Raw genomic sequence first — 104,885 nt, 5'->3', positions numbered from 1 at the left:
ACTGAGCACTTCTCTATTGCCAAGATAATCCATCCACCTCACAGGTGTGGCATATCAAGATGCTGATTAGACAGCATGATTATTGCACAGGTGTGTTTTAGGCTGGCAACAATAAAAGGACACTATAATGTGCAGGGTTCGGGCGTCAAAACAGTCCATATCTGATGTGATCACTAAATGGTAGTCTGCCATCTGCCCTGTACAGTGAAAACCAGGATTCATCTGTGAAGGGAACACCTCCAATGTACCATATTTCATCAAATGTGAGCATTTGCCCACTCAAGATGGTTATGACAATGAAATGCAGGCTTCCGAGAGGTGTAGTGCGCATGACCGGAAGTGCGGTGACTTCTGATCATGCGCAGTGAGCCTTCACCCGGCGTCTGACGCGCTGAATACTGAGAGGTAAGTGCGGCCTTGTATAGAGCTGCAGATGACGCTGGTCATTGTAAAGCATTTCAGCCCGTCCACAGGGGCGTGATTACATAAGAGGGTAGACTAGTCAGGGGAACTAATGCCCTTGCGAGTAGTCACATCTCTCATTAGCATCTCATAAACTGTCTTTAGAAATACATTTTCTAAAGATCTGTTTATGTATGGTACTAGATGCTGGGATAGTCAGGCAGAGATTCTAGCTATGCACCCAAAATTACTCGTGGTTCTGGGTGCCCAGGGGACCCTGACAGGTTCCCTTTAATGTGCAGGAGCCCATTAAGTAGATCACATCTCAACGCTGGTACATCACCTCCCAGTTTTTTATTCTTTTGCACATGCACCTACTTTGGAAGCTGCTAGAGTTTTAATGCCGCCGCATCATAAAGGGAACCTGTCACTAGAATTTTCGCTATTAAACTAAAAGAATCCCCTTTTCCATCAACCCTTCTGGTGTGCGAGTGTCAAGCAGAATACATGAGATCAATGTCCTGAAGTGAGACCTCTACACCTTGATTGGCATTTAACAGAATTAGCAAATGGCTATTGGTGCCTGGTCTCTTCATGCATGAGAGCAGTATTACAGAGAGCAGATGACGGACGTGGAAAAAGTCTGGTGATGTAGCGGTGAATGTTATGCTGCCTGCATCCTCCTCCAGTATGGCTTGTTTCACTATAGGTAAGTGGTGGTCTGGAGAGGCAAACCACGTCATAGCCGACAGTACCCCAACTGCTGTTTGGCTCTAAATATTTATTCCCAGTTTGTTTGTCACACTTTACACTGGTGAAGTGAGCACTAGGGTGCAGAGCAATGCTAGGCCTCATTTGTACAGAATATGTAGACCGTTCCTGAATGGCAACGGCATTCACCTTGTCCTCATCTTCACTGGATTGGAATAAAATTGAGAACTTCTTGGACATTATGTATTGGTGCATCCAATGCCACCTAGTAACATCACAGGCTGTACAGGAGCTCATCGATACCCTGATGCATGTCTGGGAAGAGATCCCCAGGACACCATCTGCCACCTTTTAAAGACAATGCATAGACATTGCCAGATGTCCATACAGGACTGTAGAAGCCATACACACTATTCTGTCATATACAGTCGGTCAAATATGTTGAACACACTATCAATTTTCTAAGTAAATATATTTCTAGACAATAATTTGACAAGATGTTGGTAACAACCCATCCATTCCACACAGGAAAAATCACACCATAGATGTCCATACATTTAGTGATGTGTATAATCAGAAAAAACAGGGAAAAAGTATTGAACACACTTACTGAAATTTATTTAATAGTTTATACAAAAGCTTTTTGTTCTTATGAAGCTTCAAGATGCCTCGTGTATGGAGAAACTAGTTGCATGCATTGCTCAGGTGTGATTTTGGTCCTTTCTTCCACACAAACACTCTTCAAATCCTGAAGGTCCCACGTGTTCCTTCTATAAATTCTAAGCTTTAGTTTCTTCTATAAATTTTCTATTGGATTTAGGGCAGGTGATTGGCTGAGCCATTCTAACAGCTTTATTTTCTTTCTCTGAAACTAATTGAGAGTTTCCTTGGCTGTGTGTGTGGTATCATTTTTTTGCTTGTTTCATCTTTAGCATCTTGGTGCATGGCACTAGATTTTTATCAAGAATGTCCATTCAGTCTTCCTTTAAATTATATGAAGTTTAACAGTTTGGTGTGCTGAAAAACAGCCCCACGCCATGATCCCAGCTGCATATTCACTGTTGGTATGATGTTTTTGAGGGTGATATGCAGTGCATTATAGCATCCAGAGTTCAATTTTAGTCTCATCTGACCAGTGTATAGTCTCCCAGTATTTCACAGCCTTTTCTAAATGTTGAGCAAACTTTAAATGTACTTGAATATGCTTTTTGTTCAGTAATGGAGTGTTGCGTGGAGAGAGTACATATAGGACATGGACATTGAATGCATTACTTATTTTCTTTAAACCAATTGTACCTTCTGATTACAGGCCTTTCTGTAGCTCTCCATAGGTGGTTCTTGGCTCTTGGATAACCCTATTGATTCTTTTCACTTCTCTGTCTGAAATCTTGCAGGGATATCCTGGTCATGGCCAGTTTATGTTGCAATTCTGTTCTTGCCACCTCCAGATTATGGCCCCAACAGTGCTTACTAGAACCTTTAGTAGTTTAGAAATCTTCTGTACCCAATGCCATTAGTATATTTTGCAACAATAAGGTTACGAAGGTCTTGCGACAGCTCACTGGTTTTAAACATCATGAGATGTTTCTAGTTTGGCACCTTGGTAAGGAGACATCTTTTTATAGGCCATCAGCTGATGTTAATTTTCATTAACCCTAGAACGCGCAACCATAGAAAACAAGTGACCTAGCAGGCCTGCGAGGCCCCAGGTATGCGTTCTACAGTTAATTGACAGGATTGCTCTAGAATTACTGAGATTTCAGCTGGTGTCATGACTTTCTATGGCTTTTTGCACCTCTTTCTTCATTTGTTCAATACTTTTTCCCTGTGTCATTTCTCATTATTAAACAACTTAATTTATGGACCGCCATAGTTTGATTTCTTTGCCTGTGTGGACTGGATTTGTTGTTGCCAACATTTGGTGAGAAATTCATACCAATAGCCTCTTTAGAAATATATTTACTTAAATACTTATTTCACCTGCTGTATATAACATGTAACCAATTTTCTTCGGCGCTCCATTGGGAGACCCAGACGATTGGGTGTATAGCACTGCCTCCGGAGGCCACACAAAGCATTACACTAAAAAGTGTAAGGCCCCTCCCCTTCTGGCTATACACCCCCAGTGGGATCACTGGCTCACCAGTTTTCTGCTTTGTGCGAAGGAGGTCAGACATCCACGCATAGCTCCACTGTTTAGTCAGCAGCAGCTGCTGACTATGTCGGATGGAAGAAAAGAGGGCCCATACTAGGGCCCCCAGCATGCTCCCTTCTCACCCCACTTTATGTCGGCGGTGTTTGTTAAGGTTGAGGTACCCATTGCGGGTACGGAGGCTGGAGCCCACATGCTGTTTTCCTTCCCCATCCCCCTGAGGGGCTCTGAGGAAGTGGGATCTTACCGGCCCCCAAGCCCTGAGGCCGGGCTCCATCCACAGACCCATGGAACCTGCTGGATACGGAGCTGGGTACCGTTCAGGGACAAGGCCCTGCGACATTAAGGTACTCTGTGTCCCCGTTTGTACATGCCGCGCACACTCCAGACTTGCTGGGTGTGCTAGTGCGCCGGGGACAGTAGCGCTGCGCGCTGGGGTTACAGTCACTACAGTTTGTCTGAGTGACTTTATGTGTTGGGGACTGCCGCGCCGGCCGCCCCTGGAGCGGCGGCGCGGCTGCGACTTGTAGTGCGCCGGGGACTTAGCGCCGACCGTGCTTTTACGACGGCGGCGCTTATAAATCTAGTCCCCGGCTTTTGCGGCCTAGCTCCGCTTCGTTCCAGCCCCCACCCTGTCAATCAGGGCAAGGGAGAGACGCTGTACGTTTATTCACCGCCGAGGGCTGGAGCCTTATTTACATGCTCCAGCCCTCTCACTGAGCACAGTGGGGCGCAGGTTTCCCGCTCTTTGTCTGCACACGCCCAGGGCCCGCCCCTCTCCATAGGACGCCGGCAGCCATTCCTACATGCAGTCTGGCTGGAGAACGGACACAGGCTCTGGGAGACCCAGACAAGGGATTTCTGGCGACCACACACCCGCGTTTAGCGGGCGGTAAGCAGCACTTAAGTGCTGGCCCCACTAGTGCCACAGTGTGATATTTGTGTACTTTTTTCTCTGTACCATATATATATATATTTTGCACTGTAAGGTCGCTTCTTGGCTGTATACCCCTATTGCTCTGAGGAGACGACAACATGTCATCTGCAAAACGCAAGGGTGCCAAGACACAGGCTGTGAACGCTGCTTGTGCCGCTTGTGGGGCTAATCTACCGGCAGGTTACAATGACCCCCATTGTGTGCAATGTTCGGTCCCTGTGCCACTTCGTCAGCCGGAGCCTATGGTGGTAGTGGCCCAGGCAGAGTCGCCGGTGAACCCTGTCCCGGTGACGGGGACAGAGTTTGCTGTTTTTGCTGACAGGATGTCTGTCACTATGACAAAAATCCTAGAGACCTTGCAGGCCAGGCCAGTTACTCAGTCCATGGACACTGCTGCGGCAATGTTCCCCGGTCCCCCTCAGTTGGAGTTAATCCGTGCTTCAAGGGGGTCCCAGGCATCTCAGCCTGACGGCTCTGATTCAGATGACAGTCCCAGGCAGCCTAAGCGTGCTCGCTGGGAGAGACCCTCCACGTCATCACGCGGATCAGGGTCTCAACGCGAAGAGTCTCTACATGATGAGACAGAGGAGGGGGATCAGGAGTCTAATCCTGAAACCGCTCTCAATCTGGATACTCCTGATGGTGACGCCATGGTAAATGACCTTATAGGGGCCATCAATAGTCTATTGGAAATTTCTCCCCCTGCCCCTTCTGCAGAGGAGGCAGCTGCACAGCAGGAGAAGTTCCATTTCAGGTATCCCAAGCCTAAACTGAGTACTTTTCTGGACCACGCTGACTTCAGAGAATCAGTCCAGAAACACCATGCCTACCCAGATAAGCGTTTCTCCAAACGTCTTAAGGATACACGTTATCCCTTTTTCCTGACGTGGTCAAATGCTGGACCCAGTGTCCAAAGGTGGATCCCCCAATCTCCAGGCTTGCAGCTAGATCCATAGTTGCAGTGGAAGATGGGGCTTCACTTAAAGATGCCAATGACAGACAGATGGACCTTTGGTTAAAGTCTGTCTATGAAGCTATCGGCGCGTCGTTTGCTCCAGCATTCGCGGCCGTGTGGGCACTCCAAGCTATTTCAGCTGGCCTGGCACAGGTGGACTCTATCATATGTCCAGCAGTGCCGCGAGTAGCGTCCCTAACCTCGCAAATGTCTGCGTTTGCGACTTACGCTATCAACGCTGTCCTGGACTCTACAAGCCGTACCTCAATTGCGTCTGCCAACTCTGTTGTCTTGCGCAGAGCCTTGTGGTTAAAGGAATGGAAAGCGGATTCTGCTTCCAAAAAATGTTTAACCAGCTTGCCGCTATCTGTAGATAGACTGTTTGGTGAACAATTGGCTGAAATCATTAAGCAATCCAAGGGTAAGGACTCCTCCTTACCCCAGCCCAGATCAAGCAAACCTCAACAGAGGAAGTGGCAGTCGAGGTTTCGGTCCTTTCGAGGCTCCAGCAAGACCCAATTCTCCTCGTCCAAAGGGACTCAGAAGGAGCAAAGGAGCTCAGATTCCTGGCGGGCTCAGTCACGCCCCAAGAAAGCAACCGGAGGAACCGCTTCCAAGGCGGCTGCCTCATGACTTTCGGCCTCAGCCCTCCGCATCCTCGGTCGGTGGCAGGCTCTCCCGCTTTTGCGACATTTGGCTGCCACAGGTCAAAGACCGGTGGGTAGCAGACATTTTGTCTCACGGGTACAGGATAGAATTCTGTTCTCGTCCTCCGCCTCGGTTCTTCAGAACCTCCCCACATCCCGACCGAGCAGATGCCCTTCTGCAGGCGGTGTGCTCACTAAAAGCAGAAGGAGTGGTGATCCCTGTTCCTCTGCAGGAACAAGGGCAAGGTTTTTACTCCAATCTCTTCGTGGTTCCAAAAAAGGACGGCTCGTTCCGTCCTGTTCTGGACCTAAAGCTGCTCAACAAGCATGTGAACGCCAGGCGGTTCCGGATGGAATCCCTCCGCTCTGTCATTGCCTCAATGTCTCAAGGAGATTTCCTTGCATCAATAGACATCAAAGATGCTTATCTCCACGTGCCGATTGCTACAGAGCACCAACGTTTTCTACGTTTCGTGATAGGAGACGACCATCTCCAGTTCGTAGCTCTGCCATTTGGTCTGGCGACAGCCCCACGGGTTTTCACCAAGGTCATGGCGGCAGTGGTAGCAGTCTTGCATTCTCAGGGACATTCGGTGATCCCCTACTTAGACGATCTACTTGTCAAAGCACCCTCTCAAGAGGCATGCCAACACAGCCTGAATGTTGCGCTGGAGACTCTCCAGACTTTCGGGTGGATCATCAACTTTTCAAAGTCAAACCTGGCACCGACTCAATCACTAACGTATCTTGGCATGGAGTTTCATACTCTCTCAGCGATAGTGAAGCTTCCGCTGGACAAGCAGCGGTCTCTACGGACAGGGGTGCAGTCTCTCCTTCAGGGTCAGTCGCACCCCTTAAGGCGCCTCATGCACTTCCTAGGGAAGATGGTGGCAGCAATGGAGGCAGTCCCGTTCGCGCAGTTTCATCTGCGTCCACTTCAATGGGACATTCTCCGCCAGTGGGACGGGAAGACAACTTCCCTAGACAGGAAAGTCTCCCTTTCTCAGACGGCCAAGGATTCTCTGCTATGGTGGCTCCTTCCCACCTCATTAACGCAGGGAAGATCATTCCTGCCCCCATCCTGGGCAGTGGTCACGACAGACGCGAGTCTGTCAGGGTGGGGAGCAGTTTTTCTCCACCACAGGGCTCAAGGGACGTGGACTCAGCAGGAGTCCACCCTTCAGATCAATGTTCTGGAAATCAGGGCAGTGTATCTTGCCCTATTAGCCTTCCAGCAGTGGCTGGAAGGAAAGCAGATCCGAATTCAGTCGGACAACTCCACAGCGGTGGCATACATCAACCACCAAGGAGGGACACGCAGTCGGCAAGCCTTCCAGGAAGTCAGGCGAATTCTCATGTGGGTAGAGGAAAGAGCTTCCACCATATCAGCAGTTCACATCCCGGGCGTAGAAAACTGGGAAGCAGACTTCCTCAGTCGCCAGGGCATGGACGCAGGGGAATGGTCCCTTCACCCGGACGTGTTTCAGGAAATCTGCCGCCGCTGGGGGGTGCCGGACGTCGACCTAATGGCGTCTCGGCACAACAACAAGGTCCCGACCTTCATAGCGCGGTCTCGCGATCAAAGAGCTCTGGCGGCAGACGCCTTAGTGCAAGATTGGTCGCAGTTCCGGCTCCCTTATGTGTTTCCACCTCTGGCACTCTTGCCCAGAGTGTTACGCAAGATCAGATCCGATTGCGGCCGCGTCATACTCGTCGCCCCAGACTGGCCGAGGAGGTCGTGGTACCCGGATCTGTGGCATCTCACGGTCGGCCAACCGTGGGCACTACCAGACCGTCCAGACTTACTGTCCCAAGGGCCGTTTTTCCATCGGAATTCTGCGGCCCTGAACCTGACTGTGTGGCCATTGAGTCCTGGATCCTAGCGTCTTCAGGATTATCCCAAGGGGTCGTTGCCACAATGAGACAGGCTAGGAAGTCCACTTCTGCTAAGATCTACCACAGAACGTGGAAGATTTTCTTATCCTGGTGCTCTGCACAAGGAGTATCTCCCTGGCCATTCGCGTTACCTGTCTTTCTTTCCTTCCTGCAATCTGGGTTGGAAAAGGGCTTGTCGCTCGGCTCCCTTAAAGGGCAAGTCTCGGCACTATCCGTGTTTTTTCAGAAGCGTCTAGCACGACTTTCTCAGGTGCGCACGTTCCTGCAGGGGGTTTGTCATATCGTACCTCCGTACAGGCGGCCGTTAGATCCGTGGGATCTAAACAAGGTCCTTGTTACTCTCCAGAAGCCGCCCTTCGAGCCTCTGAGGGATGTGTCACTTTCTCGACTCTCACAGAAAGTGGCCTTTCTGGTAGCGGTCACGTCTCTTCGGAGAGTGTCTGAACTAGCAGCGCTGTCATCCAAAGCTCCTTTCCTGGTGTTCCACCAGGACAAGGTAGTGCTGCGCCCCATTCAGGAGTTTCTCCCTAAGGTGGTATCCTCTTTTCATCTTAATCAGGATATCTCTTTGCCTTCTTTTTGTCCTCATGCAGTTCATCGGTATGAAAAGGATTTACATTTGTTGGATCTGGTGAGAGCACTCAGAATCTACATTTCCCGCACGGCGCCCCTGCGCCGCTCGGATGCACTCTTTGTCCTTGTCGCTGGTAAGCGCAAAGGGTCGCAGGCTTCTAAAGCCACCCTGGCTCGATGGATCAAAGAACCAATTCTTGAAGCCTACCGTTCTGCTGGGCTTCCGGTTCCATCAGGGCTGAAGGCCCATTCTACCAGAGCCGTGGGTGCGTCCTGGGCATTACGACACCAGGCTACGGCTCAACAGGTGTGCCAGGCAGCTACCTGGTCGAGTCTGCACACTTTCACCAAACATTATCAGGTGCATACCTATGCTTCGGCAGACGCCAGCCTAGGTAGAAGAGTCCTGCAGGCGGCAGTTGCCTCCCCGTAGGGGAGGGCTGTCTTTGCAGCTCTAACATGAGGTATTTCTTTACCCACCCAGGGACAGCTTTTGGACGTCCCAATCGTCTGGGTCTCCCAATGGAGCGCCGAAGAAGAAGGGAATTTTGTTACTTACCGTAAATTCCTTTTCTTCTAGCTCCTATTGGGAGACCCAGCACCCGCCCTGTTGTCCTTCGGGATTTTTGGTTGTTTTTCGGGTACACATGTTGTTCATGTTGAATGGTTTTCAGTTCTCCGATGTTACTTCGGAGTGAATTTGTTTAAACCAGTTCTTGGCTTTCCTCCTTCTTGCTTTTGCACTAAAACTGGTGAGCCAGTGATCCCACTGGGGGTGTATAGCCAGAAGGGGAGGGGCCTTACACTTTTTAGTGTAATGCTTTGTGTGGCCTCCGGAGGCAGTGCTATACACCCAATCGTCTGGGTCTCCCAATAGGAGCTAGAAGAAAAGGAATTTACGGTAAGTAACAAAATTCCCTTCTTCTGAGTACTGATAAAATTCACTAATTGGATCCATCTGTGATTTCAATGAGTTCTTTTCCATCAGTGGGCCAAATTGACTGTGTAACAATCAACAGCTCCAGCGGTGCAGAAAGCCATCTGCTCCCTGCTCCACCACTTACTCCAGGAGGATGTAGGCTGCTTCTGGTCCACTTCTACGTTGGACAAAGAACAAGGATTAGGGGAGTATAAGTTGTTTTTTTTTTTTTTGTTTTTTCCCCCTCACCTTACATTATTGGGCCTGGGACTCAGGCATGGGGCAGCCATCATACTGTGGGGTAGTGGAAGTGGGTGGCTCTGGCGCATCATATGGTGTGTGGGTCATCCAAATAAATATGTACGTGCTGCTGTCTGCTCTATAAAAGTTGGTTAGTATAGACGTCTGCGACTACGCCAATAAAGAAATCATGGGGTCCCAAAGAGTCTATGTATGACCCTGCTGAGGGGCATTATTAAAATTAAGAAGGGGGAGTACAGGAGGCATTATTGATATTTTATAATAAAAATAAAGTACAGGGGGATGTTTATACTACTAGAAGGAAGCAATGGGTCCTTATAAGACATAGGGATTTGTTATTACCATGTGATGCTGTATACCTGTAAGGAGACACAGAGAAGCATTATTGCTGAGGAAGAATAGGGAGCATTACTGTATGGAGGGCACTAATTGTGCGGGGCTCAAAAAGAGGATACTATTACTTTACAGGGCACAGAAGGGGCATTCTTACTGTATAGGGCACTGGTTATACCACTAGAAGTTCATGTATAGGTGAGGGAATGTGGGTCCCTGGAAAGCCAAAGATATCTGTGTATTACATTTCCCAGAGACGAGTTATGAATGAAAGAAGTGATCATGGCAGTCTGGGCTGAATAGAAAAGGGAAAGTGACTGATCAGTGAGTGTCACTGGTGAGAACCTGTACAGTACACACTTATATGGCGTATGGTGTATTATATGGCCTGCATGGTGGCAATATCAGTGCTCTACAATGGTTTTGGTTAATGATTAATACTATATACAGTGTATGCTGGTAATAATTTGGTTCTGGTCTGTCGGTATTTCTTATATTGCAGTAGTAATATTATTGTGTTATTATTTGATCCTTATTTCCTTCAGCTGGGATAATATAAGCAATATAGACCCCGATCTGGGGAAGGAGTGGGGTGAGGGGCATGGGCCTGAGTGCTTTCTAATGCCAGGGCTGAATTTCAGGTGCAATCTCTCCCTGATGTTGATACCTTGAGAACAAAATTAAGTATTAAACAATTTATATAAGAAAAGATCAGCTTAGGCTGCTTTCACACTGTTTTTTTTAGCATGCGTTATGAACTTTTCTTTATCGTTCCTATGGGAGACCCAGACATTGGGTTTATAGCTTCTGCCTCCGGAGGACACACAAAGTACTACACTCAAGTGTAGCTCCTCCCTCTGAGCCTATACACCCCCTGGAGAAACCAGATCTAGCCAGTTCATTGCTTTGTGTTCAGGAGGCATACATCCACACATGCATTCTCATCTGATTTTTCATTTTTGGAAAGAGTTTGAAGAAAAGCGGATCCAAGTCTGGACCCCCGGCATGTCCCTTCTCACCCCACTGTGTCGGCGGTGCTGTTAAGGTTGATTACAAGGCTGGAGCCTTACATGCCGCGCTCCTTCACCATCCCTCAGGCTCTGGCTTGAAGTGGGGGCCAGCACGGTTCTCCATGCTTTGCAGGAGACCGGTCTCCATCCGCAGCCCTTCAGGATCCTGCTGGACGGAGCACTCATCCCCAGGGACCTGGCCCTGCGTCTCAGCAAGCTAAGTACCTGAGACGTTTATATTCTGGGGGTCCCTGTATTTTATTATGGTGGGAGAGTGTGCTGAGGGAGTTTTCTAACATTTCCGGCCGGTTCTCTGGCTTTCGCCTGAGAACCGCGCCGATGGTGCCTGCACGCCGGCCGCACAGCTCAAATTTAGGCCCCGGCTTCGCCGGAGGCCTACTTTCGTTTTCACTGCCCTCGCATGTCATTCATGCAGAGGGACAGTGCGGCTCCGCCCAGCGGCCGATTTGCACAGGGGAGAGACACTCCTCTCTGAGTACGTGTCTCCTCCCCTGTAAATCTCTTTGGCCCTCCAGATCCCGCTCTGAGTTGGCCCCGCCCCCTCTCCTCGCTCCAGCGCCATTTTATCAGCGTTTTTCTCTGCGATCATCACTGGCTGCAGCATCCCTGCTGAGGTGCTTGGGGGTCCGGGCTTTGGGATCTGGAGGGCACACAACACCGCTCCAGCGGTCTGGTAAGCCACAACCTTTGGTTGTGGGCCTCTGTATATACTCTCTGGGGGTCACTCTAGCAGAGCCCCCACTTCAGCAGCATGTCTCACACGAGGAGCAAGGCTCCAAAGCTATATTCAGTATGCACTGCATGTAAGCTCGTGCTGCCTGATCCGAGCACATTTCCACATTGTGATGCCTGCTCTAACCTGGCGGTGCCTCAGCCTGGAGTCTCACCCCCAGTGGTCTCTCAGGCTGCTCCTGCTCCTGTGGCTGCACCCCCGCCTTGGGTAGAATCCTTAACCAGGTCTATCTCCCAGTCTTTTGCCGACTCCATGGGACAGCTGTCCCGGAGTTTGCTGAACATGCATCAGCCCCCCTCACAGGGTGCCTCTGCTGCTAGGGCTCTCTCAGCGGAGCTCACAGAGGATTCTTCATCTGGTCCCAGGCCCCGTCCTCCTAAGAGGAGACGTAGGGCTTCCTCCCCTTCCTCGCCCCGCGGCTCTGTTTCAGAGGCTGACTCGCAGGACGAGGAGGATGCCTTTACAGGGGGCTCGGATGCTACCTCCATGTGCCCCATTGATCTGTCCGAAAGTGACTCAGATGTTAGTGATTTGATTGCGTCCATTAATTCTGCACTGGACCTCAATCCGCCAGTATCAGAGGAGCAACCCTCTCTGGCAGAAAAGCACCAGTTTACCTTGCCTAAGAGGACAAAGAGTGTGTTCTTTAACCACTCCAGTTTTCAGGCCGCTGTGACCAAGCCTAGGGCCTGTCCTGACAAACGCTTCCCAAAGCGTGGTTCTGATGACCGTTTTCCCTTTCCACCTGAGGTGGTCAAGGAGTGGGCTCATTCACCAAAGGTAGACCCTCCGGTGTCTACACTTTCAGCCCGGACCGTGGTATCAGTGGCTGATGGCACCTCTCAAGAATTCCACTGACCGTCAGGTTGACCTTCTGGCCAAATCTGTATATGAGGCAGCAGGGGCCTCGTTCTCCCCATCTTTTGCAGCAGTGTGGGCTCTCAAAGCCATCTCTGCTTCTCTAGAGGAGATGCATTCCCTCGCCAGGGAATCTATGCCCGAGATGGTTGCCTTAACTTCCCAAGCTTCCGCTTTTTCATCCTATGCCATGTCTGCCATGCTGGAGGCCTCTCACCGCACTGCGGTGGCTTCGGCTAATTCCCTCGCTATCCGCAGGATCTTGTGGCTTCGAGAGTGGAAGGCAGATGCTTCTTCAAAGAAGTACCTTGCTGGGCTCCCTTTTGCTGGGACCAGGCTATTCTGTGAACAACTGGATGAAATTATTAAAGGAAGCTACTGGCGGGAAGAGTACTTCCATGCCACAAACCAAAACCAGGAAACCTGTCCAGGGTAGGAACCAGTCGAGGTTTCGTTCCTTTCGTTCCTCCAACTGGTCGTCCTCTAAGCCGTCGGCCTCGTCCACTAACTCAGCCAAGGACCAAAAATCCAACTGGCGCACAAAGGCGCGTCCACAGAAGACCGCAGGAGCTGCTGCCACTAAGGCAGCCTCCTCGTGACTATCTGTCCGCGCCAGCAACGTCCTTAGTCGGTGGCAGGCTCTCCCATTTTGGCGACGCGTGGTTTCAACACGTCTCCGATCAGTGGGTGAGGGATATCATCTCCCACGGCTACAGGATAGAATTCTCTTCCAGCCCGCCAAACAGATTTTTTCTGTCAACTCCCCCCTGTTCCAAGGCCGCCGCCTTCTCTCAGGCCGTGGCATCCTTGCAGGCCAACTGAGTAATTGTACCGGTTCCCACCCGGGAACGGTTCAGAGGTTTCTACTCAAATCTCTTCCTAGTCCCCAAAAAGGACGGTTCCTTCCGGCCCATCCTGGATCTCAAGCTTCTCAACAAGCATGTTCAGGTGCGGCATTTTCGCATGGAATCTCTGCGGTCAGTCATTGCCTCAATGACCCAAGGGGATTTCCTGGCATCCATCGACATCAGAGATGCCTATCTGCATGTGCCAATTGCAGTTTCACACCAGCGTTGGCTACGTTTTGCAATCGGAGAGGAACATTTCCAATTCGTGACTCTCCCCTTCGGGCTGGCCACGGCCCCTCGAGTATTCACCAAGGTCATGGCAGCAGTGGTTGCGGTTCTGCACCTACAGGGGTTGGCAGTGATTCCTTACCTGGACGACCTTCTAGTCAAGGTTTCATCCAGCGCAGACTGTCAGCGGAGTGTCTCGCTCACTCTTGCCACTCTAGCCCAATTCGGGTGGATTGTCAATCTGCCCAAATCCACTCTGACTCCGACCCAGAGTCTCACGTACCTAGGGATGCAGTTCGAGACTCTTCCCGCACTTGTGAAGTTGCCCTTGATCAAACAGTAATCCCTCCAATTGGCGGTGCGCTCTCTGCTGAGGTCCCGCCGTTATTCCATCAGGCACCTGATGCAGGTGCTGGGTCAGATGGTGGCGTCAATGGAGGCTGTTCCCTTTGCCCAGTTCCATCTGCGTAGTCTGCAGCTGGACATTCTCCGCTGTTGGGACAAGCGGCCTTCCTCCTTGCACAGGTTAGTGGCTCTGTCGCCACAAGCCAGGAGCTCTCTTCAGTGGTGGCTTCGGCCCCTCTCTCTGTCTCAGGGACGCTCCTTCCTGGCTCCGTCCTGGGTGATTCTCACCACGAATGCCAGTCTATCCGGCTGGGGAGCGGTATGTCTCCACCACCGAGCACAGGGCACTTGGACGCCGTCCGAGTCAGCCCTCTCGATCAATGTGCTGGAAACCAGAGCCGTGCTCCTTGCTCTCCTAGCTTTTCACCACCTATTGGCGGGCAAGCACATCCGAGTCCAGTCAGACAATGCGACAGCGGTTGCCTACATCAATCACCAAGGCGGGACACGCAGCCGCCTGACAATGTTGGAGGTACAACGTATCCTTCAATGGACGGAGGACTCCAAGTCCACCATATCCACAGTCCACATCCCAGGCGTGGAAAACTGGGAAGCAGATTATCTCAGCCGTCAAACCGTAGACAGTGGCGAGTAGTCCCTGCATCCGACAGTGTTTCAGTCAATCTGCCGCAAGTGGTGCACTCCGGACGTGGACCTAATGGCATCCCGTCACAACAACAAGGTTCCGATTTACGTGGCTCGCTCCCACGATCCTCAGGCCTTCGCAGCGGAAGCCCTGGTTCAAGACTGGTCCCAGTTTCGGCTGTCCTACGTGTTTCCCCCTCTAGCTCTCTTGCCCAGAGTTCTGCGCAAGATTAGAATGGAGGGCCGTCGAGTCATTCTCATTGCCCCGGACTGGCCCAGGCGAGCTTGGTACCCAGACCTGCTCCATCTGTCCGTAGAGGCGCCGTGGCATCTTCCGGACCGTCCAGACCTTCTCTCACAAGGTCCGTTTTTCCGCCAGAATTCTGCGGCTCTCAGATTGACGGCGTGGCTCTTGAGTCCTGGATCTTGACGGCTTCTGGTATCCCACCTGAAGTCATCTCCACGATGACTCGGGCCCGTAAGTCTTCCTCTGCCAAGATCTATCACAGGACTTGGAAAATTTTCCTGTCCTGGTGTCGTTCTTCTGGCCATTCTCCTTGGCCTTTTTCCTTGCCGACCCTTCTGTCTTTTCTACAGTCCGGGCTGCAGCTGGGACTATCCCTCAACTCTCTCAAGGGACAAGTCTCGGCTCTGTCAGTGCTGTTCCAGCGGCGTATCGCCCGGCTGGCTCAGGTCCGCACCTTCATGCAAGGTGCGTCTCACATCATTCCGCCTTACCGGCGGCCCTTGAATCCCTGGGACCTCAATTTGGTTCTCACGGCTTTGCAGAAACCCCCCTTTGAACCTCTTAGGGAGGTTTCTTTGTTTTGTCTTTCACAGAAAGTGGTCTTTCTAGTGGCCATAACGTCCCTTAGGAGAGTATCTGATTTAGCTGCGCTCTCTTCGGAGTCCCCTTTTTTGGTTTTTCATCAAGACAAGGTGGTTCTCCGTCCGACTCCGGACTTTCTCCCTAAGGTGGTTTCTCCTTTCCACCTTAACCAGGACATTACCCTACCTTCCTTTTGTCCGGCTCCTGTTCATCGCTTTGAAAAAGCGTTGCATACTTTGGATCTGGTGCGTGCGCTCCGGATCTATGTGTCTCGCACTGCTGTTCTTAGGCGGTGCGCCTCTCTTTTTGTGCTAACCACAGGTCGGCGCAAGGGCCTCCCTGCTTCTAAGCCGACCTTAGCCCGTTGGATTAGGTCCACCATTTCGGATGCTTACCTGGGTTCTCAGGTGCCTCCCCTGCCGGGGATCAAGGCACACTCGACCAGAGCTGTCGGTGCCTCTTGGGCTTTCAGGCACCAGGCTACGGCTCAGCAAGTCTGTCAGGCTGCCACTTGGTCTAGCCTGCATACCTTTTCGAAGCACTACCAAGTGCATGCTCATGCTTCGGCAGATGCGAGCTTGGGCAGACGCATCCTTCAGGCGGCTGTCGCCCATTTGTGAAGTTAGGCTCTGCCTACTTCTCAGTTTTTCTGTTTATTCCCACCCATGGACTGCTTTGAGACGTCCCAATGTCTGGGTCTCCCATAGGAACGATAAAGAAAAAGAGAATTTTGTTTACTTACCATAAATTCTTTTTCTTATAGTTCCGTATTGGGAGACCCAGCACCCTCCCTGTTGCCTGTTGGCAGTTTCTTGTTCCGCGTGTTATCACCGGCTGTTGTCGTAGACAGAGGCTCCGGTTGTTCCGGTGCTTGCTCTGTTTTTACTTGTGGGTGGCTATTCTCCTTCAGCTTTTGCACTAAACTGGCTAGATCTGGTTTCTTCAGGGGGTGTATAGGCTCAGAGGGAGGAGCTACACTTTTGAGTGTAGTACTTTGTGTCCTCCGGAGGCAGAAGCTATACACCCAATGTCTGGGTCTCCCAATACGGAACTATAAGAAAAAGAATTTACGGTAAGTAAACAAAATTCTCTTTTTTTTTTGCTGCAAAAGCGGATCCTGTTTTTGCAAAGAAAAACGCATACAAACGCATGTGTTATTTTGCAGGAGCCTGTCACTTGAAGTTTATGGGCGGGCATTGGAGTCATGTGATTGGGAGTGAGGGGAACTGAATGTGATAGACTGGGAGCCGGCATCTGACAGCTGCGGTAAGCTGTAACTAAGGTAAATAAGGGTAACTAAGCGAAGTGCTTTGCTTGAATACCCGATATTTACCTTGGTTACGAGCCCGCAGCTGCTAGGAGCCGGCTCCTTGCACACGTATCCAAGGTAAACATCAGGTAACTAAGTAGCGCTTTGCTTGGTTACCCGATATTTACCTTGGTTACGAACGTCCGCCAATCTCAGGCGGGGGAGAGGAGAGGGACTGATCACCCAAGGCTGGTTTCTGGGCATGCTCAGTAGAGCAAGCAGGATCCTGTCTATCAGAATGCCAGCGTTCACATGCGTTTGCAAGCAGTACAGTCAGGATCCAGCAATTTGCAGTATTTGGACGCAGCTCAAAAACGCTACAAGTAGCGTTTTTGAAAAAAGTTAAACTGCAAGTCGTTGGTCCTCACTATAACGCACGCAAATGCAGGTGAACGCATATTGATGCGAGTCCATTGCAAATGCATTGAAATGAAAACGCATTTGCACTGGATCCATTTTTGCATTAAAAGAACGTTCATGGCGCATGTTAAAAAAACGTAGTGTGAAAGCAGCCTTAGATCACATATTGGATCTTGATGAATGAACGATACAAGTGTTCCCTTCATTTTTGCAGCAGTGTAGATATTTAGAAATACTGGAAAGCATAGTGCATACCGCAACCAAGATTTCACTGTAAATGTAAATTACTACAGCTCAATACGACTGAGAACAATGCAGCAATTACAGAGTATACTGAAAGTTCATTGTAGTTTATATTCACCGGAAGTAACAGCAGACTGGCTTTTTTCAAGTCATTTTAATAGTGTTCTTTTAAAAAAAAAATAATTTCCCAGATAAATTTTGAAAATCAAATTGCATAAATGAACATAAAACTATACAGACAGCAACAGATTAAAAAAAAATGCCCCAAGCCTTGCAAAGCAAATGCAAAGTCAATGATAAAGTAACAGGGTGCTCCATTTCTAAAGAGTTAAAACTTGTCACGATTGAATTGTACAAACTTGTAAAAATACTGATGATATGATTTATATTAAAATAAAAAAACAGCTTAAAATGGTCTCCGATTCCTATATATCAAAGATGATTCAAGACCTTATTTAAAACAATTTGTAAAATCCGACCCCACCTCTCTAAAATGTTGCAGTAAATTGCACCTTAGTAGCTGGAAGCGGTTTGCTATGCTGACACCTAGTCCATTGCCTACATGCGCAACATGTTTTAAGAGACTGGCAATATTTTCCTTAAAATTGTATCATATTAAAATAGCAGCATACGGCTTGTAGTGCCTTTGAGTTTCTTGTAATCTTTGTGGACAGGTCTGGCTGTGTCTCCATCAGTTCTCCAGATGCCACTGCTGAGCTGGTGACCCATCGCAGATTGCCATGCCCACGTATCCTTTATGACTGAGGGAGTCCATGAGCTTCAAGCATTGACCGACTGAAACTTGATAGAGGCGGTTGTTTTTCTGGAGAAAGAATGCACGTCTGAGTAAGTCTGGTGTTTTCTTATTCACACAAGAAGCAATAAAAAGATCTTTCTTCATAAAATCAGTCACAAAGTGTACTATTCCCGGAATGTCAACCATATACTGGTGCCAACCCATGTCTATGGCAAGTTTAATGAGAGGTTTTCAGGACAACTAGCCAAGGGTGTAATCATAGTGACCAGCATCACACAATGCGCTGGCACCACACACAATTACGACATGCTTGGAATTTTTCTCGTTGGTACATAATCTAATTTCTGGCCAGAGACAATGAGGAAGATTGAAGAAAAAGCTGAAGCCTTCAGTTGTTTCTACTACTGGATTCAAGGGAGCAACTTATAGGAAGTGCCAGCACAAAAGGATAAATCAAGGGTGGAGATAGATGGAAAACATAAGTGGAAAGGACCACTGGCCTGTCACATGTCAATAAGCATGCACGCCCGGCAGGCATTGTGCACGCCCGGCAGGCATTGTGCACGCCCGGCAGGCATTGTGCACGCCCGGCAGGCATTGTGCACGCCCGGCAGGCATTGTGCACGCCCGGCAGGCGTGTGGGGTAGTAATGTCATCAGTGAGCAGTTCTGGATGGCTCCAGGTAACTCCTTTAGGTGAACTCAATGTGCATTTGAAACATTAACATTTGGTGCAACTTCAATATCTAACTCAACCTGTGCTGGTTAACAGGAACCAGTCGTGTCCCATATACCCTCTAACCTAGCAGAAGGGACATGTGTGGGCCCAAACTCCCTTCCTACTCATCCCTAGCTAATGATATTCTGTAAAAGCAATGTTTAAAAAAGGATTTATAAGTTATATTTTCCCTATGCTAATCAGGGCTGTGACTAGTCGCAAAGGCATTTTTTTTTTCGCCCCAACTAGTCTGCCGTCTTTCCGTGTTATCACGCTCCATAATTTACATGAGCCGACGTCACCAACAGAGCATAGAAATTTCGCACATGCGTGCATCTCATTCATGCAGTGTCGCTTGGCCTCTGCGACAGGGTGTATGCTTCCCGGCTTTAGAGGCACAATGTACATGGTCGGAAGTTCAGGAGACTTCGGATCACGGGCCGTGCGCTTGTGAAACCGTCAAGCATACACCTGGCTGAAAAGGCCAAGCGACGCTGAGGGTATGAGATTTACATAAGCTGGAGGGGACTTCAGTTCATGGAAATCATGGCATCATGCCCATAGGGGTGTCCTAACACAGAGAGAGGGCAGACTAGTCGGGGTGAAACAATGCTCTTGCGACTAGTCACAGCCGAAATTAGCAAAGGGAAAACATAACTTATCAATCCTTTTTTTTTTTTTTTTTTAAAACATTACTTTTACACAATACTATTAGATAGGGATGGTTAAGCAGGGATTTTTGACCCACACATGTCCCTGTTGCTAGGTTAGAGGGCACATGCGACACGACAGGTTCACTTTAAAGGGAATAAGATGGTGAATACAGAATTTTTCTCCTGTGTGTTTTTTTGTTTTTTTTTTGTCAAGGCAAAATCCACTGTTGATTATTTGATCATTTTGTTACCATAGTTCAAACCCAAGCACACAACAGCATTAATCTCAGCTTTATAGTCCCGAGTGATTATGAAAAGAGAATATACACTATAAGGTATACAAAATATACTTACACCAAACACCCACTGTTGTGATCCGCCAGATCCATGACATTTCATCAGTCGAGGAGGATCTGAGGATCGAGTCTCTGACATATCCAAACACAACAGATTACTCAGGACGAGCTCATGTTCTTCATTATACGTCCAGACCTGGAAATGTTACACAGATGAATTATCATTCTGCACCTTCGCTGGTTCTCAGTTCTAATATTCCTACAATAATTTGTATTTATGCCTTTGACATAGGTATTGTCTATATATATATATATATATATATATATATATATATATATATATATATATATATATATATATATATATATATATATATATATATAATCTACCTACAATATTGAGGCTGTGTCTATACATGGAAGTTACACTAGTGCATGGCTATATGAGGACTCTGCCTAATAGTCATCATTATTGTCTGTGATTGCTGCCCAATTACTAATCATTAAATGAGATAGAATACCACTAGGACTAGCACAGAATAAAAGCTGCAGATCTGGTGTAAAGATATTAGTGCTCTCCAGCACACTGTCACACCATAACACCATTACCTGGTCAGAATCATTAAAATCACAATCTTTGGCAACGACTAACCCTCCTTTCTGACTAGGATGACCCTGGGCCACAAGACACCGGTTTGTCTGCATGTTGATGAGCTGAAAAAGAAATCAAAGTGCTTTAGAGATTAAATTGTCTTGCGCAGGACCATTGCTACCTATAAACGTGCCATGGATTGGCTGACAGATGAGCAGACACTCGGTTATAGGTGGATCACATCTTTTACCAATCATCATTGACCTATTAGTTGCTTAATCTATGAGCTGTGCTGCTAAGGATGTGCAAATAGTATGAGGATAACCAATCAAAGCAATGATTGGGTTGGTATTCACCTTACTAACCCAAGTGATGTTTTTATTTGTGGCTAGCTTTCCAGTTTATCTGGGTGCCATGTACATTTATTTTGGGATTTTGGTTATCCCACTCTTCCACTAGGTTTTATACCATATTGAAGTGCGCTTCATCTAATTCAGATCAATGTACGCAAATTTCATTATATCGTGTCCTCATTTACATGTAATAAACCATGACGCTCTGTGTCTGATTTCAGTAAAACTTATGGGATTTTACGCAGGCCTGTGGAGTCAGTAAAAGCCAAACCTCCGACTCCAACTCCCTCATATACTTGAAACCAGACGTTTACATACATTATCTAAAGAAGACACATATACATATTTTTCTCAGTATCTGACATGAAATTAGAATAAACCTTTCCCGTTTTAGGTCAATTAGGAACCAAAATTATTTAATTTGCCAAATTACAGAATAATGAGAGAAAATGGTTTAAGGCATTTTTATTACTTCCTGCAAACTCAAAGAGCTTACATACATTATTAGTATTTGGGACCACTGTCCTTACACTGTATGACTAGAGTCAAATGTTTTTGATCTCCTTCCACAAACTTTTCACAATAGTTTTGAGGAATGGGCCCAAATTCCTACTGACAGAACTGGTGTAACTGAGCCATGTTTGTAGGTCACCTTGCTTGCACCTGCCTTTTCAACTTTGCCCATAAATTTTCAGTAGGATTGAGAACAGGGCTTTATGATGGCCACTGCAAAATATTGACTTTATTATCCTTAAGCCACTTTGTAACCAGTTTGGCAGTATGCTTCGGATCATTGTCTATTTGGAAGACCCATTTTCGCCCAAGCTTTAAGTCCCTGGCTGATGTCTTGAGATCATCTTCAGTATTGTCACATAATCTTTTTTCCTCATGATGCCATCTATTTTGTGAAGTGCACAAGTCCCTCCTGCAGCAAAAAAGAGAATTTTGTTTACTTACCGTAAATTCTTTTTCTTATAGTTCCGACATGGAAGACCCAGACCATGGGTGTATAGCTTCTGCCTCCGGAGGACACACAAAGTACTACACTAAAAAGTGTAGCTCCTCTCTCCTAGCATATACACCCCCTGGATAACCAAATATAGCCAGTTTAGTGCAAAAGCTGAAGGAGGACATCCACCCACAAGTAGAGATAGGTTCCGGTTGTTCCGAGTTTTGCTCTCTGTCTACAACAACAGCCGGTGAAAACACACGGAACAAGAAAACTGCCAACAGGCAACAGGGAGGGTGCTGGGTCTCCCATGTCGGAACTATAAGAAAAAGAATTTACGGTAAGTAAACAAAATTCTCTTTTTCTTCATCGTTCCTTATGGGAGACCCAGACCATGGGACGTCTCAAAGCAGTCCATGGGTGGGAAATAAACAGAAAACTGAGAAGTAGGCGAAACCTAACTTCACAAATGGGCGACAGCCGCCTGAAGGATGCGTCTGCCCAAGCTCGCATCTGCCGAAGCATGAGCATGCACTTGGTAGTGCTTCGAAAAGGTATGCAGACTGGACCAAGTGGCAGCCTGACAGACCTGCTGAGCCGTAGCCTGGTGCCTGAAAGCCCAAGAGGCACCGACAGCTCTGGTCGAGTGTGCCTTGATCCCCGGCGGGGGAGGCACTTGAGTACACTGGTAGGCATCGGAAATGGCCGACCTAATCCAACGAGCTAGGGTCGGCTTAGAAGCCGAGAGGCCCTTACGCCGACCAGTGGTCAGTACAAAAAGAGAGGTGCACCGCCTAAGAGCAGCAGTGCGAGACACATAGATCCGGAGCGCCCGCACCAGATCCAGAGTATGCAACGCTTTTTCAAAGCGATGAACAGGAGCCGGACAAAAAGGAAGGCAGGGAAATATCCTGGTTAAGGTGGAAAGGAGAGACCACCTTAGGAAGAAAGTCCAGAGTCGGACGGAGAACCACCTTGTCTTGATGAAAAACCAAAAAAGGTGACTCCGAAGAGAGCGCAGCCAAATCAGAGACTCTCCTGAGGGAAGTTATGGCCACTAGAAAGACCACTTTCTGTGAAAGACGATACAAGGAAACTTCCCTAAGAGGCTCAAAGGGGGGTTTCTGCAAAACCGTGAGAACCAAATTAAGGTCCCAGGGATCCAAGGGCCGCCGGTAAGGCGGAATGATGTGAGACGCACCCTGCATGAAGGTGCGGACCTGAGCCAGCCGAGCGAGACGCCGCTGGAACAGAACGGACAGAGCTGAGACTTGTCCCTTGAAAGAGTTGAGGGACAGACCTAGCTGCAGACCGGACTGTAGAAAAAAGACAGAAGGGTCGGCAAGGAGAAAGGCCAAGGAGGATGGTCGGTAGAGCGACACCAGGATAGGAAAATAACAAACAAAGAAAAACAAACAAAGAAACGTCCCTAAGTGGCTCAAAAGGGGGTTTCTGCAAGGCCGTGAGGACCAGATTAAGGTCCCAGGGATCCAGAGGCCGCCGGTAAGGCGGAATGATGTGAGATGCGCCCTGCATGAAGATGCGCACCTGAGCCAGCCGGGCGATACGCCGCTGGAACAACACTGACAGAGCCGAGACCTGTCCCTTGAGGGAATTGAGGGATAGTCCTAGCTGCAGACCAGACTGCAGGAAGGACAGAAGGGTTGGCAGGGAAAAAGGCCGGAAGAGCGACACCAGGACAGGAAAATTCTCCAGGTCCTGTGATATATCTTGGCCGAGGAAGACTTCCGAGCCCGAGTCATAGTGGAGATGACTTCAGGAGGGATACCAGAAGTCGTCAAGATCCAGGACTCAAGAGCCACGCCGTCAATCTGAGAGCCGCAGAATTCTGGCGGAAAAACGGACCTTGTGAGAGAAGGTCTGGGCGGTCCGGGAGGTGCCACGGCACCTCTACAGACAGATGGAGCAGGTCTGGGTACCAAGCTTGCCTGGGTCAGTCTGGAGCAATGAGGATGACCCGACGGCCCCCCATTCTGATCTTGCGCAGGACTCTGGGCAAGAGAGCTAGAGGGGGAAACACGTAAGCCAGACGAAACTGGGACCAATCTTGAACCAGCGCGTCCGCTGCAAAGGCCTGAGGATCGTGGGAGCGAGCCACGTAAACCGGAACCTTGTTGTTGTGCCGGGATGCCATTAGATCCACTTCCGGAGTGCCCCACGTGCGGCAGATTGTCCGAAACACTGCCGGATGCAGAGCCCACTCGCCGCTGTCCACGGCTTGACGGCTGAGATAATCTGCCTCCCAGTTTTACACGCCTGGGATGTGGACTGCGGATATGGTGGACTTGGAGTCCTCCGTCCACTGAAGGATGCGTTGAACCTCCAACATTGCCAGGCGGCTGCGTGTCCCGCCCTGGTGATTGATGTAGGCAACCGCTGTCGCGTTGTCTGACTGGACTCGAATGTGCTTGCCCGCCAACAGGTGGTGAAAGGCTACGAGAGCTAGGAGCACAGCCCTGATTTCCAGCACATTGATCGAGAGGGCTGATTCGGACGGAGTCCAAGTGCCCTGTGCTCGGTGGTGGAGATATACTGCTCCCCAGCCGGAAAGACTGGCATCCGTGGTGAGAATCACCCAGGACGGGGCCAGGAAAGAGCGTCCCTGAGACAGAGAGAGAGGCAGAAGCCACCACTGAAGGGAGCCCCTGGTCTGTGGCGACAGAGCCACCAACCTGCGCAAGGAAGAGGTTTGCTTGTCCCAACAGCGGAGAATGTCCAGCTGCAGAGGACGCAGATGGAACTGGGCAAAGGGAACCGCTTCCATTGACGCCACCATCTGACCCAGCACCTGCATTAGGTGCCTGATGGACTGACGGCGGGGTCTCAGCAGAGAGCGCACCGCCAGATGGAGAGACTGCTGTTTGACTATGGGCAACTTCACAAGTGCCGGCAGAGTCTCGAACTACATCCCCAGGTACGTGAGACTCTGGGTCGGAGTCAGAGTGGATTTGGGCAGATTGACAATCCACCCCAATTGGGCTAGAGTGGCAAGAGTGAGCGAGACACTCCGCTGACAGTCTGCACTGGATGAAGCCTTGACTAGAAGGTCGTCCAGGTAAGGAATCACTGCCAACCCCTGGAGGTGCAGAACCGCAACCACTGCTGCCATGACCTTGGTGAATACTCGAGGAGCCGTGGCTAACCCGAAGGGGAGAGCCACGAACTGGAAATGTTCCTTTCCGATTGCAAAACGTAGTCAACGCTGGTGTGAAACTGCAATTGGCACATGCAGATAGGCATCTCTGATGTCGATGGATGCCAGGAAATCTCCTTGGGTCATTGAGGCAATGACTGATCGCAGAGACTCCATGCGAAAATACCACACCTGAACATGCTTGTTGAGAAGCTTGAGATCCAGGATGGGCCGGAAGGAACCGTCCTTTTTGGGGACTAGGAAGAGATTTGAGTAGAAACCTCTGAACCGTTCCCTGGCGGGAACCGGTACAATTACTCCATTGGCCTGCAAGGATGCCACGGCCTGAGAGAAGGCGGCAGCCTTGGAGCAGGGGGGAGTTGACAGAAAAAAATCTGTTTGGCGGGCTGGAAGAGAATTCTATCCTGTAGCCGTGGGAGATGATATCCCGCACCCACTGATCGGAGACGTGTTGAAACCACACGTCGCCAAAGTGGGAGAGCCTGCCACCGACCAAGGAAGTTTCTGGCGCGGCCAGATAGTCAAGAGGAGGCTGCCTTGGTGGCAGCAGCTCCAGCGGTCTTCTGGGGACGCGGCTTCGTGCGCCAGTTGGGCTTCTGGTCCTTGGCTGAATTAGTGGACGAGGCCGAGGGCTTAGAGGACGACCAGTTGGAGGAACGAAAGGACGAAACCTCGACTGGTTCCTGCCCTGGACAGGTTTCCTGGCTATAGTCTGTGGCAAGGAAGTACTCTTCCCGCCAGTAGCCTCCTTAATAATCTCGTCCAATTGTTCACCGAACAGCCTGGACCCAGGAAATGGGAGCAAGGTACTTCTTTGAAGAAGCGTCTGCCTTCCACTCCCGAAGCCACAAGATCCTACGGATAGCGAGGGAATTAGCCGAAGCCACCGCAGTGCGGTGAGAAGCCTCCAGCATGGCAGACGTGGCGTAGGATGAAAAGGCCGAAGCCTGGGAAGTTAAGGCAACCATTTCAGGCATGGAGTCCCTGGTGAGGGAATGCATCTCCTCCAGAGAAGCAGAGATGGCCTTGAGAGCCCACACTGCTGCAAAAGATGGGGAGAAAGAGGCCCCTGCCACCTCATATACAGATTTGGCCAAAAGGTCAACCTGGCGGTCAGTGGGATCCTTAAGTGAGGTGCCGTCGGCCACTGATATGACTGTCCGGGCTGAGATTCTAGACACCGGAGGGTCTACCTTTGGAGAGTGAGCCCACTCCTTGACCACCTCAGGTGGAAAAGGAAAACGGTCATCAGAACCACGCTTTGGGAAGAGTTTGTCAGGACAGGCCCTGGGCTTGGCCACAGTGGCCTGAAAACTGGAGTGGTTAAAGAACACACTCCTTGTTCTCTTAGGCAAAGTAAACTGGTGCTTTTCTGCCAGAGAGGGTTGCTCCTCTGATACTGGCGGATTGAGGTCCAGTACAGAATTAATGGACGCAATCAAATCACTAACATCTGCTTCACCCTCGGTCAGATCAATGGGGCACATGGAGGTAGCATCCGAGCCCCCTGTAAAGGCATCGTCCTCGTCCTGCGAGTCAGCTCTGGAATCAGAGCTGCGGAACGAGGAAGGCGAGGGGACCCTGCGTCTCCTTTTAGGAGGACGGGGTCTGGGAGCAGGTGAAGAATCCTCTGTGAGCTCTGCAGAGCGAGCCGTAGCAGCAGAGGCACCCTGAGAAGGGGGCTGATGCATGCTCAGCAGAGTCCGGGACAAGTCTCCCATGGAGTCGGCAAAAGACTGGGAGATAGACTTAGAGAAGGATTCTACCCAAGCCGGGGGGGATCAACCACCAGGGCCGGAGCAGCCTGAGGGACCACTGGGGAGACTCCAGGCTGAGGCACCATCATGTTAGAGCAGGCATCACAATGTGGATATGTGCTCGGTTCAGGCAGTACGAGCTTACATGCAGTGCATATGGAGTACAGCCTTGCAGTCTTGCTCCTAGTGTGAGACATGCTGCTGAGGTGGGGGCTCTGAGCCAGAATGACCCCCAGAGAGTGTATAAGAAAGGTCCACAACCGGAGGTTGTGGCTTACCAGCCCGTTTGTGTGCCCTCCGGATCCCACAGCTCGGACCCCCAGACAGATTCAGAGATGCTGCAGTCAGCGCCGACCAGTCTACAGAACGCTGAGAAAATGGCGCCGGAGCGAGTATAGGGGGCGGGGCCTAGTCAAAGAGCGGGATCTGGAGGGCCAAGGAGATATACAGGGGAGGGAAACATCTTCTCAGAGAGGAGTGTCCTCCCCTATGCCGAACGGCCGGTGGGCGGAGCCGCACTGTCCCTCTGCATGACTGACATGCAGGGGCAGTGAAAACGAAAGTAAGGCGCAGGCGAAGCCGGGGCCTAAATTTTTCAATGCGGCCGGCGAGCAGGCACCCTCGGCGCGGTTCTCAGGTGAAAACCAGAGAACCGGCCGGAAATCACAGCAAAGTTAAATAACACACTCTCCCCACAATAAAAGTACAAGGGACCCCCCAATAACGTCTCAAATACTTAGCTTATGAGACGCAGGGCCAGGTCCCTGAGGGATGAGTGCTCCGTCCAGCAGGGTCCTGAAAGGGCTGCGGATGGAGTCCGGTCTCCTGCAAGGCAGTGAGAACCGTGTTGGCTCCCACTTCAAGCCAGAGCCCGAGGGATGGTGAAGGAGCGCGGCATGTAAGGCTCCAGCCTTGTAAATCAACCTTAACAGCACCGCCGACACAGTGGGGTGATAAGGGACATGCCGGGGGTCCAGACTTGGACCCGCTTTTCTTCAAACTCTTTAAAATCAAAAATCAGATGAGAATGCATGTGTGGATGTGTGCCTCCTGAACACAAAGCATTGAACTGGCTATATTTGGTTATCCAGGGGGTGTATATGCTAGGAGGGAGGAGCTACACTTTTTAGTGTAGTACTTTGTGTGTCCTCCGGAGGCAGAAGCTATACACCCATGGTCTGGGTCTCCCATAAGGAACGATGAAGAAATAACCCCACAACATGATGCTGCCACCCCCGTGTATCACAGTTGGGATGGTGATCTTAGGCTTAAGGTTCTCCCATTTTTCTTTTGACTTTGCAGAAATAAAAATGCTTTAAAAAAATTCTCTTATTCTGGCATTTGGCAAATATAAATAACTTTGGTTCCTAACGTACCTAAAATGGGAAAGGTTTATTCTGATGTCATGTCAGATACTGAGAAAAACATGCATTATAGAGAGTGAATGGAAGAAGGGAATTTTGTTTACTTACCGTAAATTCCTTTTCTTCTAGCTCCAATTGGGAGACCCAGACAGTGGGTGTATAGCTACTGCCCTCTGGAGGCCGCACAAAGAACTACACTCAAAAGTGTAAGGCCCCTCCCCTTCTGGCTATACACCCTCCCGTAGGAGTACAGATTCCTCAGTTTTAGTACCAAAGCAAGAAGGAGGAAAGCCAATAACAGTTTCAAAAACAAATTCAATCCGATAACATGATCGGAGAACTTAAGAAACAACATGAACAACATGTGCACCCGAAAAACGAAACCCTAAGAACAAATAGGGCGGGTGCTGGGTCTCCCAATTGGAGCTAGAAGAAAAGGAATTTACGGTAAGTAAACAAAATTCCCTTCTTCTTTTTCGCTCCTAATTGGGAGACCCAGACAGTGGGACGTCCAAAAGCAGTCCCTGGGTGGGTAAAAAGATACCACATGAACGGGCTGTCAGACAGCCTCTTCCTACAGGTGGGCCACCGCCGCCTGAAGGACCTGTCTACCTAGGCTGGCATCTGCCGAAGCGTAGGTATGCACTTGATAGTGTTTGGTAAACGTGTGCAGACTCGACCAGGTAGCCGCCTGGCACACTTGCTGAGCCGTAGCCTGATGCCGCAATGCCCAGGACGCACCCACGGCTCTGGTAGAATGGGCCTTCAGTCCAGATGGAATCGGAAGCCCAGCAGAACGGTATGTGTGAAGAATTGGTTCCTTGATCCACCGCGCCAGGGTGGATTTGGAAGCTTGCGATCCCTTATGCTGACCAGCGACTAGGACAAAGAGCGCATCAGAACGGCGTAGAGCCGCCGTGCGAGAAATGTAAATCCTGAGTGCTCTCACCAGGTCCAACAGATGTAAACCCTTTTCAAATTGGTGAACTGGATGCGGACACAAAGATGGTAAAGTGATATCCTGATTGAGATGAAAGGAAGAAACCACCTTGGGAGAAAACTCTGGAATTGGACGCAGTACTACCTTGTCTTGGTGAAACACCAGGAAGGGAGATTTGCAAGATAACGCCGCTAGCTCGGACACTCTTCGAAGAGACGTGACCGCCACAAGAAAAACTACCTTTTGTGAAAGCCGAGAAAGGGGAACCTCTTTCAAAGGCTCGAAAGGCGGCTTCTGGAGAGCAATGAGAACCTTGTTCAGATCCCAGGGTTCCAATGGCCGTCTGTAAGGAGGAACGATATGACAAACTCCTTGGAGAAAAGTGCGTACTTTAGAAAGCTGTGCCAAGCGCTTCTGAAAGAATACGGATAGCGCGGAGACTTGACCCTTAAGAGAGCTAAGCGACAAGCCTTTTTCCAACCCAGACTGCAGGAAGGAAAGAAAAGTTGGCAATGCAAATGGCCAGGGAGAAAACCCTTGAGCCACGCACCACGCTAAGAATATCTTCCACGTTCTGTGATAGATCTTAGCTGAGGATGGTTTTCTAGCCTGTCTCATTGTGGCAACAACTTCATGAGATAAACCTGAGGCCGCTAGGATCCAGGACTCAATGGCCACACAGTCAGGTTCAGGGCCGCAGAATTCAGATGGAAAAACGGCCCTTGAGACAGCAAATCTGGACGGTCTGGTAGTGTCCACGGTTGGCCTACCGTGAGATGCCACAGATCCGGGTACCACGACCTTCTTGGCCAATCTGGAGCGACGAGTATGGCTCGATGGCAGTCGGACCTGATTTTCCGGAGAACTCTGGGTAACAATGCTAGAGGTGGGAACACATAGGGGAGTCGGAATTGCGACCAATCCTGAACCAAGGCGTCTGCCGCCAGTGCTCGGTGATCGTGAGACCGTGCCATGAAAACTGGGACCTTGTTGTTGTGTCGTGACGCCATCAGATCGACGTCCGGCGTCCCCCAGCGGCAACAGATCTGCTGAAACACGTCCGGGTGAAGGGACCATTCTCCTGCGTCCATGCCCTGGCGACTGAGAAAGTCTGCTTCCCAGTTTTCCACGCCTGGGATGTGAACTGCGGATATGGTGGAAGCTCTGCTTTCCACCCACGTCAAAATCCGTTGGACTTCTTGAAAGGCTTGGCGACTGCGTGTTCCCCCTTGGTGGTTGATGTACGCCACCGCCGTGGAATTGTCCGACTGAATCCGAATCTGTTTGCCTTCCAGCCATTGTTGGAAGGCTCGCAGGGCAAGATAGATTGCTCTGATTTCCAGAACATTGATCTGCAGGGTGGACTCTTCTAGAGTCCACATCCCCTGAGCCCTGTGGTGGAGATACACCGCTCCCCACCCTGATAGGCTCGCATCCGTCGTGACCACTGCCCAGGACGGGGGAAGGAACGACTTTCCCTGTGACAATGAGGTGGGGAGAAGCCACCAACGCAGAGAGTCCTTGGCAGTCTGAGAGAGGGAGACAGTCCTGTCGAGGGACGTCGATTTCCCGTCCCATTGGCTTAGAATGTCCCATTGTAGAGGGCGCAGATGAAACTGCGCGAACGGGACTGCCTCCATTGCTGCTACCATCTTTCCTAGGAAATGCATGAGGCGCCTCAGTGAGTGCGACTGGTTCTGAAGGAGAGATTGCACTCCAGTCCGCAGCGAGCACTGCTTGTCCAGTGGAAGCTTCACTATCGCTGAGAGAGTATGAAACTCCATGCCAAGATAAGTCAGAGATTGGGTCGGGGTTAGATGAGACTTTGGAAAGTTGATAATCCACCCGAAACTCTGGAGAGTGTCTAGCGCCACTTTCAGACTGTGTTGGCATGCCTCTTGAGAGGGTGCCTTTATAAGCAGGTCGTCTAGATACGGGATGACCGAGTGACCCTGCGAGTGCAGAACAGCTACTACTGCTGCCATGACCTTGGTGAAGACCCGGGGGGCTGTTGCCAGACCGAAAGGTAACGCTACGAACTGCAGGTGTTCGTCGTGTATGACGAAGCGTAGGAAACGCTGATGCTCTGGTGCGATCGGCACGTGGAGATACGCATCTTTGATATCTATTGATGCTAGAAAATCTCCTTGAGACATTGAGGCTATGACGGAGCGTAGGGATTCCATCCGGAACCTCCTGACTTTTACGTGTCTGTTGAGCAACTTTAGATCCAGGACGGGCCGATACGATCCGTCCTTTTTTGGGACCACAAACAGATTGGAGTAAAAACCGTGACCTTGTTCCTGAAGAGGGACGGAGGTCACCACTCCTTCCGCTTTTAGAGCGGCCACCGCCTGCAACAGAGCATCGGCTCGGTCTGGTGGGGGAGAAGTTCTGAAGAAACGAGTTGGCGGACGAGAACTGAACTCTATCCTGTACCCGTGAGACAGAATATCCCTCACCCAACGGTCTTTGACGTGTGACAGCCAGATGTCGCCAAAGTGGGAAAGCCTCCCACCGACCGCGGGTGTGGGAATCGGAGACCTCAAGTCAGGAGGACGCCGTTTTGGCAACGGTTCCTCCGGCTGCCCTTTTTGGGCGTGACTGAGACCTCCAAGAATCTGAGCGTCTCTGGTCTTTTTGAGTCTTTTTTGACGATGCGAATTGGGACCTGCCCGGTCCTCGAAAGGACCGATAACCAGACTGACCCTTCCTCTGTTGGGGTCTGTTTTGTCTGTGTTGCGGTAAGGATGAGTCCTTACCCTTGGAGTGTTTGATGATTTCATCCAAACGCTCTCCAAACAATCGGTCACGAGAAAAAGGCAAATTGGTTAAGCACTTCTTGGAATGAGAATCTGCTTTCCAATGTCTCAACCACAGGGCCCTACGCAAAACAACGGAGTTGGCTGACGCCACTGCCGTGCGGCTTGTAGCGTCAAGAACAGCATTAATCGCGTACGACGCGAATGCCGCCATTTGCGAGGTCAATGGTGCTACCTGCGGGGCAAATGCACGTGTGACGGAGTCAACTCGCGCAAGCCCGGCTGAGATAGCTTGGAGTGCCCATACGGCTGCAAAAGAAGGCGCTAATGACGCTCCAATCGCTTCATAGATGGATTTCAGCCAGAGCTCCATCTGCCTGTCAGTGGCATCTTTAAGTGCCGCTCCATCTTCAACTGCAACCAAGGATCTAGCTGCAAGCCTGGAAATTGGAGGATCCACTTTTGGACACTGGGTCCAACCCTTGACCACCTCAGGGGGAAAAGGATAGCGTGTATCTTTAAGCCGTTTAGGAAAACGCCTTTCAGGATAAGCGTGGGGTTTCTGGATTGCGTCTCTAAAGTCAGCGTGGTCCAGAAAAGTGCTTAAAGTACGCTTAGGGTATCTGAAATGGATTCTCTCATGCTGCGAAGCTGACTCCTCCACAAGAGGAGCTGGTGGGGAAATATTTAACATCTTATTGATGTTAAATATAAGATCATTAACTATGGCGTCACCATCTGGTGTATCTAGATTGAGAGCGGTTCCAGGATCAGAATCCTGATCAGTTACGTCCGCCTCATCACCCATAGATTCATCTCGCTGGGATCCTGACCATTGAGATGAATGTGAAGGCCCGTCATAGCGAGCCCGCTTAGGCTGCCCGGGGCCATCGTCCGAGTCAGAGTCTTCACCCTGAGGTGTATATGCCCGTCCCGGAGCTTGGAGCTGAGGGGGACCAGGGGGCAATGATTGCACAGTGTCCGTGGCCTGAAGTACAGGCCTAGCTCGCAATGTGTCAAGAATTTGTGACATAGTGAGAGACATTCTGTCAGCAAAAGCTGCAAACTCAGTGCCTGTCACCTGGACAGCATTCACAGGTGGTACACCCTGGGTCACGTCCAGCAGAGGCCCCGGCTGTGCAAGCGCCGCAGGGGCCGAGCACTGCACACAATGGGGGTCCGTGGAGCCTGCCGGTAGAAAAGTCCCACATGCGGTGCAGGAAGCATATAATGTCTGTGCTTTGGCACCCTTGCGTTTTGCGGACGACATGCTGCTGGCTCTCTGAATGTGAGAGAGTCTATAGCCAAAGGGCGACCAGCGCTATGTAATACCAAGTATTTGTAGCAACAAAATACTAAGAATACTACTGGCACAAGAGGGGTGAGCCCTGAGGGCTGCTTACCGCCCGCTGAATAGCGGGTAAGAGGCTGCAGAATTCCTTGTCTGGGTCTCCCCGGCTCCCCTCTGCAGCTCAGCGTGTCAGCAGGAATGGCTGCCGGCGTCTGTGGAGAGGGGCGGTCCGTGGGAGTTCCCAAACAAAAGTGCGGGAAACAGTGTCCCCTCTGTGCCGATTGTGAGGGCTGGAGTATGTAAAAACGACTCCAGCCCTCAGCGCTGATGCACTGGCCAGCGTCCCGCCCCTCTCCTGACTGGCAGGTCTGGGGGCGGGAACGAACGGGAGCAGGCCGCAAAAGCCGGGGACTCGAGTTATCAGCGCGGCCGCCGTAAAAGCGCGGGCCGCGCTGAAGTCCCCGGCGCACCACAAGTGCCAGCCTCGCTGCAGTCCCAGCGGCCGGCATGACCGATTTCTAGATGTGGCCAGCGTCCCGCCCCTCTCCTGACTGGCAGGTCCGGGGGCGGGAACGAACGGAAGCAGGCCGCAAAAAGCCGGGGACTCGAGTTATCAGCGCGGCCGCCGTAAAAGCGCGGGCCGCGCTGAAGTCCCCGGCGCACCACAAGTGCCAGCCGCGCCGCAGTCCCAGCGGCCGGCGCGACCGATTCCTGGAAGTGTGCCTGCTTCAGCTAAGCTGAATGAGGCCATGGCACAAGCGCCGTAGCGCAGATGTCCCCCGGCGCACTACAACACCCAGCATGCTGCGGTGTGAGCGCCTGCACGGGGACACAGAGTACCTTGAGGATGCAGGGCCATGTCCCTGATGTACTCCGCTCCATCCAGCATCTTGTCCAGGGGCTGTAGATGGAGCCCGGTCTCAGTGCCTGGAGACCAGTAAATCCCACTTCACCCAGAGCCCTGTAAAAAGGGATGGGGAAGGAATCAGCATGTGGGCTCCTGCCGCCGTACCCGCAATGGGTACCTCAACCTTACAAACACCTCCGACATACAGTGGGGTGAGAAGGGAGCATGCTGGGAGCCCTGTTTATGGGCCCTCTTTTCTTCCATCCGACATAGTCAGCAGCTACTGCTGACTAAAAACAATGGAGCTATGCGTGCGTGTCTGACCTCCTTGCGCACAAAGCTAAAACTGAGGAATCTGTACTCCTACGGGAGGGTGTATAGCCAGAAGGGGAGGGGCCTTACACTTTTAAGTGTAGTTCTTTGTGCGGCCTCCAGAGGGCAGTAGCTATACACCCACTGTCTGGGTCTCCCAATTAGGAGCGAAAAAGAAACTTCTAGCGTCGTGTGTGTGTGTATGTGTGTGTGTTTGTGTGTGTGTGTGTTTGTGTATACAGGTCACCAATTTTCTAGTTAAAAATATGACTGACGAAAGCAATGCGAGAAAATCTAACCAATGTTAGTCAATGAGTTGAAGCAGATGGTCAGTTTTTTTTTTCTCATCCAGATTCTGAATGAGAAAAAAGTTGCAGCATGCTGCAAGTGGAAGCCGAAATCGTGTGAGACTCGCCAATACAAGTCAATGAGTGCGAGAGAGAAAACAGACGCCACATGGACAGCACACAGATCATCATAGTGGCGTCCAACTTTTCAGGAGGGGAATGGGACAGATTTTTCATATGCTCGTGCGACTTCAGCCTAAAAGGTGCTATTGACATGAATTTTTCATTCGATGTCGGTAACAACCCATCCAATCTACACATTCAAAGAAATAAAACCATAGATGTTGTTAAGTTAAGTGTAATAACGAAAAATTACTCTGGAAAAAAGTATTGAACACATGAAAAAAGAGGAGGAGTGAAAAGCATTATCAGAATAGTTGTCCAAGAGCCAATAATCACCTGTAGAGATCTACAGAAAGACCTGGAATAGCAGGTACAATTGTTTAAAAGAAAAAAATATAAGTATTACACTCAACCCCCATGGCCTGTAAGAACGCTCACCATGCAAAACTCCATTGCAGAACAAAATGCATGTTCACGTGCCTTCAATTTCTGGTTTCATCTGACCAGACTATATTCTCCCAGTATTTCACAGGCTTGTCTAAATGTTGTTGAGCAAACAAACTCTTTGGATGCCAAAATACACACTATGTTTAGAGGTCAAAATGCACTGCACAGCACCACAAAAACACAATGTCAACAGTGAAGTTTGGAAGTGGGAACCTCATGGTGTCAGGCTGTTATTCAATATACGGCACTGGCAAACTTCATATAATTGAAGGAAGGATGGATGGATGGACAAATGGACTGAGACATTATTGATAAAAATCTGCCGCCATCTACCAGGATGATGAAGATGAAACGAAGATGGATATTTCAACCAGACAATGATCCCAGAACACACAGCCAAGGAAACTCTGAATTGGTTTCAGAGAAAGAAAATAAAACTACCAGAATGGTCCAGCCAATCACCTGACCAGAACCTAATAGAAAATGTATAGAAGGAACTAAAGCTCAGAGATCATAGAAGGAGCCCAGGGGACCTCCTGGATTTGAAGAGTTTGTGTGGAAGAATGGGCCAAACTCACACCTGAGCAATGCATGCAACTAGTTTCTTCATACAGAAGGAGTTTTGAAGCTGTCATTACCAATAAAGGATTCTGTACGAAGTATTAATTATAATTTTAGTAAGTTTATTCAATACTTTTTCCATGTGTTATTTCTCATTATTACACATCACTAAATTTATGGACATCTATGGTTTGATTTCTTTGCCTGTGTGGACTGAATGAGTTGCTACCGACATCTTTGTGAAAATTCATGACAATAGCACCTTTAAACATACATTTACTTAGAAAATCTTTTGCTTGTTACAGGAGTGCTGATTTTTTTTTTTTTTTTGCTCATCTTTATTTATACAACTATTCCGCACAATTGCAATAGTACATATAGAAAGCTTGGCAGAAAATCATCTTACCCTCCCACGTTTTAGGATTTTGGGCCGCTTTTGGCCTCTATTGACGAATACAGGTGGTTGGGCTTTGGCATTAGGACCAGAAATTTGCATCTCAGGGTAAATATTATCCAGATACCACTTGAAGGACTTGCAATTTAATCTGTTCCTCAAGGCGACTCGCTCACTGATGTCTCCGTAATCTCTGCTCCTGAGCTCAGGTCTGAGGACAAAATACTGCTCCTGGTCAGAAAAGAAAGGTCATAAAAGGTAAGGAAACCTCAGTACTCAGGACGGTCACTTAAACTGTAGTTCAGAACTCCTACTTTTTACGCAGCAAGTAAAAATATCAATTATCTAAATAATCATAAAAAACTTAGGCTATGGGTACTATTCATATAATTGCATGAAAAACTAAGTGAACCCTTTGATAACAATCAGACCACACTTCAAAGTTGTGCAATGAACTATTAAAGTAGTAATTATAGGCAAACACAGCTAATTACTTATAAGACTGACACTAATAACACAAACGGTTGTTCTGTTGAAGTCTTTTATTGACCATATGAAATGAACATGAAGAGCAGCTAGATACATTATCTACAAATGGAGACAATTCAAGACTGTTGCTGCTATTGTGGGCGGTTTGTTCAGATTACTCCAAAAACACAATGGTGAATCAGCAAAGGGAGAAGACCCCAAGACATACTGAAACGCTACAAACTCCAAAAACCTGTTAGGCATCCAATATTAGGAAAGAAAACACTTAAAGGGGTATTCTTAAGTTCTTAAATTGAGTTAGACAGCATGAAAAGAAACAAGTTTGTAATTGACTTTCTTTTTCTATCTGCTGTCATTCTCTTGCAATGAGAGCTTTTATCTTTTATAGTGTAAAGCTGCTTTCCATACAGCTTGGCTTACAGACTCTGGCAGAGGATGTGCAGTTAACTCTTAACATCCCAGGCAGATCTATCCAGCCTACTGATTGCTGTTGAACAGTTAGCTTCTCACCTCCCCCCTTTCTCCTCTCCACCTCATCTTCTGAATAAATGCAGTCATAAATCACCAGCCTAGCCTCTGCTTATCACTACTTTTCGCTGGCTCTCTGTGTGCTTGTTCAAATGCCCTGTTTTCGCTAGGTATAAAAGTAGCGCTTAGAGTGTATACTTCTGGACAAATCACTAAGGGCTGAATGTGTTTTTCGGGTCAGTGTTCCAGTTTTGATGTCCGTTTCACTGGTACGTGTGACATCCGTGTGATGGCGTATGCTCGCCTTGCGTGCGTGTTGAATGTCTGTGTATGCGTGAGATACGTACGTGTCATGTCCGTGTTCAGTCCGTTTGTCTTGATCCGTTTTTGATGGAAAAGGACATTGAAAATGCCTAATCATAAGATTCTGGTGTGTCTAATTGGACTATCAGCTGCCATAATCACTACTAATTGGTAACCTTTGTTTAAACTCATTTAAAATAGCTTAATAGCTCGATAGACAGACACAAAGATGTCTCTTTCAAATGAGTGTACTATGTATCTACTCTGATTTCAAGGAGATTTGGTTTACGGCGCCATATGCTAGATTTTAAACCAACAAGTGAGAAAAAGATGTGGATCCACCACCTAGTCATGCTACGCAATACACGTTATACGGATGGTACGGATAGCACACGTACATGCTACGTGTCACGTACGTGCATGCACGGACCCATTGACTTTAGTGGATCCGTGTCTGCGTGATGCCGGAGAAACACGGACATGTCAGCCGTGTGAAAAAAATGCACACACGTACAATGCACACGGACACACGTTCCACGTGGCTTTAAGTGTGTGCCTGTTACCATAGGGTAACATTGGTGCACGTGTGCTCGTGCCGCCGGTACATGTAAAAACGTACCAAACACGTACCGGCGGCACGGAAGTGTGTTGCAGGCCTTACACAGTGTGTTCTGTGAATGATATGAATGGTTTGTGTTTTATTAGCTTACAGTGTTATCAAACTTACAATTATAGACAATCACACCATGTTTAATAAGTAGTCAATGCAGAAATACAGGTAATCCCCAAGGTTTCACTTACTCCTACATTGAAATGTATGAAGAAGGTTCTACTAAGCGTCACTGTGGAAGATTTTCTCTCCTGTGACTCAAAATATTGGCATAAAGTGCAATTTTTAGTCTGAGGATACCTCTGACTGTTTTCAGCAAAACTGAAACTGAAAAAGTAAGCAACTGATTAATGATTCAAAGAGTAAGACCACCCTGCGGCCATAGGATCAATATCAATAATGTAAAAAAATAAAATAAAATGCAAAGTTATATAAATCCAAAATACAATACAAATATAAAATACCTTGTAGTCATCCATCCAAACATGGGCCAGTCTTAAAGAATTATGAGCCATAGTGTCATGGCCGCCAGGTGATCCATATGGACGTCTTTTCCGGAATATATGCCCAACCCTGGAGCAAGGTACAATGAGTAGACTTCCACCGCACATCCAGATCTGAACAGGATATAAAATATCATTAAAACCCATAAGAGCTGAGTCTATACATGACATGACTTCCCGAACTACTGACCAATGAATAAAAATTGAAAAAGGCCTGTAATAAGCATCTGATGAATGAGATCCCCCGCTGTAAAAGACGTCTGATCGATAACATTTTCCATTTACTATTGAACTGCTTTATTTTCACTGGCCAATTCTTGTAGCAAATGCTCATAAAAGAGCAAATCAGATCAATCAGCTAGGGCGAATGATTGGGTTAGAGAGTCGCAGCTTAATGGCTGATAAATAATACGGGGAAACAAAATCCCCTACAGGGAAACACATGTACCATAAATGTGGAAAATGCGATGTATAAGATTACGCTTCTATTAGGTGAAAAGGAAATATTATGTAGCAATCGGATTATCGATCTATATAGTAGTATTCCAAATGTTTCCAAGTTACCCGAAATGATATCTCCAGGTTTTCTCCACCCCAAATGTCCATACCGCTGTCATATTGCCCCAGCGTGTTAAAATACTCTCTATCCATTGCAAAAAGTCCTCCAGCCATCGTGGGAGATCTGCAATATAGAAGAAATGCTCATGAACAAAAATCGAATACACAGGCAGAATTTAGATGTGACTTTTTGGAAGATAAATCCAAATGTTAAAGGAGTTTTCTAGAGCGAAAAGGAAATGTGTCCTTAGAATATGACAGTTTAAAATCAGATCTTCTTTGTCGCTCTATTGGGAGACCCAGACAATTGGGTGTATAGGCTATGCCTCCGGAGGCCGCACAAAGTATTACACTTAAAAGTGTTAAGCCCCTCCCCTTCTGCCTATACACCCCCCGTGCTCCCACGGGCTCCTCAGTTTTTTGCTTTGTGCGAAGGAGGTCAGACACGCACGCACAGCTCCACAGATTGGTCAGCAGCAGCTGCTGACCATGTCGGATGGAAGAAAAGTGGGCCCATATAGGGCCCCCAGCATGCTCCCTTCTCACCCCACTCTTGTCGGCGGTGTTGTAAGGTTGAGGTATCCATTGCGGGTACGGAGGCTGGAGCCCACATGCTGTTTTCCTTCCCCATCCCCCTCAGGGCTCTGGTGGAAGTGGGATCCTATCGGTCTCCAGGCACTGAGACCGTGCTTCATCCACAACTCCTGTGGAGCCTGCTGGATAGGAGCCGGGTATCGTTCAGGGACATGGCCCTGCTACTTGGAGGTACTCTGTATCCCGGTGGGGACCGCGCACAGCAACACTCCAGCTTTGCTGGGTGTGCTAGTGCACCGGGGACCGCGGCGCTGACCGGGTTAATAGGTGCCATTACACACTCAGCGTTGCTGAGTGTGTTTATGTATAGGGACTGCCGCACTGACCGCCGCTGCCATGGAATCACTGCGGCGCGGCTGGGACTTGTAGTGCGCCGGGGACTTCCACGCCGGCCGCGCTTTTACGGCGGCCGCGTTTATTACTAGAGTCCCCGGCTTTTTGCGGCCTAGTTACTTTCCTCCCACCCCCAGCCCTGACAGGCAGGGGAAGGGCGGGACGCTGCTCAGAACGAGCAGCACTGAGGGCTGGAGCATGCTTTGCATACTCCACTCCCCTCACTGTGCACAGTGCAGGCACCAGTTCCCGCTCTTTCTGGGTCACGCCCACGGCTCCCTCCTCTCCTCAGGACGCATTCCTGTCAGCTCCTCGGAGCTGCAGAGGGGGACAAAGTCTGGGAGTCCCAGGCAGGGACTCTGGTGGCCTCACAACCGCTTTAAGCGGGTGATAAGCAGCACCTGTGGTGCTAGCCCCATTGTGCAGTAGTGTAACATTATATGTTTATTTTACACTGTATAGTGCACAGTTGATTTCTGGCTATATACCCTATTGTGTTGCTCAGGGAAGATAATAGCATGGCGCCCACGAAAGGCAGGGGTGCCATAACACAGGCTTATTATGTTGCCTGCGCCGCATGTACGACCCCGCTACCGACAGGTTCCACTGACCCTCATTGTGTGCACTGTTCGGCCCCTGTGGCACTTGCTCAGCCAGAGCCTCTGCTAGGGGGGGCCCAGGGGGAGCCACCTGCTAACACTGTTCAGGTGACAGGGACGGAGTTTGCAAAACTCTCTGAGACTATGGCTAAGATACTAGAAGCCTTGCAGGCCAGGCCGGTATCTCAGCACAGGGACTCTGTTGAATCTTTGTTCCCTGGCCCACCTCAGCTGGACCAACAAGGTCCTCCCGGGGTATCTCATGGATCCCAAGCTGAGGGTTCTGACACAGACCCCAGCCCCAGACCGACTAAGCGAGCTCGCTTAGATTTTCCCTCGACATCTTCATATTGTGCAGGGTCTCAGAGGGGGGAAGCTCTGGTTGATGATGCGGAGACAGCTGATCAGGATTCTGATCCTGAGGCCGCTCTCAATCTTGATACTCCGGACGGGGACGCCATAGTGAACGACCTTATTGCGTCCATCAATCGTATGTTGGATATTTCTCCCTCAGCTCCTCCGGTGGAGGAGTCAGCTTCCCAGCAGGAGAAATTCCGTTTCAGGTTTCCCAAGCGTACACCGAGTATTTTTCTGGACCACTCTGATTTCAGAGAGGCAGTCCAGAATCACCATGCTTGTCCAGATAAGCGTTTTTCTAAGCGCCTTAAGGATACACGTTATCCCTTTCCCCCTGACGTGGTCAAAAGTTGGGCTCAGTGTCCCAAAGTGGATCCTCCAATCTCCAGACTGGCAGCTAGATCCATACTTGCAGTGGAAGATGGGGCGTCACTCAAGGATGCCACTGACAGGCAGATGGAGCTCTGGTTGAAATCCATCTATGAAGCTATCGGCGCTTCTTTTGCCCAAGCATTCGCAGCCGTATGGGCGCTACAAGCTATCTCAGCAGGTCAAGCGCAAATTGACGCAGCCACACGCACGTCCGCGCCACAGGTGGCGTCCATAACCACTCAGACGTCGGCATTTGCGTCTTACGCTATTAATGCTGTCCTGGACTCTGCGAGCCGTACGGCGGTTGCAGCCGCCAATTCGGTGGTACTCCGCAGGGCCTTGTGGCTACGGGAATGGAAGGCAGATTCTGTTTCCAATAAGCGCTTAACCAGTTTGCCAATTTCTGGCGACCGATTGTTTGGCGAGCGTTTGGATGAAATCAAACAATCCAAGGGAAAGGATACATCCTTACCCCAGCCCAAACCGAACATACCCCAACAGAGGAAGGGGCAGTCGAGGTTTCGGTCCTTTCGGGGCGCGGGCAGGTCCCAATTCTCCTCGTCCAAAAGGCCTCAGAAAGATCAAAGGAACTCTGATGCATGGCGGTCTAAGTCACGTCCTAAAAAGACCACCGGAGGTGCCGCTACCAAAGCGGCTTCCTCATGACTTTCGGCATCCTCACTCCGCATCCTCGGTCGGTGGCAGGCTCTCCCGCTTTTGCGACACCTGGCTGCCACGGGTAAAAGACCGTTGGGTGAGAGACATTCTGGCTCACGGTTACAAGATAGAGTTCACCTCTCGTCCCCCGACTCGATTCTTCAGGTCATTCCCGCCTCCCGAGCGAGCCGAGGCTCTTCTGCAGGCGCTGGGCATTCTGAAGGCAGAAGGAGTGGTGGTCCCTGTTCCTCTTCAGCAACAGGGCCACGGTTTTTACTCCAACTTGTTTGTGGTCCCAAAGAAGGGCGGGTCTTTCCGACCTGTCCTGGACCTGAAACTTCTCAACAAACACGTAAAGACCAGGCGGTTCCGGATGGAATCCCTCCGCTCCGTCATCGCCTCAATGTCCCAGGGAGATTTCCTTGCATCGTTCGATATCAAAGAGGCTTATCTCCACGTACCGATTGCTCCAGAGCACCGGCGCTTCTTGCGCTTCGCCATAAAAAACGAACACCTGCAGTTCGTGGCACTGCCGTTCGGCCTGGCAACAGCCCCACGGGTTTTCACCAAGGTTATGGCTACTGTAGTAGCGGTCCTCCACTCTCAGGGTCACTCGGTGATCCCGTACTTGGACGATCTGTTGATCAAGGCACCCTCTCTAGAGGCATGCCAACACAGCCTCGACGCTACCCGGGAGACTCTCCAGAGTTTCGGGTGGATCATCAATTTTCCAAAGTCAAATCTGACACCGGCCCAATCGCTGACATACCTTGGCATGGAGTTTCATACCCTCTCAGCGATAGTGAAGCTTCCGCTGATCAAGCAGCGGTCACTACAGACAGGGGTACAATCTCTCCTTCAAGGTCGGTCACACACCTTGAGGCGCCTCATGCACTTCCTGGGGAAGATGGTGGCAGCAATGGAGGCCGTTCCTTTCGCGCAGTTTCACCTGCGTCCTCTTCAACGGGACATCCTACGCAAATGGGACAGGAAGCCGACGTCCCTCGACAGGAACGTCTCCCTCTCGCAGGCGACCAAAGCTTCCCTTCGGTGGTGGCTTCTTCCCACTTCATTATCGAAAGGGAAATCCTTCCTACCCCCATCCTGGGAGGTGGTCACGACGGACGCGAGTCTGTCAGGGTGGGGAGCGGTTTTTCTCCACCACAGGGCTCAGGGTACGTGGACCCAGCAAGAGTCCTCGCTTCAGATCAATGTTCTGGAAATACGGGCAGTGTATCTTGCCCTGAAAGCGTTCCAGCAGTGGCTGGAAGGCAAGCAGATCAGAATTCAGTCGGACAATTCCACAGCGGTGGCATACATCAACCACCAAGCCGGCACACGCAGTCGGCAAGCCTTCCAGGAAGTCCGGCGGATTTTGACGTGGGTGGAAGCCACGGCCTCCACCATCTCTGCAGTTCACATTCCAGGCGTGGAAAACTGGGAAGCAGATCTCAGTCGCCAGGGCATGGACGCAGGGGAATGGTCCCTTCACCCGGACGTGTTTTCAGGAGATCTGTTGCCGCTGGGGGGTGCCGGACGTCGACCTCATGGCGTCCCGGCACAACAACAAGGTACCGGCGTTCATGGCACGGTCTCAAGATCCCAGAGCTCAGGCGGCAGACGCCTTAGTTCAGGATTGGTCGCAGTTTCAGCTCCCTTATGTGTTTCCTCCGCTGGCACTGTTGCCCAGAGTGTTACGCAAGATCAGGGCCGACTGCCGCCGCGTCATCCTCGTCGCTCCAGACTGGCCGAGGCGGTCGTGGTACCCGGATCTGTGGCATCTCACGGTCGGCCAACCGTGGGCACTACCAAGACCGACCAGACTTGCTATCTCAAGGGCCGTTTTTCCATCTGAATTCTGCGGCCCTCAACCTGACTGTGTGGCCATTGAGTCCTGGATCCTAGCGTCCTCAGGGTTATCTCAAGACATCATTGCCACTATGAGACAAGCTAGGAAACCAGCGTCCGCCAAGATCTACCACAGGACGTGGAAAATTTTCCTGTCGTGGTGCTCTGCTCAGGGTATTTCTCCCTGGCCTTTTGCCTTGCCCACTTTTCTGTCCTTCCTTCAATCTGGACTGGAAAAGGGTTTGTCGCTCGGCTCCCTTAAGGGACAAGTCTCAGCGCTCTCTGTGTTTTTCCAGAAGCGCCTAGCCAGACTTCCACAGGTACGCACGTTCCTGCAGGGGGTTTGTCACATCGTCCCTCCTTACAAGCGGCCGTTAGAACCCTGGGATCTGAACAGGGTGCTGACGGTTCTTCAGAAACCACCATTCGAGCCAATGAGGGATATTTCTCTCTCACGCCTTTCGCAGAAAGTGGTTTTTCTAGTAGCAGTCACTTCACTTCGCAGAGTGTCTGAGCTAGCTGCACTGTCATGCAAAGCTCCCTTCCTGGTGTTTCACCAGGACAAGGTGGTTCTGCGTCCGGTTCCGGAATTTCTCCCTAAGGTGGTATCCCCCTTTCATCTCAATCAGGATATCTCCTTACCTTCTTTTTGTCCTCATCCAGTTCACCAATGTGAAAAGGATTTGCACTTGTTAGATCTGGTGAGAGCACTCAGGCTCTACATTTCTCGTACGGCGCCCCTGCGCCGCTCGGATGCACTCTTTGTCCTTGTCGCTGGCCAGCGTAAAGGATCACAGGCTTCCAAATCAACCCTGGCTCGGTGGATCAAGGAGCCAATTATCGAAGCTTACCGTTCGGCTGGGCTTCCGGTTCCCTCAGGGCTGAAGGCCCATTCTACCAGAGCCGTGGGCGCGTCCTGGGCTTTGAGGCACCAGGCTACGGCTCAGCAGGTGTGTCAGGCGGCTACCTGGTCGAGCCTGCACACTTTCACGAAGCACTATCAGGTGCATACCTATGCTTCGGCGGATGCCAGCCTAGGTAGACGAGTCCTTCAGGCGGCGGTTGCCCACCTGTAGGAAGGGGCCGTTTTTACGGCTCTATTACGAGGTATTATTTTACCCACCCAGGGACTGCTTTTGGACGTCCCAATTGTCTGGGTCTCCCAATAGAGCGACAAAGAAGAAGGGAATTTTGTTTACTTACCGTAAATTCCTTTTCTTCTAGCTCTAATTGGGAGACCCAGCACCCGCCCCTGTTTTTTTGTGTACACATGTTGTTCATGTTGAATGGTTTCAGTTCTCCGATATTCCTTCGGATTGAAGTTACTTTAAACCAGTTTATAATTCTTTTTCCTCCTTCTTGCTTTTGCACCAAAACTGAGGAGCCCGTGGGAGCACGGGGGGTGTATAGGCAGAAGGGGAGGGGCTTTACACTTTTTAGTGTAATACTTTGTGCGGCCTCCGGAGGCATAGCCTATACACCCAATTGTCTGGGTCTCCCAATTAGAGCTAGAAGAAAAGGAATTTACGGTAAGTAAACAAAATTCCCTTCTTTGCATTAAAATATATATTTAAAAAAATGATGCTAATGTTTTTTCTCCCATATATTGGTGAATATGAAGAAAAAAAAAAAATCTTGCAATTCTCAGAATGGAAACTTGGGACTTTTAGACTCTACATCCATTTCTTTTAGAAAATCTACATGTACATTAACAGCAATAGAAAGACCCTTTCTTCATGTAATGAGCATGTGCAAAGATCATTGTGAAGGGAGGGGGAGAAGGGTCAACTATTGTGAATGTCATCCGAGTAGGTGCTGGTGTGGAGCTCCCTCTGGTGGCCAGGAATGGTAATGAAGCGAAGTCTGAATCTGTGACTCAAACAGGTGTTGGAATTAATTAGGAATCCAGGAAGTCCTATTGCAGATCAGCCTGGTATATTTAGGAGAGCAGTTTCTGCTTGGCTGCCGACGCGTTTCAATGTTCCTTCTGCCTTTAAGATGGCGCAGGATAAATAGAAGAAACTGAAAGTGCAAACTCCAAGCAATCTTCAATTTATCTTCAGAGGTAGAAGGAATATTTATCACCAGCGGCAGTCAAGCAGAAACTAAATACACCAGGCTGGGCTGCAATAGGATGTCCTGGATTCCTAATTAATTCCAACACCTGTTTGAGTCACAGATTCAGACTCAGCTTCATTACCATTCCTGGCCACCAGAGGGAGCTCCACACCAACACCCACTCGGATGACATTCACAACAGTCAACTACCACATAATCTATTGTGATTGGTAGATCCTATGTTATCAGCTTTGTATAGAGGAGTCACCTGTGATTATAATCCTGCCTCTGCTGATAAGGAACCTGCTGAAAACTCAATCTGAAAGTACAGGAAGTTACTGTCTAAAATAGCCTCAGTTGGCCACTGTGAAAATAGCAAGATTTCTAATTTTCTTTTCAATACAGCTTGTTAGATGGGGGAAATTTTAAACTATTTAAAAAAAAATACATTGATCCCAAAAAGCTAATTTAAAAAACTCATTTTCTGATGATGCACTTTAAAATTCTTCCAGAAACAGAACCGCTACTTTCCACATGTGCTACATCCGAAATTGGACCTTAGTCCCATTCAACAGCATGTGAGTCAGTTCCAATTTCTGACACAGCCCAATTGAAAGAGTGTCGAAGTTTACAAAAGGAAACAGCCACATGTAATCCTTTTAAAGAAAGCATAAGGATTGTATTTGGATCATAACAAAAGACAATTATGAACCCAGACAGCAATGCTTCTTATCACATCCTGAATGATACATTACACATGCACAGCTCCGCAATTGATTCAAACATCAAAATGTCAGTGGCAAAACATGTGAATGTAGTAGTAGCAATCATATGTGACCACTAATCCATCCACTGTCTATAGACGTGGTGGTCGCACATGCTCAGTACTGTCTCATTCACAATGATGGAAAATATTTCTATGTGCCAACTGTTTATCCTGCAACAGATATTACCAAACACTTCATTATTACTGATAATCATTAGTTTTATTGTAATTGTGGGATGGATTGAGGGCAGATGTCCTTCACGTGTCTTTTTGTGCCGCTCAGTTCTGGAAAGTTAAAAAAATGACTTCCATATTGTAGTAATGAATTTACAGCATTACAGATATGCTGCCAACAAAACCACATCATATTTTCCAATAAACCATCCAGCTAATAAAGACTCATACTATCACTTTCTTGGTCAAATAAATCCTTTAGATTCCAGATACAAAGAGCCAGGACAAGAATTCCCATTGCCATCCCTGCCAGCCGTCTGCTGAGACCCCTTGGCCGCCTGTGGGAGCAGAGCCCTGTATGTATCCGAACTGGGGCACAAAGCATGGAGGCAGTTATAGGACCCCGATAATGCTTCTTATGTTGTACAGCTTTACAAGGGGAAAACAAATTTAGGAGTTTAACCACAACAGTAAACGCCTGACGGAGCTGTATTTTTTCTTACTTTGGCATTTTGTAAATCAGGACTGAATTAAACAACGGCATCTACAAATCCTAATTTCTCTATAAAATTTTATTCTAAATTTCTGAGTTCAAAATCAGTGACCACCAAATATGAAGCCATTACCGAAATGGAGCAGTGTATCCATCAGGACCTCCTAGTTCTGACATGGGCACCGGGTCCCATTTAAAGTGCAGACCCCAATTAAATCCACCACGCACCACAGGGGACGAGCTGTACATTAAGGTGTCAGCGCTGATGATGTCAATGACTGGACATACCACAGTCTTGGGACTTTCCTTGATGGGAGTGAGTAGAGGCTGTAACCAGATCTCATTAACCTCACAGTGACTATCCAAAAACACCAGGACATCACCTAAAAGTACAGAAGAAAAATGCTAAGTATCTGTAAGGTGGAGAGAACATTAATAGACACTAGAAACATTTCCCCAGAACATATTCACAAAGGAGGATAGTACTGTAGTGGTTAAAGGTACAGATGCTCCAAATGATTTGTAGAACCCTGGTCTAGCGGCCAGGTCAGTAGTCCATAGCTCTTGGACGGGAACCCTGCAACCTGCGTCCTATCTCCTGGCATCCTCAGCTCCTCTTCTGATTAGCTGGCTTGGTGCGAGATCATCCTTCCATGGACTCCAGTCCAAAGGCTACAGAGTAATAATATGGTCGCTGGACAAGGGTCCTGCAAATTTATACACTCGTCTCTACTTAAATGGGTTGGCCTTAAGATCTACCATCAATAGTAGACCAGTTGAAGTCCAACTACTGCAAAAATTAGTTTTATTTATGGTGCCATGGCCCTCATTCATACTTGCGCACTTTGGACTTTTTGCAGTGGCTGTGTGAGGGATTGCAACTTAGTGTTAGGCTGCAGTCACACTTTCCTGACAGGAGCTTGCAGCTGCATAAAAATACATGCAGCTGACCTAGTCCTGTCAGAAGAGCCGGCGGCCAGTCCAGGCAATGCGATGGTCATGCAAGTCACACGTAAACGTGACTCCAGCTTTTTACAGATGATGTTTGGGACATAATTGCAATAAAAAACACAGACGGGAAGTAAAGTATAGCACACGGGGGGCGTGGCCTGGACGGCAATGTGAAGAGACGTGTTTGTGGAGCTCTCCTGCAAACTCCCTTGATAAATCCCTGAACACCGCTGTTATCACTGCCTCAGCCAGCTGTCAGGAAGATAAGGTGGTGAGGACTTATCTGGAGTGAGTCTGGTGGATGCAGAGTGCCATGGTCCGTCACAGGCAAAAAGATAATGGAGGCGGGAAAGTCCCCAGCTCTCAAGATGGTGCCATGATAAGGCAGGAAGCTGAGAAAGTTAATGCAGCCTGTCAGGAGAGGATGCAGGTCGCGGCAAGGCTGGAGAAATTTGCCTGGACTTCAGAGAAATCACATCAGCATACAGATAACAGAGGTGAGATAGAGGAGGGAGAAGATAATGCCAGCTCTGATGAGATGGGGGATGGTGAAAAGCAGCAAGATAAGACAGGAGAAGTGGAGAAAGCACATAGTGCACAGGAGGCTCCAGAAAACCCCACTTTAAAGGACGTTTTTGCAGTGGTGTCTTTTTGTAAAGAGGCTCTGACTACCCTGACGAAGCAAGTTAAGGGATTACAGGCAGAGGTTGCTGACATTAAGAAAGACCTCAAGAAAGCCGATCTGAGAACAACGGCTGTAGAAGAGAGAGTGGGGATAACAGAGGATCATATTACAAAACTACAAAAGTCTGAAAAAACATTTGCACAGCAGATAGCTGAAATCATGGCAAAAAATGATGATTTAGAGAACCGCTCTAGAAGAAATAACATCCGAATTGTCGGCATCCCTGAGAAAGCGGAAGGAAGAAACCCCACTGAATATGTAGAAGACTGGCTCAGGGGGAAAATGGGTGCTAATGTCTTATCCAAGCTCTATGCCGTGGAACGTGCACACAGAGTCCCGATGCAGCCACAACCAGCAGGCAGGGGCCCTCGCACTATGCTAGCCAAGCTCCTCAACTACAGAGACAGGGACACTATACTGCGAAAGGCAAGAGACATGGAGGATCTCATGATTGACGGCCAGAGAATTTCCATATACCCGGACTACTCCATTTCTGTTCAAAAGCTACGTATGACTTTTACAGGAGTAAAGAGGCGCCTGCGAGAGATGGGGGTGCAATTCTCAATGATGTTCCCGGCAAAGCTAAGAGTGATGGCGTTGGAGCGGGTGCACTTTTTTACAACTCCAGAGGAAGCCATGCAGTGGTTGGACGCAAACGAAAAGCGGATCCGTTTGAAGGAATGAGCTGACTGTCTGAATCTGCAGTGTGTTGGAGAAGGCCGGCTGAGGCTCTACAACATCCTTAGGAGCTTACAGGGGACCCTTCTTGTTTTTTCTTTTTTTTTTTCTCCTTCCCTTTGGGATTGAGGTAGTATGCAGGGGGAATGCGAAGGGTTTGATGTGAGCTTCGCAGGACATGGGGACTGCCTAATTAGGCGCGGTGGTGGTATTTACAATTTGAGATTCCAGTTTGATTACTGTTCGCCATTTTACTGTTATATTGGTTGAGTGGAATATGATTATACATAGAAAGGGGGGGGAGTGGAGAATTGTTGGAAAAGGGACGAGTTTTAAAATGTATCTAAGAGGGGAAGGCGAGGGAGGTAGGGGGGAATTTAGTAGGGATTATGGACCCGATGCTTCACGGGAGTACTCGAAAACAGGAAGTGGTGGGGAGTAGGAGGGGAGGGGAGCAGGGGGGGAGGGGGGAAAGGGGTAGGGTAAAGGCAGCATGGGGAGATACTACAAGGTTTGATGGTTTTACTGGGTGGGATAATGGGGGATAGAATTAAGGTGTTGAGTTGAAATATTAGAGGGTTATCAGATAGGTCTAGGAGAGCGGCAATAATTAAATATGTTCAAGACCAGAACCCGTCAGTAATATGTCTACTAGAAACGCATCTAACAAAGGAGACAACACATGTTTTAAATAGGAGATGGGTGCAGAAGGCCTATCACTCCACCTTTTCCAACTATGCAAGGGGTGTATCACTGCTGATCCATAACTCTGTGCAATATGAAGAGATAGAAGTGTATGTGGATAAAGAGGGACAGTGTGTGGCCGTCAAGTGTAAAATATTTGGCAGACTCATGTGTATAGCTGCAATATATATACCACCTCCATATAAGTGCACCAAACTAAGGGAGATAAGGGAGTTCTCTGAGAAGGGGGGAGTAATCCCTTTTTTACTGGTGGGGGACTTCAATAATGTGATAGATCTGTACTGGGATAGGAGTAGTAGACCTCCAGGTATCCAGGATAGTTGTAGGACTTCGTTTGGCACTCTTATTGGGGAACTTGGAATGGTGGATGCCTGGCGAGTGAGGAATGGGAGGGTATCCTGCTTCTCTTGTTATTCGGCTTCGCATAACACTCTGTCCCGTATTGACATGGCTCTAGCTAGTGATCTGATGGATGCAATGATAAGCGACGTGCAATATCTGACAAGAGTGATTTCAGATCATAGCCCAATTCTAGTGTCCATACGACGGGGGACCCTGACAGGGGGAAGGAGGGGAGAGTGGAAGCTTCATCCAGCATGGATCCGTCATATTAATATGGGGAATATAGAACGGGATCTTGGGGATTTCTTTATCCACAACGAGGGTAGCACTGGTCCGCTGGTGGTATGGGATGCGATGAAGGCATACCTCAGGGGGCTCCTGTTCAGGGATATCTGTAAACGTAAAACACAGACGAGGCAGGATGAGAAAGATAGCCTGGAGGCCTTAGATAAGGCAGAGCTGGAAGCATTCCGGAGTACTACTACGGACGCGAAGCAAAATCTTAGGCAGGCGCATGAACAGGTTAATAAGATGCTTTTGGAGAAGGCGGTAAGGAAGCAGGCATTCCAAAAATTGCATTTTTATGAGGAGGGGGAAAAAGTTGGTCATCTATTATCGGTCATAGCTGCAGCTCAAAGGAGTAGTTCATTTGTGCATGGTATGGACACGGTGGAGGGGACACAGGTCACTGAGGTTGAGGAGATCCTTGGGGTCTTTAAAGATTTCTATCGCACGCTATATTCTTCTAGCGGAGAGATGAGGGTGGAAGAGGTGGACTCATTTCTTGAGCGAGGTGAGCTTCCGGTGTTGTCTGTGGCCGATAGAGATAAACTGGAGTCACCTATTACTATTGATGAACTGGAGGACGCTCTGCATGGCATGAGCAATGACAAGGCACCGGGAGCAGACGGGCTACCAGTTGAAATTTATAAACAGTTAGAAGAAATCCTATTACCCAAACTATTGAAAGTCTTTGAGGTGGCGGAGGGGGAAGGTGTATTGCCTGAATCTATGAGAGAAGCAATAATAGTAGTAATTCCTAAGGAGGATAAAAATCCGAGGCTTCCAGACTCATATAGACCCATCTCGTTATTAACAGCGGACGTGAAGCTTCTGGCTAAGGTGTTGTCAAACCGGCTGACTGGAGTTATATCTAACCTAATCCATATGGACCAATCAGGGTTCATGGCCAATAGGTCGACAGCTGCTAATATCAGGAGATTATATCTTAATCTACAGTTGCCGCCTGACAACCCTGGCCGGAGGGTGATCGCTTCGCTAGATGCCCAGAAAGCGTTCGATAGTGTTGAGTGGGGGTATCTGTAGAAAGTGTTGCAGCATATGGGTTTTGGCCCACGGTTTGTAAAGTGGGTGCAGCTGTTGTATAATAGGCCTACTGCTAAAGTTAGAGTTAACGGTATGACCTCCTCAGCGTTTGAGTTGCACCGGGGAACGAGGCAGGGCTGCCCACTATCGCCGCTCCTATTTGCTATTGCAATAGAGCCTCTGGCGGCGGCCATTAGGAAATCAAAGGAGATCCATGGATTTAAGTATGGGCATTTAGAGGAGAAAATAGCTCTTTATGCTGACGATTTATTACTTTTCTTGGGGGATCCATCAGCCTCATTGGATCATGCCATGCAGATAATAGAGAAATTTGGAGAAGTTTCGGGACTGACCATTAATTGGTCTAAATCGAGCCTCTTTAAAGTGGATGGGGAAGTAGCCTGGACAAATGAGGATACTGGGGCTAACAAATTGAAGAATGTGGACGAATTTAAATATCTAGGTATCCAGATATCTCTGCCAGTAGAAAAATACATACAGGTGAACTTATGGCCTCTCCTTAAAAAATTGAGAGCCAAGGTGGATGCCTGGAACAAGCTACATTTGTCAGTTGTTGGAAGGGTTAATTTGCTAAAGATGGTAGTAATGCCTAAACTCCTATACATACTGCACAATGCCCCTGTTTGTATTTCCAGGAAAAGATTTAAAGGGATAAAATCGCTGTTTAGGGACCTGGTGTGGGGTAAAAAGCAGCCTAGGGTGCGATTAGAGACTTTACAAAGGCCGAAGGATGAGGGGGGTTTAGCAATCCCAAATCCGGAATTGTATTATATAGCGGCGCAATGTCAACACCTCAGGGGTTGGTCTGATCGAGAGGAAGATGGGGGCATTAAAGAAGTACTGGAATACATAGTGGGTAGAAGTCCATTGGTAATGGGACTAGAGGATGGTGCGGTGGGGCTCCTGGGTAGAACATCTCCTACAATGGCGCTTATAAATAAGACCTGGGATAGGCTGAAAAGGGTGAGAGGGGTAACCCGGTTAACTAAGTTTACACCTATCTGGGATAACAGTAATCTCCCGGAGATTCAGAAAATGGGGAATATTGAGGAGTGGAGACGCAAGGGTGTGATATACATGCATCAGATATTGGACGGAGGAATTCTGAAATCGTTCCCACAGTTACAGAGTGAGTTTCAGTTACCGGCGTCCGGCTGGCTCCACTACAGACAATTAAAACATGCGATTGCAGCCCAAGCGGCTAAACAAAGTGTGGCCATACAGACTGACCTGGTACTGGAGTATGTGTGTAAGGGCGGAGGAAGCACTAAAGGGATCATTTCTGGCACATATAAAGATATACTACATACCTTTCTTTTAGACTACCCAATTAAAGCTAAATCTAAATGGGAGGAGGAAGTTGGGCCGATAACGGAGGAGGTGTGGGAGAGTATCTTTCCCTAAACTTTCCATGAGCGAACCAGCCAGACTGTCTCACCTATACGTGATTCACCGGGTATATAGGTCTCCTTTACTTATGTTTAAAATGGGGTTGAAAAGGAATTCGGAGTGTCCAAGGTGTCAGGGATCTGACGCAGGTATTTTTCACATGATGTGGTCTTGTCCGAGACTGGTCTCCTTTTGGACTAAGGTTATCCACAAGATAGGAAGAACATATGGGTGTGTCCTCCCCAGGGAACCAGTGATATGCCTATTGGGATATGTTGAGGAGCTTGGGGTGGAAAATACTATGAAAATTGTCATTGCTAGGCTGCTGTATGCGGCAAGAAAGCTAATCGCCAGGTCCTGGATTAAAAAAGACCCCCCGACCAGGGGAGAGTACATTAAAAGGGTGAAATGTATTCTTCAGCTGGAACAGGGAGTGTATGAAAGAAGGGGGAATGTTAAAATGTTTGAGAAGCTGTGGTCTCCTTGGCTGCAATGCGGATAGGACGAGTGATGGACCAGTAAACTGATATGGGACGGGGATAGTCGTCTGAGACCTCTGATGTGTGTGTTTTGTTTTATTTGTGTTACTAGTTGTTCCTCCTGCACAACGGGATGGTTGCTATACTACAGTTGAAGGGTATCCTAAGTGTGTACTAAATGGGATGTAGTATCGGGGAGAAGTGTTGCTGCCGGGGTGGGGAAGGGGGCGGGAGGGGGAGTTAAAGGGGTAATAGATGTGATAAATTTAATTTGGATGCCGATTTGTTATTCTGTTGTATGTATTCTGTTTTAATAAAAAAGTATCTGATTTAAAAAAAAGTATAGCACACACATGTACAAATCGGTGTAAAACCCATGGAAGAAGCCATCTCGTGTGGGTACTGTAGCCACTTCAAATCAGCTGATTGGTGGGTCTGACTCTTCACACCGCCCCAATCTATCATTGCTGCTCTACATCAAGGCCATTGATATAAAAAGATGGAAGGATGAGCAGACCTGAACTGTAATGTTTGGTGTTCATACCGGACTCCTAGTGTCCAGTGCTCAAACCCAAATGGACTTCTCACAGAAGTCTGTGGTCGAGTTTGAAGTTTGATGCTGAATAAAGTTTGTTGAAAGGCTGCACTGCAGCCAATCAACAAGCTTTTCAGCTGTGGGCACTTCTGCAGGCATCACAATCATGCAAAGTGTTGGCGTGACTGTGATGGGTCGACGCACCACACGCCCGACCTGTATGACCGTCGGATCATAGGTGGCACCACCATTTTACTCTGACTAGCATAAGGACAGGTCACTGCTCGACTGAGGGACAATGTTAGGTTACTCCTCTTAAAATGAGATGAGCATCAAATTGGTGACGTGGCTGTGATGCTGGTGCAGGGAGAGGACTTAGTCGCTCTGTGTCTGCTATGCGCCCAAATGAAAACACCAACCTCTGGTGCACACAGGCGACATTACATTCTTATTTTATTAGGCCCAAGTACCGCTGCACGAAAGGTGAAGCCAAAACAGCTAGAGATTTTAGATTGAATGCCTGAGCATGCCTCCAGTTCCTTTGCTTTGTCTTCCACCCCGTCCCCTGCTGAAAGCGCCAAGTTTGCACATGCATCCCATGAGCATCTGTCTTACAACTAAAGCGCCAAGTTTGCACATGCATCCCATGAGCATCTGTCTTACAACTAACCCCCTAGCAAATCAGGCAAGCAGCCTGAGCCCAAAGTCATTCAGTTGTCAATTCTGCTTTTTTATGACTCCGCTCGCTGTGGTTCCATGGACCGTCCACCTGTCCCTGCCCCAGAATTGGCAGCTATTGAGTGCACTGACATCCAAAAACTTGTTCAGTTTGAGGATGAGGACATGGGAGACCTAGTGCAGACGGTCAGCGGACCACCGAAGAACATCTCTGATGAAGATGAAACACGTGCCAATTGCTGCGGCTTTCTGCAAAGCGCAGACTGACAAGGACGGCAGGGGTGAAAAGTGGGTAAAAGATTATGTGGGGGATGATTAGGTACTAAACCTCACATGAAGTCTAGACCATACGAATGACATGCCCAATTCGAAGGAAGAGGTGGCGGTCAGACTGCCCCAGCTGCACAGCAAAAGAGGGAGCAAGGTGCAAAAGCACAGCGGCTAGACCTAAGCCAGTATGTTAAAGAGCTCCCTGGCGTGGCATTTCTTCAGACAATGTGCTAACGACAAGACACTGATGGTTTCCACACTGTGCCGTTAGAGCCTGAAGCGAGGCATACATGTTCTTAACCTGAGCACCACCTGCATGACAAGGCATGTGAATGCAAAGCACGAGCTGCAGTGGAGTACACAACTGAAAAACCAGGAAAGATCTGAGGCTCCTCCTGCTCCCTCTTCAGCTTTGGTCTTGTCCTCTTTCTCCCCCTCCTGAGCAACAGGGCCACATGGCTCCCCTAAAAAAAGAGAGGATGTGACAACACCAGCAGTGTCAACGAGCATCTTCACACTGTCCCATGGAAGTATTCATAATGCTGCAGAAACTGTGGGCCATCTGGGCACGCCATCAGTTCTCAGTTGTAACTTCTACCTTCCCTCATATGTGATGTACACACAAGGTGGAGCTTCACCTTGCAAATGCTGGAGAGACTGTGCGACCAGCAGCAGGCAATAGTAGAGATTCAGCTGCAACACGCACGGGTGAGTCACAACACCAATTAACAACTGAGTGCGCCTCCATGCAGGACATGTGTGCAGTGTTGCACTGCTTTGAGTACTTCATGAACATGGTCAATGCTGATGACTCCATCATCAGCGTTCCTAGCCTCCTTGAAAAAAAAAACTCTTCAGGCATAAGGAGCTCTTACTACCACCATTTGTGTTCCTATTGACTTCTATGGGCTTGGAGTCCAGGGTCAAGTTTGGGTAAAGTTCAGTTACGGAACCGAACTTCTAACTACAGCTCGGCCGGAAGCTCTGTCGGATCCAGACCAGCCATATATTACATAGAAAGCCATTAACGTTGAAAGCTCATTAAGGCGACATAAAAGTCCAGTTGGCAATTTTCCCAGTGATCATTCCCAATTGGCAGCCTGACAATAACAAGGGATTGTTCTAAAACAGTCTTACCGGTTGCATGAGAAGCCCCGACCATCCTTCCACGAATAAGTCCTTGTCTCTGTTTGTTTCTCACCAGTTTCACCTTATTGGGTAGGTTTTCCTTAATGTAATCCTCCAATGGTCCCTTCAAATCACCTGCCAAAGAATGGACAAAAAAAAAACAAAAGACAGTAGGATTTTTTTAACACCGTGCATCCCCCAGCAGATGAAAGTACGGCTAATCCTGCACAAGTCAAAAATAGTCTTAATGCCCCCCATACACAGACTAATGTTAGCCAAACCCACAGATACCGAAGGGTTCGATTTACACTCTGTGTAAGGGCCTAGGGACACCGGATGACTATTGTTCTCCTAGAGAAAAGCTGCCGGCGGAGATGTCTGTCGGAGGCTTTCTCATAGAAGACACAGGAGCGCTCAGCTGTGTATCGGAGAAACGGCTTTCAGCCGAAGCATTGTTCAGTCGACAGTCACCTGATTTGTATGGCTGGCTTTAAAGCAAAATGTCAATTGGAAACAAAAAAAAAAAAAAAAAAAAGTCTAAAAAACAGCAGTTACAGTGCCTTCAAAAGTATTTACCCCCCTTGGCATTTTTCGTGTTTTGCTTCCTCACAACCTGGAATTTCAGGGTTTTTTTGAGGGTTTGCATCATTTCATGTAAAGAACATGCCTTCAACTGTGAACATTTGCTTTTGATTTTATTGTGAAGGAAACAATAATTAGCACAAAATAACCGAAAACTTCAGTGTGCGTAGTTATTCACCCCATAAAGTCAGTGCTTTGTAGAGCCTTCTTTTGCAACAATTACAGCTGCAAGTCGCTTTGGATAAGTCTCTATGAGCTTTCCACATCTTGCCACTGGGATTTTTTCCTCATTCCTCAAGGTAAAACTGCTCCAGTTCCTTCAAGCTAGATGGTTTCCTCTGGTGAACAGCAATCTTCAAGTCTGACCATAGAGTCTCAATTGGATTAAGGTCTGGGCTGTGACTAGGCCACTCCAATACATTTACACCTTTCAAACCACTACAGTGTTGCTTAAGCAGTATGCTTTGGGTCATTGTCTTGTTGGAAGATAAACCTCCATCCCAGTCTCAAGTCACTGACAGAGTAAAACAGGTTTTGGTCATGAATATCAAATCTATCTATCTTTCCCTCGACTTGGACCATTTTCCCTGTCCCTGCTGCCGAAAAACATCCCCACAGCATGATGCTGCCACCACGTTTCACTGTGGGGATGGTGTTCTTGGGGTGATGAGTGTTCGTATGGCTCCAAAAAGTTCAATTGTGATGTCATGTGACCAAAGCCCCTTCCTTCATACATTTGGGACGTCGCCCACATGTCTTTTGGCAAAATTAAAATGAGCATTTCACTTTTTGGCTTTATGTAAAGGCTTTTTTCTGGCCACTCTTCCATAAAGGCCAGCTCTATGGAATGTACAGCTTATGTGGTTGTATGGACAGACACTTCAGTCTCTACTTGGGAACTCAGCTCCTTCAGGGTTACCTTTGGTCTCTGTGCTGCCTCTTTAACGCAATCCTTGCCTGGGCTGAAAGTTTTGGTGGGTGGCCCTCTTTTGGCAGGTTTGTTGTGGTACCATGTTCTTTCCATTTCATGATAATGGATTTGATGGTGCTCTGAGGAATCATCACAGATTCATATATTTTTTTTTAGAACATAACCCTGACTTGTACTCCTCAATAACTGTGTGTCTGACCTGTTTGGGGATCTCCTTGGTCTTCATGGTGATGTTTGGAGATCTCCTTGGTCTTCATGGTGATGTTTGGAGATCTCCTTGGTCTTCATGGTGATGTTTGGAGATCTCCTTGGTCTTCATGGTGATGTTTGGAGATCTCCTTGGTCTTCATAGTGATGTTTGGAGATCTCCTTGGTCTTCATGGTGATTGGTTAATGGTACCTCTTGCTTAATGGTGTTGCAGCCTCTGTGACCTTACAGAAAGGGGGTGTACTGACAGACCATGGGACACTTAGATTGTACACAGGTGGTCTTCCTTTCACCAAGCATGCGACTTATGATAATTGCTATCACCAACAATTTCTAGGGGCTTCATAGCAAAAGGGGTGAGCACATATGCACATTGCAATTTTTATTTATTCCCCAAAAAATTATTTTTGCCCTCATTTTTCTCACTTCACTTCCCCAATTAGACTAGTTAGTGCTGATGTATCACACACAAATCAGATTACAAAAATACTTAAATACTGATGGTAATGTAACAAAATAGGTAAAAAGCCAGGGGGTGAATACCTTCTCAAGACACTGTAGTTACAGGTTTAGCAGAGGCTGCTTTATCTCTGCAGCATCAGAGGAGTGCAGGGGCACTGAAGGTGTCCAGGTTCAGCAATCCAGCCAGTTTCAGAGCAGCGCTTAGCGGCTCTACAGAAAAGAGCTTGTAAAAGCTGCATTCATTTCCTAGCCACCTCTGATAGACTGCAGAAGTATCTGGTAAAAGCAGGCAATAAACAGTAGTGATGAAATTAAAAATCTCTCAGTTTTATAGAACAAAGTATTTTTAATGAAAAGTAAAAATTTGTGATGATGGCCCGCACCATGGTCTCAAGCACACTGGCACAAAACATGTATGGCAGTGCACAGAATAAATGTCTTTTTTATATAATGGTTATTTTCATTCAAAAAGAAAAAAAAATCTGGGCCTAATTCATAAAGACTGGTGATCTTTACACTGGTCGTGATGAGGGGGCTCACTTCCTTACACATGGGTGGTCATCCAAACTGACCTCCACCTACTGAGCAGCTGCTTATTTTTCTGCATCTATGGGACTTGTGCAGCTGTAAGCAAGGATACACAATGGACAACGACATTCAGGATAACGACATATCTTCTAATAATCGTTCAAAATATTCCAACCGGATTATCATCAAGAGCTAAACAGCACCAGATAATAAGGGATCATCGCAGCCAATATTACACCATCTGTGCTGGAATACACACTTAAAGAGTCTCATAAAGGAGATATTGGATAATCACAATAAAACAGAAAACAAAAATATCTGAAAAGGAACGCGTCATCAGAAAATGACTCATTGCTAAAATCAGGTTATTATGGTAAATGTATTCTATAAAAATGTTTGATATTTTTTATTATAGATAGGGATATGAAAAAAATTTATCTTGCACTATTCACACTGGCGACTAAGCTTAATATTGGACTCCTGCATCCTGCTCTTCACATGGACATTAGCAGCAATAGTCAGACTATTTGTATAGAAAATGTTCACGCTCTATGGGCAAATGTCATTGTGAAAGGAGAGGTGAGCTGTGACATCATTTATTATAGAGAGTATTGCTTACTGCTTAGAGAGGTGTTAGCTTTCAATGCAATCCTGTCCCTGATTATAATGAGAATGCTGAATAGTATTTACTAGGCCCAGCGAGAGGGGAGAGGGGCGCGAGGGGAGAGAAAAGAGGTGCTGGGGGGAGGAGAGGGGCGCTAGGGGGGAGGAGAGGGGCGCGAGAGGGAGAGGGGCGCTAGGGGGGAGGAGAGGGGCGCGAGAGGGAGAGGGGCGCTAGGGGGGAGGAGAGGGGCGCGAGAGGGAGAGGGGCGCGAGAGGGAGAGGGGCGCGAGAGGGAGAGGGGCGCGAGAGGGAGAGGGGCGCGAGAGGGAGAGGGGCGCGAGAGGGAGAGGGGCGCGAGAGGGAGAGGGGCGCGAGAGGGAGAGGGGCGCGAGAGGGAGAGGGGCGCGAGAGGGAGAGGGGCGCGAGAGGGAGAGGGGCGCGAGAGGGAGAGGGGCGCGAGAGGGAGAGGGGCGCGAGAGGGAGAGGGGCGCGAGAGGGAGAGGGGCGCGAGAGGGAGAGGGGCGCGAGAGGGAGAGGGGCGCGAGAGGGAGAGGGGCGCGAGAGGGAGAGGGGCGCGAGAGGGAGAGGGGCGCGAGAGGGAGAGGGGCGCGAGAGGGAGAGGGGCGCGAGAGGGAGAGGGGCGCGAGAGGGAGAGGGGCGCGAGAGGGAGAGGGGCGCGAGAGGGAGAGGGGCGCGAGAGGGAGAGGGGCGCGAGAGGGAGAGGGGCGCGAGAGGGAGAGGGGCGCGAGAGGGAGAGGGGCGCGAGAGGGAGAGGGGCGCGAGAGGGAGAGGGGCGCGAGAGGGAGAGGGGCGCGAGAGGGAGAGGGGCGCGAGAGGGAGAGGGGCGCGAGAGGGAGAGGGGCGCGAGAGGGAGAGGGGCGCGAGAGGGAGAGGGGCGCGAGAGGGAGAGGGGCGCGAGAGGGAGAGGGGCGCGAGAGGGAGAGGGGCGCGAGAGGGAGAGGGGCGCGAGAGGGAGAGGGGCGCGAGAGGGAGAGGGGCGCGAGAGGGAGAGGGGCGCGAGAGGGAGAGGGGCGCGAGAGGGAGAGGGGCGCGAGAGGGAGAGGGGCGCGAGAGGGAGAGGGGCGCGAGAGGGAGAGGGGCGCGAGGGGGAGAGGGGCGCGAGGGGGAGAGGGGCGCGAGGGGGAGAGGGGCGCGAGGGGGAGAGGGGCGCGAGGGGGAGAGGGGCGCGAGGGGGAGAGGGGCGCGAGGGGGAGAGGGGCGCGAGGGGGAGAGGGGCGCGAGGGGGAGAGGGGCGCGAGGGGGAGAGGGGCGCGAGGGGGAGAGGGGCGCGAGGGGGAGAGGGGCGCGAGGGGGAGAGGGGCGCGAGGGGGAGAGGGGCGCGAGGGGGAGAGGGGCGCGAGGGGGAGAGGGGCGCGAGGGGGAGAGGGGCGCGAGGGGGAGAGGGGCGCGAGGGGGAGAGGGGCGCGAGGGGGAGAGGGGCGCGAGGGGGAGAGGGGCGCGAGGGGGAGAGGGGCGCGAGGGGGAGAGGGGCGCGAGGGGGAGAGGGGCGCGAGGGGGAGAGGGGCGCGAGGGGGAGAGGGGGCGCGAGGGGGAGAGGGGGCGCGAGGGGGAGAGGGGGCGCGAGGGGGAGAGGGGGCGCGAGGGGGAGAGGGGGCGCGAGGGGGAGAGGGGGCGCGAGGGGGAGAGGGGGCGCGAGGGGGAGAGGGGGCGCGAGGGGGAGAGGGGGCGCGAGGGGGAGAGGGGGCGCGAGGGGGAGAGGGGGCGCGAGGGGGAGAGGGGGCGCGAGGGGGAGAGGGGGCGCGAGGGGGAGAGGGGGCGCGAGGGGGGAGGCGAGGGGCGCGAGAAGGGCGAGGGGCGCGAGAAGGGCGAGGGGCGCGAGAAGGGCGAGGGGCGCGAGAAGGGCGAGGGGCGCGAGAAGGGCGAGGGGCGCGAGAAGGGCGAGGGGCGCGAGAAGGGCGAGGGGCGCGAGAAGGGCGAGGGGCGCGAGAAGGGCGAGGGGCGCGAGAAGGGCGAGGGGCGCGAGAAGGGCGAGGGGCGCGAGAAGGGCGAGGGGCGCGAGAAGGGCGAGGGGCGCGAGAAGGGCGAGGGGCGCGAGAAGGGCGAGGGGCGCGAGAAGGGCGAGGGGCGCGAGAAGGGCGAGGGGCGCGAGAAGGGCGAGGGGCGCGAGAAGGGCGAGGGGCGCGAGAAGGGCGAGGGGCGCGAGAAGGGCGAGGGGCGCGAGAAGGGCGAGGGGCGCGAGAAGGGCGAGGGGCGCGAGAAGGGCGAGGGGCGCGAGAAGGGCGAGGGGCGCGAGAAGGGCGAGGGGCGCGAGAAGGGCGAGGGGCGCGAGAAGGGCGAGGGGCGCGAGAAGGGCGAGGGGCGCGAGAAGGGCGAGGGGCGCGAGAAGGGAGAGGGGCGCGAGAAGGGAGAGGGGCGCGAGAAGGGAGAGGGGCGCGAGAAGGGAGAGGGGCGCGAGAAGGGAGAGGGGCGCGAGAAGGGAGAGGGGCGCGAGAAGGGAGAGGGGCGCGAGAAGGGAGAGGGACGCGAGAAGGGAGAGGGGCGCGAGAAGGGAGAGGGGCGCGAGAAGGGAGAGGGGCGCGAGAAGGGAGAGGGGCGCGAGAAGGGAGAGGGGCGCGAGAAGGGAGAGGGACGCGAGAAGGGAGAGGGACGCGAGAAGGGAGAGGGGCGCGAGAAGGGAGAGGGACGCGAGAAGGGAGAGGGGCGCGAGAAAAGAGAGGGGCGCGAGAAGGGAGAGGGGCGCGAGAAGGGAGAGGGCCGCGAGAAGGGAGAGGGGCGCGAGAGGGAGAGGGGAGGGAGAGGGGCGCGAGAGGGAGAGGGGCGCGAGAGGGAGAGGGGCGCGAGAGGGAGAGGGGCGCGAGAGGGAGAGGGGCGCGAGAGGGAGAGGGGCGCGAGGGGGGAGGCGAGGGGGGAGGCAAGGGGGGAGGCGAGGGGCGCGAGGGGGGAGGCGAGGGGCGCGAGAAGGGAGAGGGGCGCGAGAAGGGAGAGGGACGCGAGAAGGGAGAGGGGCGCGAGAAGGGAGAGGGGCGCGAGAAGGGAGAGGGACGCGAGAAGGGAGAGGGACGCGAGAAGGGAGAGGGACGCGAGAAGGGAGAGGGACGCGAGAAGGGAGAGGGACGCGAGAAGGGAGAGGGACGCGAGAAGGGAGAGGGACGCGAGAAGGGAGAGGGGCGCGAGAAGGGAGAGGGGCGCGAGAAGGGAGAGGGGCGCGAGAAGGGAGAGGGGCGCGAGAAGGGAGAGGGGCGCGAGAAGGGAGAGGGACGCGAGAAGGGAGAGGGGCGCGAGAAGGGAGAGGGGCGCGAGAAGGGAGAGGGGCGCGAGAAGGGAGAGGGGCGCGAGAAGGGAGAGGGGCGCGAGAAGGGAGAGGGGCGCGAGAAGGGAGAGGGGCGCGAGAAGGGAGAGGGGCGCGAGAAGGGAGAGGGGCGCGAGAAGGGAGAGGGGCGCGAGAAGGGAGAGGGGCGCGAGAAGGGAGAGGGGCGCGAGAAGGGAGAGGGGCGCGAGAAGGGAGAGGGGCGCGAGAAGGGAGAGGGGCGCGAGAAGGGAGAGGGGCGCAACTAAGAATGAAAGAACGAACAAAGGAGGAACTTTAAAGATAAATAAATGTCTAAATATATATATATATATATATATATATATCTCTATATAGCTCTATATATCTCTATACCTATATCTATCTATATCTAAATAAATAAATTATATACATATATATATATATATACACATACATATATACATACATACATATACATACACACACACACACACACACACACCTTTAACAATAAGGCTATGTTCACACACTGCGTTTTTTACCTGCGTTTTGGGTCCGTTTTTGCTGCAGAAATTTCTTGAGAAATTCTTGTAACCTTTCTGCAGACATTCCCCAGCAAAACCTATGGCAAAAAAAATTAGCTGTGCACACACTGCGTTTTTTTCTTAAGAAAATTCTTTCAGTAGATTTTCTTAAGAAAAAGAATGAGCATGTCACTTCTTTTCTGCAGCTAACTGCGTTTTTTGCCATAGATAATTGGCACAATAACGCAGGGAGCAACCAGCGGTAAAAACGCACCAAAAACGGACCGAAAACGCACCAAAAACGCACCGAAAACGCGGCAAAAACGCAGGTGCGTTTTTGGTGCGTTTTTTAACACAGGTGCACTCTTAAGAAATTTCTTAAGAAAAATCATTTTTCTAGTGTGAACATAGCCTAAAGCCTGGTTTAATATTAACAAAATATGACATCCCTATGGCAGTTCTCACCTAGATCACTGTTATCATCCACCAGTATGATCTCTTGCAGTAGAGCGGGCGGCGTGCGGTCTAACACGCTATGAACGGTTCTCAGAAGAGCAGAAAAGGCTTCATTGTAGAAACAGATCACAATGCTGGCGAGGGGCAGTTCTGTGGGGTAAATCTTTTTAGCACACCTGCCAAAACAAACATCAGGGTGATATAGGCAGAAAATGAGAAACATGTTAAAATACATCATTACTGTCTTCAACTTTTAACAGAAACAACTATCCTTTTTTAAACCTATGCATAGGGTGATCTATAAAGATAATACTCCCTATTAAATAATACTATTAAAGATTTTTTTTAACTTTGGAGCACCACGGGGCAGGAATAGGCACAGGTTGTTCACATTTATTCTGCAAGGCGAGTCAGCAAATAAATTACAATAATCTGCAACAGAAAGAACATGATAAAGGTCTGCAACCAGCGCCTTCATGCAAATAACACTGGAGCTTCCTGTGAAAAAAAGCTAAATTTGTAACAATACTCAAAGCCATTCATAGTGATATCTGATTGCGTCTTTCATGGTGGGGTCTGTGTTGCAAATTGTGGGTGCAAAGGGTTACACCACAAATATGTAATGGACAAATCGCACTAAAAATACTCGGCAGATGTTTGGGTTGGAATTTATCAGAAGAAGCAGCTGTTGTGAAGGATGTATAGATTATATAGGGATGGAATATGCCCGCTGCCATGTGATACTCAGCTGTTGTATCCTGTCACGTTGGACTGCCCTAAAAATGCAGCACACAAGTATCCATTGTTATTTGTACGGCATGTGCATTTCACGTCAAGTTATACTATTTAAAGGGTTCTCCGTGCATATGATATTGATGACCCATCTTCAGCATAAAGTGTCGATATGAGGTCAGTGGAGGTACAACACCCGGTAACCCCACCGATCAGCTACCGATCAGCTGCTACCACTCCATCCATATGTATACAATGATGTTTACATCTGGCTGCCACTGGAGCTCATAACAGCCACTAGGTGACAGTGCCCGGTGTCAGACCCGCACCCATGTGATTCTGATGGCCCATCCTATGGATTGGTCATAAATAGTAAAAGTAAGGAGAACCCCTTTAGTACTTTTTGAAGGAAGGATTACAATAATTGAGATGGAAATGGGCTACTTTGCATGCAGAGCAATCAAGACTTTGAGGGACTGTTTAGTGGTGTTATTTCACCCAATGGGGCAGCCTTATTAAGACATCCAAGAAAGGTCTAATGTGGTGTAAGAAATAGGGCTCACTAAACTCCACAGGCATGGGTGAAGAGAAAATAAACTGATATGTACCAAACGCCTGACAATCCATTACAGGCCTTTATGGTAGTCTGCGCCAGCAATGGAAGCCACAACACCACTGTTCTTCCGTTACATGACTGCTGGAACCCATTACTAACGGCAGCAGTGAGGTTCCTAAAATAGTAAATTATTGGGCATTTCTCTTCTAACGTGCCATTTTAGGCTCCTGACCACTGCAGTCATTCGTAGGATTCTGTGGTCCAGTGAAAAAAGAACAAATAACAGCATGGCCACCGGAGAGGCCGGTGTTGTATCCATAGAGTGGGTCAACTGGTTAATATACATCATAGTTATCCCCCTCCTCCATCCACAGTGCCTGTAGAGTTTTTAAGGTTGTCGGATAAACCCTTTAAATAGTTTTCCACGGAAAGTTAGTATCAATAGCTAAGTCAGCCCCCTTCTTTGTCATAGCTAAAAGATAGGCAAGATAGACAGACAGGATAGATGGGCAGCTTGACGTAGCTAATAAAGAAGCCGTAAACCAGACATCTTCACACACCACTCTAGTCAGGTCCCACACCAGAAATGCTGTCCTGTGGCCATAAGCAAAGCAAATCAAAAAAGTCTGTGGAGCCTCTGTTAGGAGTCTCGACACAGAAACTAGCCAGATATCCCTCCAGGAAGGACCTAGCCAAGGAGTGGCTCTTTTTAGGAGACCACCATAACCACCATATTAAGTGGCCCTTCTAGTCAATATCCAACTTTTTGACAAGTTTAAAGATATGACAAGGGAAATACTAAGGCTAGGTATCCATCCACAGACAGCTGTTTCGGGGTATTGCCCCTCATCAGTGTGGAGTAGGATTCTGGCTAGGTGGGAGCAATGCCTAGTAGACCAACATGACAAAACAATCACTGATCTCGAGGAGACCAGCCAGAGAAAACACGGCCGGCAGCCAACGAGGGGGCTCAAAACAGTGAAATCCTAGGTGCATTGCATTGCTCCCACCTGGCCAGAATCCTACTCCACACTGATGAGGGGCAATACCCCAAAACAGCTGTCTGTGGATGGATACCTGGCCTTGGTATTTCCCTTGTCATATCTTTAAACTTGTCAAAAAGTTGGATATTGACTAGAAGGGCCACTTAATATGGTGGTTATGGTGGTCTCCTAAAAAGAGCCACTCTTTGGCTAGGTCCTTCCCGGAGGGATATCTGGCTAGTTTCTGTGTCGAGACTCCTAACAGAGGCTCCACAGACTTTTTTGATTTGCATATTACCAGGGGTCAATGCACCTAGGATTTCACTGTTTTGAGTGCCCTCGTTGGCTGCCGGCAGTGTTTTCTCCTGGCTGGTCTCCCTGAGATAAGTGATTGTTTTGTCTCATAAGCAAAGCAGTGAGACTGGGGTAGAGAGGCAATCAGATGATGGGGAGGACCAGGTATTTTAGTTCAAGCCATCAGCTAGCTGTATTGGTAAGGCTGCTTTCACACTACGTCTTTTTAACATGCGTCCTGAATGTTTTTTTGCTGCAAAAGCGGATCCGGCTTTTACAGCAAAAAACGCATGCAAACGCATGTGTTACTTTGCAGGATCCTGTCAGTGGATGTTTAGGGGTGGGCATTGGAGTCATGTGATCGGGAGTGAGGGGAACTAAACGTGCCAGACTGGGAGCCGGCATCTGACAGCTGCGAGGCTCGTAACCAAGGTAAACATCGGGTATACTTGCTTGGATACCCGATATTTACTTTGGTTACAAGCGTCTGCAGCTGCTAGGAGCCGGGCTCCCTGCACACGTTACCAACGTAAACATCGGGTAACTAAGATAAGTGGTTACCCGATGTTTACCTTGGTTACGAGTGTCCGTAGCTCTCAGGTGGGGGAGAGGGAGGGGGAGAGACAGAGAGAGAGGGAGGAGAGAGACAGAGAGGTAGGAGAGAGAGACTGATCACACCAGGCTGGCTTCTGTGCATGCTCAGTAGAGCAAGCAGGATCCTGCCTATCAGCACGCCAGCGTTCACATGCGTTTGCGTGCTGTTTAGTCAGGATCCAGCAATTTGCAGAAGTTGGACGCAGCTCAAAAACGCTACAAGTAGCGTTTTTGAAAGATGTTAAAAAACTGCAAGTCGCTGGATCCTCACTATAACGCACGCAAACGCAGGTGAACGCATGTTAACGCGAGTCCATTGCAAATGCATTGAAATGAAAACGCATTTGCACTGGATCAATTTCTGCGTTTAAAAAACTTTCAGGACGCATGTTAAATAAACGTACTGTGAAAGCAGCCTTAAAGGGGTATATCCTGTGACTGTCTCTTTAAAGAAAATCAAAATGCTTCAGTTGCTATGAACTTTCAGCCCTAAAAACCCATTCCAGCTCCACAATAACTATAGAAATTGTGCAGCTGCACAGCTATTGTACTTGTTCAGACAAAACCATCTTAAAAGAGGTAGCAGAGTTGATACAAAAGAGTCTCTGGAGCGACATCCTTCTAAAGCTGAAATAATGTCATCTGTCCGCCATATGATTCCAGAAGATGGATCAATCATCGTACAGTAGGGTTTACAGCTGACGACGCTGACTGTTCCTATAAAGAGCTACTATCACTGGGATGAAATAAAAGGATTGTCTGGTTGGGAAATTCACTGTAATTGCTTGGTCTCATTTTCTGGAGTGTTAAAAAGCAGGAAAAGATACATTACAGGGTTGTTGTGGGCATTTATACATTGGGTTTCTTGTCAGTCGTTTTCTTAAGAAAAATATAAAAAAAAATAAAAAAACAAGAAACCAAGCAAAAGTGGACGCTTTTGTTCAGTATAATTAGGGAAATCTGTTTTGTGACATCCAAAATTAAGCAAAAACAGCTCCGTGTCAGGGAGACCCAGCACAGTCCTGCATTACATGGATAGCAAGCCATGATTTATTCCCCCTGTGATGCCGCTGCAGAGGATTTACCCACTTGTCACCATGTTTCCCACGAATTACAGCCCTTTACACTTTTCACCTGATGCAGAAATACATACTGGATGCACATGCTGGATAACATCCCCAACGTCTGTGCTGAGAAGTGAAGCTTACCTTCTACTCCTCTATCATATACTGCCTATACAAATCCTACAATAAAATCACTGGAGAGTTTTCAGCTGCTTTTCTTAATAACTAAACTGTCCTTAAAAGGAATCTGTCAGTAGATTACTTTCTACCTCTTCTGAAAGCGGCATGCTTCAAGAACAGAGGCCCTGAATCTAACGATTTATCACTTAGTTTACTGCGTGCAGAAGTTGTGACACAGTTCTTAGATTTAGTAATGCAGAAGAGCTCAGAAAGCTGCCCCCGCCCACACCAGGCTCTCTGCGTACAAAGTCTATAGACGGAGACGTGCTGATCAGAGTGAAAGGGACTAGTGTAGTATGGGCAAAGATATAGTTAAAGTTTCATCACCTGGGATTATAAGTAAACAACAGCATACAAGATACGCCTTGACACTGGCTGCTGGGCTCGCATAAAGGTCCAGTCACACTAAACAACTTACCAGCGATCCCAACAACGATAGGGATCACTGGTAAGTTGCTAGGAGGTTGCTGGTGAGATGTCACACTGCGACGCTCCAGCGATCCCACCAGCAACCTGACCTGGCAGGGATCGCTGGAGCGTCGCTACACGAGTTGCTGGTGAGCTCACCAGCAACCAGTGACCAGCCCCCAGCGCCGCGTGGAAGATGCTGCGCTTGGTAACTAAGGTAAATATCGGGTAACCAACCCGATATTTACCTTGGTTACCAGCGCACACAGCTACACGTGCAGAGAGCAGGGAGCAGCGCACACTGAGCTCCCTGCTCTCCTAGTTACAGCACACATCGGGTTAATTACCCGATGTGTGCTGCAGCTAAATGTGCACAGAGCAGGGAGCAGCGCACACCGCTTAGCGCTGGCTCCTTGCTTTCCTAGTTACAGCACACATCGGGTTAATTACCCGATGTGTGCTGCAGCTACATGTGCATAGAGCAGGAGCCGGCACTGACAGTGAGAGCGGCGGAGGCTGGTAACAAAGGTAAATATCGGGTAACCAAGGACAGGGCTTCTTGGTTACCCGATGTTTACTGTGGTTACCAGCCTCCGCAGAAGCCGGCTCCTGCTGCCTGCACATTTAGTTGTTGCTGTCTCGCTGTCACACACAGCGATGTGCGCTTCACAGCGGGAGAGCAACAACTAAAAAATGGCCCAGGACATTCAGCAACAACCAACGACCTCACAGCAGGGGCCAGGTTGTTGCTGGATGTCACACACAGCAACATCGCTAGCAACGTCACAAAAGTTGTTCGTTAGCAGCGATGTTGCTTAGTGTGACGGGGCCTTTAGACTGGCCTTTACTATACGCCAAGTGAATTAATTTCCTTAGAAGTAATGCATGTCTAAGTTCTTATATTCAATGTCTTTATAGCTTAGCATCTCAGAGTGCAGCTATTAGTTTATGTTCAGTATGCTCCTGTTCACACTTGTCTGTTGTGACAGTTTTTAAGATTTAGCAATGCAGCAGAGCTCAAAAAGCTGTCCCCATCCCCATCTAGGCTCTGTGCAGACATACAAAGTCTATACACAGATGTGCTACTCAGGGAGGGAGGGGTCACAGCTGGACTTGGGTAGTCTGGGCAATGATATAATCCCAGTTGATAAAACCTGGCCTATAAGTAAACAACAAATGACACCATTGAAATCATTGAACTATGTGTGTCAGCCTCAATCTCCTGCTGTCTACAGATTACAAAGCAAAAACCTGCTGACAGATTCCCTTTAATAAACGTTAATTTTTAAAAAAAAAAAACACTTTGTACTTTAAATTTATAAAAAATCTGGCATTTGTTTTCTTTTTAAAGGATGTGGTTTTACAGCCAGGATGCTGTGTTATCCTTCGTTTGCACAACATGAACTTTCTTTGATGTTACAGAGTTTCACTCTGCTCTGATTTGCACATAGTCTGCTTCTCATGGATGTCTATGGGAGATCAATGGAGCCCACAGATGTCCATGAGAATCTGGTCATGTGTAGTATCTAGCCGGTATTGTGCTTTACCAGTAGGTTTATGCAGGCACAATCCTGTGAAATCAGGAAAGTCTTCTTTGGCAATGGTTGCAGTCATTTCATAGAAGAACAGATAACTTGGCTCCTGCACCGCAGCATAATAATCTTGTGAAAGCAGCCTAAGTAAAGCTGGATTTACACATCGCAATGTGTGCCACAATCTTACTGATCCACCACACGTCATCATGTACTCAACTACCAAACACTCCTCCACGTCCCATTATAATCAGAACACTGATAGTTGGGCTTTAATTTTCATGTCAGGGATCTTTCTTCTGCAGGAATGAATAGCATCTATGCATTGATAACATAATACAAGACTAGAAACATACTTGGGGTCCCTGGTGTCTGGAATGTCTCTGTGATAGCCCAGTCTATTACTTATCAGCATATTGAAGGCATGCTTCTGATAGCCAACATCCCGCACATCCTGATCTTGTTCATTGAAGATCATACCTATAAGAAAGCAGACCTCATATTAATCACACCGGTGAAGAGAAAGAACAAATATATGTTTAAAATTAATATATATCAATTATGAGCCCTACTCCAAAAATAAGCCCTGTTTACTCAGTGCCTTCAGCTCTAGGTTATGTCACATGATGCTAGGTTATGTCATTAACATCATGGAGACATGACCTAATGCTGGAGGCATTGGAATAGGCAGCATGTAGCTCCCAAATCATCCTGCCACGTACTCCCACCATGGCAGGGTAAAATCTGCTCATCAGCTCCCGAGTGACGCCTTCTAAGTTTTGTCACCTGATTCCCGCCTCCTGGCCGCTACTGCCCTATGATTTTTGCTTGGTTGCTGCTTCTGAGTTCTGCCTCCCAAATACTGCCTCCTGGGTCACGCCTCTTGGCTGTTTCTGCTCTATGGTTTGGGCTTTGCTGCCAATCCAGGGTCTCACCTCCTGCTTCCCGAGTGCCGCATCTTGGATCCCGCCTCCCGGCCAGCCCTGCTCGCTCCCATAGCATCAGCCATGTGTGACTTCAACAACCACCATTGCAGAGTCCCGCTCAAGACTCTTGCATTCTGCCCCATCCCGGCCGGATAGGGAAAAAAGGTTCCACTACCACACAAAGTGTTTTGAAAGTGCCAAAAAGTGTTACCATAAGAGACACTGACACTGCACAAGCAATTGTGAATGTAAGTTAAGGTTATGGTTACTAACCCTAAAGCTGGCCAACCTTCAAGGTAAATTGAAGGTGTATGACCAGTGTTACCTTGAAGGGGTTTGCCTGACCAGTACGGAATCTCGCCCATGACACAGACAGACAGACAGACACACACACACGGTATGGCCGATTTTGCCATGCTGAGTGCACTTGGGCAGCAATCAAGATCCACTGCTGGCAGCTCCCTTTGCAATTGCCGATCAGGGATATCCCAGTTGTGCTTGATGAGAGACAGGTCATGGTAGAATGTTTCGGCCATGCAGGCTGCTCACAGTAGCAAGAATAATATGTGGCCTGGCGTTGCTGTGTGGAAAACCGTCTCCTGGGACACTTTGTAAAAATGAATTTAAACACTGGTTCCACAAGCAAATCAAGTTAACACAGAGCTGTTAGTGAACCTGAAATGTGACTAGAGAGGTCCAGCTACTGTACATTATTTCACCCCACAATAAAGTCCTGGAAGTAGGGCTGATGTGATTCCTTAGTCAAGGCCTCTTCATTGCATTGGCCACATGATCTCCAGCTGTCATTGCATAGAAGATAAAAGAGGGACTCAGACCTACATTTCAGCCTTCACTGTAGTCTTGCTCTGCACCCGGATAACCTTAGAAATAGGAGATGTTAGGTCAATGGAGCACCTGTAAGTTGATGTCTGGATCATAGCCCAATGCATTTTGATGGTTTGTGTAGACATTACTTGATATCATAGTCTTGGTAGATTTCATTTTCATTAATTGTGGAACCAGTGGTAGGTCAATTTCTCCTAAGTGTCCCAGGAGCATTGTTATCAACACAACAAAACCAAGCCACATATTGTTTGTGACACTGTGAGCAGTCTGCTTTGGATAAATATGCTATCAGGGCCTACCACAACTCGAGACTTGTCTTCTATCGAGCACAACTGGAACATCACTGGTGAGCAAGTGCACAGGGAGCTGCCAGCAGCAGATCATGATGAGTTGCCCAAGAGCATTTATCGTGGAAGAACATTCCTCATTAATAGCCTCACTGATATCAGCCAAGATGTGTAAGTGCATGTATTTCTGTGTGGCTATCATACTCAATATTGAATAAATGAAAAGGTTGTTTCCATTTTTTCATCATTTGCATGTCAGTAACATGTCTATCAATCCGGAGTTTTCCATAATGCCATGACTTTTCCTTTTTGGTCTTGCAATTTCAACTTTGAGCAGTAATATATATATATATATATAAGCGAGGATGGTTGACCTTGGGGAGATCACCATCCAACACCGGAGACACCATCACGTGTTTCTCAACGCAGTGATTCTAGAGCAATGCCCCCTGGGAAATATTGAAAACAAGAAAGCCTGCGGAGACACCATCACATATTTCTCAACATTGGCAGGAAACTAGCCAGGTCTTTCACCGGGAAGGAACAACCACGGGAAGGGCAGTCTCCAGTCAAGGAGACCACCTATGCCAAACATGGTATCCATCCACAAAAAGCTGTTTCGGGGTATTTGCATTTACATAGGTGGTCTCCTTGACTGGCGACTGCCCTTCCCGTGGTTGTTCCCTCCCTGTGAAAGACCTGGCTAGTTTCCTGCCAGTGTTGAGAAACATGAGATGGTGTCTCCGAAGGCTTTCTTGTTTTGTATATTATATTCTTTCCACACGCAATCTCTGGTCTTCCCAAAAACTCCTTCTCTCCTCTACTCTTGTATGTTCCTCACCCAACCACCCCTCAAGACTTCTCCCAAGTATCCCTCATCCTCTGGAACGCTGTGCCCCAACATGTCCGATTATCCACCACATTTCATTATCCTATTATCCTGTAGATTGTAAGCCCACAAGGCTAGGGCCCTCCCCTTTCTGTACCAGTCTGTGAATATTAGCTTGTGCATTGTAATTTTATATTTGTAAGTAAACCCCTTTTCACATGTACAGCACCATGAAATCTGACAAGAAGTGTCAGATCCTTGTATATGGGAAATTAAAAAGAACTGGACGCCTCAGAAGAAATGAGATTTTGGCTTTAGGCACGGGTCCCACTTTGTGACATGTCAGTTTATAATTTCTGGTCACACTCTTATAAATGTTTACTTCAACAAAAGCAATCTTAATCTGGACTCTTATACAGGCAAATGAAGCATCTGCTTTTAAAAAGCGTTACATCATTAATCTTCGATATCTGTGCCAAATGTGTTCCTTTAGTAACAAACTTATTTTTTGGCTTTTTGTAAAACCCTTTTCCGCCCTGTTTCAGTTATGAGTCCAGTGGAAGCCAGGGCGGGCTTTAAAAGGAGTTATCCAGGTAATACGTATTGATGATCTATGCTTTGTGATGGTAGGATAACCTGCACCCCACTGATCAGCCTTTTTCTATCTCCGTTCATTGCCAGGAACTGCAGATCAGCAACTTTCCGAGAGAATAAGAGCTGATCTGCAGTTCTCAGCGTCTGTACATTATGCCATCGCTGCCGCTTTACACAGCACAGGATTGTTCTCATGAGGAGCAGGTGCCAAAGCTCTCAGGTGACCGTCAGTGATATGGGTCAATGAAAACAGCAAGATTTAAGGATTTATTTTATTTATAGATGCATTAAAAGTAAAAAGAAAAAAACTGAAATTAAAAGGGAACTTGTCACCAGGTTTTTCCCTTATGAGCTGTGGCCACCTCCAGTGAGCTCTTATATACAGTATTCCAGAATGCTGTATATAAGAGCTCAGGTTGCTCTGTAGAACATAAAAAAAGACCTTTATTATACTCACCTAGGGGGTGGTCCGATCTGATGAGTGTCGCTGCTCTTGGTCCGGCGCCTCCTCCATCTTGTGTGATTGCTGTCCTTCTGCCCAGCCCCGTGTGCATGATGCATCACAGAGAGGCCTCCATTGCACTCCTGCACATGCGCACTTTGATCTGACATGCTGAGGGCAGAGCAAAGTACTGTACTGCGCAGGCGCGAGGAAAGGTCAAAGACTGCCAGCGCATGCACACTACAGTGAATACTTGGTGCAAAACACATGTAAGGAGACTTATTCAAATATAAAATCTAATTTTTATTGAAAAATAGACGTACAATGATAAAAAAAAGTGCATTTTCCATATAATCAATAAATGAGGTAGGTGGATTCAATCACACCCATCCACCAGGGAACCTAGCCACATTAACCCATCCTTGCTCCATAAGCTAAATAGTGAATACTAAGTCTAGTGAACCATGTGCTGGAGATACACTACAGGATCAAATTGATCATAGTATAGAAAAAGAGCATTCCAAACTTACCCATAGTGTAAAGGTAGAGGGTCTACAGCTGGCAGTCCCAAAGTGGGTGAGTGAGCAACCTTTCTCCCGGACGCGCGCTATTGCAAATGCTTCATCAGCGGGGTACAGGCAAGTGGAAAGTGGAAAGGTCAAAGACCGCCAGCGCATGCACACTACAGTGCTTTGCTCTGGCCTCAGAAGGGCAGATTATAAGTGCGCATGCGCAGGAGCACAATGGAGGCCTCTGTGTGATTGATCTGGGCAGAAGGACAGCGATCCCACAAGATGGAGGAAGCGCCAGGCTCAGTGCAGCAACACCAATCGGACTGGACTGCCCCACAGGGGAGTATAATAAGGGTGTTTTTTACGTTCTACAGAGCAGCCCAAGCTCTTATATACAGTATTCTAGAATACTGTATATAAGAGCCCACTGGTGGTGGCTGCAGCTCATAAGGGAAAAACCTGGTGACCGGTTCCCTTTAAAATATGTCAGTTTTAAGAGACTCATGTTTGTTGATCCTAGGACTACTGCAGCAAATTGTATGAAAAATAAATTCCAAACTAAGATTAGCATTAATAATTGAAAAACTGTGACTAGTAGAGACGATGAAGACTGCACAATGTGAATGAGACGGCTCACAGCCACAGGGAACCTATGTAACGTCATTATATTTCTAAAAGAATGTTGAGTGCAGTTGGAATCGTCAGCGTCTCCTCCTTCAAGACTTTGCTTCCTCTTTACAAGATTTCCCATTTAAACAGTAAAACCACAGTGAAATCCGGAGATTCATAAGAATTCTGTCCTGAAATCACGAGGGCTAAACCTTTCCTCACACTTGTGTAGAAACAGTCCATGCGCTGGGTGACAGCAGGAGATCTCCATCCATCTGTGTAATGTGTCATCATGTGAGAAGAAAAGAGAGAAAGAAGCCTACAAATGCTTGTCGGGGCACTAACCATCCTCAGAGAAGCCAGTCAGCGAGACCTTGCCAGAAAAGTGGTTTGCCTTTTGGCGACTACATCTACTCAGATGTGGAGATTGTTTGTCCAGCCTGGTTTATTCCAAATTTCCAGTGGGGAGTTGGTCAGATATTCACACAAGTGCGGCCTATTTCGGCAGGCTCAGCCATGGTGGTCTTAAAACCACACAATATGTTATCAATTCCAACAAACAGGGGCTGCCGACTGCAGGCGCCCACACCACTGGTTACAGGGTACTTTATTAGACAAGTCACACACATTATATTGTAAGGGGAATGTTTAGGGATTTCCCATGAATTTCAGATAACTGCAGGTTCCATCTACAGTATAGTCACAAAAGTGAGTACACCCCTCTTATTTTTGTAAATATTTTATTATACCTTTTCATGGGGCAACACTGAAGATATGACACTTTGATGCAATGTAAAGTAGCTTGTATAACGTTGTTATTTAGGTCACACAAAATTTACACTAACATACAACCATTAATGTCTAATTCACTGGCAACAAAAGTGTGGACACCCCTAAGGGAAAAAGGCCAAATTGTGCCCAATTAGCCATTTTCACTACCTGGTGTCATGTGACTACTCAGTGTTACAAGGTATCAGCGATGAATGGGGAGCAGGGGTGTTATATTTGGTGTTATAGCTCACACACTCTCTCATACTGGTCACTGGAAGTTCACCATGGCAAAGAATTCTCTGAGGATTTGAAAACAAGAATTGTTGCTCTACATCAGGGGTGAGGAACCATTTCTCAGCCGGGGGCCATTTGGAATTTTCTACCAACCTTCAGGGGACGCACAAAATCAACAAATTGAAAATTACCCCGCTATATTTGGTCAAACAATTAATTAGCCCACCCTTACTGTGGTGGCTGGAGTGGCTTCTCTTTGGTGCGGCTGTGATGTTAGGTGATATGGATCATGTTGTTTCTCACAACTGCTTTTCCAGGTTTGTCTGTCTGGAGAGGCTGGGGGCATATCCATCACAGGAGAGGCATATCCATCACAGGAGAGGCATATCCATCACAGGAGAGGCATATCCATCACAGGAGAGGCATATCCATCACAGGAGAGGCATATCCATCACAGGAGATGCTGGGGGCGACTGGCTCACAGCACTGGGGGCGACTGGCTCACAGCACTGGGGGCGACTGGCTCACAGCACTGGGGGCGACTGGCTCACAGCACTGGGGGCGACTGGCTCACAGCACTGGGGGCGACTGGCTCACAGCACTGGGGGCGACTGGCTCACAGCACTGGGGGCGACTGGCTCACAGCACTGGGGGCGACTGGCTCACAGCACTGGGGGCGACTGGCTCACAGCACTGGGGGCGACTGGCTCACAGCACTGGGGGCGACGAGTCACAAAGCACCAGTCCGGGAGGCATGTATAGCACGGAAGTCGATAAAGCTGCTGCTCGTCTTCTTCTGTGGAACGGCAGCACATCTTGATCTTACTCCGCACACAACGCAAGCCCTGAGCACGCTGAATCAGTAGTGAACGCTACGTGCATGTCCTTGCATCACGCCTTGGGATTTAAAGGGCCGGCAAAATCGCGGCTGCCACCCAAGCGCTGCGGTCCCCGGGAATGTGCCCATGGGCCGCAAAAAAACCATTGTGGGCCACAAGTTCCCCACCCCTGCTCTACATAAAGATGACCTAGGCTATAAGAAGATTTTAAAACACCCTGAAACTGAGCTGCAGCACGGTGGCCAAAACCATATAACAGTTTAACAAGACAGGTTCCACTCAGAACAGGCCTCGCCATGTTCGTTCAAAGAAGTTGAGTGCACGTGCTCAGCATCATATCCATAAGTTGGAAGTTGTCTTTTCAAAACAGATGTGAGTGCTGCCAGTATTGCTGCAGAGGTTAAAGGGGTGGGGTGTCAGCCTTTCAGTGCTCAGATCATATGCCTCATACTGCATCAAATTGGTCTGCATGGCTGTCATCACAAGGAAGCCTCTTCTAAAGATGATGCACGAGAAAGCATTAAAGCAGGTTGCTGAAGAAAAGCAAAGGATATGGATCACTGGAATCATGTCCTGTTCTCTGATGAGACCAAGATAAACTTATTTGGTTCAGATGGTTTCAAGCGTGTGTGACGACAACCAGGTGAGGAGTACAAAGACAAGCACGGCTGCCATATTCCCCGACAGACAAGAATGATTCTGAGCAAACAGTATCAATCAACTCCCAAAATTCTTCCAGATCTCCCTCCATACTAACATTTGATGGTAAATAATGCCACCCTGAGGAGGAGGAGGAAGGCCCTATGACCAAATTCTATTTTAACAGTGTTTCAAACGTCATCTTTGATTAAAGATTTTATTTCCTGACGCATGGAAGGGGATACTTCCACCACCGCTCTCTCAATACAAGATTGACAACGCTTATATTGAGTGAGGCTGCAGTCACAAGTCGGATATCGTATAGCTGCAGTCCCGTGATTGTGGTTCCCCGGGTCATAAACCAGTGCATCCTCGCAGCGCACAGTGAGTGCATTGGGAGGATTCATAAGTCTGCAGTCACAGGGTGACACACATAGTGACTGAAGACTTATCACTTTAGACCGGACTAGCCCTTTAAAGCAGATGAATGATAGATAATGTGTCCCAATACCCTTTAGTAGCTTACCAAAAATATAAGAGGGCGGCGGAGATAAGAATTCTGTTTATGGAGATGCTCCCTGCAAAAATGTGGATCTGACATCACAAATAAAACTTCCAAAAACCTCCACCAAAAATTACAGTGAAAAATGGTCTTCTAGTAGGACAGTTTTCTCAAAGGTGGTCTTTTTAGGAAATGTCACCATATTACATGGGTATGTAATACATTTCCCCTGTAGCATCCAATTGGGACACCTCCTCAAAGCTACACCTTTTACATAATCCCCACTGATTTCAGTGGATTACAGTGTAGCTCAGCCCTTCTTTGGTTGTCTCCATAGCTCCATCTGCAGTGAAGGGAGCAAGGGTGGCATTCTGTCCATCTCCGCCAGAATGGAGAATAACCCTATAATGTACCAAACAGATTCAAATTGAACACATCCAGGTGCATCTCAATAAATTAGAATATCAAAAAGTTAATTTTATTTCAGTAATTCAATACAAAAAGGGAAACACATTATATACAGTCATTACACACAGAGGGATCTATTTCCAGTGTTTATTTCTGTTAATGTTGTTTGTGGCTTACAGCCAATGAAAACCCAAAAGTCATTATCTCAGAAAATTAGAATAATTACCACAAAACACCTGCAAAGGCTTCTTAAGCTCGTTAAGCTTTGTCTGGTTCAGTATGCTACACAATTATGGGGGGAGACTGCTGACTTCACGGTTGTCCAGAAGGCAGTCACTGACACACTCCACAAGGAGGGTAAGCCACAAAAGGTCATTGCTAAAGAATCTAGCTGTTCACAGAGTGCTGTATCCAAGCATATTAATGGAAAATTGAGCGGAGGAAAAAGTGTGGTAGAAAAAGGTGTACAAGCAACCAGGATAACCGCAGCCTTGATAGGATTGTTAAGAAAAGGCCATTCAATAATTCGGGGGAGATTCACAAGGAGTGGACTGCTGCTGGAGTCAGTGCTTCAAGAGGCACCCCACACAGACGTATCCAGGACATGGGCTACAACTGTCACATTCCTTGTATCAAGCCACTCATGACCAATAGACAATGCCAGAAGCGTCTTACCTGGGCCAAGGAGACAAAGAACTGGACTGTTGCTCAGTGGTAAACGGTGTTGTTTTCAGATGAAAGTAAATTTTGCATTTCATTTGGAAATCGCGGTCCAAAAGTCTGGAGGAAGAGTGGAGAGGCCACAATCCAAGCTGCTGAGGTCTAGTGTGAAGTTTCCACAATCAGTGATGGTTTGAGGAGCTATGTCATCTGCTGGTGTAGGTCCACTGTGTTTTATCAAGACCAAAGTCAGAACAGCCATCTACCAGGAAATTTTAGAGCACTTCATGCTTCCCTCTGCCGACAAGCTTTTTGGAGATGGAAATTTAATTTTCCATCAGGATTTGTCACACTGCCAAAAGTACCAATGCCTGGTGTAATAACCACAGTATCACTGTGCTTGATTGGCCAGAAAACTCACCTGACCTAAACCCCATAGAGAATCTATGGCGTATTGTCAGGAGGAAGATGAGAGACACCAGACCCAACAATACAGACGAGCTGAAGGCTGCTATCAAAGCAACCTGGGCTTCCATAACACCTCAGCAGTGCCACAGTCTGATCGCCTCCATGCCACGCCGCATTGATGCAGTAATTCATGCAAAAGGAGCCTCGACCAAGTATTGAGGCATTTACTGTACAGACTTTTCAGGTGTAATTTTTTTTCAGTTGATCTTATATAATATTCTAATTTTCTGAGATAATGACTTTTGGGTTTTCATTGGCAGTAAGCCATAATCATCAACATTAACAGAAATAAACACTAGAAATAGATCCCTCTGTGTGTAATGACTCTATATAATATATACGAATAGATCCCTCTGTGTGTAATGACTCTATATAATTTATAGGAATAGATCCCTCTGTGTGTAATGACTCTATATAATTTATAGGAATAGATCCCTCTGTGTGTAATGACTATATAATATATGCATTTCACTTTTTGTATTGAATTACTGAAATAAATTAACTTTTTGATGATATTCTAATTTATTGAGCTGCACTTGTATATATAGGAAAAATCCATGAAGCAGAGTGAGGAAAACTGAAAATGCAGGGTTATTTTTTTAATTAACTGCAAATCTTCCATGAAGAATCGCAGTAGTACGGTTAGGTATCAGTAGCCGGTATGAATGCCAGCAGTGTGTTTCCGGAGCTACAACCCAGGTATGACTGATCTCATTTATCTCATGCCAATTTCTGTGTGGCAGATTAGCGGTGACTAGGACTTGTGCCAGCCGTGCTGACTACTGCTCTAATAAGTGCAGGGCTGGCGGCGTCCCCTTCTCCTGACTTCTATACATCCGTCATAGTCTGTGCTCATCTCCAGCGTGTTACCAGCTCCATCCAAACAACCCACCCGATTGCCATGTCCAACATGTGACTTTAGGAGAATATTACAATCCAAAACCCAACACAAACATCATCTGTCCCTCTAAACTTTCTATATGATTTACTTTCTGTGTACTATAAATTAATATATTCAGGAGGCCCCCATACACAGATTGTTGGCCAAGGCCCTCGATGTCAGCGGCTTTAGTCTAATGTGTATGTGGGCTTTACAGGCTCTTTTTTTCTCTTTAATTAAATCCATCTATTTTAGTCTAAAAATAACTTTTGCATTATGCTACGTTCCCACGATGAGCTTTTGGCAAATTTTTGAGGTTGCATGTTTTTGTTGCATTAAAAAAAAGCAGCGATTTACAGTTCCAGCAAAGTGGATGGGATTTCTAGAGGTCTCCTGCAAAATGTGCTTCTTTCTTAAGCTAGTTTCAAGCCACATGCATGGGTACAGTCATACGTGTGTCACACGTGTGATATCTGTGCTTGCATACGTCTGATATCAGTGTGACACGTACCGGAGAAAACATGGGTCTTTAAAATAAAAAGACTTTATATTCACCTGTTTCCAGCGATGCTGTCTTCTGCCCCCGCTAATTATGCTCATTGAATATTCAGTGCACCTTGGACCTGGAAGCAGGAGCATCGCAGGTTCAGCATCGCCGGTGACAGGTGAGTATCCAGCAGGCAGTGTGTGCAGTGACTCCAGGAGGTTATCGGAGTTCCCAATGAACTCTGATGACCTCCTGATGACACCCGCGCTACAGCGGGTGTCACGACGGTGACTTCACGGGTTCATCAGAGTTCATTGGGAACTCTGATGACCTCCTGGAGTCACTGCACACAGACGGCTTGCTAGATCCTCATCGGTCACCGGCGATGTCCTCCCCGGCGATGCTCCTGCTTCCATGTCCAAGGTGCAGTGAATATTCAATGAACATAATTAGCGGGGGTCGGAAGCAATTGACAGCAAAGCCGAAGAAAACCGCGCTGGATACAGGTGAATATAGAGAATCTTTTTATTTTAAAGACCCGTGTTTTCTCCGGTACGTGTCACACGGATCACATCAGTGTGCGATCCATGTGACATCCGTGATGTGATGCCAGAGAAAAAACGGGGTCACATGGTCCGTGTGAAAACATGGATGTGTGTGTAACTCCAGAAAATAACATGGGTATGTGGGGCATCCGTGTTAAAAACGGATGTCACACGTACCTGAAACACGGACGTCTGAAATCGGCCTCTCTCCGCGTAAGCTGGCCTGCAGTGCGAGTTTCAAATCCATAACATGTCAATTTCTATTGTACACTAAAGGGTGCTTTACACGCTGCGTCCTCACTAGCGATCTCGTTAGCGATGTGACACGCCAGATTACAGATGCGATCTGCCGAGATCGCACATGTGACCGGCGCTATTAAAATGACCTATGTGCGATCTCGGCAGATCGCATCTGCAATCTGGCGTGTCACATCGCTAGCGAGGTCGGTGAGCGTAAAGAACCCTTAAGTTTATGTACAAAGTTTTCCCATAGATTTGCATCAAATGTGGAAAATCTGGAGAAAAAAAAAAACCACACTTGTGCATTTCCGCAAAAAAACGTGTAATCTGCACTAATAACATCAATAAGTTTTGTCAAAGCCAAATATCAGGAGGTAAAACAAAAAAAAAAAAAAAACAGAAAAACAGATTAGCTTTATGTAGCACATTACATAGCAAAGAGAAACAAAAACCACAGCGTCAAAAATGTGATAAAGGTGTATGCTAAAAAATACGTTTTTTTCATTGCATTTTTTGTGTACAATGAATCTAATTGACATAAAAGGTGCATAAATTCAACATTAAAAACTCCCCAAAAGCTCATCGTGGGAACATAGCCTTAAGGTCTGGTGATGAATGTTGCACCTTTGGCTTCTAGAGCCTCTGACACATACGGTGAGAATCCGCTGAGCGGGGAGTTAGTGACTTTATCTTTTTTTAGCTACTCTCCGCTGATTTATGAGCGCAGAACACAACAAAGCTGAATGTGCAGCAAATCGATGAGCCTGGAACAGCAACACAGGAACATTTTTATGAAACCCAACTGCAAAAAATATTTGGCCTCAAATTTTTTATTTATGAGAAAAAAAGAAAATGCCACCAAAGATGGACGACCTATTTGAGGTTGAATTTAGGTGTCTGTGAAGTGCTGTCCAACACGTGGCCAGTGATGTGCAGAGCGGGCACGTGTCTCCTGACCAAAACGAAGGCTGTCAGGAGAACCACGGCCGGGCCAGCACAGTGCGTACTCTGACCCCCATACAGGGATTAATGATGCGTGCAAGCACCACAGATATGATCAGCAGATTTAACAGGATCTGCCAATCATCTGCAGATAAATATCTCACATCTATGGCCAGTTTTGTAGTCAGATGACTGCAAACCGATCTCCTCTCCCGCAGTCACCAAGATGAGGTCTTGGGAACAATATTCCAACAAATATTGTTGGGGCTGGAACTATTAACCCTCTGTTTCCCAGCAAAAGAATCCAAACTACTGACTCCTGTGGTGGCTCTGGCACAAAATGTTTAATAGGGCGTCAAGTACCACTAGAATTAGTCTGGTCTTACAGGCCAAAGGGATCTTTTGGACTCTTGTTATGTAGTTATGCCCAAGTCTCTGCAGCAACGACATCATATACAGCAAAGACTGGCAGCAGCGGTCCAGTGGGGTTTGCAGCATTGGTCACATGACTGATATCTATGATCATCGCTGCAGGCGATTAATGCGTCCTTTCAACATAATCCTACAGGTGTTCTCTGAAAATCCTTGTCCAAAGGTGCAGATGTATAAAGAGTGCTTTACTCACCGTTCCCAGGTCCCGCACTTAGTCTCCTATACTATTCCTGGTGTCTGTGATTGTCTGCAGCACTGATGCCACATCGTGAGCTCAGAGACAAAATGAGCTACTCATTGAATGGCGGCAGCGTCGTCAATGTAGCATAAGCGCTGCAGACAATCACAGACACCAGGAACAGCAGCGGATACTCATCAAGACCTTTTACAGCAAGCTGCTGGGGATGGGGGTTCTCTAGAATCGGGGAGAACCCCATCGGGCACATGCGATACATTGTTACTAGTTCTTACCCATTTCTGGAGAGAAGTTGCCATTGGTTTCCAGTAAGTTTCCCAAGTGATCTCGCCCCTTGTTGGCTCCATCGGACTCCATCCCGGCTGACTCCCGGGACAGGCGGGGGGGCATCTTCTTGGGGATGGGTTTGTACGGCTCCAGCCCCTTGACGGGCACATGTCTGACGCCTTGGCTCTCTTCGCTAAAGTTGAAATAAATAAAGAGCAGAAGTGTCCAGGTCACAGAGGTGAAGAGGCACCCATAGCAGAAACAGCGGAGCGCGGCGCTGCCCATGGTAAGCCTAGCATTGTCGAGGGGCCATTCTCACGTCCCTGCCGAAATCACAAAGGTCAATATTAAGAATAACACAAGTAATGAAGTAACAGCAGTAACCAGTCACGTGACCCCCTCCCAGGACACGGCCGCACATTAACTGCACAGCAGATGTCCAGGTGTCACCGGGTCACCCAGCAGGGAGGGCTAGAGTGCGGCTGCAGCCCTGCGGGTCAGGGGTCCGTGCCCGCCACCCACTACCCGCCGCCCAGCAGCCTCACCCTGCGCCCCCGGGGCCCTCACCGAGCCGCTTACCTGGGGCCCCTTCACAGTGACTGGCCGCAGTCTCCGCCCACAGAATGACGTAACGTAGAAGCTCCGCCTCTCACGCCGTGTCTAAAAGCAAAGCTGTTTGTAAAAAAAGAAAAAAGCGGGGGGCGAGAGCAGCTCCATGACGTCACCTCTGGGCGGAGCTCGTAGAGAGCTCGGCTAAACTGCAGAGGCAGAAGCGCACTTTACATCTGTGTCTTCTGTATGGAGACATATTGGTGTGGTCAGCTCGCCCAGATTGCATTGATTGTGAGCTACAAGAAAATGGCCGTCGCTCAGTTTTATCGTTAACATTTTTGCTACACAGCATTGTATATGTGATTATTTTATAGAATGTGGGGGAATGTTAGGAATGACAATTATTTAGTTGTTTTTTTTTTCCCCACATTCAATTACACACACAAAAAGTTATTTGTTTCAAATTTTGACATAAATTTGAGGCTGGAAACATTTTAGATAGAATTTTAATGCATTAACCCCTTCACTCCCGGGCGACTTTCCGGGTTTTGATTTTGTTTTTCCCTCCCCTTCTTCCAAGAGCCATACTTTTTTATTTTTCGTCAATATAGCCATATTATGAGGCTTGTTTCTTTGCGGGACGAGTTGTACTTTTGAATAACACCATTCATTCTGCCCCATATTATATTGGAAACCGGGGGGGAAAAAAGTGCCGTGAAATTGCAAAGCAAAGTGCAATTACACAATAGTTTTTAGGTTTTTTTATTTACCATGTTCACGATATTGTAAAACTGACTTGGTATTATGAAGCCTCAGGTCAGTACGAGTTAATAGTTACCAAATATGTATAGTTTTACTTTTATCTAAGTGGTGAAAAAAAAATTCAAAAGTTTGCCAAAAAAATTGCACTTTTGTCGCCATTTTTCAAGACCCATAGTGTTCTCATTTTTTGGGATCTGGGGCTCAGTGATGGACTATTTTTTGTGTCTCGAGCTGGCATTTTTAATTATACCGTTTTTGGGTAGATGTGATGCTTTGATTACCTGTTATTGCATTTTAATACAATATTGCAGCGACCTAAAAAAATCATAATTTTGGAGTTTTGATTTTTTTTCTCGCTACGCCATTTATTGATCAGATTAATTAATTTTATATTTTGATAGATCAGGCATTTCATTTTTTTTCATATATTTAAAAACTTTTTTATTTTACTTGTCCCCTAAAGGGTGCTTTACCCGCTGCGACATCGATAACGATATATCGTCGGGGTCGCGTCGTTAGTGGCGCACATCCGGCGCCGTTAGCGACATCGCAGTGTGTGACACCCAGGAGCAACGATCAACGATCGCAAAAGCGTCAAAATTCGTTGATCGTTAACATGTCGCTCCTTTTCATAATATCGTTGGCATGCCGCTGGTTGTTCGTCGTTCCTGCGACGTCACACATCGCTATGTGTGACGCCGCAGGAACGACAAACATCTCCTTACCTGCGTCTACCGGCAATGAGGAAGGAAGGAGGTGGGCGGCATGTTCCGGACGCTCATCTCCGCCCCTCCTCTTCTATTGGGAGGCCGCTTAGTGACGCCGCAGTGACATCGCTATGACGCCGAACGCACCTCCCCTTTGAAGGAGGGATTGTTCGGCGGTCACAGCGACGTCGCTGAAAAGGTATGTGCGTGTGACGCTGCCGTAGCGCTAATGTTCGCTACGGCAACGATCACCAAATGTCGCACGAACGACGGGGCGGGTGCTATTGCGCATGACATCGCTAGCTATCGCTAGTGATGTCGCAGCGTGTAAAGCACCCGTTAGGGTCTTTATGCCTGCACTATCTGATCACTTCTGCTGTTCAGAGCGGTGCTTCATCATCAGCTGACCCCGCACTGCCATGACAATCCTTTAGTGCCCAGTGATCGCATCATGAGGCCGCCGATGTCAGTGGAGAACAGCGATATCCCCACTAGAGTGCATTAGATCACACTGTCATAGTTTAACAATGCAATCTAAGGAGTTAACAGGCACGGGCGCAGGTGGATCGGATATCTTCCAGCGCCTGATAGCTACACATATCTGCTGGTGACTCAACGCCTAATCCCACATCAAAGAGAGCGACCTAGAACATACAGTGGGGAAAATAAGTATTTGATACACTGCCAATTTTGCAGTGTTCTCACCCACAATGAATGAAGATGTCTGTAATTTTTATCGTAGGTACACTTCAACTGTGATAGACCCTCCCCAACAAAAAAAATCCAGAAAATAACACTGTATGATTTTGAAATAATTAATTTGCATTTTATTGCATGAAATAAGTATTTACATACAATAGAAAAACATAACTTAATAATTGGTAGAAACTTTTGTTTGCAATTACAGAGGTGAGACGTTTCCTGGGCAACATTGAATTTCAGCTCCCACCAAAGATTTTCCCTTGGGTTCAGGTCTGAAGACTGGCTGGGCCACTCCAGGACCTTGAAATGCTTCTTACAGAGCCACTCCTTGGTTGCCTTGGCTGTGTGTTTTGGGTCCTTCTCATGCTGGAAGACCCAGACACCACCCAGTTTCAGATCTCTTACTGAAAGAAGGAGTTTGTTGGCCAATATCTTGCGATACATGATCCCATCCATCCTCCCTTCAATACAGTGCAGTCGTCCTGTCCCCTTTGCAGAAAAGCACCCCCTAAGTATGATGTTTCCACCCCCATTCTTCATGCTTGGGACAGTGTTCTTGAGAATGGGCTCATTCTTCTAATTGTTCTTCCTCCAAACACGGCGAGTGGAGTTGATACCAAAAAGTTCTATTTTGGTCCCATCTGACCACATGACCTTCTCCCATGCATCTTCTGGATCATGCAGATGGTCATTGATGAACTTCAAATAGGCCTGCACATATGCTGTCATGAGCAGGGGGATCTTGCACACCCTGCAGGATTGTAATCCATGACTGTGTAGTGTGTTACTAATGATAATCTTTCAGATTGCGGTCCCAACTGTCTTGAGGTCATTGACCAGGTCCTCCTATGTAGTTCTGGGCTGATTCCTGCTCCAGCGGTGGTGGAGCAGGGTTCAGAGGAGGCAGGGGTGGTGCTGGTGTGACGCCCTGGGCAAGCCAGGGGTTACAGGTCATGACACCACCACACCCTACACCCCGGATAGGTACACCAAAGCTAAACCTAAAACCCTTGTTGCCTTCCTCCAGGGGCTGATGTTCACACCAGGGGGTGGGCCAGGCGGTTGGCTCCGCCCACCGAGGAGTTCACAGTCCTGGAGGCGGGAAAACCAGGCAGTAAGTTGAAGTCAGATAGAGTGGTAGAGGAGCAAGTGAGAGGAGTTGAAGTGGGAAGAGAAAGGGACAGTTGAGAAAGCCTGAAGTTGGTCCGGGTGTGTGCCCCGGACTGAGACAGCAAGGTTGGCAGACGGCGGTGACCGTCTGCAGGAGAGGCTGATCGAAGGTTGCCGAAAGGACCGTGGACGGGTGGTGGCCCGGCGGTACCGGACCGGTATACGAAGAGAAGCCAGCACCATTGGCAGGGGCCTTTCGGATCCCGGCAAGGCTAGGAGTCGCCGTGAATTTGCCAAATCCGTCAGTGAAGGGGACCTCCGGGTCTCCCAACAACTAAGTCCCGATTGAAGGCAACAGTCCAACCGTAGGAGAGAGACACCACCACCGCCAAGGCACCAGTTTCTCAGGGCCAGCGCCTGCGGGCAAAGAGGGGCTCCTCCGGCCCATATCCAAGCCGGGGAGCGGGTTACCGGTGGGAACCCATCGCTACCAACATTACACTAGGTGCAGGGACAGAGACCGTCACCGTCAACTACCGGGGAAAAGCAACAGCAGCCGTCCGTGGGAACCGTCTTTCCAGCCGTGTGTTTTACCGAGAACTGTGTCAACGTCTCAGGCTGAGTGAGTACCACCGTGCCGTGCGGCACAGCGCTGCCCCCGCGACCCTGCACCTCACCAGGCCCCGCACCTGGCCTGCCATCCATCCCTACCCCATCACCGGGCCCCGGGACAACCAACCCCCTACCCACGGAGGGGAGAAATAACAACAAAGCTGCTCCCTGTCACCGCTCCCGGGATCCCCATACAGAGCAGCGGTGGTGTCCACATAATCACCACAACCGTGGGTGGCGTCACGGACAATAAATCCCCAAAACCAATCCCCTTTTCACTCACGGGCGAGGAGCGCCGCTCGAGCCCCCGGGATCTGGCCCATCGCTCGAGCCACCGAGCAGCAGAGGCCGCAGCAGCAGCGGCAGCCGGACCCGAGCAGTGGGAGAGCGCGGCGTCCCCTTCTCCGCCCGCGACACTGGAGTACAGCGATGCTGCGGGTGGTGCAGACGGGGGCCCAAATGCTCACTGCAGGAGCTGCTCTGTGCGGTGCTGCTCTGTGCGGCGCAGCTCTGTGCAGCGCTGTTCTGTTGTTCTGTGCGGCAATACTGAAGATGTTGGCAGTGCAGGCTTCAAAGAAGTGGCGACCAAGTGGGCTCACCACTGTCATCTTCAGAATGCCTCACTGCCCGCTGCGCAGAGCAGCGCTGCGCCCTAGGCCTAGCACAGAGCAGACCTGCACAGAGCAGCGCCGCGCCCACAGCCCCAGCACAGAGCAGAGTCGATTATCATAAAGAGTAACTAAACTTATACGTAATAGGCCAGGTTCACACATGGTAGATTTTTCTGCCATAAACCTGTAGACAGATGTTGAAAATCTACATGTACACGAAAATTAAGAAGGAGATAAGCGCTCCATGGTAAAAGAGCCTCTAAAAGGTATTCTTGGTGAGAAGAAATATGCTCAACATTGGGCAAATAACAGGCTCCACACTGAAAAATCAGAAAATAGTTGGGGGAATGACTCCAGCTGCTGCTCCAGCACGAACACAGCAAACGATCATATATAAGGGCTTTGTGTCAGCAGAATAATTGCAGGAATCAAGACGAGTATCGATTTCATTTTTTTTTCAGGCACATAATTATTTGTGGCAAACAGGTTACATGTGTAACATGCAGATTTTATTGAGGATTCACTATAGAAAATTCGCCATGTGGCGCCCTGGACTAGCCAGGTCATCACAGGTACTGCAACACACACCCCCACCCTGAGACATGCACATCAGCCAGACACAAAATCCTTGTTGCCTCCCTCCAGGGGCTGATGTCCACACCAGGTGGCCTGGAGCCAGGCGGTTTGCCACACCCACTGAGGAGTTCACAGTCCTGGAGGCGGGAAAAGGAAGTCAGATCAGTTAGGGAAGTGCAAGTGAGAGGAGTGAAGTAGTAGTGGAGGAGTAAACTGACGGTGTCCGGGTGTGTGGCCCGGGCACTAAGAGCAAGGTTGGCAGACGGTGGTGGCCGTCTGCAGGAGAGGCGAATCAACGCAGAACCATAGGACCGGGGACGGCCGGTGGCCCGCCGGTACCGACGCGGGGAGCAAAGTGAAGCCAGCACACACAGGCAGGGCCTGCGGAGCCCGACCTGGCTTAGAGGTCAAATCCGTCAGTGACCGGAACCCCAGGGGTTTCCTAACAGCCAAGACCCGATTGATGGCAACCGTCCGACCAGCAAAAGGAAATACAGCTACCGCCACAGCTAGAGTTCCAAGGGCCAGAGCCTGCGGGCAAAAGGGCTCCTCCGGCACATATACACGCTGGGGAGCGGGTTACCGGTGGGAATCCATCGGGACCGAACATACACAAAGGTGCAGGGAAAGGCAGCCACCACCAACCGTCCGGGAGAAGTCCCAGCAGCCTGCTGCGGGACCCGTCCATCCAGCCGTTTGGTTTACCAGAGACTTTGTGTACATTTGTGGCTGAGTGAGTACAACCAGCTGCTCCCTACCATCGCTCCCGGGATCCCCTCCACCAGCAGCGGTGGTGCCCAACCTCACCACAACCCGTGGGTGGCGTCACGGACCAAATCCCCAAACCAAACTACCCCCTTTCACTCACAGGCGAGGACCGCCGCTCGAGTCCCCGGATCCGGCCCACCGCTCGAGCCACCGAGCAGCCATCGCAGCAGCGCCGGACCCGAGCGTTAGCGAGCGCAGCGCAGCGGCGTCCTCCCCGCCCGCGACAGCCACCACCCTTATAGAAAGAGTGAAATTAGTGGTGAAAATCCACAACAGAAATTTACATGCTACGGAGGTAAAATCTGCACTCATATAGCTGGTACTGTAAACTGCCACAGATTATATGTATGTGTGACGCCCTGGACTAGCCAGGTAGTCACAGATAGACACCACACAACACCTGTCCCCCAATAAGGTAACACCAGCCAAACCATAAAACCTAGTCACCTCCCTCAGAGCTTGATGGACACACCAGGGGGGCGGAGCCAGGTGGTTGGCCATGCCCACCGATGAGTTCAGAGGGCCTGAGGCAGGAAACACAAGCAGTTTTGAGTTGAGAGAGGAGTGTGAAGGAGTGTAGGAGTCTGACAGGTGCTGGGGTCGGAGCCCTGGTACCTTGGCTAGGAGGCAAACGGTGGCCTTTGCCTGCAGGAGCCGTGAAGATGGCTCGGTGGAACCGTGGTGGACCGGGACAGGGTAGTGGCCCGCCGATACCGACCCTGGGAACCGACTCAGAAACCGGAGCACAGAGGGGGGTACTCAGACCCTGAAACGAGGTCCAGAAGCCACTGGACTGAGTTAATTAACTGATTGTGGTCTGGACTTTAGGTCCTTTCCCACCCAAGTCCCGACTGAAGACAACAGCCCACCAAGGGGGATAGAAAGCCACCGCACAGGCAGAGAGATCCCACGGGCCAGCGTCTGCGGGCAAACGGGCTCTCCCGACATACACACAGCCGGGGAGCGGACTCCCGTCGCTGAAGCGCAGGCAGCCTACACATACATTACACGGTGCAGGAGAAAGGCAAAAACCACCAAACCGGGTGGGGGACAAGACGCAGCCGGCTGCGGGCACCGACCACCATCAACTTTGTTTACCAGAGACTTGTGTGTGTCAATAACAGTGAGTACAACAGTGCCATTCGGCCACGCACCGCCCTGCACCGCCCAGCTACTCTCCCCAACGGGTCCCGGGGCCATCATCCCTGCCCACGGAGTTGTTAACATCTTGTTGCATAACCATCTCCCCCGGGTGCCCCGTAACTGCAGCGGTGGTGTCTACACCTTCATCACATCCCATGGGTGGCGTCACAAACTTAAACACGGCTCCGGCCGTACACCTACCTACCACCCCCCTAAGTAGCGCCAGCACCCTTTCAGAGCGAAGTGACCCCGGGTCCGGAGGCGCTCGAGCTACCCACTAACGAGCCCGGATCCGAGCGGCTCGGCTGCAGCCGAGCGCGGGGGGCGGTACATATGCATATCTGCACCAAAAATCCACAGCATTTCCATCCCATGCGGTGCCATGTTTTAAAGGGGTTGTTCAGTTTAAATTCACAAGTCAGCCGTCACTCTATGTGTCTCTCTGTGTGACTGCAGACTTGTGACGTCACGTGCACTGTGATGAGTCGTCGGTGTCAGATTCGGGAACGGCACCCGCGAGTATGTGATATGCATATTGCCTGCCAGAATCTGACTACAGGCGTGGCTTCGCTCAATGTCCTTGCAATGCAAAAGGCTGTGCCCATCTAGTCAGATTTTGGCCGGGAATATTCGTATCACATACTCACATCCACCGTTCCCGGTGAATCCTCACAATGCATGTATGCAAGTATTTCCTGTAGAAAGTCACAAAAATCAGTAAATTAGTCTGGGGACTTGAGTTAAACAGTGCCACAGAAGTTAAAAATTAAGTAACGTCTGTAGCGTCTTTGAAAATATTAACCGCAGTTTTATATGTGCTGAAATTCTTCCATTACGGGTTTACTTTTCACAACCAATGGCATTAAATGACCACCAATTGGTCACATACTGTCTGATTAGCGGATGTTTAATAGCCTGTTAAGACAAGCATATTGCATTTATTATGTGCACACCTGATCTGCAATAGGCCGTCCTGTTCGCATAGGCAGGACGATGCGACACCAAGAAAGATGATCTGAAGCAATCCCAAATATCATTTCACCTGACAAATGAGCGGTTTCTTCTTGATTGGCAGCCTGTTTACACTGAACGATTAGAAAATGCTAGGAATGCTCATTGCAGACAATCATGGGTAAATGCATTTTAGGGCTCATGCAGAAGAGCACATAAATCGGACGGGTGCTTTTTGCTTTTTAATCGACAGCACACTGATCCATATTATTCGATAGTGCTGTTCAGGTGAAGAATGTTTTTTCTTGGTCTGACTGTCCATGAGACAAAAAAAATCACAACATGCAGCACTCTCTTCTGAGTCTTGGATGGAACTCACCCATTCAAGTCTATGGCTGGCTTTACACGCTGCGACATCGCTAGCATTTGCTGGCGATGTCGAGCGAGATAGCACACGCCTCCATCGTACATGCGATATCTGGTGCTTGCTGCCGTAGCGAACATAATCGCTACGGCAGCTTCACACGCACATACCTGGTCGGCGACGTCGCTGTGACCGGCGAACCGCCTCCTTTCTAAGGGGGCGGTTCATTCAGCGTCACAGCGACGTCACAGCAGCGTCACTGAACCGCCGCCCAATAGAAAAGGAGGGGCGGAGATGAGCGGGACGTAACATCCCGCCCACCTCCTTCCTTCCGCTTTGCCGGTGGACGCAGGTAAGGAGATGTTTGTCATTCCTGCGGTTTCACACACAGCGATGTGTGGTGCTGCAGGAACAACAAACAACATCGTATCTGCAGCAGTAACGACATTATGGAAATGAACGACGTGACACAGATCAGCGATTTTTGACACTTTTGCGCTCGTTCATCGTCGCACCTAGGATTTACACGTTGCGATGTCGCTACCGGCGCCGGATGTGCGTCACTAACGACGTGACCCTGTCAATATATCGGTAGCGATGTCACAACGTGTAAAGCCTGCCTAAGAGTGCGTTCATTAAAAGAATCAGATTCCACACGGACCATCTGAGTGGTATCTAATGTTTACAGATACATATCTATACATCTATTATAAGCCTAGGACACTGTATTTGGTCATGTTATTTGTTCATGGACATTCTTCATGTAGATGTATGAAAACGGATCACACAGATGTCCAATTTTTTCATGGCTCCATAGACGCACGCATTGGCAAGTTTGATCCAACATTTGGATCAAGATCGGACAAGTCTCCACAATTTTGTGTGGACCACTATAGTTTATAATAGGCACAAGTTCTATCCATGAAAAATACAGATAGAACTTGGACGTAAAAACTGACATCTGAATGAGACCTAACAAATACTAATATATCATAGTGCAGATCTTATAATATTTCCAGTATTCTGAATTTCATAGTATTAATTATTTTTTATGTTTTCCGAAAAGCTGTTTTCTGAGAAAGTTGCTGCGGGTTCATAGTACTGGATAATCATTACATCGCAAGCCTTGTTGAAAAAGAACTGACACAGTTCCAGATAAAAATGTGACCCCGAAGCAGATTGCTTCTGTACTTTAAGCTACGAGCTACAGATGTTTCAGAGCAAGTGTTCGGCATTCTCTACAGTTTGGGATTGTTGTTGCTTGGACTTACCAGAGACAGTCCTTTTGATGGCCCTCTTCATCTATACACAGCAGGGACCTTTATTTTCATCAGATTCTTCTTCTATTATCATTACATACATAACATAACATTAACATTACATACACAATACAACATATAATCCATAAGATTTTATATATATATATATATATATATATATATTTATATATAATATATAAAGCTGAATGTGTGTGTGTGTGTATGTGTGTGTGTGTGTGTCCGGGATTGGCATCTGCACTGTCGCAGCTACAGCCACAAATTTTTGCACACTCACACGTCTGGACCCCGAGAGCATCATAGGCTATGTTTTGAGGGGAAATTTTAACCCCGCGCTTTACAGTTATTCGCCAAAAAACCTGCCCCCATTAAAGCGAATGGAGCTGGGAGCCACAGTGCAGCCAGAACTTCAGAAGAATGCGCAGCCACGCTCTTATATGGAATGTTGGCGTGTCACAATGCAACCAGGGAAAGAGACAGACACAGACAGGGAAAGAGGCAGACAAAGACAGGGTAAGAAATAGACATAGACAGCGTAAGAGACAGACACAAAGAGACAGACACAGACAAAGAGACAGACTGATAGGGAAAGAGACAGACAGAAAAAGAGACAGAGACAGACACAGGGAAACAGACAGACAGGGAAAGAAAGGGAAAAAGAGAGACAGGGTAAGAGACAGACAAAGACAGGTAAAGAGACAGACAAAGAGACAGACACAGGGAAAGAGACAGAGGGAAAGAGAGGAAAGAGACAAACAGGGAAAGAGACCGACAAGGAAAGAGAGGGAAAGAGACAGACAGGGAAAGAGACAGACAGGGAAAGTGACAGAGATAGACAGGGAAAGAGATAGATAGGCAGACAGGGAAAGAGATTGAGACAGACGGAGAATGAGACAGAGACAGTCAGGGACAGACAGGGAAAGAGACATACAGACAAAGAGATAGAGAGAGGGAGATATATACAGAGGGGGAGACAGACAGAGAATGGGAGAGAAACAGAGAGACAGTCACTATCCCAGGCGTTAATACATTCTATTTATACATTCTATCCCGGGAATGTTAATACATTCTATTTTGTTAACAACAGTTATTAACCTGGGCGAAACCGGGTAGTACAGCTAGTATATATATATATATATATATATATGTATACAATCATCTCACAAGAACATGGAGACCCTAGTGGCAAGTGATTGTCTGTAATGTCATCTCCCAATAGGTTTGTCCCTTTGAGCACTGTTGTATTTGGTTCACAGTTTCATAATCTGGGCTGTCCGGAGGGTTCTTTGTTATTTTGATGATTTAGTGCAGGGGTGGACATATCATTGATGCATCCCTCTGCAGCCACACAGGGACCCATGAGGTAAAGCAGTCGATTTCTACCTCCAAAGAAGGTACAATTTTGCATTTTGATGAGCTATTGGGCTGCAAAGGACCCGTACAGTATATTGCTCTTGCACAGAGGCCTGTTGTGAATATCATCCGAGGGGGTGATGGTTTGGAGCTTCCTCTGGTGGTCAGGACTGGAGGTGAAGCTGACTGTCACTCAACAAGTGTGGGAGTTAATTGGGAGTTTGGGAAGTCCAATTACAGATCAGCCTGGGTTATGTAGTAGAGCAGTGTCTGCTGGCTGGGGCCGGTGATAAATGTTTATCCTCAGTCTTTGAATTGGCTTTGAGTTTGTCCTTCCATTTATCCTGTGCCTGTACCATTCCAGATAAGTTGCAAGTCCTTTGCTTTATTGCCTGATCCACACCTAAAGGTGGTTGTTTCATTTCATTTTTCTTAAGGTTTGTTTTCTTGCAGGAGAGGAATTGCCTTTCTGTTTTGATGAGCATGGGGGTTCCTCCTCTGCAAGCCCCACTGCAAGAAAAGGGAGATTCTCCCTGTTCCACTTGATTACTGGCACTTTTGTATTTCTTGTGTTTTTTAGTGTTTTGTTTCTCCCATTATTTACAAGAGTACTTGATATAGTGGGGAGATACACAGTGGTCTCAGGGTTTTTGTATATCAGGAGATTGGTATTTTTCCGCAGGGTTTTGCACTGACCGCAATCAGTTTTCTTTCTTTGCCTGTTGTATCTAGGAAGTCGGGCCTCGCCTTTGCTATTCTATATTTCCTATCTGTGTATTGTGTTTTCTTACATCACCGTTGGTTTTATATGTTAGGGGCTTGCTATTCCTTTGGGGACTGCTCTGAGGCAATATAGGATTCCTCATTTCTATCTGTGAGGTGTACTAAATTTCTCCAGCTGTGACAAGGCATCTACAGTCATATGAAAAAGTTTGGGCACCCCTATTAATGTTAACCTTTTTTCTTTATAACAATTTGGGTTTTTGCAACAGCTATTTCAGTTTCATATATCTAATATCTGATGCACTCAGTAATATTTCTGGATTGAAATGAGGTTTATTGTACTAACAGAAAATGTGCAGTACGCATTTAAACAACATTTGACCGGTGCAAAAGTATGGGCACCCTTATCAATTTCTTGATTTGAACACTCCTAACTACTTTTTACTGACTTACTAAAGCACTAAATTGGTTTTGTAACCTCATTGAGCTTTGAACTTCATAGGCAGGTATATCCAATCATGAGAAAAGGTATTTAAGGTGGCCACTTGCAAGTAGTTCTCCTATTTGAATCTCCTATGAAGAGTGGCATCATGGGCTCCTCAAAACAACTCTCAAATGATCTGAAAACAAAGATTATTCAACATAGTTGTTCAGGGGAGGGATACAAAAAGTTGTCTCAGAGATTTAAACTGTCAGTTTCCACTGTGAGGAACATAATAAGGAAATGGAAGGACTCATGTACAGTTATTGTTAAGCCCAGAAGTGTCAGGCCAAGAAAAATATCAGAAAGGCAGAGAAGAAGAATGGTGAGAACAGTCAAGGACAATCCACAGACCACCTCCAAAGACCTGCAGCATCATCTTTCTGCAGATGGTGTCAATGTGCATCGGTCAACAATACAGCGCACGTTGCACAAGGAGAAGCTGTATGGGAGAGTGATGCGAAAGAAGCCATTTCTGCAAGCACACCACAAACAGAGTCGCCTGAGGTATGCAAAAGCACATTTGGACAAGCCAGTTACATTTAGGAAGAAGGTCCTGTGGACTGATGAAACAAAGATTGAGTTGTTTGGTCATACAAAAAGGCGTTATGCATGGAAGCAAAAAAACACAGCATTACAAGAAAAGCACTTGCTACCCACAGTAAAATTTGGTGGAGGTTCCATCACGCTTTGGGGCTGTGTCGCCAATGCCGGCACCGGGAATCTTGCTAAAGTTGAGGGTCGCATGGATTCAACTTAGTATCAGCAGATTCTTGACAATAATGTGCAAGAATCAGTGACGAAGTTGAAGTTACGCAGGGGATGGATATTTCAGCAAGACAATGATCCAAAACACTGCTCCAATTCTACTCAAAGAAAAAACTGGAGAAAACAGGTTTTAAGCCGCGCTTGAAGACCACAGACATTGATGTCAGAACAGATGATTCTTTTATTATTTCATTCCTACGCGTTTCGGAGATCCCAACTGTCTCCTTCTCCCTGAAGAAGGAGACAGTTGGGATCTCCGAAACGCGTAGGAATGAAATAATAAAAGAATCATCTGTTCTGACATCAATGTCTGTGGTCTTCAAGCGCGGCTTAAAACCTGTTTTTCTCCAGTTTTTTCTTTGATGTTCCACTTGTGTAGCAGGGCTGCTGCTGGACCGCTTGGGCGCTCATTTTTGCTGTCAATGGTGTTGTGACTGGCACAACCCGATCAGGTGAGTGCATTACTTCTTTATGATTTTGCCCAATATATCGGGTAAGACCCTATTGCGCCTTTTCTCTCCCATATAGCCAATTCTACTCAGGCATTCATGCAGAGGAACAATTACAATGTTCTGGAATGGCCATCCCAGTCCCCAGACCTGAATATCATTGAACATCTGTGGGATAATTTGAAGCGTTCTGTCCATGCTCGGCGACCATCAAACTTAACTGAACTGGAATTGTTTTGTAAACAGGAATGGTCAAATATACCTTCATCCAGGATCCTGGAACTCATTAAAAGCTACAGGAAGCGACTAGAGGCTGTTATTTTTGCAAATGGAGGATCTACAAAATATTAATGTCACTTTTATGTTGAGGTGCCCATACTTTTAAACCGGTCAAATTTTGTTTAAATGCGGATTGCACATTTTCTGTTAGTACAATAAACCTCATTTCAATCCAGAAATATTACTCAGTCCATCAGTTATTAGATATATGAAACTGAAATAGCTGTTGCAAAAAACTCAAATTGTTATAAAGAAAAAAGGGTAACATTAATAGGGGTGCCCAAACTTTTTCATATGACTGTAGGTGTGTTTAGGAACGCTCCACGGCTACTTCTAGTGTGGTCTGACAAATAGGGGATTGCAATCAGCTCAGGTTCCAACTACTCTTGTGTTTTTTTTTGTGTTTTCTGCTGATGGGATTTTTGTGATCGTCCAAGGTTACCAGATCATAACAGGGGCCTTTTTCTGTCTGTGTCCGCCAGTGGTTTAGTGTGACCCCAGATAAGATTCCTTTACAATGACAAGTGTCGTAAAGTTATCTGGAATTTTTCATTTAGCTTCAAGAGCACAATACGATATTTTCAGCTCTCTGTAATGGTCCGCACATGTCCTTTCATCAATCTCAAGCAAAATGTGAATTTTACAGTTGATATCATCTGCTAACGTGCTCCATATAATTGCCACATGTTCAATGGTATTAATATCTGGGAATGTAAAAGTGCGAGCTTCTGCCTGTATTATATACAGTACTGTCTCCAAAGAGAACATACATATAAATACATACTAAGTCTAGAAATAATCTATATATATAATTGCCTTATTCTGTCTGTCTGTCTGTCTGTCTGTCTGTCTGTCTTGCTCCAAAATTGTGTCCTTACGGTGACACAAAGCTGATTGGCCGCTGGGCTCGCCATGGCCCCGCCCCCCCACACGGATTGGCCGCTTGCCTCGCCTCGGCTCCGCCCCCCCACGGATTGGTCGCTCGCCTCAGCCTGGCCCCGCCCTCCGCATGGATTGGCCACTCGCCCCGTTCCTCCGCACGCATCGCCAGACATAACCTTGCGCTGCTGGGATCGTGACGGAGCCGGTGAACGTTGGTAACCATTATACACATCGGGTAACTAAGGTCCCTTAATTACCCGATGTGTATCATAGTTACCAGTGTACACCGGCTCCGTCACGATCCCAGCAGCGCCAGACATAACCTTGCGATGCTGGGATCTTGACGGAGCCGGTGAACGCTGGTAACCATTATACACATCGGGTAACTAAGGTCCCTTAGTTACCCGATGTGTATCATAGTTACCAGTGTACACTAGCTCCGTCACGATCCCAGTAGCGCCAGACATAACCTTGCAATGCTGGGATCTTGACGGAGCCGGTGAACGCTGGTAACCATTATACACATCGGGTAACTAAGGTCCCTTAGTTACCCGATGCGTATCATAGTTACCAGTGTACACCGGCTCCGTCACGATCCCAGCAGCGCAAGACATAACCTTGCGATGCTGGGATCTTGACGGAGCCGGTGAACGCTGGTAACCATTATACATATCGGGTAACTAAGGTCCCTTAGTTACCCGATGTGTATCATAGTTACCAGTGTACACCGGCTCCATCACGATCCCAGCAGCGCCAGACATAACCTTGCGATGCTGGGATCTTGACGGAGCCGGTGAACGCTGGTAACCATTATACATATCGGGTAACTAAGGTCCCTTAGTTACCCGATGTGTATCATAGTTACCAGCGTACACCGGCTCCCGGTACACATGTGCAGGGAGCCGGTATTATACTCCTCTCCCCTCAGGACTACTCCTCCTATTATAGTCCTCCTATTATACTCCTCTCTGAGTATAATAGGAGAACTATTATAGCATGGGGGATGGAGCACGATGGGGTGCGCAGCATGGGGGATGTAGGACGATGGGGGGTGCGCAGCATGGGGGATGGAGCACGATGGGGAGTGCGCAGCATGGAGGATGGAGCACGATGGGGAGTGCGCAGCATGGGGGATGGAGCACGATGGGGAATGCGCAGCATAGGGGATGGAGCACGATGGGGGGTGGGCAGCATAGGGGATGGAGCACGATGGGGGGTGCGCAGCATGGGGGATGGAGCACGATGGGGAATGCGCAGCATAGGGGATGGAGCACGATGGGGGGTGGGCAGCATGGGGGATGGAGCACGATGGGGGGTGCGCAGCATGGGGGATGGGGCACGATGGGGGGTGCGCAGCATGGGGGATGGAGCACGATGGGAGGTGCACACCTCCCCCCAACACGCACAAACAACACACCACACACACACTGGGAACCACAAACACCGCCATACAGAGACACCCACACAGACAGACAACGCCGCACACACACAACACCCAACACACAAACACCGCGGCATACATAAATATACGCACATACCGCACAACACACACATTGCACAAAACATACCTCCCCCCAAAACACACCACACCCACACAAACCGCGCAACACACACACACACACAACGCTACAGACACACAGCGCTCCACAAACAACGCAACACACGCAACACACATACAACACCGCTCTCACCCCCCGCCACACCCAGACAACACCCAGAACATGTACAGCGCCCTACACAAACACTTGGTAACTACACACAACAACATCTATATATATATATATATATAACAAAAATCATACATGAACTACACAATACGTAAATTCTAGAATACCCGATGCGTAGAATCGGGCCACCTTCTAGTCTATATATAATTGCCTTATTCTGTCTGTCTGTCTGTCTGTCTGTCTTGCTCCAAAATTGTGTCGTTACAGTGACAGTATCGTTACAGTGACAAACGTCAGATTGGCCGCTGGGCTCGGCCTGGCCCCGCCCCCCACACGGATTGGCCGCTCATCTCGGCCTGGCCCCACCCCCGCACACATTGGCACCTTGGCCAGGCCCCGCCCTCTCATGCATTGGATGCTCAGCCTGGCCCCGCCCCCCCACACGCATTCCTCGAACTGACACGGAGCCCCACCGACAACCCCAGCAACGCGAGTGTATGTGTCGGCTGGCCCCGACTCCCAGGTGAGTGCTGTACCCCCGGGACCCCACACCAGCGTACACCGGCAACCCCAGCAACGCGAGGGTAGGTGTCAGCTGGGTTGCCGCCGTATGCTGGTAACCATGCTACATATCGGGTAACTATGGAAACCGCTTTCCATAGTTGCCCACTCAGGCACGCCCTTACACACTCTGCCCGCTCGGCAACACCTTCCACGCGCTCTGCCCGCTCGGATATGCCCCCCACGCGCTCTGCCCGCTCAGCCACGCCCCCCACATGCTCTGCCTGCTCGGCCACGCCCCCCACGCGCTCTTCCGACTCGGCCATGCCCCACACACGCTCTGCCCGCTCGGTTACGCCCCCACATGCTCTGCCCGCTCGGCCACGCCCCCCCACACGCTCTGCCCGATCGGCCATGCCCCTCCACGCTCTGCCCGATCGGCCATGCCCCCCACGTGCTCTTCCCGCTCGGTCACACCCCCCACGCTCTGCCCGCTCGGCCACACCCCACACACGCTCTGCCGCTCGGCCATGCCCCTACACACTCTGGCCGCTCTTCCACGCCCCACACACACTGTGACTGCTTGGCCACACCCCACACACACTGTGGCCGCTCGGCCACGCCCCCACACACTCTGGCCGCTCTTCCACGCCCCACACACACTGTGGCCGCTCGGACACGCCCCACACACACTGTGGACGCTCGGCCACGCCCCACACACACTCAGGCCGCTCGGCCACGCCCCCCACACACTGTGGTCACTCGGCCACGCCCCCCACACACTGTGGCCGCTCTGCCACGCCCCCCACACACTCTGGCCGCTCTGCCACGCCCCACACACACCCTCCACACACAGTGGCCACTTATACACCTCCCCCCAGGACTACTCCACCAATTAGACACCTCCTCTCCAGGACTATTCCTCCTAATATACTCCTCTCCCCCCAGGACTATTCCTCCTATTATACTCCTCTCCCCCCAGGAATACTCTTCCTATTATCCTGCCCTCCCCCAGGACTTCTCCTATTATACTCCTCTCCCCCCAGGACTACTCCTCCGATTATACTCCTCTCCCCCCAAGACTACTCTTCCCATTAGACTCCTCTCCCCCCAGGACTACTCCTCCTATTATAATCCTCTCTCCCCAGGACTACTCCTCCTATTATAATCCTCTCTCCCCAGGACTACTCCTCCTATTATACTCCTCTCCCCCCAGGACTACTCCTCCTATTATACTCCTCTCCCCTCAGGACTACTCCTCCTATTATCCTCCTCTCTCCCCAGGACTACTCCTCCTATTATAATCCTCTCTCCCCAGGACTACTCCTCCTATTATACTCCCCCAGGACTACTCCTATTATCCCCCTCTCTCCCCACGACTCCTCCTCCTATTATACTCCTCCCCCCAGGACTACTCCTCCTATTGTCCTCCTCTCTCCCCAGGACTACTCCTCCTATTATCCTCCTCTCCCCCCAGGACTACTCCTCCTATTATACTCCTCTCCCCACAGGACTACTCCTCCTATTATAATCCTCTCCCCCCAGGACTACTCCTCCTATTATCCTCCTCTCTCCCCAGGACTACTCCTCCTATTATACTCCTCTCCCCCCAGGACTACTTCTCCTATTATACTCCTCTCCCCTCAGGACTACTCCTCCTATTATCCTCCTCTCTCCCCAGGACTACTCCTCCTATTATACTCCTCTCCCCCCAGGACTACTCCTCCTATTATCCTCCTCTCCCCCCAGGACTCCTCCTCCTAGTATCCCCTCTCCCCCCAGGACTACTCCTCCTATTATCCTCCTCTCTCCCCAGGACTACTCCTCCTATTATCCTCCTCTCCCCCCAGGACTACTCCTCCTATTATCCTCCTCTTTCCCCAGGACTACTCCTCCTATTATACTCCTCTCCCCTCAGGACTACTCCTCCTATTATCCTCCTCTCTCCCCAGGACTACTCCTCCTATTATAATCCTCTCTCCCCAGGACTACTCCTCCTATTATACTCCCCCAGGACTACTCCTATTATCCTCCTCTCTCCCCAGGACTCCTCCTCCTATTATACTCCTCCCCCCAGGACTACTCCTCCTATTATCCTCCTCTCTCCCCAGGACTACTCCTCCTATTATCCTCCTCTCCCCCCAGGACTACTCCTCCTATTATAATCCTCTCTCCCCAGGACTACTCCTCCTATTATACTCCCCCTGGACTACTCCTATTATCCTCCTCTCTCCCCAGGACTACTCCTCCTATTATACTCCTCTCCCCTCAGGACTACTTCTCCTATTATACTCCTCTCCCCTCAGGACTACTCCTCCTATTATCCTCCTCTCTCCCCAGGACTACTCCTCCTATTATACTCCTCTCCCCCCAGGACTACTCCTCCTATTATACTCCTCTCTCCCCAGGACTACTCCTCCTATTATACTCCTCTCCCCCCCAGGACTACTCCTCCTATTATCCTCCTCTCCCCCCAGGACTCCTCCTCCTAGTATCCCCTCTCCCCCCAGGACTACTCCTCCTATTATCCTCCTCTCTCCCCAGGACTACTCCTCCTATTATCCTCCTCTCCCCCCAGGACTACTCCTCCTATTATCCTCCTCTTTCCCCAGGACTACTCCTCCTATTATACTCCTCTCCCCTCAGGACTACTCCTCCTATTATCCACCTCTCTCCCCAGGACTACTCCTCCTATTATAATCCTCTCTCCCCAGGACTACTCCTCCTATTATACTCCCCCAGGACTACTCCTATTATCCTCCTCTCTCCCCAGGACTCCTCCTCCTATTATACTCCTCCCCCCAGGACTACTCCTCCTATTATCCTCCTCTCTCCCCAGGACTACTCCTCCTATTATCCTCCTCTCCCCCCAGGACTACTCCTCCTATTATAATCCTCTCTCCCCAGGACTACTCCTCCTATTATACTCCCCCTGGACTACTCCTATTATCCTCCTTTCTCCCCAGGACTCCTCCTCCTATTATACTCCTCCCCCCAGGACTACTCCTCCTATTATCCTCCTCTCTCCCCAGGACTACTCCTCCTATTATCCTCCTCTCCCCCCAGGACTACTCCTCCTATTATACTCCTCTCCCCCCAGGACTACTCCTCCTATTATAATCCTCTCCCCCCAGGACTACTCCTCCTATTATCCTCCTCTCTCCCCAGGACTACTCCTCCTATTATCCTCCTCTCCCCCCAGGACTACTCCTCCTATTATACTCCTCTCCCCCCAGGACTACTCCTCCTATTATCCTCCTCTCCCCCCCAGGACTCCTCCTCCTATTATCCCCTCTTCCCCCAGGACTACTCCTCCTATTATCCTCCTCTCCCCCCAGGACTACTCCTCCTATTATCCTCCTCTCCCCCCAGGACTACTCCTCCTATTATCTTCCTCTCTCCCCAGGACTCCTCCTCCTATTATCCTCCTCTCCCCCCAGGACTACTCCTCCTAATATACTCCTCTCCCCCCAGGACTACTCCTCCTATTATCCTCCTCTCCCCCCAGGACTACTCCTCCTATTATACTCCTCTCCCCCCAGGACTACTCCTCTTATTATCCTCCTCTCCCCCCAGGACTCCTCCTCCTAATATACTCCTCTCCCCCCAGGACTACTCTTCCTATTATCCTCCTCTTCCCCCCAGGACTACTCCTCCTATTATACTCCTCTCCCCCAGGACTACTCTTCCTATTATCCTCCTCTCTCCCCAGGACTACTCCTCCTATTATACTCCTTTCCCCCCAGGACTCCTCCTCTTATTATCCCCTCTTCCCCCAGGACTACTCCTTCTATTATCCTCCTCTTTCCCCAGGACTACTCCTCCTATTATACTCCTCTCCCCCCAGGACTACTCCTCCTATTATACTCCTCTCCCCCCAGGACTACTCCTCCTATTATACTCCTCTCCCCCCAGGACTCCTCCTCCTATTTTCCTCCTCTCCCCCCAGGACTACTCCTCCAACACACACACACCACACAGACACACAATGCTACAGACACACAGCGCTCCACATACAATGCAACACACACAACGCAACACACAAACAACACCACTCTCATACCA

At 48.9% G+C, this 104,885-nt stretch overlaps 1 protein-coding gene across 1 annotated transcript; it reads right to left on the bottom strand.

Moving 5' to 3' along the window:
* Positions 1–17,360: 17,360 nt before the first annotated feature.
* On the bottom strand, positions 17,361–84,263 carry GALNT11 (polypeptide N-acetylgalactosaminyltransferase 11). The gene is made up of 12 exons (XM_075315423.1): positions 84,162–84,263; positions 83,591–83,905; positions 70,384–70,507; positions 63,694–63,860; positions 56,171–56,296; positions 47,108–47,357; positions 38,730–38,847; positions 38,127–38,279; positions 35,805–36,023; positions 20,248–20,352; positions 19,697–19,834; positions 17,361–18,038 (listed from the first exon to the last, which is right to left on the bottom strand). The coding sequence occupies exons 2-12, from the start codon at positions 83,865–83,867 to the stop codon at positions 17,907–17,909; spliced, it is 1,809 nt and encodes a 602-aa protein (XP_075171538.1). The 5' UTR covers positions 83,868–83,905; positions 84,162–84,263; the 3' UTR covers positions 17,361–17,906.
* Positions 84,264–104,885: the final 20,622 nt, after the last annotated feature.

Source organism: Anomaloglossus baeobatrachus, chromosome 6 (genome assembly GCF_048569485.1).
Source record: "Anomaloglossus baeobatrachus isolate aAnoBae1 chromosome 6, aAnoBae1.hap1, whole genome shotgun sequence".
NCBI lineage: Eukaryota > Metazoa > Chordata > Amphibia > Anura > Aromobatidae > Anomaloglossus > Anomaloglossus baeobatrachus.
The sequence above is the reverse complement of the archived record's forward strand: the minus strand, read 5'-3'. Positions and strand labels throughout refer to the sequence as shown.

What these genes read in the sequence shown, in the direction of transcription:
- GALNT11 (XM_075315423.1), bottom strand. Translation starts at nt 83,867, where the DNA reads ATGGGCAGCGCCGCGCTCCGCTGTTTCTGCTATGGGTGCCTCTTCACC. An exon ending in CGGGGCTTCTCATGCAACCG is followed by an intron (nt 47,358 to 56,170) that starts GTAAGACTGTTT and finishes CTGTACTTTTAG; the next exon opens with GTGATGTCCTGGTGTTTTTG. An exon ending in ATTTTAATGATTCTGACCAG is followed by an intron (nt 19,835 to 20,247) that starts GTAATGGTGTTA and finishes TAACATTTCCAG; the next exon opens with GTCTGGACGTATAATGAAGA.